Source organism: Sceloporus undulatus, chromosome 1, assembly GCF_019175285.1.
Source record: "Sceloporus undulatus isolate JIND9_A2432 ecotype Alabama chromosome 1, SceUnd_v1.1, whole genome shotgun sequence".
Lineage (NCBI taxonomy): Eukaryota > Metazoa > Chordata > Lepidosauria > Squamata > Phrynosomatidae > Sceloporus > Sceloporus undulatus.
The window spans coordinates 254,015,985-254,160,163 of NC_056522.1; the positions used below are offsets into that span (position 1 = coordinate 254,015,985).

Consider the following 144,179-nt stretch of genomic DNA (forward strand, 5'->3'; position numbering starts at 1 on the left):
GCATTCAAGTCACTTCCTAAGTCAAACCTTGTGAATGTCACATTGTTACTCTAATTGCAAGTTGCTTTTGAGAAGACCAAAATCCCAAGCAGCCAAAATCCCAGGATGGGGCAATGTGTGACCCTCCAACTCTTGAGGGCCTCCAGGTGTGTATCCTTCCCAATTGGCTCTAGTTGTGAGGGTCATGGCGACTGGACTCCAACAACTTGGGGGCCATAAGTGGCTCTCCTTAGCATGACTAAATCAGCTTGCTTCATAATTAGCATGAACTATTGAGAGGAGCCTCAGAAATCCCAGCAGACTTAATGTATGTTTATGTGGCAGCCTCACAACTGGAGACCAAGTGAAAAGAAATGGAGGAAGACCACAAAAGAGCAAATGCTGGTTTCTTGGTTTTATTTAGTAGTTCCTGCTGCCCAGAACCCCTGTTCCTGGTCCCCAGACGACAGGGGAAAGCCACTCGAGAATGGGCACAGCTCTTCCCTTTAGACCCACTGGGTTCAGTTAAAAAAAAAAAAAACTCCTCCCACTCCCCTTTTTCTGTATATATCTGCAGAGATATAAATAAAATAAATTAAACACAGGGCTAGGGAGAGCAGCAGCTCTCAATGAGGAGGGAGGGGGGAAATGGGAACTGAAAATTATTCCTCACACTTGAGCCTGGCGTCAGGTCTCACTGCAAACATCATTGCACCACAGTTCAGAAATCCACCCACCCCTCTGTGGCTCAGTCTCTAGCAAGGCAAACCCACTTGCGAGGAGAGAGAATGCTGTGAACTTATTTCAGTCTTTCAAAATATCACACTCCTGTTGAGTGATAAGAATTTCCTTGACTTCTTCCTCTTTTTCCACTTCTTTTCTCTCTGCTGCTGCTGCTGCTGCTCCTCCTCCTCCTCCTCTGTCCCCACCCCAACTCTCTATGCTGTATAAAACATTTCCTCAGTGAAGAATGAGGATATAAAGCAATTAAAAAAAATTACAGGAAATAATACCAGAGAATGGAACTGTGTGAGTCCCAGGAAATGTAGAGGGTGCTGTCTTCTCACATCCAGCCTGTCCCTAACAGGAAAGGGACAAAACATGGAATTCCACCCCCACCCCAAAGAGGTTAAAAAAATACAATGATGGCAAGGACAGTTAGGCTGAGAGGTGTGAGACCTGAGGGAGGCTAGGGGCCCTTCGCTGGCAGGCTGGGATGCTACTTCTCCGTCAGGGAGAGCTGGAGGATACGCTGCAACTCCTCATCTTCTTCTTGGCGTTGGCGCTCCCGTTCCTCCTGCTCCCTTGATGACAGCTCCATGGCCAAGCGCAGCTGCTCGTCAAAGCTAGGGTAGGGTGGAGGCAAGGCTGAAGAGTTGCCCCCGTTGTTGCTGAGAGCTGGACTGCCTTCAGAAGGAGGACCGCCACTGCCACCCCCTGTCTCTGCCGGGCCCACACCTGGCCCTGACTGAAGGAACATGCTCTCCTGGATAGCCCTGAAAGGAAAGAAGGGATGTGGGGAGGATAGAGTAAGATAGAGTAGTCACGCTCCAAGGCCCTGCTCCATCCAACCCATCCAAGCTGCCTTCAAACATTTCCTCTCACTGCCGCCACCACCCTTGTTCTTATCAAGTCTGACCACCCAGGCCCCATTTAGTCTTTCCCCATCCATTACAACAGTTCTTCACCTGCTGGCTGCTAGTGAAAATACAGAGAGTATTTGCCACCTTGAACAGCCCTGGTATGGTCTATAACAGGGGTAGGCAACCTGCGGCCCGCGGGCCGGATGCGGCCCGGCGAGGCCTTGGGACCGGCCCCAGCCCGGTCCTGCCGCCGATTGCCGCCGGGGTCTTTGGGGGGCAATTGTCTATAGAAGCCTCAGAAACATGCATTTATATTAACATTTTTTTAAAAATCAGCAAATTTTTTTCGTGTGTCCTCAATTTTTTTAAAAAAAGTGTCTTCCATTTGAAAATATTGTCCTACATTTGTCCTGGTTTATTTATATATTTAATTTTTTTTAAAAAAAAATATTTAATTATTTATTTTTTTGGCTTCGGCCCCCTAGTTGTCTGAGGGACAGCAACCCAGCCCCCGGCTCAAAAAGATTGCCTACCCCTGGTCTATAATTTCAGAATTTAAATTAGGGTCTGGTTTGTATTTGGGTTGAAGACCACCAGGAAATACAGATGGCCCTCCACATTTGTGGCTTTGACTTTTGCAGTTTTGATTAATATCTTTTCTCTAGGAATCTCTAGGTCCTCCAGCGCAACTCTGCCAGAAGTTGACTATAGAGCTGTGCTGGAGAACCTAGAAGTTCCTAGAGGAAACACTTCTCTGGGCATTTGTAGGTCCTCCAGCATGATTCTATGGTCAATCTCTTTAAAATCCAATTTAAAAAGAAAAAAGGAAAAGGAAAAAGGAAAGAAAGTACATACTGTAGAATATGAACAAGGACTAAGCATATATACTAATGTAATTCAACCATATTTCCAAATCCATTTTCTTGAAACTAACATATGTATAGCACATTTTCATGTATAACTAAAGTATGAAGATTTTTGACCATTCAACTATAGACAGTGAACGATTATCTTTCCCACCTTGGCGCATAAGCCTTTTGCAACTGTAAATGCAAACAGGATCCAGCATCATTGACCCTTAGTTCAATTTCACATTGCAGGAAACTGATTTAAAAGGACATGTGCCTCTACAAATTCCAACAATCCTTCTAATACTAAATTAATATATTGTAACACATCCAACCAAAAAAAAAAGACTAATCACTGAAGTCAGCCACTTCATATATTACAAAGAAGCATTATCTGCCTTACATTGCCAATATTTAGATAAAACAGATGTAATAGAACTGAAACATCAATTTCTGCTGGACAAAACATAATTTAAGATCTAAAGATATTTTAGATATTCAAGATAGGGCACTTTTCCACCGGTTACTTTGCACAGGGCAATCTTTTTTTCCACTCAACTCTAACTTCATTAATATAAAATTTCCAGCCAACACTCTGAGGATATGATTGTTTTCAACACAACAGCAGTGGCTGAAGCATACAGAGCTGATGGTCCAATATATAGACACCCAAAGGTGTTACAACTGCAAACACTGCCTAAGTGCACCTGTGGGTAACTGCCATATTGAAAAAGACACAAATTCTTGGTTTGGACCAGGGGTAGGCAATCTTTTTGAGCCGAGGGCCAGGTTGCTGTCCCTCAGACAACTGGGGGGCCGGAGCCAAAAAATAAATAATTAAATAATTTTTTAAAAAATTAAATATATAAATAAACCAGGACAATTGTAGGACAAAATTTTTAAATGGAAGACATTTTTTTAAAAAAATGGAGGACACGCGAAAAAATTTGCTGATTTTAAAAAAAAAACGTTAATATAAATGCATGTTTCTGAGGCTTCTATAGACAATTGCCCTCCAAAGGCCCCGGCGGCAATTGGCGGCAGGACCGGGCTGGGGCCGGTCCCAAGACCTCGCCGGGCCACATCCGGCCCGTGGGCCGCAGGTTGCCTACCCCTGGTTTGGACTAATAAACTGATCCAAAGAACAGGTTCCATAGTCAACTCATTTCTTCCATAGGTTGTCTGATAATCTTCAAATTAGAACAGCTGTGAAAGAACTAGATAAAATTCTGAAGTGGAAGATAACATGATTGAATACCAAAGGCAGGATCATCCATGCTGTAACATTTCCAGTTTCTATGTATGTCTGTGAAAACTGGACAGTGAAGAAAATTGCCAGGAAGAGAATAAATTCATTTGGAATGTTTTGCTAGAGGAGAGTTCTACAGATACCATGGATTGCCAAAAGGACCAGTAAATGGGCCCTAGAGCAAATCAAGCCTAAACTCTCCAAAGAAGCCAATAGAACTAAGCTGAAACTGTCATACTTTGGATATATCTTGAGAGATCATGATTCATAGAAAAACGAATGCTGCTTGACAAAGTAGAAGGCAGCAGGAAAGGAGGAACATGGCATTACAGGTGGATAGACATAATCAAGTTTGCAAGACCTGAACAGGGCAATTGATGACAGGGTGATTTGGAAGGTCTCTCATTCATACCAGAAGTTGAAGCTGATTTGACATCAACTAACAACAACAATCATGGCTTAGTCATTTGAGTGCTGGATTACAACTCTGGAGACCAGAGTTCGATTCCCAGCTCAGCCATGAAACCCACTGGGTGACACTTTATCACAGCATCAGAGGAAGGCAATAGTAAACTTCCTGTGAACAAGTTTGTGTAAAAAGAAAACCACATGATAGGGTCGCCATAGGGATGCCATAGTTCAGAAATGACGGGAAGGAACATAACAATAACAACAAACAACAACAAAGAGCTTAACTTACCATGACCATAAGGGACAAACTGTAATTGGCAAGAGACTGTATACAAAGCCAGTCAGGCAGCAGAGACCACAAGGGGCACCATCGTCCTCTTTCTTTACTTTAAGATCTTGTCTAGTTCTTTCATTGCTGCCCTTCACATACCTATTCTTCTTATTTCTTTACTTCCTTCTCCAGTCTGATCAATGTTTGATCCAAAGTATGAGAATTATTTTTAACTATTTAGGTTTCCTCATTGTCTAATTTGAATTTATGTAGATCCTCCATGATAATAATTTTTGATTTATTTATGTTCAGCAGCAAGCCTTCTTTGCACTTTCTTCTTTGACCTTCCTCAGTAATTGTGATATTTTACGCTAGTATGGTGTCATCTGCATATCTTGGTTGACATTCGTTCCTCCTATTTTCAGTTCTCCTTCCAAGTCTAAATCTGCTCTTCATATGATATTTTCTGTGTACAAGTTGAACAAGTAGAGTGATAATATGCAGCCTTGCCTTACCCAAACTGGGAACCATTCTATTTTTTCCATATTCTGTTCTAACAGCGGCCTCTTGTACTAAGTACAGATTTTTTCATCAGGACTATTAAATCAGGCACTCCTATGTCTTTAAGAGTGTTCCATAGCTTTTTTGATCTATGCAGTCAAAGACTTTCCTATAGTCTACAAAGCATATGTTGATTTTCTTTTGGAATTCCTTGGTGCCCTCCATTAGCCATTGTATGTTTGTTATGTGGTCCCTAGTGCATCTTTGTTTCCCACTTGCACCTCTGGGATTTCTCTCTCCATTTGAGTCTATATTGCAGAATTTTAAGCAGAATTTTGCTTCCATGGGAAATTAATGCAATGGTCCTATAGAAAGAAACTTCTGATAAACTGATTCCAAGATTGCCTGGGCTGTGTTTGCTAGTTATTTGTATGTAAAGAAATATGTCTAATGATAAGAAATGAAATCCTAAAGAAGCATATCAGCCTCTGGCTCACCATGAAACATTTCTGAAGGTTCTTCACTAACTCTTGCAAGCTTTGTCAATTTCTCCTAAATAACCTGTCTTCTGCATCAGGATGTGTGTAGTTTTATTGGAAATGTAAAGAAAGTTTAATAGGGTGTTTCACTACAGATCCGGTTGCACTTATTACAGGACAGCTACACCTCAAGCAGATTTAGAATGACTGGAGAGGCAGCTATGAATAGGGGTAGAAGTGTATCATGTGCATATATACCTGCATTTAAATGCATAGGCATGTTTCACCCACCCCACTGCTCAGAGGCTTCACTCCTAGCAAAAGGGGTGGGAATTGAAGAACTCTAGAGCATGTTTGTGCACATTAACAACAGTATAAGAAGCTGCAGCATGGTGTAGAGCCAGGGAAGTGTAGTGGCTTCAGTATTGGACTAGGACTCGGGGACCCAAGGTTTGAATCTCAGATTGGCCATGGAAACCCACTGGGTAAGTCACAATCTATTAGCCTCAAAGGAAGGCATGAATGAACAAATCTTCCCAAGAAAAATTTTAGCTTCACCTTGGGGAGTCCTTAAGTCGGGAGCAATCTGAAGGTACACAACAATAACAACGGCATGCAGCATCTAGCCAAAAGAAGAGTAAAATAGGGGCAGTGATAAATGCCAGAAGAGTATTTTTCCCTTCAGAAAAAAATCTATTTTATTATAATAAAAATGTAAATACTGACAGGTGCCAGATTCTGTCTGATCCTGGAAGCTAAGCAAGGTTCGGCCTGGTCAGTACTTGAATAGAAAACCACCAACAAATGCCAGGTGCTATAGGCTGTATTTCAGAGAAAGGAACCTTGGATAAATTATATGCTCTTATCCTCAGGGGAAGACAATGGCTAACCTCTGAAAATCTCTTGCCAAGAAAACCCCATTGTAGGGTCAGCTTAGGGTTGCCATAAGTTGAAAATGACTTGAAGGCACACAACAACAAAAACAACAAACTGGCAAAACCACTTCTGAGTATTCCTTGCCTAAGAAAACCCTATGAAATGCATGCAGTCATCATAAATCTTCCAGTGACATAACTAGAACCAGCAACACTTTCAGACTGTGAACATGCTCCTTCAGAGTCCAATCCCATAAAAAACAGGCTGCACACCACACCTTAGAGTAATGAATGATATCTTCATCTTATCTGAATGAACTAATTTGGAGCATATGCCTTTTCATCCAGCTTTCAGTCCTTTCCTCCTGTTCTCCCTGATCATCAGATTCTTTTTTGGCTGGAAGCTGCTAGGTAGCAAGAGGTGAGGAAATAAAGTGAATCCTTTTCATGTACAGACGAAAAGGCTACAAGACAAGGACATGAACCCAGGAGTTTCTTTTGTTCACTGGTTGTCACTCTCCACATTGTTCCATTTAATTCTGCCCTATTGTAAGCCTGAAGCATGTCCCTGCATGCAGGCAGCAGGGATTCAGCTTACATTGCAAGTGACCACATCACAGCCAAGGCCTGCACCACTCCCGTGTCCCTGTGAGAGCAATGTCACATATTCTTTCAAACTGTAGTAGTTTACTGATGAGTTATTACTACAGTACCAGCAAAAAGGACAACAAATCATGTGGCATCATAAAACAACACAATTTTGTCTTCTAAATTTTTCATGGGCTAGGGTTCATTTCATTAGACATATAGACTGGCTACTGAAGTTACATTTTGAGGAGAAGGCAGATCCCATAGTCCCCCAGTCAGCATTGCTAGATGGGGAATTATGGGGTTTTAGTCTATAAAGTATGTTTTTAAAATAGGTACTGTAAATATGGAGAATTTTTATCCATACATAATAATAATAAAACTTTACTTTATATCCCGCTTTTTGTTACCACAATCAAAGCGGCGTACAACCTTTAAAATACACACACACACACACACACACACACACACACACACACACCCCTCTTAAAAAAGTATTAAACAATTCTATGCATTAAAATTACAAATGATAAAATCTAAAAACAGTACGTTAAAAAAATAATGGTGGCTCAAGTCTTCACTTATATATGTCTGTGGGGGGAGCATTACATGGCCGGGTTCTATTCCGGGAAGGCCTGCTGGAAGAGATCCATCTTGACAGCTTTCTTGAAGCTCTCTAGATTGGCAACTTGACAGATCTCGTCCGGCAAGCCATTCTGCATGAAGTGAAAGTGCCTTTACCAATGCACAGATGAGGGAGAGTTTATACTGTACTTCCTTTCACATCACCTACATTTCTTTAAAGATGTGCATGCAGGCATGCTGCTTCAGAGAGGTGCCATTTTCGTTCTCATTTCAGCCCTATGAGAAGACATTATTTTTCCCCTGAGTAAAATGGGGCAAATGTTTGAAGGCATAAGCAAAGGGAATCGCTTTGGGACTGATGTTCAGCCTGAAACCCAAACCAAAATTGCTTTGGACTGTAATTATATTCCAGGCAGCAACAACAAAGTTTGCACCAAGAGTCTGGCTCGTTCTTTAACCTGCACAAATGATGCCCATTTCATTTTGCTTCTGCTGGCCACAGAGAAGGCAGAGAGCAATGCCAGGCAAGAAGGTATTGCCCCTTGCCCACCAAACATGGGATGGTTTAGCTTTCCCTGCCCTAAGAGATTTCAGCAGGTATTGTCTATATACTCCTAAGCTTAGCATTACAGCCATAACCAGAAACTTCCTGCTCAAAAGAAATGTAAGATGAGGGTTTCACTTAGCCCTAGGCTTTTTAAGTGTAAAAAAGAAACAAATGCTGCCTCTTTAAAACAATTAGAGGAAGGCTGCTTTGGATATAGAGCTAGGGAAAGCTACTATGGCAGGTTTTCTGCCCCCCACTTTCCCCAGGGCTGTGTGGACTACAAGAAATGTGGGGGGAAACATTAAAAAATCCACTTTTTCTTTTGAAGAATTTTAAAAAATGAAGTGATGTGTGAGAGGGTGCACATGCATGCAGTCTATTTTTAAAAGGTGAAATGCCATTTCAGGAGGCTTCTAGGAGAGCCAATTTCTCCCTCTGCCCCTTTGTCAGCCAGAGAAGCGTATTCCAGGAAGTCTGGTCAAGGGCTGCAAAAACCTGTGAAGGGCCTCATGTTCCCCTTAGCCCCAGCTGCACTTTGCCCACCCCTGAGTTAGACAGAGTAACAAAAAAGCAGGTGGCAGAGGGTATACATCTTCTTCCTTGCTAGAGATTTACCCCTCCGAATTATCCCTGCCTAGGTGCAGTTCCTTTTCTGGAGCTCCAAGCCTGTGATTACAAAGTTTAAAAGATCTAGAATCTTGTGGGGAAATGGGTTAAAAAGGGAGAAGACTCTACCTGCAGCATTTTCACCCCTCAAGGCACTGTCAAGAACAGATGCAGCAATTTTTTCCTTTCTCCAAATTTTGTAGGTTCTCCAGTCTGAATTCTGCCATCACCTACAACAAAATAGCTTTCCCCTCTCCCACTCCAACTTTTAAAAGGCTATTGGGGATTTGATTGTCGTATTCAGACAGTCACAGCTAAATTTCATGCCCAGCATATGAAGTCCTGTGCTTGCAAAATACGATTAGAACTAATTTATAAATCATGAATCCATATTGGAAGTAAGATGTCCCACAATGGTTGCAATGTTTAACTGATTAAGCAGTTCTAAAAGCTTTTAATCCACTTAAAAGTTGCCTCTTAAATGAATAATAGAATTTTATATGGTTTTTACAAGTGTTAATATCAGCATTTACCGTATACAAACTCCAAATAGGAAGTGCCAACTTAAACAAGGTATGCATCCCTTTCTGCTCATTAATTATGAAACTTTAAGATAACTTATTATTATTTAAGATAATGCAACATGTGTGCATTGTCTAAGAACAAAGAAATGTGCTTCTCACTCCAGAATACTGTTTTTTGCTATATGTCATTTAGCAGTCAACTAAAATTGAACAAGCAACCAAGTAAGATTTTTAAAACTGGGGTACAGCTGTGCTTCCTACCAATTTCTATATTCCCTTTGAAGAAAAAGCAACATGAAATACTTAGAAGACAACCCTGCTGATATGACATAAGCCACTGCTACGTTTACTCTCCAATAGCTGGAAAGCTTCAGTATCATGCATAATTCTTTGCTCCATCCCTTGACTTGCACAAGAAATTGTGCAAATTCTGTATGTAAATATACATTTGCCCTAATTTATGTAATTGTACACAGAAGGGGGCAACCCCTTGCCCCAAATCTGTATGTGGTCTTCAACTTTATTTTATGCAGCCCTAACCTCTCACAGCAGACTCACCTGTTCTTTCCTATCTTAGCTACTGACCAAAGAGAACAAGACAGAAACTAGCAGAGTAGCCAGATATGTGTGCAAATGGATATTGTGTGTCTCTGCAGATCTGTGTCTATGTGACTATGGGTGAGGAAGAAAGAGAGCAAGGCTGGTGATGAACTGAAGATGATCCCCTATCCAATGAATTATTTCTTCTTCTCTCTCTCTCTTGAAATTGTTAAGAAATAAAGAGAAAAAGAAGTTGATAATGCCGGGGGGGGGGGGGTGTTATGGTCCAAATGACAGCCAGCATCTCTCTCCGAGAAGTTATCTCAGAGGAGTTGAGGCTCTCCAACTGCTCTGAATATAACTGTACTGATATTGTACAGGGGGCAAAATTGAATCCACAGTATTGCCTCCTTGCTCCCAGTTAACCACTCACCGTTCCAGCTGTAATTCCTCATCATAGGACGGAGGATTGGATCCTGGTCTTGTGTTGGTTAGAGCTTCCCATATAGTGACCTGGCAGTATAACACACAAGAGTGAAAACACTAAAATGGAGAGAGGATTTGCCCTGTAGTTAAAGATAACTATTTCAGGCTTGGAAGAATGCATTGAGTAGGTCATGTTTTCTTAGCCTCAGATTCCACTGCCTCTCCCAGCACAATTGTAAAAATGAAGTTTAAAATAATTAAGGATAAGGTTAATGATCACAAAGTATATTGCTAATGACAGCCAAGCATTTTCTCCACTGAATGCCAACATCTGGGAAATGGTTTGCTAAATCACCCAATTCAATTTCACCCTGATGCCCACACAAGCTTCCTGGGACCACATGCCCTGGCAAGAAAAAGTTGTCATAAATAGACTTGGATCATCACTGCCAAAATACCTCCCCACTCACCTGGTCTGTTTCTGTACCAGCATCCAAAAGGCTTTGCTGAATGGCAAACTGGAGCAAGTCATCATCTTCATCCCTCATAGGCTCTGTGCGGCCTGCACCCAACATTGTGTAGCCCTGGGGCACCTCAAACACTGATGGATCCACCTCACAGGGGAAAGGGTACACTGAAGCCAAGAAGAAAGGCATCACAATGGTAAGCATGCCTGCCAGCAATTAAAACACACACACCCTATTGCCTCTGCAATCAAAGAACCCTTTCATCCCTGTTTCATTCTCCTCTCCATCTAAAATTTTGTTCTTGTTTACTTTCAAGTTATTTTCAACGTATGACAACCCTAAGGCAAAGCTATCAGGGGGTTTTCTTGGCATAATTTATTCATAAGAGGCTTTTTATAGCCCTCCTTCTGGGTTTAAAGAGTGTAATTTGCCCAGTGAGTTTGCATGACCAAGCAGGCATTGTCTCCTGGAGTCCTAATCCAACACTCAAACTATTATACAACACTGCCTCACCCAATCTAAAATAAACATTCTTAAAATATATTCCTAAGAGAAGAGGAATGTATTGACCATCCCCACGTATGCCTAAAATGATAGAAGATGGCAACAAACTAGAAGAGTTAATTCTTCTCAGGCTAAGCAACAGAAAGGAAGGGTCCCTGACTAAATTAGCATGATTCATTAATGTCCTGAAGCAAAACAAAACAAAAAGCATGGTGTTCAAAATCAACCAACAAATCAATCTGACATTGTTCCATGGACTCCTTGAACTCTCAGTCCAAGTGGTGAACGGGCACACAGGCATTCACAATGGGGAGACTACAACATGTCTGGACAAACTCAATCTCTGATTCCAAAGCCATCCAATACACTAGTGCTTCTTAAGCAATCTGATGTGGGGGACTGGCAATTACCACTTCCCGGTCCAGGGACTGGAACCATACTTGCACCTGTTGGATACAATGTTTCTTTCTGTCCTGGAAATTCTGCAGAGAATGATTGAAGGTGTCTCCACAGACCACCAGTTTGAGGATTACAGCTATACTGTATACCACAGGCAAGCAAAGTGTGGCTCTACATTTAGCCCCCAATACTGTTTTTGTGGCATCTGATCCACACCCAAACGCTCCATAATCACCCTTTCTCTGTAGTTTTTTTTTTTTTAATTGTGATTTGCCTCTCTTGGAAGGCTCCAGGAGCAGCACTTGGCTTTTTTAATAGGCTGAAGACCCAACCATGCTGCTTAACATAAAAATACCAATTTTTCAGAAGTGGAGTTCTAGCCACTTATGGTTTTCTTTCATGAGAGGTGCAGCTCCCTAGAGGATCCCATAGGCAGAAACTTGACTATTCCTGCCTTAAAGAGTAATACACTCCTTATGGTATAATAATGGGCCAGCACTCACTTCCTCAGAGGCATTAAATGCTACCTCAATTAGCTTGGTGTACTTGGTGGCTTTCAAGCCTCCATGGAATGGTCAGGTCAGAAAGCATTGCCTGTGTTCCAGCTAGCAAGTGGACAGGTTGCTTACCTGTAACAGTATTTCTTCGAGTGGTCATCTGCGAATACATACAAATGGGTTTCACTGTGCCTGCGCAGTGCTGCTCGGATACTTCTGGAATCACTGGGCAAAGTAGACTTTGCAACTTATGGCAACTTTTTGGCGGTAACTCCGCCCACCCTTTATAAGACCCCTGCCTTCCCGCTCTTTCTCCAGTTCCAACTTTTTCCGCTGCGTAAGCGAAGAATGAGCCAATCAAGAGCAGGACACTGAGGGGAGGATGGGTGGGATTTGTATGTATTCGCAGATGACCACTCGAACAAATACTGTTACTGGTAAACAACCTGTCCTTCTTCTTCGTGGTCTCTGCGAATCATACAAATGGGTTTAGACTGACAACCTTAGGTAAGCGGCGGAGGGAGTGTCCTGAAACCAGGTAAGGCTAAGCAAAGTGGTTTATTTTCAACAATAAATATCTGAAACCACAACTCCTGCCGGTGGGGCTTATGGTACCAGGCTGGAGGACCTCGTCTACCGGAGGAGGAAGAGGAATGAAAGGGGTACCTCGGGCGCTGAGAACCCTGGTGTTGGCCCTGTCGCTCCTGCTGGAAGGGCCTGAACTGCTGACCCTGGGGCTGCCACTGGTGCTGTCTTCTCCGGAACTGAGGAGTAGAGGAGGAGGACATACCGTGTCTCTTGGCGGCCGCCTTGAGTTTGAACTTCCTGTTGAGACGGTCGTCGGTCTCCGCATGGAACAATCCTGACTCGTCCAACGGCATGTCTTCGATGGTGGTCTTGACTCCAGGGGTCAAATCGGTTCCACGAAGCCAGGCATGGTGCCGCAGAGCCAGTGAGGCCGACATCGCCCTGCCCGCGCAGTCAGCTACATTGCGGGAAGCTGTGATGAGCCAACCCCCGATGGAGTGGGCTTCATCCCTGATTTCGACCAGCCTCCGCTGTGCTTCATCCGGGACGTCTGGGATCAGGGGTGAAATGTCCTCCATCAGAGCCTGGACATAAGCCCCCATGCAGGCGGCATAGTTGATCGCCTTTACCACCAAGGAGGATGCCGAGTAAGCCTTCTTTGCAAGGCCATCCACCTTGCGAGCCTCTCGGTCAACTGGGGAGGTGGCCTGTTTATGAGCTGCGTTCAGCTGGGCCCCTTCGACAATGGCTGAATTTTGTCTCGGGTGGGAGGAAAGCCAAGGGCAGCTTGATGGAGTGACTCTGTATAGGGTCTCGATCTTCCTCGAAGTTCCTGTTAGAGAAGTGGGGGAATCCCAGGACCTTTTAAGAATGGACTCCAAGGACGGAAGGAATGGGATGGAGGGAGGGGTCGGGACCCGACCCTGTACCCGGCGCTCGACCGGGTCTTTAGCTGCTTCCTCAGGGTACTGCAGTTCAATGTCCAGAGCCCTAGACATTTTGATAACATGTTCGCTAAATGTCCTGAGGTCATCAGTGGGAGAGGCCGGCTTGGGGTGATGCATATTCTGCGGAGAGTCGTGTAGTGACAGGTCCCCATCCGAGGGGTTGTCGGAGGAAAGGATCGTCTCCGTGTCTGACTCTAGGTCCGAGTGGCTCGGTAGGACCGCTTCCTCGACCGGAGCTCGAACCGGTACAGCCGTCCGGGCTCTAGCCTCTAAGAGTCCTGATCTCGGTTCCCCTGAGACCGACTTGGGGGCCCTGGACGATGTGGCCGTCACCGGGTGATCACAGGCCGCCTGAGAGTGACGCTTGTCCTTGAACCTCCTGAACGCCGTGTCCCTTGTGACAGCCATATAATAACGGCCCGATTCAGAGTCGTAAAAGACATCGGGGTTGTCATCCTCTTCGAGATCATCATCAGAGTGGCCTTGAAGAGGCTGGGTCGGTACCAGGGTGGCGAATGGTCCCGTCTTGGCGCTGGCCTTTGAAACGGCTCTTCAAAGGGCTGAGTGGCAAGGCCCGACAGAGTCGGGATTGATTCCGGGTCGATAACCCTAGTCTTGTCTGTCTTAGAGCTCTGTCGGCCTGGGGAACGATGGCGCTTAGAAGGCGAAGGGCGATCAGGATCCTTGGGAGCCTTGGAAGAAGAGGAGTCACCTGATGTCTTGGGTTTTTTCGCAGTCACCGGAGTCTGGTCTGTAGATTTGGAAGGGTCCGGTGTCTTCACCTTCCTCTTCGGGGCCCTCGATGTTTCCGGGGGGAAGAACGGGATTACCTCCAGCTCTGAGATGGTGGAAGAGCCCGAAGGTCTCGCCACCGCAGCTTCGTCACCTTTCTTTGGTGCGGAGTCGGCCCGCTTGGGGATGGCAGAGTCAGGGACAGCATCCTTCGACTTCGACTCCTTCTTCTTAGACGCCTTGGATGGCTTCGAGCCCGAAGCGGTCGATGGGTCCGTCTCATGCCTCGACTTCGAGGATACCGAGGAGACGACGGATGGCGCCTTGGCAGGAGTGGCGAGTGCCGAACCCTCTGTCCCCGACGGTTTGTGGGGGCGCTTTGAGGGCTTGTCGGTGGCTCTGGACCTATCTGGGTCACGGGCCACATCGTAAGATGAACCAGGCAGCAATGGGGGAGCCGAGGCTGCACTAGCCGGGCTGTCCCGAGCCTTGGAGGCCGTAGCAGGTACAGACACCGACGGGGCCGAGGACGGACGGGGGTCTTCTACACGAACCTTGCCCTGTGCGATCGCAGAGGTTAGGCGAGACTCACGGTTTTTCCTCACCTGCGATGTCATGGATCTGCAGAGGGTACAAGATTTGACGTCGTGGTCCTTTCCCAGGCACAGCAAGCACGAAGAATGCGGATCCTGAACTGGGACCTTGCCCCCGCAGACATCACACTTCTTGAACGGGGGAGACATTGCGACGCAAAGATAGCGTCCGAAGCTCGAGACGTGGTCAAAGAACCAGCAAACAAGTCCAGAGGAGTTAGAGGGAGACGAAGTCCAACAGTCCGAATAGTCAAATCGAAGGGGAGGTCAGCAAAGTCAAAAACGGTCCGAAGTCAAGTCCAGTAATTCAAGAACAAAGAGCAAGCGAAGTTCCAAGAGCACTAACACGGCGGAAAAAAGGAACTGGAGAAAGAGCGGGAAGGCAGGGGCCTTATAAAGAGTGGGCGGAGTTACCGCCAAAAAGTTGCCATAAGTTGCAAAGTCTACTTTGCCCAGTGATTCCAGAAGTGTCCGAGCAGCACTGCGCAGGCGCAGTGCAACCCATCTGTATGATTCGCAGAGACCACGAAGAAGAATTATGCTTCACATTTCTACTATGCATTAGGGTTGGTGGGGGGAGAATTTCAGATGAAAACATCATGATATCAAAAGATCCTTTGAGTCAATGCTGATCACCACTGTGAAACAATACAGCCGTTCTAAAAATATGCTGGGATCAGGAAGGTCAAACTTGGTCCTAGAAACTATCTGTAAGGCCACACAAAGATAGATTTGTCCTTTATCCATTACCTGGACTTCTTTCACTTTCGTATAATTCACTTTCCTGCCACTTCATCCCCAAACACTAAAATTTGAATTAGCTGCCCCTACACCAGAAATCTACAGCACCTCCCAAGCTCTCCCAACTGCAAAAGTTCCTTCATCTTTATATTCCCCTTTCACATCCTTCTCCTTCCCTGTGAAGCTGGTCGATGTACCAGGCACAACTCTGACAGAGGCATCCTTCTCCTACCTTTGGTGTTATTGGCTGCTTCTGCCCCAGCAATTGGCTCTTCAGACATGTTCCCTGGTATGGGGGTGGGAGTACAAATTCGCACAGAGCTCAGCGGTTCATCACAGCCACATAAGTTGCTAAAAGTGATGCGGGCATTCAATACATGGAAGAGCGGTATCTCTGTGAATAAGAGGGAAAATATAGGGAGCAGAGGGTTGAGATGGGGGAATATAAGAAACAGCAAACTTCAATTTTCAATCCCCACTGTGATTTTCCTACATGACCTGCTAAAACAGGAATAGGAAAATTGTGGCCTGCAGGTCACACACAGACTCTAGAAGCATTTAAAGCACCCTCCCAACTTTACTGCACCCTACCAAAGACTCCTGAACCCCCATCCAAAATTCTGAGCAGAAAATTTATTCCCAAGTACACACAAACACTGGACAGGTAGGTGGACAGGTAGGTGAAAATACTGGCTGATTTTCAACTGAAACCAAAACTAGAAATGACATCATATCACTTCTTGGTGATGTCCATGTGGCCCACCCAGAAGACTGTAGTGGTGAAAAATGGCCCCAGTTGCTGGCACAGTTGTCTAGTGCTGTGCTATAACACTAGAACAAGCCCTGCTGACTCAGACCAAGACCTCTGCATCCTCAGCATCCTGTTTTCAGAGTGGCCAACCAGATTCTCCTAGGAAGCCCACATGGTATGAACACAGCACCACCGTCCTCCCTCTTGTGTTCCCTAGCAACGGGTATTCAGAGGCACATCACCTCAGACTCTGGAAGTAATGTACAGCTATCATGACTAGCAGCCATCAGTCCTTTCCCCACAATAAAGGCTGACAGTCTACCCATCATCACCCCTGCCTCACTCTTGCCATTTGCCAGCCAGCATTCGTTCAGTGTATCTCCCAATTCCGCATCACCCCTGTTCCTCCCTTGGAGGTAGAGAGGAACTGCTGGACCTCTTACCCTTTCCCTCCACCACTCCCTTCTCCTTCTGTGTCATGTCTTTTTAGATTGTAAGCCCGAGGGCAGGGAATCGTCTAACTAAAAGATTGTATGTACAGCGCTGTGTAAATTTACAGCGCTTCATAAATAAAGGTTAATAATAATAATAATAATGTTCTCAGCCAGCTATGCTTTGCATTTCTCACCGATTTTGACAGGAAAGCCAGGAGGCAACTTAAGAGTGATGAAGTCACGCAACTTGGCAAAGTGGGCATTGCTGATAGCCATCAGGTCAATGATGGGAGTCACCTGCTCCACCAGGGAGAGGGGATGGTCCTCGCAGAGCCAAAGAGTTGCCTTGAACCTACAAAATAAGAAATATGTCAGTCCCTGAAAACCTATTCAGCTCCTTCCCACTAAACCTTAACATATAGAGACCAAGAGGTTGGAAAAGTTACTTCTCACTTGCCATGCCAACATATGGATTCTGTGCATTGTAGCCCAAAAGATAACATTTTCAAGCTCTGGAATGATCAGGCTTGCTGTTCACTTACATGTCTGTTTACTACCCTTTGTAAGGGTCACATGCAAACTCTTGCACCTAGGCTCCTTGTTCTGTTTCTGTCCCCTCATGTGGACTGCACTGTTCTCCCCTAAGTCCCACTCACCTCTGCACCTTGTTGGACATCTCAATAGGGCGGCCAATATTGCGGGATTCCAAGTTGAAGTTGGGGTCAAAATATTCCTCAGGAGTAATAGATGTTGGGTTGGTGGGGCTGGCTGACTGCAACACTGGAGCCTGCAAAAGTTGGATGCAAAGGTCATCTTATGTAAAGGGCTCCAGCACTCATTGTTGTATGCCTTCAAGTCACTTGCAAGTTAGGGTGACCCTAAGGCAGGATTTGTTGGGGGGGGGTTGCCTTTGTTTTCCTCTAAGGCTGAGAGATTGTGACTTCCCTAAGGTCACCCAGTAGGTTTCCATGGCTGAACAAGGATGGAAACCCTGGTCTCCAGAGTCATAGTCACAGGAATGTACAGCAGCAATTATACATACCAATATTCTGTATCCCAATCTCTCCTCCCTGATCTAATACTGTATACTGTCCTTGTTATCTTCCTCCCCTACATTCAGTCTCCATGGCTTATGTGTGTGGCCAGTTCAGCATGACTTTGCCCTCACATGGAAGTGATCTGACCTTGTCACTCACCCCATTCTGGGCAGCATGCTGCTGGGCAATTCCCAGGAAGGACTGGAACGGAGTCTTGGAACCTGGATGGTGAAGAGACAACATCCCAGAGAATAAGTGTTAGGTTGCTTTCCAAAGTAAACCTTCTTTTCACCTAACGGTGATTTATTTTTTATCTGAAACATTTGCCAGCAATAATGCAGTGGAGTTCGAAATCCCAGGATCTTTTGGTGAAAGGGGATTTTGACATCACCTCACACCAACCCCCCACTTATGAATATCCCATTACCTCTGAGGGAAAGAAAAGAATGGTGAGATGAGTGGGAAGCGTGAGTGGCTGGGTGAGATAAAGAAAGGAGATGACAAGACAAGGCTTTCCAGAGTGAAATGAGAAAAACATATTGAGGAGAAACAAGCCTGAAAGAAACAACAAATCAAACTTGAGACAAGGAATCACTCCTGGTCACTTACTAACATATCTGTGCACACATGAAAGTTATAATAATAACCTATAGCAAGAAAACACATACCAGAAATGCTCTCTTAAGGCAGAACACAAGACTCTTCTGTTCTCCACTGTTGTTAGGCCTGGCCCAACAGTGGGCATAGCATACAAGTTAGCCGAGGATTTTTTTCTTCTTTGTTATGTGAATTTTTAAAATTAATTTTAATATTAACAGTCTTAATTTTCAATCAAAGTAATATACACCCAGAAATCAGAAAGACAGAAAGAAAAAGGAAAGAAATAGAGCTCTGACACCTCCCTCATCCTATCTGTGGCGCAGTACAGACCGCTGAAAAACGGTGGCCTGTACAGATACCTCACTTGTTTGTAATCTTCTGAACTGTCAGATACCTAGCATTGTATACAAAGTAGCAAAATTTTGTTACATTGTATGTAAAATACGTCCTCTAATGAAGAGATGAAATTGAAATATTAACTGAGACCAATATTGATAGAGAACTGGAAGCTATCAGAGTCAGATGCGGACTGTGTTTTATGGCTCATGTCTTGTCCTCTGTGATTGTATTTTATGCATAACAATTGCATTTTATCCCTTTATCTCTTTTATCTCTTTTGCTATTCATAGCTGTAGTGCAATCTAAAAGTTTTTACAATTAGAGCTTAATATTGGTTTTTATGATTACTATTGTATTTGCTGGTCAATGACCGAATAAACTTTATTACATTACGGTGGCCTGCCTGTACCTGTTTTTCCTCTGGAGAGAAGCCGCAGCCACCAAACTGTGTGGCTTCCCTCAGGCAGAAAAAGAACCCGTGAAAAGCAGGTTCTTTTAAAGCTGCAAGGGCAGCATAACGAGTGCGCCACTGGCGTACTCATTATGTAAGTGCTGTGCAGCAACTTGTGGACGCTGTGTGGTGCTTACGTAACAATGGCGACGCCCCTGTGCACATTGCACCACCATTGTTATGTCACCATTATGTTTTAGGGTTAAGGACCATGCAGTTGCCGCACGGCCCCAACCCTAGAATCGGCCCTGATATGCCACTTATTGGCAGTATGTACCGGGCCTGTAATTGCTCAAAAAATCCACAAACAATTTCCAGTCTTCCAAAAAGTCTTCAATTGTCTTATCCTTTAGTAGTTAACTGAGGCGTGAGACACACCAGTCAAAAGTGGCATGCTAGTGCTGAAACTAGGGTTCCAGAGCGCGCAGAAAAGCACGCTCCAGAACCCTAGTCTGTATGGGTGGCGCCATCATGGTGGCATCCTGTCCACATGAGCGCCGCCATGACGACGATGACGCACAGCCTCTGCACATTGCTGCGCACGTCACAAGGGCGCCAATGGCGCCCTCGTGACGTACGCAACACAAAAAAAATAAAGAACCCGGAAGGACTGCAGAGGGACGCTGCACAGTTTGCCGGCTGTGGCGTCCATCCGCAGTTAAAATGGGCTACTCCAGTCTGCCGTTTCAGGGCTGTCTGTACTGCCCTTGAGTTTTTGAGGGGAGATTTTTGGGAGAAAGAACACTAGCAGTATCAAGGGTTGTTGGATGAGTCAGCTGTGTATCATAAGTTGAGTGGGTTAGGGTATGCTTTACCTTTGTTGCGTGTTTTGTCCTGGTCTGACAGGTGCTCAGTGCGAGTTTTGGTGACAAGCTCCACATTGCTGGCACTGTAAACCTGCAAGCATAAAGGCCATTGATATCACCTCATCCCACGCAATACAAGCCTCACTTTCTGGAAACAGTGCTACACCTTGACACATGGAATTCTAATACTCATGCTGGGCAATCTGGCATCAAGCGACAGAAAAGTTGTACCTTGGCTTCATAGCCACTGATAGTTTCCATTTTCTCTGAGCGCCAGCCCCAGATGCCAGACTTGTTCCTGCAGGGGGAAAAAAATCTTTTAATTTGACAATGAGGGAACAGTTTGGTTCTAGGATTCTCACCTGGGACACTCTTATGGGCTGGAGGCCACCCCAAATACCCTATTCTTCTTCAAATTTCCACCATCTAAGTAATCAGTTCCCATAACACTGTAAAGGGGGCAGCAATTTTGCAGTAGTTAATCTGAAATCCTAGTTCTGGTTAGATACAGGGGAGAAGAGATGGGATTCTCACTCTTCAGTACTGCAGAAAAGCAGCCCCTTCTACTCTATTGACACTAGGGAAACAACCAGTAGTGGTGCCAGGGACTTGCAAATCAGCTGGTGAACTGACTGAGAAGGTCATATTTGTCCCAAAGGCAAAACAAGACCAAGTCAAGCATGATTGAGATAATGGTTCAGATATATTGTAAGATGCTTTCTCTTCTTCTAGGCTAACAACATAAATTTATTCAAATATCACCTTTACTTCCTTCCCTCCTCATATTAGGAAGCAGCAAGTGGGAATCTATGGTCCAAATCTTATCCTCTGAGGGGAGAGATGTTTGGCCTCTCAAATACCAAGCAGAAGACAAAACAGGAGAGAGATGTGGCATTTATGATACAAAGGTTTCAAGCTACTTTAGGAGCTGGAACTTGTCACTACTCGTCCTCTTGCAAAAACAGTTGTTTCTTGAAGGTCCCAAAAGACTCCCCACCCACCAGCAAATTTATTTGTCTCTGCTTTGGCCCTCTAGGCCTCATCCTATTATTATGTGCTATACAAATAAAAAGAAACTCATAGGACAAGACTAAGGCGGGGTACAGACCGCCGCCGGTAGGTCCGCGGGGGAGCCGGAGCCTTCAGACGGCGCGGCTCCCGCGTGGACCGAAAAAGAAGCTCCAAAATGGAGCTTCTTTTAGAGTCGCATTTGTGACGTAGCGAGGCGCCAGGGGCGCACTTGCTACGTCATAAAGGCTGCGACACATACGGACGCTCAGCGTCCGATACGTAAAGATGGCGGCGCCCGTATGAACAGGGCTCCGCCATCTTGTACGTATTCAATACGTACTAGGGTTAGGGGGTGTGTGGAAGCACCGCCCCTTCCTAACCCTAGTACGTATTGTATAAGTACTATTTGGCGGTCTGTAACCCGCCTTTGTGCCTCATTAGTTCTTAAAGTGGCCAATCAGGCCCTAAGGAAAGCCCACATGCAGGACAGAAGGGCAATACTTTCTCCTGCTCATGTGCCCCAGCAGATGGTCTTCAAAGGCATACTACCTTGGATAACTGGAAGGAGTACTGACTTATTGCAGCTAATAGCCACTGACAGTACCAATACCAGCACATGCTCCATACATTTCCAGGACCTACCCATCCCCTTGCTAAAGCTCACCGCTCAAAGGCAATGTTCTTGGTATCCAGGTGGGTGGAGACAATGGGAGAAGTGAGCCGACTGGCCACGTGCTCCTCAGACGGCTGCATGGCAGCCAGCATCAGCTCAGGCTCGTGCAAGGCTAGTGACAGAGTCTCTGTGTACACAACCTGCTTGTCGTGATCGACCTCCATCACCACTGCATTCTCATCTGGCCAAGAGAGAAGGGAGGAAAAATGACATGGAAGGATCCAGTCAGCTTCCAAGGTGTAAGTCTCATGAACCACAAACCCCAGGCACCACACAAGGGAGATGCTTACCTTCGCCTTTAAAGATGTAGCTTCGCCGGCCCCGCTGCCAGATCATGTGCTCAAAGCCCAGTAAAGTTGTGTCCACTCGCAGGTTTTCCCCACGCTTCCACACACGGTACACATCACTTGGACATATCTTGGAGACCAGGGGCACTGAACAGGGAGAAAGTAAGCAGAGAGTTTAGGAATACTAGTCAGAATAATTTGCCACCCCACCCTCTTTCTAAGGGGCGGTTAGACACTGTTAAACATTCCCAAAGATATGCAGTGAGTTTTATGGTCACGAAAAACTCCTTCCCCACCCATCTGGAATTCTCTTGTTCTTCTGGATCAGAGAGGGGAATATGTGGTCCTCTCAGTCAGGAGTGAGTATTTGTGGCCCTCCCAATATGTCTGGATTTCAACTCTCATAGTTCTTCAGCAGTGGTTCTGCTAACTAGAACTGCTGGGGTTTATAAGCCAAAAAATGTGGATGGTCACAGTTGTCCAGCCTTGCTATATATGCTGCTAGTCACAACTCATAACAGCTATCTTTCACAAGCACTTCTTCCTTATTCCTGGAAGGTGAAATTCCAGACACCAACTTACTTACCCCAGCTAGTAAACTCCCACTTCATCTCCACATAGAAATCAGGAGCCTAGGCAGATAGAAAACCAGAGGTAAGGGGACTGATCAGCACATATGAGAGAAGTGACAAGCAAAGGCAGTCTCTGCTCTTTTTGGGGAGCATATTTTGCTATGCAGCCATACTACTATCAGTCATATTTTGCCAATCAGTTCAACGTTTGGTTAGATTTAGCTGTTGGTAGAAAACAAATACCCTAAAGGCACCACATCTTGTCTGATCTTTGAGACTTAGCAGAGTCAATCCTGGTTAGTACTTGGATGGAAGACTGCCAATGAATACCAGATACTGTTTCAGAGGAAGGAACTGGCAAAATCACCTCTGAGTACAAGTAACTATTCCTTCAAAGACATCACCCTCTCAACTTCAAATAATAATATTGAGGGGGGGGGCAACAGTCTTTGCACTGGAAAAACAAAGAAATAGTTAAACTGCAATTGTTCTGTGCCCACACTTAGCATAGAAGGAGCTCTGTGGGAGAAGAATCTAGTGGGGTGTGTGGGTTTTAATGCAAATCCAACCAGAGCTTTAGGGAAACATGAAGGAAATTCCAACACCACTGGCAATGGTGCTCTCTGTCTCACTCAACCTTCGGTAGGTTTCTGAGTAATGTCCTGAGTGGGTGTCCCTGTGATAAAATCTATTGTCACTGGAATATTGGAAAACACTCAGGGTCTGAAATCACAGTACATACTTTGCGGAGTTTGTTGAGCAATTCTGGGATGCCAGCTAGGCGCTGTGTGGCACGCTGGTAATCACGATACTGGAGTACCAGTTGCACCATCTCTGGATCCCCTGTGCTTACGGCCTCCTGCAGGACTATAAAAGGCAAGGACAGAGACACAGGTGAATGGTCAACACAGGACTTCCTGTATCCATTCCCTATCCCCGCCCGTGTCCCTGCCCAGCCTCAAAACCCAAACAAGTTTCTCTTTCATCTTGCCTGCCAGCCACTAGCAGCCAAAATAACCTGACGGTTTACCAAAAGGCACATTTCTGACTTCCAAAGGTATAATGATCATGGTAGCTCAGACTAAATGCCACCCTCTCTAGATCACTCTCATTGCTGGGAGAGAGAGAGAGAGAGAGAGAATGCCTCCACCCCACAGAAGCCTCTGGGACATACAATTGCCAATTTAAATGCTATTTTGGGGGAGGAGGTTTCCAAGTGTTTAGCAGCTGGTCACTTCCTGTTTCAAAAAAAAGTTATCTGGTTGTAAAAATACAGAGGGGAACAAAATAGTCTGCAAATAACCAATCATGACCCCACCACGGGGATGTCTGGGTGAATTAGACATTACTTTCAATGTCAGGGGAGGGGGCATGTGGGTTTTGGGGTGATGTGCATATGGCCCACCAAGGCTTAATAAGTGCAAAAATGGCTTCTGGACCTAGTGAAGTGGCCCACCCTTGTGCTAGCTGGTTCATGATTCCTGGTGGCAGCCGATCTCTGGGGACCTAAACCAGAAAGAGCAAGATAAATATCCCCAATAAAAGTGCAAGAAAGAGGGAAACACACAGAACTGCTATCCTGAAAGGAGACCAACTATTATGGTAATGGAACAACCAAGAACTAAACCTCAACTTTTACTACATCCTCCTCACAACGACAGTCTGATGTCTCAAATCCTTCATTTCTCAACAACATGGCCTTCCTGCTCAATTTCCAAAATAAACTTTTCCACCTTGCCTTCTCTCCTCACTTACTAAAGGTATAAGGAGCTGTTTTATCCTGAATAAGAACTATTCTTGAGCCCATGTCATCTGACAGGAAACTGCTTCCAAGGTCTCAAGGAATGGTCTTTGTTTCCAAGCAGTGCACCCTGATGTCCTTTGCATGGAATGTCCAGGGACTGTACAAGCAATACATGCCCTGGGCCAACAAACCTCCATACCTGTCCAACCGCTGGCATTCTCCTGGCCCACGGCAGCATTGTGTCGCAAGAGCACTCGAGCAGATTCCAAGTTCCCAAGGGACACGGCCAGCTCCAGGGGTGTTCGGCCACGTGGGTCCAACATCTCAATATCATGCTGTAAGAGAAACACTGGTTTAATGATCTTACATGGATAATCCTTGGCAGATGTAGGGATGGGACTAAAATTTGAACTAAGGTTCAACCCTGGAAACTGTACTCAGCCTTGGTGAATTGCGATATGAATGCCCTTGCAGTAATCTTGCATGTTATCTGCACTGGTCACCAGATACTTCTGCTTCTTGTTCTGCAAGGATATCAAGCTTTGCGAATAGAATTCACATATCCCTCAGGCTTATCCAACCCAAGGAAGTACAACATATCCACATTCATTGGCTAAGGAATGAGGCAGTCTCATTGCTTAATTTACTAATGTTAGTACATATCAATAGTGGGATATCCAGAATGTATTTTAAAAACTTCTACTCATGTGGGGCTTTAGCTGTCTGATGGAAGAACCTCTCCTCCATAGCCAACACTGCTTTATTTCTTAGTGATATCTGAGGTGACCATCTACATCAGTAGCTCTTGATAATGGAAATGGATGGAACAAGCACTGCCATGTGGTAAAATTTATCTGGTTTATTCTTAAATGTAGAGTGGTGCAAAATGGGATTATCCAGATGTTGCTGAACTATTATTCCCAGCTCTCCTCACCTCTGGCCAAACTGGCTAGGGTTGATGAGATCTGAAGTAGATCCAACATCACCTAGAGGGCCACATGATTCCCACCCTAATCTAAATGAAAAATATGTAAGAGAAGACAATAAACATGTTTTTGACGGGTGGAAATATAAAATAACCTAGAGGATGCCTTGCAGTGATATCACAGGTATCTTCTCTATCCTGATGGGAGTGGAATTGCTACAAAAACTGCAGCCAAGAATCATGGTTTTCAAGAAACCAGTTAGTGGTTTCACTGCTAATTACCAGCAATTTGCCAACAACGCAAGTGAATATTGGGAAGACGTTATAGGAACTGGGAGTTGTAAGGGCCATTGAGTCCTTCCACTCCAACCTGTTGCTCAATGAAGGATGTGCAATGAAAGAGGCAATTGTATCATCCCAAAGGCCAACCAGCCACCGATACTGTGGCTGTTTAAATAGTTCTTGAGACAATTTGCTTCACAGATTCTACTATTAAGAAATTTCTTCTAATGTTTAGCCAAAAATGTACTTAACTGTAATTTCCACCTATTCATTCTAGACTCACTCTCTGAAGCAACAGAGAACAAGTCTGCTGTATTCTGTATGTTGTTTTAGAGATTTTAAGATCACTATGATGTCTCCCCTTAATTATCTCTTCCAGGCTAGTATTACCAGTTCTTTCAACCTGGTTTGGGCTATGTCTGGTTGGTTCTGCCACAGTTTCAGACTCTGCCTAACCTTGCTTCCTATACCTTCCATTAGCTGAGATTATTTCTTTACGTGTCAACTAACTAGGAATAACAAGAAACACTATGATCATAGACACAGTACCAATCCCTCTATTACCAAATTAGCCATATATTTAGGACTTGGGACATGTTGGAAGCAGTTGGCCAGCTGGACCAATAGAGACAATGTGATTTGTCCAAGACTACAAACCAAGTTCAAGCAGGTGGAGAAGTTGGAGCTCCAAGCCCCAAACTGCTACCTTTGAACTTACACTCACTACTGCAACATCTGCATTACAGAAGACAAACTAATGAGGCTAAAAGAGATATGTGACTTCCCCAAGACCACAGTCTGATTCACCAGCATTTAAAAAATTATTTTTGGACTACAAATCCTAATGTCTAATGTCCAAAAAAGTAACTTTCTAAGATTTCCTGTGTACAAGGCAAAGTGTCCCAAACCCTCATAAAATCATTCTTATCTTTCTAAAATGAACCACTCTGTCCTGACCCAATATTTGCTAAAGTACCATGGCCTACCATAGTTGTTGGGATTAATAATAATAATAATAATAATAATAATAATAATTATTATTATTATTATTATTATTATTTATATACCGCTATTCCATAGATCATAGCGGTTCACAACAATAATAAAACCAGTTAAAAACAACAATGTACAACAACAATCACAGTAAAACGTAACATCAACATTTATACAAAAGGCTAAAAGGTGGAATACATCACAATTTCAGGGAAGAAGAATGACAACAAGGTTCATGGGGGGAAAGCCTGACGGAATAGATAAGTCTTCAAGTTTTTCTTGAATACATCAAGGGAACTGGACATGCGGAGCTCATTGGGGAGAGAGTTCCAGAGTTGAGGGGCTGAAACAGAATATGCCCTCCATGCAGCAGCATAACAAACATCTGGAACTGTTAGGAGATGTTTCTCTCCCCACCTAAGAGTGCGGGGCGGATTATATGGGGAGAGGCGGTCCTCCAAGTACCCTGGGCCCAAGCCATTTAGGGCTCTATAGGTAATAACCAACAGGCTCCTGTGCAGGAGATTGTTCTTAATGTCTTGCCATCCCAAGCCCACATTTTGGAAGACAAAAGGAAAACTAATTTATACTGCCTTCTAAACCAATGCTGTACATATTACTTCTTCACACAAATCATGGTGTAGTAGTTTGCGCATTGGACTGCAACTCTAGAGACCAAGGTTTGATTTCCCACTTGGCCATGAAACCCACTTGGTGACCTTGGGCAAGCCTCACTATCTCAGCCTCAGGGGAAGCAATGGCAAAACTACTCTGAACAAATCTTGCCAACAAAACCCCTTGATGCCTTAGGATAGACATAAGTTGGAAAGGACTTGAAAAAACAACAACATACAGTGGTGATGGCTATTCAGTTAGATAACTTAGAAAAAAGGATAGCTAAGCAACATACAGTGCTCAATCTCAGAGTATCAGCTGCTAGGGACAAACAACAGGAAAAAGTCATTACCTTAACACCATTCTTGTAAACTCCCAGAGGCATCAGACAGGTCAGACGCCTACTCAAATTCCTTTCCTTTCAAGAACATCTAAAAATTATATCTCCTAAAACTTCATTCCCCACACGTTCCCCAACTAATTTCCCCATTTGCCTCCTTCAGAAAAGTTCCCTATCTTCCAAGTTACCATTAGCTTTTCCCCAAGGCCTTCTTCAGTTCATGCCACTTGATCTCTCTCTCTCTCTCTTTCAGTTGCCAAGCAGACATCACCCCTCCATTTTTCTCCCACACCCAGTACCCCTCTACTCCTGCCTCCACCTCCACGTGGGAGAACAGTAGCCAGCTCCCAGTAAGGTCCCAGTTTCCACCACTGTCTCCACCACTCACCCCTCCACCACTTTCTCCTAGCACAGGAGCCTGTCCAGTACTCAGTACAAGATGTACAAGAGCCCACACAACTTACTAGTTAACAGAGAGAGATTGTGCCATGCCTTTGCATTCGGATCTTTAAAGAATATTCTGGCTACCCCCTCCCCAAATGGCACCTAGACATGCACTAAGTAAGAACCCATTGGGGTGTGTGTGTGTGTGTGTGCAGAGGATGGATGGAGAGGTAGGAAAAGGAAGGCCTCAGCAGTAAATGCATATGCTCTCAGCCAATAGCAAACGTCCTCTGAACAAATTTTGTCAAGAAAACCCCATGATGCCTTAGGATCGCTATAAGTTGGAAAGGACTTGAAAGCACACAACAAAGTGGCAAAGGATGCTATGGGTCAGTATCATAGCAGGGGCAAATGAGTGTGTGCCCATGGCATGGCCTATCCTCGGATACCCACATCTGATTTGGGCATGCTGGAGAGTGAAAGATGAAAGGAGTCTCAAAAGAGGAGGACTACTCTTTGCTTTGACATTAAATAAGGACAGGTTGCTCACCTGTAACAGTATTTCTTCGAGTGGTCATTGCGAATACATACAAATGGGTTTCACTGCGCCTGCGCAGTGCTGCTCGGAACCTACTGGAATCACTGGGCAAAGTTAACTTTGCAACATATAGAAACTTTTTGGCGGTAACTCCGCCCACCCGTTATAAGGCCCCTGCCTTCCTGCTCTTTTCCCCAGTTCCGCAATTTTTCCGCCAAGCAGGCGATGGAAGAGCCAATAAGAGCAGGACACTGAGGGGATGGACGGGTGGGATTTGTATGTATTCACAGATGACCACTCAAAGAAATACTGTTACAAGTGAGCAACCTGTCCTTCTTCTTCGTGGTCTCTGCGAATCATACAAATGGGTTTAGACTGACGAGCTTAGGTATACGGCAGAGGGAGTGTCCAGAAACCAAAGCTATGGTAAACCAAGGGTATATTTATTGTAATAATAAACACCTTGAACCATAAAAAGAGTCAGTCTTTTTGTTCATGTACAAACTCAACACAGCAATAACATTGCAAAACCTGAGAGGGGAACAAGGGGTCGTGCAAGACCAGTCCCATAGAATTTGTGCAAACCAACATTCAACAGAATGTAAACAGTAGCATTATGTACATAAACTCTGAAACACAAATCATCAGTAGTGCAATCAATGCAACCCTGAAACCAACACAGCCCTCCCGAAAGCTGCGTCTCGGATGGCTCTGGTGTCCAACCTATAATGCTTAATAAAAGTCAGAGGTTGGGACCAGACAGCAGCCTTGCAAACATCCTCTAAGGGAATCCCCGACAGGAATGCAGAGGATGTTGACATTGCCCTCATAGAATGGGACCAAACCCTGCCAGGGAGAGGTTTGCCCAACAGTTCGTAGCAGAGGTGGATGGTACCAGCCACCCATTTGGAAAACCTCTGCGCAGACACAGGCAACCCTTTCTTCGGTTCCGAGTAGCATTGGAAAAGTCTCTCAGACCGATACCCACATCTGGTTTGGGCATGCTGGAGAGTAAAAGATGAAAGGAGTCTCAAAAGAGGAGGACTACTCTTTGCTTTGACATTAAATAAATAAATAATTTCCACTGTCAAGTTGGGTGAGGAAGCATATCTTATGAGGAGAGACTTAGGGAGCATGTGTGTTTAGCCTCAAGTAGAGATGGTTAAGAGATGATATGATAGCTGTGGAATACCATCTTGAGGGGGAGAGAGGCCTTGCAATTTTTTGTATTGTTTTGCAATTTTACTGTACACCGCTATGATCATTTCGGAATAGCGGTCTATAAATAAAAATTATTATTATTATTATACTGTGTTCATTTCTGGGCACGACAATTCAAAAAGGATGTTGAGAAGCTGGAGCGGGTCCAAAGGAGAGCCACCAAATTGGTGAAGGCTCTGGAAACCATGACCTATGAGGAGAGCTGGGTATGTTTAGCCTTGAGAAGAAATGGTTAAGAGGCAATATGATAGCTGTGGAATACTGTGTTTAGTCTGGAAAAGAGAAGGTTAAGAGGTGATATGATAGCCTTGTTTAAATATTTGAAGCGATGTCATGTTGAGGATGGAACAAGCTTGTTTTCTGCCGCTCCAGAGAACAGGACCTGGAAGAATGGATGCAAGCTACAGGAAAAGAGATTCCACCGAAACATTAGAAGGAACTATGATTCTATGACAGTAAGGGCTGTTTGACAGTGGAACACTGGCGGGATACAGACCGCCCCTTTCCCCACCGGATCGGGGCCTGAGCAGCCACAACAGCAGTCCTGGAGGTCCCGATCCGCTGCTTTTCCAGGCCTCAGGGAAGTGGCAAAATGCTGCTTCCCCAACCTGGAAAGGGGTGTCCTTGGGGCTTCATGCCCCAGGACACCCCAGGGAGCTGCTGCAGGGAGAGAAAGGGGCCACTTGGCCCCTTTCCCCTGGCTTCCTTCCCACAGCCGTTTTGTGGCTGCGGGAATGAGGTGCTCCCCAGGAAGGAGCTCCATTTTGGAGCTCCTTCTGGCGCTGCGAAGAGAGTGCCCTATGTGCCCTGTAGCGGTGCAAGCATGTCACAGCCGCGCTGCGCCATTTGGATGGACGCGGCCGTCACGTAGGTGCTAGGGTTAGGGAGCGTCTGTAAAGGATGCTCCGAGGCAACCCTAGCACGTACTCGGTGCGTGCTAAAAGGCCTGTCTAGAGAGGGCCACTCTTCCTCGGAGTGTAGTGGAGTCTCCTTCTTTGGTGGTCTTTAAACAGAGGCTGGATGGTCATCTGTCACAGGGTGTGCTTTGATTGTGATTTGGGGGTCTCTTCCAACTCTCTAAGGATGACCAGCTCATCCCCTGACTCAGAGTACGCATCTCATGAGAAACAGGTGGCTTAGCTATACAAGGGCCGGTTGAGGTGGGGATGGTAAAAGAAGAAGAGGAGTCAAAGAGGTGCAGGAGGAATACTATGGAAATAACGAACAAACCATAAGGTTGTGAGTTCAATCCCAGCCAGGGGCTCTGGGTTGACTCAGCCTGGCATCCTTCTGAGGCTGCTGAAATGAGTACCCAGCTTGTTGGGGGCAATTAGCTTACAGCTGTAAACCACTTAGAGACTGTTTAGTGTGGTATGAAGTGGTATATTTATTTATTTAGAGTGTTTATAGCCTGCTCTTCAGCCAAAAAGGCTCTCATATTGCCATTGCTATGGGTGGGAGCGGGGGCAGAAGGAGGGTGCCACCCCAAAGATGGGGCCAAGAGAGGAGGCCTCCCTCTGTCAGCATGGGCCTGGGGGGGGGGGGGGCGCCTCCAGATCCGAGGCCTGGCTCTGGGAGGCCAGGCAAGGGAGGCAGTGGGGCCCCAGTGGGTCTGGGGGGGCCTCCCTGCCCTCTGGCTCACCTGTCCCTTCCGGAGCTCGCTGTCCAGCGCCTGGTGCCGGTTGTGCCAGACGAGCAGGTGGAGGGGGAAGGCGTCGGAGGCGGCGGGGGAGGCGTCGGTGCGCTCCATCCCGTCACCATGTCCTCCCGCCCGGACGGGGCCCTCCTCCTCCTGCGCCGCTGCTCAGGAAAGCCCGAGGCTCCCGTCCTGCTCGCCTCGGCGCTAGGCCTCAAGGAGGAGGAGGAGGAGGCGGCGGGCGGCGCTCCTGTCGGGAGGAAAGAGGGCGCCCACGGCCTGGAAGGGCTTCTCCCTGGGCCGGGCCAGAGCCACAGCCACAGCCGGGAAGAGGAGGAGGAGGAGGAGGAGGAGAAGGGGCGGGCCTGAGAAGAGGAGGAGGAGAGAGCCTGGATGGGCCTCCTCCTCGGCAGCACCCGGAGGGGGCCCCTGGCTGGGAGGAGGAGAAGTGGGCAGCCCTTCCCTGCCTCCGCCTCCTTCCTCCCGGACCCTGCTGGCCTTCCTTCGGAGGGAGCCTAGTCCAAAGAGGGCCGCAAAATGGAGGGCGTTCTAGGGAAAGGGAGGAGGAGGACCCATAGAAATGGCTCAGGGAAAGCTACAGAAGCCCTCTCCGCAGGAATGGCGGCCCGGGCTTCTCAGTCAGGCTCCGAATAGAGGGCTTCAAGAAAAAATGGAAGATAAGAAAAACAGGACACGACGAATGGAAGCTGAAAACACTCACAGAAATGCAAACTCATGCTTCTTACTCAGGCTCCAAATAGAGGACGTTCAAGAAAATATGGAGGACGTGATTAAATGAAAAAACACGCGTAGAAGTGTAAATTCATGCTTCTTAGGCTCAAAAATGGGAGGACATTCAAGAAAATATGGAGGACATGACACAGTAAAAGCTAAAAAGCACTCAGAAATGTCAGCCCATGCTTCTGGGTCATGCTCCAAATGGAGAACATTCAAGAAAAACAAGGCATTACCAAATAAATGCTAAAAACACTCATATAAACATAAATCCATGCTTGTTAGTCATGGTCCAGATGGAGGATATTCAAGAAAAATGCTGGCCATTACCAAATAAAAGCTAAAAACACTCAGAAATGTAAAGTCATGCCACTCAGTGAATTCCTCCTGGCCAGAAGGCTGAAGTGTGGAACATGTCCTGGAAAAGGAGGACTCCTGGTCACCCTGCCCATGGTGGGTTTCCATGCCTGAGCCAGGATTCGAACCCTTGTCTCCAGAGACTTGTCCATTGCTTGAACCATGATACCACCCTGGCTCTCACCTACTTGGGAGTAAACACTTTAGTCACTGGGACTTGCTCTAAACCTAGTGAAGGTCTGGCCAATTGCTTGTTGCTGGCGGGCCTTGTAGCCTGAGGAGACCTCAACCTCCATTGTTTTGGAAGCGAGGGAACCTCTCCCAGGTGTCCTCGCCACAAAGGAGGATGTGGCACCATAAAATGGAGGACATTCCAAAGTAAAAGCTAAAAACACTGATATAAATGTAAATTCAGGCTTCTTAGCCATGCTCCAAATGGATAACATTGTGGAATTCCTCCTGCACAGAAGGCTGAAATGTAGGATAGGAAATCCTGGGAAAGGAGAACACCTGGCCTCCAAGACATTCTTTTGGTCACTGGTCTCAAGAAGCTTTCAGCCTCAGGGAAGGGCCATGGCAAACCTCCTCTGAAGAAATCTTGCCTAGAAAACCCCATGATAGGTTCACCTTAGGGTCGCCATAAGTCCAAACAACTTTGACTCCTAGGTCAGCCATGGAAACCCAGTGGGTGACTTTGGGCAAATCATACTCTCTCAGCCTCAGGGCAAGGCAATGGCAACCCCCATTCAAAGAAACTTGCCAAGGAAATCCTGTGATAGGTTTGCCTTAGGGTCACATAAGTTGGAAATGACATGAAGGCACACAACAACCACCCAAGAAGTGGGAGCCAGGCTCCCTTCACTTTTTCTTAGGGAATTCAGGCTTGAGCCTTTATGGCTCCCTCAGAGAAAGATGGATTTTTCACTATTGCCAGGGAGGGTCCTGGTTTCTTGCTGGTGATGAATGGAAGTCTGGAGTTTTCCCTTAAGCATTGGTTTAGCCCCCAAAGTTGTTTGTCAGGGCAGGCTCAACTGGAGCATACAGATCAGTCAAGGCATGCTGCTGAGCATGTACAGAGTGCCTTCCCCTCATCCCTGCCAAGCTGTGGTCAGGGAGTGTGAGGTGCTGCCAGACTTGAGTCCAGCACCTCTCATAGCTGAAATCGCACTCTGCTCTTAAACTGTAAATATGGATCATCCCACACCTTACTCAGAGGTGTCATTTCATGTTCCTGTCTTGCAAGCCAAAATTATCTGGGACAGGGAGGCTCCTTTGATAGCTATTCAAACTTATTTAGGATGTTGCTCAAAAGGTTTTACACCCAAAGAAGTGTCAAAAGCAAGTCCCATTGACCCAGGGTGACCAGACACATCCTCCTTTTCCAGGTCATGTCCTCCATTTCAGCCTTCCGTCTAAGAGGAATTCCAAAATGCCTTCCACATAGGGCATGACTAAGAAGCATGGATTTACATTTACATGAGGAGTTTTAGCTTTTCTTTTGTAATGTCCTACATTTTGCAGTGCCTTGTCTTCCTTTGTGGTTAGAACACATCTGATCACCCTGCATTGAACTCAATGATGTCCACTTCTGAGTCGGTGGGATGCTACTTGACAATTGTTCATTTAATGGTTCCCTGCCAGCTTGTGCAGTTTTTGCTGTCAGAGGGTATTTGCTGGGAGACAGCATGGCATGGCGGGTTGAGCATTGCGACTATGACACTGGAGACTAGGGTTCAAATCTGGATTCATCCATGCAAACCCACTGGGTGACGTTGAGCAAGTCACACTCTCTCAATCTCAGAGAATAGCAATGACAAACTCCCTCTGAAGAAATATGTCAAGAAAACCCCATGATAAGTTTGCCTTAGATATGTCTTTTCTGTCTTTTCCTTAAGGTCACCGTAAGTCGGAAATGATTTGAAGGCACTCAGCACCAACAAAATCTATTTGCCAGGGCACAGTTTGGTTACAGAGGACCTGTTCCTCCATGGTCCAATCCACGCTGCAGAAACAATCCAATCTGAGACCACTTTAACTTCCCTGGCTCAGTGCTAGGGAATTCTGGGAACTGTAGTTTTGTAAGACATTGAGCTTTCTCTGTCAGAGAGTTCTGGTGTCACAATAAACCAAATTCCTACGATTCCCTAGCACTGAGCCAAGGCAATTAAAGCAGTCTAAAATTGGATTATTTCTGCAGTGTGTTTTGGAATCAGGCCTTGTTTTTCAGCCTTGGTAAGGTCTGCAGGCTTGGTTGAAGGGACAGGTGTATATCACATGGAGGTTTTTCGGGGGTTTTGCAGCTCAGTTCCAATGTGAGTGCGGGTGCAACGATGTGAATTCACATTATAATGTGAATGTGTTATCAGACACGATTCCTTTCTATGGGCACTCCTTCAGTGGGGCTTCCGCAGTGATTCCAAACTGACTCCCCATTTTGGTGAATTCGGTACAAAAGTGAATTCACAGAATTCGCATTCAAGCTGACTTCAATGTAACTCTGAATTGGTCTGGTGTGGAATGCAACTTTGCTTCCATCCCGGTACACCCCCCCTCAAACCTCCAAGGTCCTACATTTCCCATGATGCCGTGCTGCAATTTTGCCCCATTTGCTTCCTGTACTCCCCGCCCCCGCTTCCATTGCTGCCGAGGGGAAATGCGGTTTCCCCAGTGGAAGTGCTTGGGAAAGGGCAGAGAGTTACCGAGGAATGAATGTATTCATGTTTTAACGTGAACAGGAGACATGCTGGAGAGGAGGGGGCAAGCAGCTGTTTCTGATGCCGCTGGGGAAGGCTGCTTGTATGACTGGGAAAAACGGACCATACATCCCAGAGAAAGAGTGCCAGCTTGGATGCCACAGGGGATCCTATCTATCTCCTATAGAAAGTCTCCTTGTGTGACTGGAAAAAACGAACCATACATCCCAGAGAAAGAGTGCTAGTTTGGGTGCCAAAATGGACCCAATCTCCCAAAAAGGAGTTCTAGTTTGGGTGCCAAGACAGACTTTAAAGCCCATAGAACATGAAGCAGTCTTTCACGTGAGGCTAGCATTCAAATCCAAAGGATTTACTTCAAAGTAAATGTGCAGCTTCTACACTGATTATTTTGCAGTGAATAATAATAATAACAACAACAACTTAATAATAATAATAAATGGATGGGGGGGCCTGACACAGAGGATAGATGTAGATGTGGCTGAAATGGATGGTGGCTCAGACACGGAGGACCTGTTTGAATTTGGCTGCCAGGGATGGGAAAATAGAAGGGAGGAAGAAAGGTGCAACTGTCATTCATGTGAGGCTAGCATTCATGTGAAAGTGGAGCCAGGCTCCCTACTTCACCCCAGAAGTGCAAAGAGTCCCAATTCGAATCGTTGAATCCCCCATGGTATGCACCAGTGTGGTAATACAATGTGCACTCACTCGCTTTGCCTGAATCCACATCACATGACTTGCTTTGGATTTGATTCCCCCTCGATTCAGAAAGGCAACGGAAGGGCAACCAGGTGTGATAAAACATTCACGTTACGACGTGAATTCACATAGCTGAACCAGGAGTCACCCTGGATCTGAACTGCATAAACCTCAGTGTGATAAACTCCAGGGAAGTTGGCACTTCCTTAAACCTGAACAGAAGTAACCTCCTCTCATAAGGAGAGGCACCTAGTAAATAAGATTCTCCCATGATCAGGCCTTGAAAAATGCAGCACAGGAAGTGAAGAGGAGGCACTTTAGAGCGCTTTGGAGGAAATAATTCATGAAGGGAAGCCAGGCAGGCTTTGCTTCAGAACACACTGGTCAGCTCAGCAAATCTCCCAGTTGAGCAATGTGTGTTTACTTATAATGTGCCCCAATCATATGTCCCAGACTCCCAAGAATGAATCTCTGTCTTTTCCATTTTTGGCAGGGGAAGGCTCCTGTGGTTTCTAACAAGCACAAGATGGGCCAGAAATCAGCCCTGATGGTTTTTCTGTGGCAGGGCTTCCTGTAGAATGTGAAAAGCTACACATGTCACATTTCTGCCTTGGTTTGCAGTTATTAAAGATACAGCCTTATTAAGAGATAAAAAAGGAGGGGAGGAGTAGCAACCCTATTAATCTTCACAGAGACATCAAGGTCAATCCTGAAAAGCGAAACCTCCTCTTTCGGGAGTTTAGCTCTAGCTCAGCTATGGCTAGTTTGTTTTTGCCAAGTTCACTGAGACTGTTGTGTATTTCGAAAACAAATAGTCTTGTGTCATCTTCAAGACTCAGCTGATTTATGGTGGCTTAAGCTCTTATGGACTAGAGCCCACTACATCAAATACAAGAAATGTTATCCTCAGTTGACAGTTTATATATACATACATATAGTTGACGGGGAAGAGACTTGTAAACAATGGGTTCAAGGAGCTATAAAATGCAATGCCTGTGATATTTCTATGCAGATTCTAAAGGTATACAAGACAATAATGCATTTGCAACAGGACCCACTGGTAACAATGCTATTTATTTTGCTATACAGTTTACTTTTGGTAGTGTTTTTAATATGAATATTTGTCTTTCTGGTCATCTTCCAATATGATCTGCTGGCTCATTGTCTGCCACCTATTCCCTGTTTGTTTAGGACCAAAATGGGACATTTCTATGCAAAAGAAGATATCAACATATATTTGACATCAGTAATAGCAATATTCAAGTATCTATCCACCCAGATGCTGGAAAAAAGGCGTTTTAAAGGCACTTTCCAGCATAAAATAAATTAAAACAGTTCATCAAAAGATTTGGCTCCACCAGTTTGAACAAAAAGTGTTTGTGTGTGTGTATGTGTGTGCGCGCGCACGTGCATGCATGGGCTAATTTTTAAATTATATATACACACCTGTGTTAATTAGCTAGTTCTTCACTGGAATTTCTTTATTATTACTCAAGGAAAGTTTGTGCTTTACAGCTATTGAGGTAATTATCACAATTTCTACTTTTGCATTTCACTTCCTTCTGAATTTACTGTTTACATTTGTCTCACCCTCATTTATGTATGTGTATAAAATGCTGCCAACTGAAATGTCTGTGAATCTGATAAAATGCACTCTGGTCTACAAGAACTTAATCCATAATAAATTTGTTAAGCTTCCACAGAACTGTGTTATTTCTGCTGCTCTGGAACCTTTCCTTGTTTGTTTGTTTTTATGTTGTGAGTGTCCTATGAGCAGAAGAGCAGGTTATAGAGAAATAACTATACTATGCTAATTAAATGCCTGCACTGTGTGGAGCTGTGGAAAGAAATCACAATTCCAGTTAAGCATAAAGAGAATAGAACTGAATTTGCTGATAAATTTCTGTATGGCCACTTCCTGCTGGAGTTTTCATTTGAAATGTTTTTGTTGAAGTATGTTAAGCTTGAATTCTGCAGAAACCTCACTGGTTTTATAATAATGCCCTATTTGATATCAGGTTTGTGCTCATTCATTTCTACAGAAACTGTTACCTTCTTTATTCTCTGAGGATAAAAAAAAAAAGACTTTATTTTCATTTTACAGATGTTGATGCATAGAGCAAGGTGAATGAGCCCCTAACATGTCAGTTATGTTACTAGAACCTGTAATATTTTTGCTTTAATAGAAAAGGGGACAGCTGGCTTGTTTGTTTGTTGTAGGCCAAATGCTGGTCCATGAGGTGGTATGTTCATTCTGGAGAGTTGCCTTTTAAGTTAGGAGGCTGTGTGTACCTGAGGATATTGAACAAGAACTTGGTAAGTCAACATTTATGTAAGTTCCATTGATTCAGTGAGTTTGTACTCACTGGGACTAGCAATTGGTTTTAGGTCTCACTATGCATCATCTATTTTCTCTTCAGTCGAGGGCAGAATCATTAATACATCGAATTGAAAAGGAGTTGTAGCTGAGTTTATTCCATTTTTATTCTCAAACGTGTTCTGTAAAGAACTGAGGCCAACTATTTTAACATAATCTTGAAGTTCCTTTTTGGAGATCATTACTCCCAGAATCTGCCAGCCAGCATGGACACTAGTTTGTAATTTAAAAAAAAAACTTTCCCCAAAGTACCTTGCTCCAAGTCCTTTTTATGATTTGTGCCATGCACAGACTATGGGGCCTACTGTCAAGCAGCCAAAATTTTCATAAACTGTAGAAACCTTTTTACTTCAATTTTCTTTTTAATTTGGGCATTCACTTGCTCCTTGCACTGTGTACATATCCATTGCATACCAGATTGTTCTGTGTGTACGCATGGGTACATATATGTATACACACACGTACCTAGCTCCACCTTCAGTACAGAATGTCTCCTCTTCCTTTTCACATTTTAGATAGCTTTTTTGCTTTCTATTTAAAAAGACATTTTCAAATTCTTAGCTTGTTTATCCTGTAAAGTAGGGGAGCTCAAAGTCTGTTCCCCAGGCTGTTTTTGCAGTTTTTGATCCCATTAGATTATCTGCAAAGGAGTCGAACTGCACCTCCTGAAAGCCCACAGAGGAAGCAATTTACCTTTCAGGTAAGTTGGAGGCCAGGGCCTCTCCACACTGTATAATTTTTAAAAAATTATGTATTTCAAAACCAGAAGTGGACATTAAGCCATTTCTATTTTTGTATTTTTTTTCTCCCTGGAGGATTGCAGGACACATATTAGTTGTCTACTCTTTTCAGTGGGGCTTACATCTGAATAAACATATATATGATTGCAGTGTCAATGTTTCTTCAGCAAAGCATCTTAAAAGCCAATATCTAATTTAAAAATTTGCTTGAAATGATGCTTACACTTCAGTGGTTAAAGAGGTTGACAGGTAGGTAACTTTTCTTTGCGCTGCTTCAGAATACTGGGTTACAACACCTATGGGTTCACATACAGCAGTTACAGGTGAAACAATGCAGTCTCCCTTTTGAGCCATAAAATATCTGAAGATACCTGGATGCAACTCGTGGCTCATACAATGGAAATAGCAGCTGTGTGATGTCATCCTAAAACTGTGTCCTAAATCCCTAAAGAGGACTGCAGTACAATTACAAAGACACACAGAGCATCCATCATGCAATACATGTGTCCTGACATCAATGGGAATGCATATCAGCTAGTGGTACTGGCAGCTTGTATGTATAGTCAGAGGGGTGCACCCCATCTGCTGCATTCTAGTACATTTTGCAGCATTACAAATCAGATCACACATTGTTTTATTGTTTGTTGTTGCATGTGACTCAATGTTTTATTTCCAACTTTAAAGGATCTTGAGGAACTCATCTTAGACCACAAACAACAGTTGCTCAGGCATTAGTTAATACTGTAGATTGTCTGCTTCATCTTATTGTCACAGCCATTACTATAGTTTGCAAGATAATTCTCAATGAGTGACACATTTTTTCTGCTTTGCACAAGCTACTGATTTTCTGGGTTGTGTGCATGTGTATTTGTCTATCCCTGCAAATAATTGTGCATCTACTGAGTTTATGAAGTAGACAACACCATCTCTTTCCTTCCTAGCCCAATTTTTTTAGACATCATGCTGTGAACATCAAAATCATGCAGTTACATGTGTTAGCAGCAAATTTTCAGCAATAATTTCCCACATAGGACCTTTTCCAGAACCACCCTTGCTTGCTTCACTACCTCACATTTCTGTTTAAAAGGCAAGTACTGTAGGTCATTTGGTCTTTCAACACATAGCAGACCTCTTACTGTGCATGCTCTAATCCTGTGAAAAGAGAAAATGCCTATACAGTAGCTGGAATAAGTTCTGAAACTGGGCAGTAAGGGTTACCTTCTAGCAATTCCAGTTTTTCTCCTCCATGACAGTTAGGGATTCAACCACCAATGGTAGCAGTAACTCAAGAAACAAGAGAACAGCATTAAATGTTTCTAAGAACTCTTAATTTATCTTCAGGAAATCCCATTCTTACACAGGTCCTGAGTTTATTACTCTAGTCAATATTCCAATTGTTCATGTCTTATAAAAATATGTACATTATACTGTATTGCCTTTAAAAGTTTCTGTACTGTCTGTTGGGAGAAAGGCTGCCTATAGGTTTTGAGACAATGGATGATGGTGCTTTTCGCAGCAGCATGTGCTGTAAGAAGATTCATTTTGTCTGGACATACTGTCCAAGATGTGCTGCAAGACCATAAAACTGCCTGTTGCCCAATCTTCACCCAAGCTGCATGACAGTGTTGGTTTTCTACTGTAATGCAAATTCCTAACATATGTATGTATGCATACTAGCATTATCTGTCTTCTTTGAGCAAAAACCCTACATGAACTACATGTGTTTTTAGCAAGGGTCAAAATTAACACTCATAGTTCCATGGCAGAACATATCCTTTAAGGGCAATATGGTCCTAGATACATCTAAATAACAAACAAAACCTAGGTTGAGAAAGGCACTGTTGCTAACAGTCTGACTCAATATGAGGCAACTTCATACATAATATTAAATTGACACCAGTGACATGTTTTATGCATGCTGTTAGTGAAAGGTCTATATCTTAGTGAAAAGTCTATATATTCCAGTTGTGGGTTTTGGATTTTTTTATTATAAAAAACAGTCTTTATCCCACTCATTAAAATCACATTCAAAAATCGGCAAAAAATCCATAATAATAACCCAGAGAGACAAACCAGAGATCAATATTTACAAACACTGCAAGGAAAGGGGCTTCATTCCACCTCTCCCCTTCCAGGGCACATCACCATGGAAGGAATGGAGGAGTCAGGTGGCTGAGCAGGCAAAACTCATCACATGGGGGGAGGCATGCAGCAGAGGCAATCGCATGCGCTTGGGGCATGAGACCATGGGGACGAGACCAGATCCCCAACCGAAAGCCATCCACCCCAACCCCTGCAAATGGAGGGAGGAGGGGGGGCACTGGATTAATTCAACCTGAGATTTCTCGCCATCCTGTGGGAGAAATCATAACACTGCTGGGGAGGTGGTGGGGTGGTGCTGTTCATACAAGGCATATTGGAAGGGAGGAGACGAGTGGGACCAGTTTTTCAAACCCAGCCTGGCCCCTTGGCACAGAGATATTTACAGAATCCTTCAGATACTTGGGAGTTGGCACAAGGCCCCATCCAGGCTGAATTTTCAGCTTCTGCATCCCCCACTCCAGCCCCAACCCAAAGAGGCCCAGAACAGAGGACTCGGGCAACTCAGAATCTCTTTTGGCATGGTCCATCCCTCCCAATTTCCACAGAAACGCATGATGGGCTTTGGCAGTAGGGGCAGCAGAGCAGAGGCAGTTCTCATCCTACCCCCCCCCCCCCCCCCCAGAGAAGAGTAAGAGGCAACAATACAAACTGGGCAAGTCAAATGCAGGAAACTTGTCCAGGTCTGGCCTGGGATCTCAGGGAGGACTGCTTTACACATACTCTACTGAGCCAACTGGGAGGGACATTGACATTGTCTTCAAATTTGGCACAGTAGACACAATGCCTATTCAGGCGTTGGGTACTAGGACAGCATAGGCAAGTAACTGCAATTCCTAAGGCAGCTGCACAAGCAGCCACCACCCTAGGTCAGAAATGTCAGAACTGTGACAGCAGCTAGCAGGACAAAAAAAGGTTGTCATAAGTAAGGGTTAAGGTCCTGGATTTAGGAACAGAAAAGGAAAGGGAATGGGAGTAAGCCTTCACTTACATTATAAATTTTTGTTAGAGCATAACAGTATCAAGGCAATTCCTTATCATGCAACCCCAGTGGAAAAACTCAAGCCAGTCTTGAAAGACATGCTTACGGCACAGTGGCTGCGTCACCAATGCTCACTGAGGGTGCTGGCAGGGAAAGAACACTCCGGAGTTCTCCCTGCCAGAACCAAAGCACACTTCCTTCAGGATCTACTGTGGAATTGCTATCAGAGCGAGTGCTGGATTGTATAGGGGTTGTAATTCAGATTGTCATACAGATTTGTCTTCATCCCCACTAGTGTTAAGGGACTTACCACAGAAGACATGCTTTCTCACATACCACAAAGGGAGCAAGGAATAAGCAATCATGCTCTGTGATAACCCTCTTATGTGCACTAGCACATGTTTGGCACTACCAGGAGGAAGCAGGAAGTGCTCAAGATGCATGACACACCTCAGAACATCTCCTTGCATTGGTCCTATTTCAAGGCAGGGTTCTAAAATCAAAGCCTTGCTCAGTGGGGAAAAGGTTGACTCATACCCACCTTACCAACCAGGCTTCTTCCCCTTAAATGGGCATCAATTCCCATGCACTAGGAGGAGGGGGGAAACCTGTCCCACACCTTCTGGATGCCCCACCCCCCTCACTATACCCCAGGGGGCTGGGGTGGACGTCACAACAATCAGCAAAAAGAGACAGGAGAAGAGGGTGGGCATGGTGGACAAATCCAGCCAAATAAATTAAGGATGGGAGAGGAAGGCGAGGAGGGTCAGAGGCCATTAGTGCTGCTGCTGCTGCGTTGGATCAGTGGAACCTTGCTTAGCTCCACCACTGGAGAGCGTGGCTTGTGTTTCATTTTGGGCACCCTCTGCAGCAGCTGCTGAGCTTCCTGGTAGGCATCCCGTAGTTCCTTCCTCCACTGCACCAGCTCAGGATCACTCTGTATGGAAAAAAGGAGGAATAGGATGGACCCAGCAGACAAAGAGAAGATAAAACGAACTGTGGGTTATTTTCTATGTTTTTGGCTTACATGTCTCCTGTTCCTTTTGTCAAGCTCTCATTCAATAGGTAAACAAGCCAGAGACAAGCCTTGGTTGTAGGTTTAGATGTCACAACAAATCCTGGCTTAAAGCAAGCCAAAATTCATATACCTACAACAAAACATGAGCTCAGATTGTGGTTTGGGCTATTTAACAAACCTCGACTTGTTAATGGAGGCAAGCCTGCACACTGCAACAAGGTAGGTTTCAACAAACCACACCATAGCTTGTAATGATATGTGAATATGGGCAATAATTGAAGGCCCATTCCTCCTTAATAGAAAAAAATATTATTCCTGTTAAAACTGAATTACCACCTCAGACCATAGAGCTTTTAAACTTCAATGTTCTTATCTCCTCTATATCTTTCTTAACTAAATTTGACAAGAGAGTTCCTTCTTCAATTAACATGGCTCACTACTTCAGTTAACAAGGCTGATTTACATTTTAGTGAATTATGAGGACAGTGAGATCTGCCTGCATCTATGTGTCACAAATTCCAACCATTCTGTCTATTGCCATGGACTGGAAAGCAAATAAATATTCCTACTAACTGCCCAGTCATGCCAACCTTTTCATGCTTTTACCTGCAGTCTCTCTACCAAAAAAAATAAATAAAAATAAATAATAAATAAAAAAGTTGAACACAAGTGTGTATTCTATGGAACCCTAGAAACCTCTTCTATTTTATTTTTAAACCTCTGGAGCATTAGTTAGCAATATAAAAACTCCTACTGGAATAACTGGAATTCAACAATGTGTTTACAATACCCACTGAAGTTAATGGTATGCAAAGAAGTGGCTAATTTTGACCATACCGTTCCCTTGCTTTGTGTAGACCCTGAACAGGTGTAGCAAGGGCCTACTAAAAGCTCACAAGACAAGAGAGCATTCCAGTGGTTTTGGGGGTGGGAGATGCTTCCACCCACACAAATCTGTAGTCTCTCAATATGGTTAATGCAAGCAGCCCTAAGGGTGGGCAAAGTGCAGCCTTCTAGATTTTTCAGTATAATTCCCATAAGCACTAACCAACATAACCAATGTGAGGAATGATGGACATTACATTTCTGCAATATCTGGAAGGTTGCAATTTGCCCACTTCTGCTCTACACTTACAACCTATAAGAGAATTAGGCAAATGTAGCTAAATTCAACATAGCTGGTTAATATGCAGACTGTTCAGTCTATTGTGGCACAGCATATACAACGACCAAATGTGAACTGGCCTTGAAAACAGAACATGTTACTTCCTCCCTCCCCTCCCCACCACCACATCCCTAAAATGGACTGCAGGCCATTTTAGAATTGTGATTGGGGAGCAGGAAACACAAGTGTTTGGAACTTCCTTTTTCTACTCCTCTGAATCTTGTATAAAATTAAACGTTACATCTTCCCCCCTTGGCTTCCCAAAGCTGTCCCTATGTCAGAAGTTTGTGTCTGTCTTTTTGTGCATATAAGACATTTCAAACTGCAAGGACCATTTACTCTTCCCTTTGAGCGCATGTGACCTCACCACTGAATCAAGTCTACTGTACTAGAAAGTCGTCTACTGAGTTGGTACAATGTTGTGTTGTAAACAAACTATAAGCTACAGAAATAAAGAAAAGATAACCCCCCTGCAGTATGACTAGGATAGGATTCTTCTTGAATCCAGAGCTAGCACTGAGATTCAGGACTCCAGGTGTAGCATTAGCACAATGACTAACAGAATGAGTTGCACTATCAGGAAACCTCTGGGCCCTAATCTTGCTTCTTCTATGAACTCATTAGAATAGCTTTTTATAAGCCAACTTCTTTCTTACTCCACCCCTCTGGCATAAAGAGGATAATAACAGTGATTTACTTCATATAATTTTTATAAGAGTGACTGATAACCCATGTGAATCACTTTGAACAATCAAGAAGTATTACAGCAATGCTAAATGCAGCCCTCCCATTAGGTGACCCCATGCTACTCAGAACACAGCTAGATGGGTCAAAATAGATTCCCTCCAGCTCCAGACACAAAGACTGGCTATTTAAATGTCTATGGGCCCAAACAGACAGGCCAAAATAAAGCTGCTTCGGATCACTTTGGAAGTATGCTGTTTAAATGACACACTAATCTTAAGAGGCCAGAAGCTGCACCAAAGCCTGCTCCAGTCCTTAGGACTGGAGCGTGGCTTTGGCATGGCTTCTTTCATCATTTAAATAGCATACCTCCAAAGTGACCCGAAGCAGCTTTATTTTGGACTGTCTGTTTGGGCCCTATATGCTCTTCAAACTCTCTTCTAAGTGACACAACATGGAGCAAGGAGTGGAGAAGGAGTTACTCACATCACACTGCAGGACAAACTGCTTGCCTCCTCGAATCTTAAGCAGGATACACTTTCGGTCCTTTATCTGCGTCTCCTCTACTGACTGGATCTCTTCCATGGTGAGTAGGGATTGCTGTTGTGGGATCCAAAAAAATTTTGTTCTGAGAAAGAAGCAATCCTAAACCCCATCTTAAACAAATGTTCTGTATCCCTTACTCATATTCAGATAAGCCCTCCTCTTCCCAGGACTGCAATCCACTTCCACTACCATTAACATGTTCATAAGACAGCACCAAATTCTTGTGCACAAATATAACTAGTCCTCAGCTCATCCAAAACCTGACATTTCCCTTTCCCAGCTTGCTGGAGCAGAGCTCCTCCCTTACCGGAGATTCTCCCTCTCCACGCCACTCCAACCGATTCGGGAAGAGGTAGAAATATCGCCTCTGCCACTGAGTAAGGAAGGGATTCCCCAGCTTTGACATGTAGCCGTGCATAATGCAGTCCTTGCCCAGAGCATAATCTGTTTAGGAAAAGCAAAGAAAAGAGAGTTAAGGATAACAACAAAAATGTGAGAGCTATTTCAGAGCAGAGGGCAAGGATTAGCCATATTCAGTTTGTGATGTTCTCCCCAGAATGAATGAGGGGAAAGATTGCTATAGATCTGTAGGCATTCTGGATTTGTACAGGTGGAGCTAGTTGATTGTACTCCCAGCACTGAGCAGAGTTGCCCTGGATAAGGGAGCCAGTTAGAACCTCTTGCCCCAGCAGTATAGCTCACCTTCCTCATGGCCCAGCTGCTTGTTCTTGGCTCTTTTGCGGGCCTCCAGCTTGTCAGTCTCAGCATTGACTGTGTCAAATACAGTCTCTGTCACCTCCTGCTGCCAGCGCTCTGAGATGGTGAGTGGAAAGTTGCGATAGAGCTCCTGGTCACTGTCCAGTAACTGGGATGAGAATCAAGTTATGTCATTGAGTTTTCAAAATCAGAAGCACTGTCCTTCTGAACCTCAGCTGCAACAGTAGCAGAAGGGTGCTATTGCCCCCTCATGCCTCACACAGGCACCTGATTGACATCTGTGGGAAACAGGAAGCTGAACTAGACTTCAGTTTGATTCACTAGGCTTTGGGCACATTCTACCACATTCTCTCTCACTTCTACTTCTTCCTTTCCATTTCCATCATAATAAAGTAACTGTTACATTTATTTTCCTCAACTTTTCTACTTCTACCTTCCACATTGCTCTCCCTTCTCAGTCTCTTTTAGACATATAAGGAAGTATACTTCACTCTACAAAAGCTCATATTACCAGCTTCTTTCTTTCAGTTAGTCTCAAAGATGTACAAGATCCCTTTGCATACTGATTCTCAAGACTGGCATTACTATGTCTTCGAATTCTACCACAATAAGGAACTTTTTGTCTACGCCTGAACATCCCTGTTCAAAATATGTTCAATCTGTTCAATACATATTCAACTTGTGAAAATCATTGTAAAGAATGAGATGCTATCCGTGGGTTTAGATAGTCCTAAAAAGAGTAAACAAATTAATAGACTATTAGTTGTGATAAATGGAACCTTCATGTTCAGAAGCAGTGTAGCTGTGACTGTTTCAGACAAACAAGGAGGTATGGATATCTCTAATATGTTATCCTTTTTCTGGCTCCTGGTGGTCTCTGACTGTTGCCAGTGTTGGAGGCGGGATGACACTGTACATGGACTTTGGCTGATTCAACTAATGAGATCTGAAGCTGAAGCGTTATTCCCAGGGAGAAAACAAAGTACTGTTGCCTTCATTGTTCACATTACTGCCTATCTACCTGAGCCTCCACCATGTGTTTTACAATTCACTCTGTTTTTGAGTTTCTATTTTGGAAGGAACATGGGATAATTTTTTTTAAAGTAGTGGCATCTTCATAGTAGTGATCAGAGGAGAAAGCTGAAGGTGCTGAGTTACAGAGTGTTCTATAACTCTGGGAGTTAAATTTGGGGCTCCTTCAGCAAAGGTACCTTGATTCCTTTGGTGTCCTCTTCATCAAAAGAACCAATGTCAAAAGCATCTGCTGCATTCACCTCTCCACGTGGTGGAATCAAGGGTGGTGGATACTAAGAAGACACAATAGGGGAAAGTTAGCAAAGGATCTAAAGAGGACCCCCTTCCTTTTCCTGTGTGGAATCTTTATTCCATCACCACTGGGATTTCACTGCCTTGTTTACCTTCTGGAGGAAAACCATTTGCCAGTCCAGACCCTGGAAGAAGGAACTCTCTTTTACCTCAAGTGCCCTGTAGAAAACATGGAACAAGTAATATTGACCCCTACTCTGAGTACACAATGGTTGGGTGACAGAGACAGGAAACTTGGGGAACAATAACTTTACTATCAGCACCCAATGAGTATACTGCCTTTGTGTCTCTTGAATAACTAGGCAATTTTTTTGAAAACAACAACAACAACTCTCATTTAGTTCAAAAGGTATCAGAATTCAGCCTGATATAACCACATTTCCACCTGTTGGCTACCCGCCCCTGCCTTGATGTGGTATAACTGGTTTGCTTCATAGATGTAACCCTTACATTTTGTTGCAGCAAACAGATTGTGATTCTGCAGATGTCCAGATAAAAATATGTAGCATTGGATATATGTATTAGAAACATATATAATTTGCTCCTCTGCCCCCAGATCCCCCAAAAATGATGCCTAAAATATATTTAAAAAATTTTAAAAACAGATTTAAAACAATTTAACAGAATGTTCATCACTCTTTCCAGATTTTGTCTTAGTGAAAGGTAGAGATGCAGTGTTCTCAGGTAAGGTAAATACCAAAAGATGTTCAGTTCTCTGTAAGACAGTAAGTAACTTAAAAAACCCAGCCTACTTGGACAGCCTCCACTGCCCTTTCATGTCCTGCAGGAGACTCACCCACGGCCCATGCAACCCAGGCGACGGTTGACATCTCTCTGTAGCAGCCCCTCTAGTAGAGAGCGTAGCTCAGGTGAGAAGGAATCCGGCAGCTCCACAGCCTATGAGAAAGAAGAGGGTGTGCTTAAATAATGGGGATTGGATGGGCTGGGGGAGGCACTGAGACATACGAAAAAAGAGGCATTGCATGGGTTGTACACGAAGAAGTCATTAGACATCATTCCAATTGTTGTACCTCATGGCTAATGGCTGTGTAGAATGACTGGACAATTTACTCATTCAGGATGCCCGATGGGACAAGACCTCTTCTTCCAGAATCCCAAGGAAATTCTTCAAAAAAGGGTGCAAGATACTTGCATTCAACAGCAATATGGTCACCATTCCAATAGGACCAGTAGAAGAGAGGCAATGGGCTAAAGATGGGTGGAAAACCCATGGCCCAAGAGCGACACACAACCCTCAGCATCAACCAGATGTTTGATTGCTGCAGGATGTCCTTTGCTTTCAGGAGTGCCCTTTTGGGAAACAGAAGCACTATTCTGTTTCACGTATGGGAGGGAAGGAAGACAAATGAAGGAACAGGAAAGAGGGAAAGTTGTGGAATCCAACAGACTCCAAACACTTTTGGCTCTGAGTACCATTAGGTAGTGCCTGTCCATGAACTAAAGGAGTCTTCAGTCAAAAGGAAGAGGAGGTATTTTTAGATGAGCCAAAAAAAAAGCATGTATGTGCACGCAGATCACCCCTAAAATTCAGCAGATAGTGATTTTACTATCCACAAGTCCAGTTAACCCCCCACACACACACACGCACACACCATGATTCATCTCATATGATGGAACCACTACTGTGGTTCATGGCAAATACCCAGAAGTTTCTCCTATATGCCTTGCCCCATACCCATCCTTCCTTCCCTCCCCAGTTTATCATGATGCCTCTAAAAGCCTATCAAACAGGCAGCTGATGCATCACAATCACAGTGGATCATGATGATCTGCATTATCTCACCCTTTTTACTTTTCCCCTTGCTGTCAGCATCGTTGTGTGTCAAAGGATTAATTAATCTAGTGAAAAACATGAGCTCTAATGATCAACCCGGAAGGAGAATGAATTTGTTATTTTCTAGAAGCAGGAGCAGCAACTGCTACTGCCAACACCCTTAAAACCACCCAAAAAGCATACAATCGACATATTCTCCTCATCTTGTATAAATCAGACTGTGAATTAAGCTTAATAACAAATAGCTTCAGTCATAGCATCTAGGGACAACCACACCCTGGGTTTCTCAATGGTGGAAAATTCAAATGTCATTTGTTTTTGACACTATATTAACATGGTGGGCACAATTTACTGGGAAGCTTTCCTGCAGAAGACCCTCTGGAAATGGATGGATACTATTACAGGGCTATGATTACACAGCCAGGATGGTATAGTCGTTTGAGTGTTGGACTAGGATTCCAGGAGAACAGGATCCTCAGCCATGGACACCCACTGTGTGCTAGGGCCACCTTAAGCTGCCATAAGTTGGAAACTTCCTAAAGGCACCCAACTCAGTTGCCTGGGCCATTTTCATATTTATTTTATTTTCTAATTCATTTTTTTTATTTCATTTTATTTCATGGCAGAACCCACTTTAAGGTCACATAACAATAACTCACTTCTCCTATGGGTTCACCAAAAAAGCCAAACCTGTATATTTTCAAGAGTCAATTTAATTTTTTTTCAGTATAGGATCATATTTGATTTGGAATTAACTTGGCACTGAAAAAATAGACAGAAATAAGTCTCTCCTTCCCCCACTACTCTACTTCATCTCTACTACCACAATATCAAATCACTCAATTAAATTAATGGACAAAAGGAAGTATGATTTCACCAGGTTAACTCAGGGAATTCACTGTCTCAAGACAAGGTAATGGCTACTGCTTTTGTGTTAAAAATACATTGGGGAATGGGGTAGTTAGATCTAGTTAATTTTTGCATGTTTTTGTATTAATTTTTACTATTTTAACTATATTATATTAATTGTTTTAAAAAATTTTAATTGTTTCTGACTTATGGTGACTCTAAGGCAACTATCACATTTCTCTTGGCAGAATTTGTTCAAAGGAGATTTGCCCTTGCTTTCCTCTGAGGCTGAGACAGTGTGACTTGCCCAGGATCACCAGTGGATATCCACGACTGAATGCGGATTCAAACCTCCGTTTCCAGAGTTGTAGTTCCACACTCAACCTGCTACACTATGCTGTGTGTGTGGATGTGTGTGTGCATGCATGTGCTCCCTCAAGTTGCCTGTTGATATAAGGTGACCCCAGGAATTTCATAGGATCTTTTTAGGCAATGAAGGAATACTCAGAGCTGATTTTGCTAGTTCCTTCCTCTGAAATATAGCCTGTGGCACCTGGTATTTACACCACACTGGTTCTCTATAACTGATCCATACTACTGGATATAAGCTCCAGAGTGAAGGGGCAACAAAAAGAAAGCATGTACAGTGCGCCCGCGTTATACGCGGGCATGCTTTACGCAGTCTTGAGCGTACGTGTTCAAGCCACAGGGAGCATGCGGGGCAGCACATCCCATTCAAATGAATGGGGTGTGCGCACCCATGGCGCCCCGCATGCTCCCATGCCACACCGCTGCGCACAGGCCCCATTCAAATGAATGGGACTTGAACACAGGCAGAATTCGCCTTACACGGGGGCGGGGGGGAGGTCCAGAACGGATCTCCTGTGTAAGGCAAGGGCCCACTGTATTCCCTGTATATGGGCTTCACATAAATTCTGATTGGCCACTCTTGGAAAGAGAATGCTGGACTAGACAAGTCTTTGGTGTTGTCCAGAAAGACATGCCTTAGATTCTGCTGGTCCTTTTATAATAGTAGCTTTTAACCTTCTGACAATCAAGATATCAGTGTCATAAAGAGAAAGTACTATTCCATCATTACTAGCTGCCTTGAATCTCATCTTGGGAGAAAGGTGGGATATAAATTCAATAAACAAATAAAGTATCATTTCCTCTGTTTTCACTTTTCAGGTATGTCACTGCTTATGTAGACAAAATGGCATCACCCTTGCACAAGATGGAGTCATCGGTAGGTTTGCCAGGATCTCAAAATTTACAGAAATAGCAAACAAACAAAAATAGAAAAGGAAAAGGAAAGGAAAAGTGGAAAAACTGATTTGGGTAGGAGAAAGTGAAGGGAACCTAAATATTTTATTGGGAAATGAATTTGAATTTTCTTTGTAGACACAGAATACTGTCTGACCAGCAAGGGGGGAAGGCAGGGCAGACTCCAAAAAGCCAAGTGGACAGGAATGGAATGGAACATGAAGGAGGACAATATGGCTGGTTGGCTGGAAGAATGAACAGGCAGACTTTGCACTACATGCTCTTTGTTTATTCATATAAACTATTGTAAACACTTGAAATGTGTGAAGTGATACACCGTCCATACCTCACCACAGTTCTTTGCTGTGGGAGTTTCTCATTTTCATTTTACAGACTAGAAGAGGTGGATGCCTTATGGCAACTAAGTGGGCAAAGTCCACAGTCAAGCTAGAATTTGAACCTGGGTTTCTTAAATGACTCTCTGCCCCTTAAGCCCTTTAATTGTTTAAATTCACATGCCAAAGAGTTTCACATCTAGCAGGGATGTAGCCAAGGGAGGGGGGTTCTTGGGGTCCGGACCCCCCTTCCATTAGAAAAATGAATGGTGCGTGCTGCTGCGCCACTGCGCCCAAGCCTCATTATAATGGTGGCACTTAGTCTGGACCCCCTCCCCCCTTCCTAAAATCCTGGCTATGTCCCTGCATCTAGTTTTCATTTCAAATCCAGGTACCACTGCTGAGGCCCAGGCCAAGGAGCCTGGGTGCATCTGTTTCCCACTGCAACAATGGGCAGGGGGAGGCAAAGGCTGTGGTTGTTGTTATGTACCTTCAAGTTGTTTCTGACTTATGGCAAGTCTAAGGTGAACCTATCGTGGTGTTTTCTTGGCTAGATTTGTTCAGAAAGGGTTTGCCTTTGCCTTCCTCTGAGGCTGAGAGGGTGTGACTTGTCTTTCCATGGATGAGTGGGTTGAACCCTGGTCTCCAGAGTCCTAGACTAACACCGAAAGCATTATGCCATGATGGCTTTCAAGGCAAACATGGGGGAAAGAAACTCTTCACACACCCAGAAAGGGTTTGGCCATAGTAACAACAGAGCTTGGGAAAGGATTTTTGTTTTGTTTCCCCTCTCAGAACTCTAGAAACAGCACAGTGCTGTAAGAAGGGAAATGTCTATCAATCTCCAAGAAATCTGCTAGCAGAAGAAAAGCACCTCTTACTAACTACGCAGCTGTGTCTCCTTCAGCTCTGCCACAGGCAGAAACTACTCCCTAACTTAGAGCAGGAACAATATATACAAGAGAATAAAATGGCATCAGTAAATAAGCTTCTCTGTCATAGTCCTTCTTTGGAATCAGAGCTTGGGAGTTTTTTGTGGCTTTTTCGGGCTATGTGGCCATGTTCTAGAAGAGTTTCTTCTCCCCTATGGGGAGAAACTGTTCCAAGACACCCGGAGACTGGAAAAACAAGAAACTCTTCTAGAACATGGCCACATAGCCTGAAAAACCCACAAAAAACTATGGATGCCGGCCATGAAAGCCTTCGACTTTGCAGAGCATGGGAGGGTTTTTTTTTACTACAGTTCCCTTAATCCCAACCAACTGGTTGGGAGATTCCTAGAGTTGTAGTCCAAGGAAGTAACTTTCCCAAGATTTGTTTGGAACCTTGAAAATTGATCTCCTTTTAACAGTAATTTAGGCCCAGCCAGAGCACCTAACTTGAACACAACATGAGAGCATTTGCATTCTGAAAATCTGCAGTCAATACATACTTCCAAGTGCAGGAACAGACACCATACTATAAGATGCCAGAAAAGAGCTTTATACAGTATTTCCTTCTCTGTGGAGCACCTTTATCCTGAAAAGCTTAATGGCTGGCCAGCCTGTCTTGCCAAACAATTATCACTAAGTTCAACTGAACAGCATCTGTTCACTGTCTCTACAAGTTCTCCAGGAAAGGGAAATTCTTTTTTTATACTGTTTCTATTAGTTATGTTTAGTATGCTATTAAAAATAGAAAGTACCCAAACTATTGAAATTCCTAAGGAAATAGTATAGCATTAAAGCTATCAGGCCAATCATGGGAAATGTCACCTCCATATCCCCTCCTCCATCTCTTTCAGATCTATGATTTGATCCAAACTTCTGGGATATTTGATTTGGAAGGTAAATTTTGTGGGTGCAGCATGAGAATATTTGGCAAAAGGTTTAATTTAGCAAAATTCCAAATACACTTGTCCCTTCATATTCACTAGGGTTAGGGGTACAAGACCCCCATGAATATGGAAAAACCACAAATAACAAAAACACCATGTTTTGACCTGAGAGGACATCTCTCTAGGAATCTAGGTCCTCTAGTGCAACTCTGTGATCAACGTCAGACAGACAGTGACCACAGAACTGCACTGGAGGAGTTACAAATGCCTAGTAGAGTATTCTGTCTAGGAATCCCTAGGTCCTTCAGTGCAACTTTTAGTTAAAGTTGACCATAGAGTTGAACTGGAAGACCTAGATATTCCTAGAAAGGACATATTAATCAAATCTGTGAATAATCAAATCCGCAAATATCAAAGCTGCAAATATGGAGGGATGAATGTAGTGATGGAGGTAGGTGCCAAAACAATTAATCAGAAAGATGTTCCAAGCCCACAGAAAGCTGTCAAAAACAGGTATTTGGTATACTAGTAGGCCAACTCAGTTCTGATCTATGAAGCCATGGTTCTGTCTTTCTAAGTGATGACTGCTAATTGTGAGGAAGAGATGAAGCTTATTTATTTATTTTATTATATTATATTAATTTGTATCCAGTTTTTCTCCTAAAATTGGTACCCAAAATGGTTTACTTTGGAGACCCAAATTAATAAGAAGTACAGTGGTACCTCGGGATACGAAATACCCAGGTTACGAATTTTTCGGGATACGAAAAAATCCCATAGGGAATTATTGTTTCAGGTTACGAAAGTTTTTTCGGGTTACGAAAAAACTCCGGCGCTATTTTAAATGGAGCCGCGGCTTTTTCCCCATTAGCGCCTATGGCATTTCGGCTTACGAAGGCTTTTCGGGTTACGAAAGCGGCCGCGGAACGAATTATTTTCGTAACCCGAGGCACCACTGTACACAGTTCAATGCTGGAGATATTTCAGATTAAGACTGATCCCTGACTGAGCTTGAAAGATAAAAGTAGCTTACCATAGTGAGTGTCATACGGTCAATCTCATGTTTGTCCTTAGTCTTGTGTTGCCGAAAGGGGCTATGCCTGATATAAGAGAAAGGGAAGTGTCAAAGATGCCCATCTCATATGCACCCTCTCAAAAGTTCTCTTTCAGTTGCTATTCTCTTGCCTCCTTGAAGTGGCAACTCCTCAAAGCCAGTATCCTCTTAATCCCCTTCAACCACAGGCTTCGCTGCTAGCCGTTATCTCTACAACCCTCCCTCCCAGGAGCACTTCTCCACTTTAGACTTTCTCCCATGTTACCTACTTACCCCCTCAGTAGTTTGAACAGCATGCAGCCAAGAGAGAACCAGTCGGCACTGCTATCATAAGCCACGCCCTTCTGAAGCACCTCTGGTGCCATGTACCCATGTGTGCCCCTGCAGAGAATGGAATAAAGTAAGGGTTAGGGAGAAAACAGCACGAGGGTTGGTGGCTTCCAACACAATAAAAAACAGGTCTTAACCCATTCATGTGGCAGAAATTTTCAAACTGAAATTTCTGCAATTGAGGACACATGTAGCTTGCAAGCAGAGATGGGTACTAATTCTTTTTGCACTGTACCTTGTAACTCTAATTACAAACAGCACAACTTTTCACCCATGAAACCCTAAATGGAAGCTGCCTCAACATCCATTTAAGGGGCACACATCCCTTGAAATACCATTAGTTCTCAACAGGGCCCCCTGAACAAAACAGATGGTTACTCTATCTTGGGAATAAATATATTTATCAAAGATAGAGGAATAGAATCACCTTGCCTTATCCAACCCAACATCCCAAACAGGGCCCTTTGCACAGAGATCTACACATGGAAAAGCCACAGGATGAAGCATATCCTATCTTTGTAGGGTATATATTATGTTTCTGGACCTCTAGGCATGGAGACCATGGAACAGACGTTAAATTCCAGCACATGAATTCCAGGCCTGAAGCAAGTGTGATAGAGCAATATCTGTCTCCAGCACATATTGGAACAAAAACCTAATTACTCTAGGAAAACTGATGATTCCGGAGAAGTGGGGGAAAAAGAAAAAATGTTCATGTACTATCTGTCCCAATACTCCTGGCAGGGGATTAGTCATGGGAAGGAAAAAGCACAGGTAGTGGTTGAGGGACCAGTTCTTTTCCAAATAGGAGACAATTAGAGCTCTAAAATCTGGAGAGGGCTTTCTCTCGACCCCAGGTTCATTTGGTGGGAACAAGGGAGAGGGTCTTCTCTGTGTTGTTGTTGTTGCATACCTTCAAGTTGTTTCCAACTTATGGCAATCCTAAGGTGGATATATAAGGTATCGTGGGGTTTCCTTGGCAAATTTCTTCAAGAGTGGGTTTGCCATTGCCATCCTCTGAGGCTGAGAGTGGGTTTCGTGGCTCAGTAGATTTGAACCCTGGTCTCCAGAATCATATTCCAACACTCAAACTACTACAGCATGCTGGCTCTCCATCTCAATGGCTGTTACTAAGCTTTAGAATCCCCTTAATAAGAAGGCCAGATGGTCCCATTCTTGCTCTCCTGTTAGCAAGGTAACACAATTTTATGCCATCAGGCTTTTAAAAATTGTCTGGAACAAGCTTTCAATGCTGTGTGGTGATGTTTTAAAGGTTTTTACATAGCTTTTTAATAAATTTTAATATTTTAATGTTTATGTTTTAACTTTATAAATGGCTTAACTGTTTTAATAACTTTATATATTTAATTTTATTAAAGCTTTTATATAGTTTTTAATCTGTATTGTTTTTAAATATGTTATTAGCCACCTGGAGACCCATTATTTGGAGGAAGGCATTATAAATGAATAAAATAACAACAGCAACAATAATACTCACACACTGGCATGGGGTTTCTTCTTGGAGAAGTCACAGGCAAGACCCAGATCTGAGATGCGGACATGGCCAAATTCATCCAGCAAAATATTAGCAGGCTGCAGGGACAAGAGAGGCAAGAAACAAAAATTATAGTGAAAGTGGTACTGGGATTGGGAGGAGAACATGTAAGCACTGCCTACTCAACCCTTCCTCCATTAAATTGTTTCTTGGGCCTTTGCAACCTGGGGCAATCAAACAAGGAAAATCTGAAGAATTCAGCTCATGCTTTAAAACATGCTTTTGAGATTGTGATACAGCCCCCATTCAGGTGTTGTCTTTTTTCACATTGGCAGAATCAAGTAAAGAACTATGCCAGAGGGATTATCACTGGCACTTCATTTTGCTGTCATTATTAGGACTCCAAAAGTTGAATGGCAAATGTCTAAAGCAGGGAGCCTCTATCTCTGAGCAGCTCCTGAAGTAATTTAAAACTGTGAGTAGTCTCCCTAAGTAGAGGAGGCTCCACACCTCAGAGTTCGGTTCTCACAGTGAAAGACTGAGAAAGAGGGAGGGCCTGACATGCTGGTAGGGGCATGGCTTACTAGCATCCCTTCTCAACTTGCACACAATTTTACTCAAGTCAGGGACATAGCCAGGATTTTAGGAAGGGGGGGTCCAGACAAAGTGCCACCATTATAATGGGGCTTGAGTGCGGCGGTGCAGCAGCACGCACCATTCATTTTTCTAACGGAAGGGGGGTCCGGACCCCAAGACCCCCCCCCTTGGCTACGTCCCTGCTCAAGTGAAGAAAGAGAACACCTGAATAGGGTTATACAAATCAAGCAAAACAGCCTGATTCCATTCCACTTTATAACAAGCGACAACTATGATTCAAAGAGTGGGTGTCAAACAGCTTAATAAGCCACAGTAACATTTTGTGTAATAGTGCACTTCATTGGGGAATATGAGGAAAATGTTCTGCAACCCGTGGCAAAACCATATGCACCTGTAGCTTCAAGCCTCCATTTTCTGAAGAAGCAGATGATAGAACTTTGATTCTTATATCCTTCAAAGGATAATACTGCCACCCAAACAAGTCATGGCATGCCTCATAATATAGGCTTCTAAAGAGAAGGGAGACGGCACGGCTCTGTATAAGACACTCTCACCATGATGTTTGAATTAACTGTAAAACTATCTTTTCTCTGTGGGTGGGGTGTGATGTTGAAGGCTCCCTATGCTGAAACACTAGGAGACTTCCTTTCCAGGAAAAGATTACAGTGACAGCGTGGGGTTGGCTGCAGTGAGCCTGGGTTAGGTCTGGTTAGGCTGGAGGAGATGCCCATGCTCACCTTGAGGTCACGATACACCACAAAGCGGTTGTGCATGTGCTCCAGCCCCAGGATGATTTCTGCTGCGTAGAAACGCATTTCAGTCTCAGAGAAAACCCCATGCTGAGAGAGGTGATAATGCAGGTCACCTCCTGAAAGAAGCAGAAAAGAGACCATGTGATGCAAACAACTTGGGCATAATCAGAGGTAAAGAGTAGAGAGACGACAATGGAAGCTAGGATATTGCTAGAGAAGGACATGAAGGAGGAAGAGGAGGAAGAACAGGAGGAGGAGGAGGAGAAGGGAGCACCTACAGGTAGGGTTCTGGCTCTCACCATTCATAAGGTCCAGGATGAAGCTGAGCTTGTCAGGTGTTTGGAAGGCATAGGACATGCACACGATGAAGGGGCAATCCTGGTAGAGACATGAGGAACAATGTCACAACAGAAAAAAAGGGGGGAATGAATCACAAAGTAGGCATGTGCAAACATGTGAATGCTTTTCCTGTTACATGTTATGTGCCATCTCTGCTCACACCCATATCCCACTTTGCCTACTGCCTATTCTACACTGCCTATTCATATCCTTGCTGCTTATCCTAGACTTCCCTTCTTCAGTCTCCAATACACCCTAGCACATACTGGCTATGTACCACATTCTCCTACACACACACATTTGGCAAGCATGAGAGATAGGGTTGTGCAACATCACTCAGCCTCTTGCCTCACACATGAATGCTGCCTCTTTCACTTGCTGTCTCGTCCCATAACCCCTCACTCCCATTCTGTCATTTCTGCAGCCTGCTTTGCACCAACTCCTACACAACCATCACACAATCTTCCTGCTTCTCTCTCTCCCTCTCTGTAAGACAGACAGACACACACACACGTCATGAACACCCACAGTGGGTTTCCACCTCCCTTTGTGCAGATTACACATCAAGCCACCTTCCTGCTCTCCCCTCCTCTGTGTACTTCATGTACTTCTGATGCCCTGCTCCTGCCTTCACTCTCACTGTACTGCCTCTCCCCCCTTTCTTGCGCATAATATTCACTGTGCTGCCTACACACATCCCAGCCCTGCTGCTAGTTTACTGCAGGCATCACACACCCAGCCACATGCTCTGTGCCACCTCTTCCTTCTCAGTGCACACACTGTCCTCTCTCTGAATGGGTTGACATATTCCCCAAAACACCTTCCGTGTCTCTACTGGCATTAGTCAAAGTTTGGCTGCCAGTAAAATGCATCTGTATTGCTTGTGTATTTTGCTACCTTTCTGGTTTTTTTTATTTTCTCCAACTCCAGCTTCTTAGGACAGCCAAACTCACCCCAGTGCTGACAAGCGATAGCATGATGCGCTCATTTAGAGCCAGTGTCTCCCCCTGCTTCATTTTAATTCGCTTCTTATCCAGACACTTCATGGCATACCTGTTGAGAAAAAGAAGAGTCAACAGCCTGCTGTTATATTCCTCCTATGTCTCACTAGTGATGTCACTATGTTAGAAATCATCTTTGCTGGCACCACTTCACACAGAAGTTGAATATCCAGTTCATCTATTTCCACTGTGCAGCTTCAGAATAACACAGCACACCTCTATCTGCCTGAACAGAATCTTGAACCCCCTGCTATGACCACAGCAGATTTCTCCAAACCCTTACATTTTTCAAGTTAAAAATCTCTATGGTGGCTTCTGTGGTTTTCTGAGCTCCTCATTTACCTCCCTAGCATCTGTAAACTGTCTGTCCTGCTAATGACTGGATTAAATCAGATTTATCCTTACTGGTAAATTTTCCTGCCAGCTAGTTATCAGGATGTGAAAGGTCAGAGTTTCACTCTTCATTGTATTTGTCTTAGCAGAACAGCAGCTTGGATGAATTAATTTGGAGAAGGTCTGGACCACATTATTAACCCACCCCATAGCAGAGGAACTGCAGGGTAAAGTCAAGTCCATGGCTGACATGCCATGATATAACCATTGTGTAGATTAGTCAAGATATCACCGAGGTGCAATTACGCTTCTCCACATACAAGTATTCTCTTTTCCTACAGCACTCTCTTCGCTGTTTCCAGCCCTTTTTAGTTTGTGGTGACTGGACAAGAATTATGTGGTTACTGAAAAGAAAATGAAATCCTGGGCCCACAGTGGGTGAAGGATTGCCTTTTTCCACACATATCTGCCTGAAAATTAAGATCTTTGAGGGAGGGCTTTCTGGTGATTACTTGAGAGAGTGCCTCTTTGGTGGCGACATCCTAATTATGTAATACAGCAATAGCAAGTACATTTCTATACTGTTTATCAATGAACTAGCACCCCCTAAGTGGTTTACAACGTGTAAGCCAATTGCCCCCAACAAGCTGGGAAGTCATTTTACCGACCTAGAAAAGGATAGAAGGCTGAGTGGACCTTGGAACCCTCCCCTAACATCAAACATACAATGTTATGGCAGCAGTATAGACATTTAAGCACTGTGCCACTGGGGCTCCTTTTAAATGTGTTTAACTGGTTAATTTCATTTTAGGTACCAGGTGACATTTGTCCTGTCCTCTCAAGATTTTAATGGCATTTGAACTGCTTTTTAAAGTACATCTGTTTCATTTTGGCTCTTGTTTAAAGAGCTCCAGCTTCATTTTATAGACTGCTGCCTGTTACTATTTGTATTTTCTTGTTTTACTATGCTTGATTGTCTGTTGTTTCACTTAGCTCCCAGCTGCCTTTAAATTTTAGTGAATGAATATACTGAGACAATACCACTACACAGGCAGTCATTGTTTTCCCCAACACTTCATACACTTCTTGGAGGACTCTGCACTAGCACTGCCTGCACATTCCCAGAAAACAGTCAAACTGTTAAAATGACTCTGAGAAGCATGCTTGCAGCTGGGTTCAGAGTGATGACAGTGAGGGAGGGGGTGTTTGGTTGCACTGGTTTTCAGGACCAATTGACTGAGAGTTGAACTATTTAGATATAGCCAATCTTCTCTACTTTCAAGAGCCAGTGTGATGTAGTAATCTGAGTGTTGGACTAGGATTCTGAAGACTAGAGTTCAAATCCCTGCTTGGTCACTGAAACCCAGTGGATGGCCTTGGGCATGTTGCACACTCTCAGGCTCAGAGGAAGGCAAAGGCAAAATCCCACTGAACAAATCTTGCCATGAAAACCCCATGATCGGTTTGACTCAGGGTTGCCATAAGTAGGAAATGACTTGTAGGCACACCACCACTTCTACTTTCACTGCAGCTAGGCAGAAAAATGTCTATATAGAGTTATACAGTGGACCCCTTTTATACGCTGGGGTTTGGTTGCAAGATCTCCTGTGGATAACAACATTCATGGATGCTCAAGTCCCATTAAATATAATGACATAGCAAAATGGTGTCCCTTATAAAAAATGGAAAATCAAGGTTTGATATTTGAAATTTATCCTTTTTTTGAATATTTTCAAACCGTGGATGCTTGAATCCGTATATAAAAAATCTGTGTATAAGAAGGGCCGACTGTACGTTGCATAAGAGTATACAGAGTATATTATAATCGGGTCTAAATACAAACAGCCACTACTAGCAAAGGAGAAATAACTACATGTACAGAGATGTCACCCCCCTATTGGAAAATGCTGGCTAATGTGCCATGAGGAAAAGATTTCAGGTACTGAACGTGCTTCCCTGCTGAGCCTCTTCCCGCAGGATTCTCACACAATTTGATCAAGCAATCTTGAACTTTACATTTTGCCCGTGTCTGCTTTCCGGCAGCCGTAGACCTCGCCAAAGCCTCCACGTCCAATGATTCGGTGGACGCTGAAGTCATTCATGGTCAGCTGGGTTCCACAGGTCAGGGCAATTTTTAGAAAACGGGGGGGGGGGGGAGAAAGAGAAAAACAAAAACGTTAACATGCTGTGGGCACTATTTTGTCCTCTAACATAGTAGTAGGAACACAGAGGACAGTTGATGATCTCAAGCTTGCAGGAAGCAGGGCCTAGTATTCCTAGATCTGAATAGACTTTTGGTTGTACGTTCTTCACCTCAAATCACAGTTGTTTGGACCTCCTCTCACACCCTGCTTTTAAATCATAACTCAGGAGTATCTTGCACTGTGTGAAGGCAAAATAGATTTGTCTTAGGACAAGGGTTGTGAAGCTGTGGTCCTCTAGATGTTGTTAGATATCAGTCAGCATGGTCAGTGGGAGTTGTAGTCTGAGAAAATCTGGAAGGCCGCATATTGCCCACTAGGATATTGGATGCTTGGCTGGCTTCACTGTTCAAGCTCTCCTCACTGAAATTCTCAAGCTCACTTATCAAATGATGACCACAGCTAAAACTGTCAGAGCTTTCTGAGGTTGGGGTTAATTTTCTCTCTACCAATGCTCTGCAAACCCTGCACTCTCTGCATGATGAAGCAGACACAGGCAGGTTTATGCTTAGTATCTCTGACAGCTCTTTCCTTATCACCACAAGCCTCAAGAATGCCCTCCCAACCTGAGGCACTCACATGGATATTCAGCTCCACATTCTTCCACTGGCAGAAGCGTGTGAATTTGTCACTAAAACAGAACAGAGTGAGGAAGAATGAGAAAGAACACAGATGTACCCTCTGTCATACATGTGTGTGCAGGTACACACCACACCCCCACCTTCAATCTCCAATGAGTATAGCACTCTTCTCAAAAGCAACTTCATCATACCATTCTGTTAAGCCTTCTCAAGTCTGAAAGTTCCCATTTACAGAGACTCTTTCATCCCAGTATTCTAGATGTGGGCATGGAAGAAATATAATGTAGTGGGTATAGGTGAAGTAAAATGTATTTTTTTAAAAAATGCCACTTGTATATCCCCTTTCCTCCAGTGATTTCAAGGAGGCATATATGCCTCTTCATTAAAAACAGTCCTGTGAGGTTGGTATTTATTTATGGAAGTTTACACAGAAGCCAGTCCCATTATGTTTCACATCACTTATTTCTACACAGGTGTATACAGCATTGCTGCCTTACAGGTAGACCCAAAGGACAGTCACTCAGAAAAAGGAGAGGGAGTCTGTGGGGCACTGTATTCAGTGGGCCTTACTCTCAAGTAAATCTGTAAATTTTAAAACAGTGCTATCTTACTTTATCACCTTCAAAAAAATGTGCCCTTCCCCACAACAAACAGGGAGATGATGTTTGCTTGCCTCTCCGTATGGTTCCTTATACCATTCCCCAGAAATAACTCACTAGTGTTATCTAGACATTTCTATCCCATCATATCAGATATCTCAGCCATGTATTCTGCAAGAAAGCAAGTCACCAACCCATACACGACACTCTCTAAGCTGATAATAAATTCACTTTGCCAAGGATCAGTAGGAATTGAGTAACTCTGAAAATTCATCAAAGTACAAAAAAAAAAGGAAGGGGGGAATGAAACCTGCTGTGTGTGTTGAGGAGAGAGGAACAAACAGTGAAGAAGGGATTAAAGGGGGAAATGAAATGATGTATTTTAAAAAGAGGCATAGCTAAGCTTGCTGGAATCCTGAACCCAACACATTTTGCTTCAAGTCACATTTACAAATAAGGCCACACTTCTCAGCACTCACCTTTCAATGAACTTCTGGAAGACAGTCCCATTCAGACACTGGCAGATCTCTTCAATGTATGGCTGGTGAAAGAGTAGGTGGACAATGATAACATTAACCTGCCCACTCACCTGCCCTGTTTCTCATCAACATGGCTCCATGTCAAAATCCTTTGCCATGCAGATGCATGAGAACATCAACAGCAAGTGCTGTAGCAAACACACACTTGACTGGGGTCCAGTTTCTCTAGTTCTGGTAGTGTGAAAAATGAGGTTTTTCAACTATATTGTAGGTCACTCTTACACACTGGTAAGTATTACCTGTAGTGGCCACAGTTCATGTCCTCATAGATTTCTGCTTTATACCTAGAAGCTAGTTGTAAAAATGCTGGTGATCCCAATCATGGGGCAAACGAGATCTAGACTGGATGAGACCACTCTAGTCTGCGGAGAAGGACTTACCTGGAACAAATCAGGTGGCACTTGCTTTTTACTGAGGCGGCTCTGCACATACTCCGTGGCTGTTTTGGAGAAGGGCTGTGAGATGACATAGAAAAAGAGATGAACCTGGATGTACACCAACTGTCCAACTTTTCCATCCTATTTAAGATATAGCTTCGGGCAGCGAGCAAACATGTCAACAAGGAGGAGAAGAGGAAAAGAGAATTGGACTTCTGGTTGCTCTGCATCTCTTAAAGCAAGTTGTTCTGATACAGAAGTGTGGGTGCACAACCTATGTGACCATGCAGTTGTTTTTGAACTGCACCACCCACTAGCCCTAGCCAGCATGGCAATGGAGTGGTGATGAGAGATGCAGTGTAAGACCTGGAGGTCTACAAGCTACCCCATTTAATAATAATAATAATAATAATAGTAATAATAATAATAATAAATGATAAAATATTTATTTGTATCTCGCCTCTCCCTTTTGAGGATCGAGGCGGGTAACAGCAAGAATTAAATTTATTCTAAAGAAATGGGGAACAACAGTCAATCTACTGTTGCCACTACAGCAAAGCCAGTACACTTCATGATTTGCTATCCTAGGTGGCTGCCTATGACCAGAGCTTGGGGACATTATCTTTTTGGGCTACAATTCCAAAAATCCACTCAGCCAGTATAGCCATTGATTGTACAGGAGGAGACTGTGGAAGTTTTAGACTAAAAAGTAAGCTCTGCCTAACACTTCACCAAGAGTAAGGCCAGCCCTAAACACAAGAAAGAGACACTATCTTCAATGGTAGATGAAAAATAGGGAAAGAGAGCCTGGGATGGGCTGTTCTCAGGGAGTCCTGTGTGCATTTCAGTGGGTACTCACTCAAAAGTATTTATTTATTTATTTAGGTATTTATACCCCGCCCTTCAGCCCTAATGCCTCTCAGAGCGGCTTACAATTATTATTTTTAATCAGACAGTTCCCTGCCCTCAGGCTTACAATCTAAAAGACACAAAACAAAAGGAGAAGGGAATGGTGGAGGGAAAGGGTATGAGGTCCAGTGGTTCTTCCCTCCCTCTGAGATCTGTACCAAGGCAGATGGATTGGAGGGAGGGCTCTTCCTTCTTCCAGGCTAGCCCTGATGGAGCTGGACCTGCCTGGTGAACTCCCTCTCAGGCCGGCGGATGGCAGTTATGGAGGGCAAAGTCTCTTCTTCCAGGCTAGCCCTGATGGAGCTGGACATGCCTGGTGAATTCCCTCTCAGGCCTGTGGTGGTACTTCATGCTGGTGGCCAAAAAAGCCAATGCAGATCTAAGTTGTATCAACAGGAATATAGGCCTGTTACAGACTGCCAAAATAAAGCTGCTTCGGGTCTCTTTGGAGATATGCTATTTAAATGATGCATGGGTCCTAAGAATCCGGAAGCTGCACCAAAGCTGCACTCCAGTGCTTAGGAATGGAGTGTGGCTTTGGTGCGACCTCCGGACTCTTAGGACCCAAGCATCATTTAAATAGCATACCTCCAAAGAGACCCGAAGCAGCTTTATTTTGGCAGTCTGTAACAGGCCATAGTATCCAAATTTAGAGCTAATCTACACCTAAGTGTGTTATGCAAACTGCTGGAGATTTTCGCACATTCACATCGATGATTGTCTTCACTTTCCTGTGCAAATTTTCAGATATTTGCAGCTATTCAACCCCCCCCCACTTCTGAATCCATTTGAACAGACAGGCAGCCATATGTGCAATAATAGACATTTCTGCAGATTGCCACGGATCATCTGATAAAAACTGCTAAGACTTTTTCTGCAGAGTTTAAGAGTCCTCCCCTCCGGCAAAAAGCCCGAACTCCTGCAAATCATCTCATTCTATTTGTCTGGGATTAGGAGTATTTTAATCATGTAGACTAGCCCTGAGAGAAGTTAGAGTACAACTAAATTATGTTTTGGTTAGACCTCAGCTGGAATACTGTGTCAACTCCTGGGCACCACAATTTGAGAAAAGCAGGAAATATGTCCAGAGGAGGGCAACCAAGATGGTAACAGGTTTGGAAACCAAGCTCTATAAGGAATAGCTAATGGAGTCAGGTTTAACTTGAAGGGATGACTAAAACAACCTGAAGGGATACCATGCAGAAGCTTGCCCTCTAGTGCTCCAGAGAGCAGGACACAGAATAAGGAATTTAAACTGCAAGAAAGGGGATTTCATATAAACATTAAGAAGAACTTACTACAAATAAGATCTGCTGAACAATGACTGTCTTGGAGGGCGGTATATTCTCCTTCATTGGAGGTCTTTAAACAGAGATTGTATGACCCTCCTTCAGCAGGAGGGTGGATTAGATGGCCTTTGGGTTCACATCCAACTCTATGATTCTATGGCTAGCTCCTCCCAATCAGTCTGTGTAGAATTATGTTTTCAACAATCCCATTCAAGGTGCTTAAAACATGGTTTTTACATCAGTTGCCAAGAGACTTGTCAGACTCTCCTACATGACAGATAGCATGCAGAACACTCACGTGAGAGCAGGACAACAGCTCCTTCATGATATATGTGTCAAAGATTTGGCGACTCTTAATAGCTCGGTCCTCATCGGAATCCAGCTTCTCATACTTTTTAATCTGGAGAGAATGGACAAAGTCACTTCAAAGGCAAAAGGCAACAGAGTTCTAGTAATGTGATCCTTCCCACAACAGACTCCCTATAGACAAAAGATGTAGCACTGATGTCTTCAGCATCCAAAGAACCTGAAACGTGCGCTTGCAGAAAAGGTTTCAAAATATATTTTCTTAGCATACAGTATTTCCCCCTATAGTTAGAAAGGTACAGATACAGGTAGTGGCGTCAACAAAAATGGCACAGAAGTAATGTGACAGGAACTTGATTTAGACAGTGAGTGAAGGAATTTGATAGCACAATGACAGTTCACAGTAAACCAATTCACTTCTTCTCTTCCTTGATTGTTTTACATCTATTTTTAATTTCTTTTTAAAAATTAAAACAGATGAAGCCCTATATACGTAACACTTTATATTATAAATATATATAAATATATAACACAGGACTCTTGTCTGGCTTTTGGCCCTATAAATCACATATATGAACTTTATAGTCCTCCAGATATCTTCTACCAGCCCCGGCCAGCATCTCCAGGGGTGGCGAGGAATTCTGGGAGCTACAGTTCAACAACTGAAGGAGCACAAAATTCCTATCCCTGAAATAAATTAAATATTTTGGTCATTTTGGGAGATTTTGACAAACCTACTATCTAGGTCACAAATCAGAGATTCTTCACGTACCTCTACTTTCTCAGCTAAACATAAGAAATTGTCTCTCACTTATTTCCCCTTGGGCTTTTCATTCAGCTTCACTGCAGTGAACAAGACTCCACTTATGCAGTCAAACGGACAGATGATGGGTGTGAGAAACCACTGTTGCTTCACACCTCAGAATATGCTAGATATTTAAAAGGTTCACTGAGAACATATAGGTTGGGATCTAACCAATTAAATCTTCTAAGCAACATTCTGCACTGTGCAGAAGATTTAAAACCGTAGGCTCCATCCCCTGTCATGTGAAAGCAACAGGATTTCCTTTCTTCTCTCTACACTTCCAACCTGCTGGAGGAGACCTGAGGAGTTGAAGGTGATGAAAGTGGAGCAGGAGGATCCATTCCATTAACATATGCTCCACTTACCAATGGACAGCACTGGATGCACCACATGTCCATTCCCCATCTCCCTCCTTCTGGAATAGACATGTTTCACTTCTGAAAAGGACTTCTTATCATCTTGAAACTAGTTTGGGTGAAGGGTCTCTCCCCATCCCAAAGGAGGTAACTGAACCCTTTGTGTGCCAGGCCCAAGAAAGAAATCCTGGTTTAAATACACTGGAGGAATAAGAATATACTTGTCTGACAATCAGAGCCTCACCTCTTCATAGAATTCCACCAGTGGTTTGGCTTCTTCCACCTGATTCAAGCAGAAGTCTCGGAACAGCAGGAACCCTAGGAAATACACAACAGTTTTCAACAGCTGGAGACAGACGTTCCTCTACTTCCTTCCTCAAAGTTAGTTAGTTGCTCCAGTCTCTAGATGTGGGGTAGGCAACTTGTCCTGGTTTCACAATCAAACAAAAATAAAACTGGATATTATTTTCTTTCCAATTTCTTTTTTACCCAGCTTTTAGTCTTTCAGAAGTTGGGAATGGGAGAAGTAAAACTGCCATATTTGGGTTCATTTTAAGGTAAAAAGAATAACTTTTTTAAAATGGGAGGGGCTTCTGGGAGCTCAGGAAATGTCCTGGATTGATTCAGGGGTGGCATGTGGAGCTGCACTTTTCCTAACTTTGTTCTAAAACATGGGTAGGGACTTCTTTCAGCCCAAGGGCAACTCTTGGAAAGTGTCAGAGGACCAAACCCCAATCTTGTAGTGGTTTGAGCACTGGAATAGGACTCAGGAAACCAAGGTTTAAATCCTCGCTTGGCAGTGTAAGCCCATTAGATGACCCTGGGCAAGTCAGACTCTCATAGCTTCAGAGAAAGGCAAAGGCAAACTTTCTCTGAACATATCCTGTCTAGATAGGGTTGTCCAGTGATAGGATCACCTTAGGGCCACCATATTTATCATATCTTTTTCTCCTCAACATTTTGTTTATGTTTGCAAAACGCAAAAAGACAGAAGTGCAAGGAAAAAACTGGAGGATTAGAAATGGAAGATCACATCCTCTCAATCCCTTGTAAAATTGTGTGAAAGAGGAAAGGCAACTGCCCAATAAAAGCCTCATCTGGAAGCACTCCAAGTCAAAACCTGGATGTTCCGTGTGTATAAATGTATGTGTGTGTGTTTGTGTGTGTGTGCGCACGCACGCGCGTGCGCGCACACACACACACACTAAGGAAACAGGACACAATGCTGCTGACATGGCAAAGCCACTTTTTTTTCATCTGCAGGTAAACAGACCATAGGAGACAAAAGGCAGAAGCTACAGTCGCTCATTTCCACAACACTTTTTAAAAAGATATATGCAACATTTCAGAGTTGTAACCTGGCAACCCCATAATACAGGATTGTGGCGATGCCCGGCCACATGTGTTTGTCTATGCAGGATCTGGTATTCAAAGACACACTGCCTCCAAATATGGAGGTTTCAGCTTACAGCTGGTGATGGATGTCTCTTCCAACAAACTGTCTTATCTTTTTTTAAAAAAAGCTATCTGAGCTGGTGGCCATTATTACATTTTTAATGGGTAAAGACACTGTGCCTTTAGCAGCAATGTAAGAGGGAAAAATCAATTTATTGGAAGAGATTTTTTTAACCATAACAGATCACCACACTGAAGAAAGTTTCATCTCTTAACTTTTGCCTGTTAAACCACCAATATGGATAATGAGCCTTCATGCAAAACTAGCAACTGCAGACACCTAATTTATTTTTAGAGTCATAAATACACATTTTAATATTCTTCTTGTTTTTCTCAGAATGTACAATAACTTTATAGGCTAATTTAGAAAAACCTAGGATTTCTTATATGCCCACTAAACTTTAAAAACAGGAGAGACTTTTCCTCACCATTTGCTCTTGTCAAGAAAGGCTTCATGTGCTTAATTTTACAAAGCTGAATTAAATGCACAGGAGCAAAGCCAGTAGTAGATTGCTTGGGTTTGCTGTTCCCTCTGTCAAAGCTTGTCTTCACAACTCACACATGCTAGAAAGTTACTGTAACCTAAGCATATTCATGTACAATAAGTGACAGAAGCCTACTTGTTAGTCTTAACAAGTGACTGACCATACCTTCACAGTCTGTCTATATGTACATCTCCTTAAAAAATTATAATGAATGAAGTAGCCTGTCCGTAATCTTAAAACATAGACAATACAGACATTCAAACTACCAACAGCAAGTTATTAAATGAAAAGGGACAGTTGAAGAAAAGTGAACCCCACATTTGGGGGAACAGCTGCTAACTTCTCAGTCATACATAGATGAACTTCCACCTCTCCTCCCTCCCAGGCTGAGGGATGTGGTCCTCAGCATCCACCTCTGTTTGTGGCTAAACGGTTCTTGCTTCGAAACCCTTCCCCCATGTTATGCATGCCCCATGCCCAGGTGAGAGGGGAGAGAAGCAAAGCCAAAGGACAGTTGGGAAAACAGCGGGGAATAAGGAGCATGCTTGGGCTGGGGGTTTAAAAACGGGCCATGTCATGCAGAAACCACAAGTGGGTGTGGGAGGAAGCAAGAGTGTTTCCTGTTGGGGCGGGGAGTAGCAACGGAAAAGGGAAACAGTCTTGCAAGCAGACGCCTGGCACAGTATGGACAACAGACCAGTGTCGCCCAACAAGTCCTTTGCCAGTTTGCCACTCAAGCCTCGCTAACCTGTATTTTCCTCAACTTTTATCTAGCTAGTTCTGTTTGCCACAACCTCCTTTCAGCTATTCCTAACCAGGGCTTCTTGATGATTCTGTTTTCTGATAAAGACAAAGTGGCAGGATGTGGGTGGCTTTTAACCCTTCTTTCCACACAGGTCTTTAACAAACTAACAAACAGAAATTGAGCAGGTGAAGTTTTCTCCATCCTTCAATTTACTAATTTACTGGGGAGTAAAAGCTCCTTCAGTAGCTAAATTATATAGGGCTGAGATTTTTTTTTAAAACTTTTTTTCAATATTGTAGCTGTTTTAAATGTAATACTGGGTGCTGGATTTGAAAACACAATAAAAAATGTCATACCACATACAGTTCTTTCACAAATTTTATATTTTTATCAATTCAGTTGTTATTCAGCTTTGATTAAGTGTGAATATGGATGTTCAAGTTCAATTTCTTTTAGTGCTTTTGAACTTATTTTTGTGTTTCATATCAGAGAACTGAAGTGTTTTGCAAATCTATCAGAAGACTTTAATCCCTTTCTTACTCTTTGCAGGATAATACTTTGCAGGATCATTTCATTCAGTCACATATAACACCACAGAGACATTAAAGTAAGTTATGTGAAAACTGTACATGACAGAGCAAATTTGAGGTCATTTTTGGATTTAGAATGCCAAATTCTTATAAAGCCATCATACATTTAAAAAAAGTTTTTATGACTCTTAACTTTTCACGCTGGTGTTACTTCCGCCCTGTGCATCTGTTAACAGCACAAGAGCCCTACCCTGCCATTCCTACTTCTTAATGAGCTAATGTATTATTAAGAACTGCCCAGAAAGGGAATTTCACCAAATGCAGAATCTCTGCTGCTTACTCTGATGAGAAAAGATACAGATGATGATACAAGAGCCCATGGGAGGGAGGGGATTTATGGTTAAAAAAAAAGTCCCTAAAGCAGGGATGGGGAACGTAGACCCTCCAGATGGTATTAAACTTATTTGCCATAGTCAGCCTGGCTAAAGGTGGGATAGGATGCAAGTAATACTGCATCAACATCTGGAAGGGCCAAAGATGCACCCGTTGCCCCAGAAGGAAAACACCCTCAGGCCTTAATCCAGGGTTGGGGAATGTATGGCTCTCCAAATGCTGCTGGGTCCCACCATCCCTTGCCAATAAATGTGCTGGCTGTGAATGGATCTGAATGGTATTACAGTCAATAACATTTGGGGAACCACATATGCATAGCCACGCCTTAGCCTACTCAGGTGCTTTAAACTATTTTCGTTTCCAATATCCCTTAAGAAAAGAAAATGGTCCCCAGATTACCAATAAAAACAGAACAGGCACTCCCACAGGCTACACAAGAGGAAGCAGAATTTTTTTGCTTACGTTGGCAAATCCTTCCCCAATCCCCCATTTGTCTAGCTCTCACTTCATCTCTTCTAAGGATTTTATGGTTTTACAAAATGTGTTTCGTAAATAAGGTTAACCATACCCAAAGGAGGACAGGTTTCTACAGCTTATTTCAGGCAAGAAAATTCTGATGTTGCACAATGTTTATTACCTTTGCAGAATAATGCCATCAAGGCCAAGGCCACACTGCAGAAAAACTTGGCTTATTGTCGGGGCTTCTAGATCCACAGGGAGGATGAGCTGTCAGCACAACCAGCAGCAGTGTCCATACACTTCTTTGGGTAAGCAGCTTGCATGGCTCAAGATGCTTCCTCTTGTCCTCTTTTACCCATCCACTGACCCCGCCCCCCAAGCCCACACTGGCACGCAGTCCACACACGCAGGGATTTCTCTGGAGTTTCCAGTCTGATTTGGAGCAAATTGGGACTCTATTTACTCCACAGACTTGCCTTGAAGCATGGATTGGACCTGTGTTCTGCCCATCTGGGCCCTGTAAATTGGCTAAACAGGTCAGTATTGGAACAGGGTGGGAACATTTCTTTTCCTCCTTGCGGACACAACCTAAGAGGCCTTGTCTTCCAAAATTCCTTCTTACATACAACTATTAAAGGTACAGAATTACTGCCCCACTCTGCATCTACCAACATAACCAGAAGAGAAAATACCTAACATGTTTCAGAAAATGCTGTGATTCCTTTATCAGGGACAGGCTGCTATTGAGTTTGTGCACTCTGCCAGTGTTTGAGGACTTCTCAAAGGTGGACTGGGTGCACAAACTTATCAGCCTGTCCTTCATTAAAGAATCAGAGTATTTTCTGAAATGCACTGGGCATTTTCAGGTAAGTACAGTTGGCCTTTCTAATACACTGATTTTTTATACACAGATTTAAGCATACACGGTTTGAAAATGTTAAAAAAAAGTATAAATTTCAAATATCAAACGTTGATTTTCCATTTTTTATAAGGGACATCATTTTGCTATGTCATTATATTTAATGGGACTTGAGCATACACGGATTTTGTTATACACGGGGGATCTTGGAACCAAACCCCAGCGTATAACATGGATTTACTGTACAGATATACTGGGGAATGTATTTCTCTCCTGGATTTGTTTGCTTTAAGTACCTATCTTATTTCCCTAACCATTCTTCTTCTTCTTCTTCTTCTTCCTAACCTGGAGGGTCCCTACATCCTTTGAGGAACTGTGTGTAAACCAGTGATCCACAACACAAAGATCTTGTATCTAAAATATGACTTAAAACAACACTCCAATCCCAGTGGGAGAAATGAATAGAATCTTACCTTAAAAAACAAAAGTTTATCGAAAATGTGATAGTTTGCTAAAGTAACCACTTTGCAAGTGGTTGCTTTAGCAATCTATTGATTTTTCGATCAAGTTTATTTTAACAACAACAACAACAACAACAACAACAACAAAACGGAAACAAGCAGCACTGGGGGTGTCTCTGGGGAGGGATGGTACACACCCCTCTGCCATTTGTCCCTCCCTCAGAAAAAGAATCGATTATGATCTGGCGTTCCCACTTATTGGGCATGCTTCAGAATTGATTTTTCTCAACAAAAACCCCCACTTTTAAACTAGTGTCAGGAAACCTCAGGTTATTTGTGTTTGCCGCTTCTTTCCTCCTGGAATCGATCCAATAAGAATCGGAAGCAGTTTCAAATGAGAATGAGGGTCATTTGCCCCGAATCCCGCTTCAGAGGAAACTGCAGTGGGAATGACCACCCCCCCCCCCAGAAATCTTTTTCAGATCAGAAACTGGAATCCAAACAGGAGGTCAAAATCATACATTGAGTAAGTCACCTCCACAACAGATCTGCAGACACTCAGTCCTAAAAGTTTCACAGATACAGTATTTTCTCTCTCTGCTAGGCCCACCAGACCTCAGAAAAGTGTGTCTGTTTGAAGTCATGACCAAGGCAAAGTTCATTTCATACTCACCAATCTTCTGACAAAATATCTTTTCAAAGGTCACTTCACCCCGGTCCTCCAGGTATTTCTGCATAACACTGCGGATACTGTCAGGAGAGAAAGCACAGAATGGAAGTGAGCTTGGGAAGCCCCTTTTTATCTTGACATGTTCATCTCTAGACACATTTTGCTTAAAGACAAGGTAAGGTGGAGCCTAGCCAATTTAGTCTTGTAGATACCACATCAGACTTTGTTATTTTTGCTGCAACACACAGAAAGTGTTGCTCCTCCAAAGGTTGTTCCTTCAAAAGCAGCTTTCTTTAATCTTGTGCCCACTAGGCACTGGGCAACACTAAGATATCATCCACTGATCAGAATGCCTAATGGTTCTGCTGGAGGACAAAAGGAATGAGCCCAACACCTCTAGAAGAAAGCTGCTTTAAAGAATCATTCTCAACTACATCATCAGCAAAAAGCTTGCAGAGGGATTCTAAGAAATACAATTAAAAAAATAACTTCCCCAGAGTCTGGGATATAGCCACTACTGGATATTCTAGACTTCACTCCTCTGGTTTTATAAAGGGTGTTGTTCTTCCCTGAAACTAATTAGAAGCAGAACCAAAAAGATTAAAAGGGCAATCTCTCATCCAAACAGGTAAGAAAAGGGATGTTTGTTTTCAAAAAAGATGCAGCCCAGACATACGATTCTCAGGTCAATAGCTCTTTCTCAAACCTGTGGATGGTGGTACATGATGACTGTTCTTAGTTGGCAGAGCAATTTGTTTGGTTTTTAAAAAGATCTGGCTCTTCTAGATTGACACAAACATCTAGATGATTTGGAACAGAAACCAATTGAAAAAGCTTCAGACCAAAAAAAAAGCAATTAAAAAATTGACCTGAGTAAAAGGAAATGGGAAAACTCCTCACTAGAGTATCAGACAATCCAGTATAGAGGCTAGGGGAGCATATATTGAATCCACTCAGTTTCACTGAAGGTCATGTTTGTTTGCCCCTTCCACTTAGTTTTTGTTTCTAACAGGGCTGGGGAGTAGGAGTAAGGAGTAAAAGGATTTTACGGGAGTAGGATATATTTGTTACTTCTTATTCCTGTTATTATATTGTACATGCAGACAACATTTTTATTTTTATTTTTTATTGAGGAGTATAATAGGAGTAACATTAAGAAACAATATCTTACTCTGGAGTAGGACAAGGAGTAACCCCCAAATCACCACTACTCCCCAATCCTGGTTCCTATCTAATGATCAAGAAAGCAATACATACATACACATATAAAACGCCAAGCAAGAAATATCCTTGGATAGAGAATGAACCTGCAATTTCAAGGTCCAAAAGTACACTGACTAATTTCAAAGATGAGTTGGCAAGACTTCTATCTGGCAGCAGAGAAAACACTATAGACTGTCTGGCTGCAAGATAGAATGCCATGCTGGGTTAATATATGACAAAGAACTGGAACTCAGTTTTGTAGCAGTTTGCTGTGGATTTTTTTCCTGAGATGGGCTATGACCTGATTTCTCTTTTAGATATTAACTGCCTGAACAGCACATATAGCACCCCTGTGGTGAAATTTTCATTCCTCTCCCCCCCTTTGCCCCCATGGCAGATAACATCTTCAAGCGTAAGCACTTGTATCTTAATCATAAGCATAGCAGAAAAGTAGCCTTAGCATATTCTTCATTCAATTCTAATTGCGTTTATTTGAAAATTCCATGGAATTATTTTCAGCTATTTGCTTCTAACACTGTTTACTTATAAGGAAGGTCTACAGACATAAGGAGGATTTGCTCACAATGACGTATGCTTACATTTACAATGCTAGTCCACTTCTAGAGGGAAGCTTTTGTGAAAAGGTCTTGTCAGTTTTTAGAAACTAGCTTATTGGATCACTTGACAAGTGTTGCAAAGTCAACGTTTCTGGCACCTACAAGCCCCCCCCATACACATGCATTGATTGTACAGATCTTTAAATTCACTGAAACAAACATGGAGGGGCAGATGCAGGAAGCACAGTTACTGTGGTACAAATAGTAGTTGTGGTGCTAATCTCCTATGCTTACTGGAATGTCCTGCCTGAGATACTCTGCTACTCTAAGTGGGAGGAACATCATTTTGATGTAATTAGAATCCATTGGTAAAGCTTCCCCTGGGCCATTCAAGCTGCAGGTGTCTTCCTGGGTAAGGGGAGGAGGGATGCACGGTAGTTACATTCTGAATGCTTTCCCATGGGAAATCTCTCCTTAGAAAAAGAGCACAAGATGGCAGCTCTCCCCTCTGACACGCATTCTTCCTTTCTAGTTTTACATACTGGAGAACATTCAAAGGTACAGATCCCTCATATGAAGTAGTATAGTCTGGAATTGGGAGAATACATTATTTGCTTCTGCAGAATGTATAACCAGTTTACCTCACATTCTAGGGATCTTTAAAAAAAAAACAACCCAACAACTTCACATCATCAATTGGGAAACAGAGAGAACAGAAGTTTTGGTCTGGAGACTGTTGCGTCATCTTTAGATTGATGACAGAAAGCTGTTCTTTATTTACTTCTCTGTCCAAAGAGATTTACTGAACAGTAAATATAATATTTTCTGTCTGAGCCTGATTCTGGCTTCTACAGAAGGATATTAAAGATCCTATGCGAGTTTAAGGGTGGGCATACACCACAAGGGGTAAAGCTTTGCCTGACTCAGTGAGACACTTTGCTTCTGTCCACAAAGGGAGGGAAGCCAAAATGAATGGTTTCTTGGATTTTGTCCAGTAGTAAATAACAGGAATCTTTTAGGCCTCAGTAACCCCCTTCTAGGGACTTATGAAACAGAAGGCATTTCTTTAGTACAAAGGAAAAGTGATTTTTAGGGGCTCTGGATCCTCATGCCAATGACCCAGAAGGAAAAGAAGAGTAGGGGGCAGGTGGAGGATGGTTGTATTTCTGGTGTCTGGTGCTGCTATGGGACTGGGATAACGCGTCTCAACTATCTCCATGACAACTCTCTCCAAGGGGCAGGACCAGTTGAATGGTACTATTAATATTATTACATAAAGTGCCTTGTGTAGAAAAAAGACTTAACACTCATTATCTGGCTATTCTTGCAGTGTTCTGGTAAGGTAAGAAAACAGGATCACTATTCCCTTTCTGTGCTGAGCAGGCAGTTGAATTTGCGTCCCCAAGCTTCAAGACAGCTGCTCTGCACCAAAAAAACACAGCTTTATTTAAACTAGGTTTGCAATAAATGTTAAGGAGCCTGTTCACCTCTGATGAATAAGAATACGAATAAGGCAAGCAAGAAAAGAAAGCTTTACAAAATTTAAGCCACAGATTACTAACATATGCTTCTGTGGCTGCCGTCTAGAAAACACACTGTTGTTGGGCTTGTAAATTTTGTGTTAATTACAGGACTGATTTTTGGTCCTTCCAAGGACACTCACTGAAGTTGAAAGGGCAAGCACTGTTTGATAAGGGGCTGATACCCAAGGCTTTAGAGAACTGGTCTTGATGTTCTGATTCCTGTCTCAGTTTCTACTTTAGAAGATAGGATACAAGATTAAGGCAGAAGAGGCCTATGGAGAAAGTCAGCTCCCTTGAGTTCCTCTTACACAGATTCTTAATGAGAGGCAGTTACTACTAAAAATAATCAGCCAGCTGTTGACAATGCTCTTATTCGCTTAAAGGCCATTGGGGAGGAAGTGGGAAGTTGCTTGCAAGTATCCCTGGGCATCTGAGCTGGTTTATTATTTTTTTCATCTTTAGGCTCTTGTGGATTGGAAGACAAGAGAGCCTGACTACAGTACTTCAGGGAACACTAGCTGGCTTCATACCCAATCACAAGGAAAGGAAATGAATGCACAGAAAATATTTTGGTTCCCTTGACAGGAAAAACAACACAGCGTACTGCAGCAAGGCGGAGAGCAAAGACTTCCCTTACCCTTTTTAAAATATCTTCTCCCTCACCCTCTGATGACCCCTCTGCATCTGGATTCTGTCCTCTCATCAATGCCATAACCACACTGGCTGTGATACAATTCCAGCCCCTAAGCAGAACCTACAAGAAAAGGCAAAGCTGTGGAAGATGCAAAAGCCTCAAGATATAGGTTGCTAGAACTCTCATTCTCTGTGACAGCTGCTTATACTGCAGCAGATCCAACAAGTCTACACCCACAGGTGACACCCTTTCCTGGCAGCAGAAAGCCATTTCTTCTTCTGACACTAGCCTGTGACTTTGGAAGGAGAGATTTGAGACACTGCATCACACAAAGGGTCAACCACCAAGATGCTGCAGGAGGAAATGCAGTTTGTCAGAGCTTATGAAAGGAGGCTGATGGGAGGGACTTAGAAGGTGTTCCATAGTGGGAGACAAGGAGGCCTTCCCTTCTTTGACCCCTGATTCTCCTCCACACGAAAGTCAACAACATACCAGACTAAGCTCAAGAAAGATGGACTCAATTCTATCTTAAGCCATGAAACCCACTGAATGATCACTGCTAGTCACAAAGCTTGGCTTAACATAACTCCAGGATTGTTACTATGAAGATAACAAGGGGAGCTAAGTAGGTGGATCTTACATCATTGGAAGAAGTGGGATATTATGCAACAAATAAACAAAGCACTAAGACCACCTCTCAGTTTCACTCATTCCCTTTGTAACAACTATTAGACAGAGCCCTCCAATCCTAATCTTTCATAATAGAGGAAAGGGCAATTGGATGGTTGGAAATCTAGATTCAAATCCTCATTTAGCTACAAATCCCAGTAAGCAATTGTGGCTCAGTTGCTGTGTCTTGATCTAATCTAGTGGTTCTCCACATTTGATTTTCCTAATGTTTTGGACTTCTGTCCCCCAAATCCCTGAACACTAGCTATACTACTTGGTTTTGGCAAGGAAATGAAGTCTAAAGTAGCTGTAGATTCCAAGTCTGAATACTGCTGGTGTAATCTACCTGTAAAAGTGGCTGTGAAGATAAAATGCTACCTTTGAATTACTCAGAGCAGGGTTTGGAAACATATGAACCTCCTGATGTTGTTGGGCTGCAGTTGTACCATCCCTCACTACTGGCTATGCTAGCCAGAGCTGATGGGAGTGCAATCCAACAGCATCTGGACCTTCAATTTCTCTCACCATTTCCTTGGAAGAGAAGTAGGATAAAAATTACACACACACACACACACACAAACACAAATATTACTGCTATTACAGTAATGAACACAGATCTGCTCAGGTTTCTTCTGCAGAAACTCTGTCCTTCTTCTATCATTTCTATTCTAACCAGCTTGAGGATGTCCCTCTATTTCTACTTCAGGTTGGAAAATAACCTTTGGAGAATGGAAGCCTCACTCTAAGCTCCAGTGGTGTGTTCTACACTGAATTCCCTCTACAATATATATATAGGGAAGCCCTTGGATCAACTGCCCACAAATAAAAGGAGAGACTGCTGGGACCATAGTGCTTGTGGCTTCTATACATCATGCCAACCTATGTAATGATGCACTGTGAGTGCTCTGTCTCTGCAAAATACAGCACAGTAATATGTGAATACAGCTGCCTCTGCTGTGCCAAGAGCACAACTTTTATAAGGTGAGCAGAGAAATTAGTACTAAGCAAAACTAAAAAACCAAAATCATCTTCCGAATCTCGCCTTTTAAAAAAAAATTAAAAGGAAATCCCTAGTCCTTCTGATATACAAGAATAAGGTTAAGTGTGGAGCTCTGATCAAACATGACAATGTGGGGTGGAACAAAAGAAGCAAACTGAATATCCAGTGGACTGGGTGGGGGAATTGAATTTCCAGTGATCAAGATGTGGGCTTTAGTACCCTATGGTGTTTTTTACGTCTCCCTATGACTACCCAAAACAGAACAAATTGTGTAAGAAATAAAGTGCATAATTTCTACATTGTACTACAGAACTGGTAATCTTGCCCTATTTCTCATCCAAATCCAGTTTCTTCCATTTTATGACTTCATCTGGGCTGTGCTGGAGGCCTATGCATCTGATTTGTTCAGATGAGGGGAATTAAGTATTCCTTCTACCTCCACTTTATTGTGCTCTCTTCAAGCCCAGTCAATTCAGGCATTTCCTCTGTTTTTATCCTCAATACCTTCCACAATGGAGAGCATTTGGGGAAGGGGCTGTCACACTTTAAAATCCTGCACCAAGATGGGATGAAACAGACTGTATGAATTTCCCCTCACCTACCCCTAAAGGAACTCATTTCCAATTTCATTTTCTAGCTGCTATCTTAAACCTACACTAGCACAGCTCTGTTTTTTATCTTTGACAACCCAATATTATACTCATTAGTCCAGCTGGGAATATTTCAGAATCTCAGTAAACTCTCTGCTGTGACTATGACAAGATCTCCCTGTCGGCTTTTAAATCCCTAGTCTTCTTCCACAGGGCACATCCTTGCTTCCACATTGGCAATCCATTCCTTTGAGTATTTTAAGGTTGTTGTCATTTTTTCCTGATAGGCAAATCTCAAAATTGTCTCCTTCTGAAATGTGATCTACAGGCAAAATTATATCTTATTTCCCCTCCCATGAAACAAAAGTGGCTACTGATTTAGGATAATATAGAAGAGGGCCATCAAAACGTGATAATGGCTGAAGCAATGCTTTGTGAGGAATGGCTGAGGCTCTCTAACTTGGAGGGGGGAATTGATGACAAGATAATGGTGCATAACATTATGCACAGGGAAGAAAGAGAAAGTCAGCAGGGTGCAGTTTTTCTCATCTACTCATGCTAGAAGACAAGGTGAAGTTAAATAGTGGGAAATTTAGCACAAAGAAAAGGCGGCATTTCTTCACAGTGCATAATCAACCTATAGAATTTGCTTCTTCAGCATATACTATAGTAAGGTCTACCAAAGTACAGCTTTAAAAGAGACCAGCCAAATTAATGGAGGATACAACCATCAATGGCTTATAGTCATGACAGCTATATTCTGCCAAGGTAGCATGCCTCTGAATGACTATTGTGGGGATGTTGTGCTGGGCTCCATAAGGTTTGGGTCAGATCCAATACAGCTCTTCTTATATTCTTGCTGGTGTTCATAGGAGAGGAGCAAGCAAGAAAACCTACCAGTAACCCTGTCAAGAAACACTATGTGTGCTTTTGGCACAGAAGCAGCTGAGTGAGAGGTGACACAAACCTGAATGAGGCAGGACAAATAAGATTTAACTCTGCAGCTCCAAGATAGTACTCCTAAGATGCCCTCAAGGCTGCATGACTCAGGCTAGGGATGGCTGCTAGGAGGAAGCTACTGAGATGGGGAGCAACAGAAAAAGACTCAGCTTTTTTGGTTTCCCCTACCTTAAAATAATTTCCTCCTTAGGTTACACAATGTCACCCAAGAAGTTCCCACGTGGGCACTTCAATACTGAAAAGCAGCAGCCATGTGAAGAGCACAAAGACTGCTGGGACTGCCATGGCAACACGTTTGCTTTATCCTCTGAAAGAGAAGCTGCCATTTCTTGCTTCAAGAGTTCCTTTTGGTCCTCCTCAGAGACCATCTCTCTATCCCTATTTCCTTCAATGGAAGAGGACCAGCGGAAGCTCTGTCTCCACAGACTTCCCATCATCAGCTGAGAGAACCCAAGGCGACAGGCTGGCCTGGTGAAGGGTGGTGCAACCAGGTGTCAAATGAAGGTGGAAGGGTGGGGGAAGATAGAGGAGGCCTGTCCTTTGGGCCCAAGTGTTGAGGGTGCAGGATGCCTCTCGGGCCCAGCCTTGCTGCCCTTGGTAGCTGCTGCTGGGAAGCAGAGCTATAGGTTGGTCAAACTGAACTGTGGTCCTCTAACCCACAAGGATGACCAGGCAGAATTTTTTGTGTCAACGCTTTACAGCCACTCTCGCCCTTATGTGTCACTTGTGAAGGAGACTCTTAATACGCATTAGAGAGCTTGCCAAAATCTATTTCCCCTTATCTGTCTTGAGAAAAAGCTGCACGTCCGTGACCTTGCAGTGCATTTGCACAGGCGTGTGACGTTTGCTAGCTGAATCCAGAGCCGCCACAAGGGTGGTCCAAGAAGGCCTGGCGCTACGGATGATCGTGCCACCCATCCACGGTGCTGGAGGAATATACTGCTAGGTGCCCTCTCTGCTCTTGTGCAGAAGCATTGCGAGGAATTCTTTTGCACAAGCAACAAAGGGCCCACTGCCTGCACAACGAATAGCAAAAAAAGGAGAAGAGAAGACAGTGGTTAGGGTATCACGAGAACGACCCCGGGGCAACGCCAGAGCCACGCTGCATCCTCTTCAGAACCAGAACATTCAGCAACACAGGCACAGGGTGAAAAACACTACAAATACATATGCAGCCTGGCTTATTAGCCCTTTCCCTCTCTGCACTGGGGGGGGGGGTTGCATGTTGCACATTATTGCACTGTTTGCATGTCACACACACACACACACACACACAATAACCATGGAATTACTCATACGGTTTGAGGATTCAGTTTACAGACTGCATGTTACACATACACACACACACCTGCATGTTAGACACACAAACCAAGGAAAGGCAGGCAGTGTGTGTTTGTGTGTGGGGGGGTGTATGATATTTCATTATGACAGGGGGATTTTAAATCTTTGTGCTGGTGGGAAGGGTAATGGGTTTTATTTTGTACTGTTGTGTTTGTATTCTGCCGCAAGCTGCCTCCATCCTGACGGAGAGTGGGATAAAAAATAAAAGTGTGTTATTGTTATTATATGGGGGGGGGGGGCTAAGATTGTGACACGAAGGTGGAAGCAACTGGGTGGAGGGGGTTTGTTTCCTTGATAACATGGGGCTCAAGGGCTGCTGCTCAGGGGTGAAGGAGGGCACGAAGTCAGGGCTGGATGAGGAATGAGGAAACAGAAGCAGCCCTGACAACCCTTACGATGAGGCATTGGGATTGACAGCAAACAGGGAGAGCTGTTCTCCATCTTACACAGCCTGGCTCCCAAGGAAGGAAGCCCAGAGAGTCAGGGCTGCTAACCAGGCTCCCCTGGATGCCTGCAGCCCAGACACGCTTCCCTCCCCGAGCACGCATCCAGACGTGTGCAGCAGCAGCAGACCCGTGTCTGTGTCCTCCTTCCCCCCAGCCCCGGCTCACCTGGGCTCAGGCAGCACGATCTTCTTGCTGGCCCGGGCTGCGGGAGTGGACTTGCTCTTCTCCATGGCCATCAAGTAGCTCACGTCGGCCAGCACTGCCTCCAGGTCCGCCATCTTGCCAGCAGGAAATGTAGCCTCCTCTCCTCCTTCTGCTTTCCTTCGCGGCGGCGGCTCTCCTTCTCCCGCTCCCTCTCCCTCTCCTCTCCTCCGCCTGGCGCGCCTCGGTTGCTCTGGCGGTTGCTCCCCCTCTCTCCCCCCTCCTCCTCCTCTTCCTTCACGGGTTGGCGTTGCTCGTGTGAAAGAAGGGGGGCTCCCAGACGCGTGTTTGGGGAAGGAAAGGGGGGTTATTTGGGGCTGGGGGGCTCCTGCAGCCCCTCTTACCAAGAGACCCACATGATGGCGGTGGCTCCTGTGTTTGTAGCGGAGCCTTGCCCTTGCTTCGCCGCCTTGTGGGCCCCTTGGCTTCTCCTCCAGGGCGGGCTTCTCCTCCTCCTCCTCGTCGTCGTCGTCGGTCGTGTGGAAGCAAGGAGGGGCTCCTGTCAACCAGGGTCTCCTTGGAGGAGGCCTGCTTCGCTTCCCCCTTCAGGGCTGCGGCTGGGAAAGAGCCAGCAGGCGGCCACAATAAGGGCTGCTACAAAAGGGGCCCAGACAGTTGGAGCCCAGGCTGCCCCCTCCTCCTCTCACTCTGGATGGTTGGGTTGAGCACATACATAAGTCTGTGCTCATGCATAGACATAGATGTGTGTGTACACTACATTGCGTGTGTGTGAAGCGAGTAGAAATCAAATTAAAGAGTTTAGGCTTCAGACAGGCCCATAATAGATTAAAGACATATACCTCACATGTGTGGTGTCCCTCTTTTTGTGTGTGTGTCCCTTGTGTTGTTGTGCTGCAAAGGGTGGGTGAGGAACTGAGGCCCCAAAACTACCACCCTCAGCTTCTCCTCTGTTTACACACACACACACCTTCTTCTTCCCCCCCTACAATAGTTGAAGCCTACATGCTCCCTCCTATTGTGGACGTTTTTGTTTGTGTGTGTGTGTCTCTTGTGTTGTTTTGCTGCAAAGGGTGGGTGAAGAACTAAGGCCCAAGACCCAGCACCCTCGATTTCTTCTCCCTTTTCTCTCTCAGACACACAAATCTTCTTCATCTTGTTGTTCTTCTCTCATCCCCCCCCCTTACAATAGTTGAACCCTACAATGCTTCCTCCTGTGGATGTTTCTTTTTGTGTGTGTGTGTGGTGTCCCTCTTTTTGGTGTATTGTTTTGCTGCAAAGGGTGGGTGAGGATGAGGAACTAAGGCCCCAAAACTACCACCCTCAGTTTCTTCTCCCTTTCCACACAAACACACACCTTCTTCTTCTTTTTGCCCCCTCCCTCTGCTTCATGGAACCTGGACAAGAAGAAGAGGCGGGGAAGGGAAGGCTGCTTGCTTTGTACACACACACACAAATATATATATATATATATATATATGGGGGAAGTTTGTTGCTCCAGGCCGCCCTCTCCAGACTGCGGGAGGGTTTTGCAAAAGGGCTCCCTCTCAGTGGTTTTTCTCAGGCCTAGGGAGTAAGGAGTAGAAGAGTGAAGAGGGTTTTACAGGAGTAGGATTCCTGTTGTTATAATTGTACATGCAAACACCGTTGTTGTTGTTTTTAATTGAGCAGAATGTATTGGAAGGAAAGCACGCTTGGACACGGAAAGAGGGAGGAACAAAAATAGGAGGAAGGAATATCAACAATCTGAGATATATGCAGATGACACCATACTACTAGCAGAGGACCTCAAAGACCTGGAACAACTACTACTAAAGAAAAATCAAAGAAGAAAGTACAAAAGGAGGTTTACTGTTGAACATAAAGAAAACAAACATAATGGCCCACGAAGGACCTTCACAAATTCAACCTATACAATGAAGAAACAGAAATAGTAAAAGAGTTCTCATACCTGGGATCAAACATTGATAGAAATGGGGGCTGCAGCCAGGAAATCAGAAGAAGGGTAAGAATGGGGAGGGTGGCTATGAAAGAACTAGAAAAGATGAGGGCTTTCATGGCCAGCATCCATAATTTTTTGTGGGTTTTTTGGGCTATGTGGCCATGTTCTAGCAGAGTTTCTTCCTGACGTTTCGCCAGCATCTGTGGCTGGCATCGTCAGAGAATGTTTGTCTGGATGCAAGAGATGGACAGTTAAGAAAGAAGATAGGAGGAAAATCCATTCATTGGAGATGTGGATGTGCTGGAGAAGAGTGCTGAGTATCCCATAGACAGCCAAGAAGTCAAACAAATGGGTCCTGGAGCAGATCAAACCAGAAATCTCTCTGGAAGCCAAGATTACTAGACTGAGGCTGTCGTATTTTGCCACATCACGAGGAGGCATGAATCACTTGGAAAAAACAATAATGCTAGGAAAGGTGGAACAGAAAGAGAGAAAGGCCACATGCTAAATGGATGGACTATTAAGGTGGTCATGGGTATGAATTTGCAGGACTTGAGCAGAGCAATGGAGCATAGGGAGTCTTGGAGATTTCTTATCTACACTGTTGGCATGGGTCGAGATCAACTCAAGGGTGGAGAACAACAATAACAACATATAATAGGACGCTGACTCTGTTGATTGCAAGATCAGCAAGTTGGCAGTCCGAGGCCCGGGTGCCACTTGATGGGGTGAGCACCCATCACTAGTCCCAGCTTCTGCCAATCTAGCAGTTCGAAAGCATGCAAATGCAAGTAGATAAATAGGTATCACTCCGGTGGGAAGGTAAACAGCATTCTGTGCAATCATGCAATCAGGCCACAAGATCACAGAGTAATGGAGATGAGCACCACCCCCTATGGCCAGACACAACTTGACAGCCTTGGCCTGGTACATACCTGCGGGAAAGGCTGGACTGGATGTGGCCTGTTTTCCCACGTAGGGACACTGCAGCACGTCCCTCTGCCCCAAACCCGGGTTCTTTTTGGGTCGCCGCGTGCACATCTATACGCTGCGTGTCACTTACGTCAAGATGGCAGCCCCCGTGTGGATGGGAGGCCACCATTAGGCCGCCGCCCGCATGTCCTAGGATTCCGGAGTGTGCGGAGCACGGTGCTTTTGGCCCGTCTATCTCAGGCCTACGTCAAAGAGGAATACCTTTACCTTTATAATAGGAGTAGGAGTAACATTAAGAAAAAAATCTTACTCTGGAGTAACCCCAAAATCACCACTATTCTCCAGCCCTGGTTTCTGTAATGGTCCCAAACACACACTGTAGAAACAATCCACTTTGAGACCATTTTGGCTGCCCTGGCTCAATAATGCTAGGGAATTCTGGAAATTGTAGTTTTGTGGTAGAATTCAAAGATATAGCCGTGTTAGTCTGTAGAATCAATATGTAGAGAGATAATAATAATAATAATAATAATAATAATAATTTTTATTTCTACCCCACCTTTCCACAAAAAATGATCAAGGCGGCTTACAAAAGTTAAAAACATACAATGCTGAATAAAACAAGACAATAAGGAGTTAAAAACATAGTTACAAGAGATAAGAACAGGAATCGATAAATTACATGTATCAAGGGCAAAAAAAGGGGGAAATCAATTTACAATAGTCCAGAGTCAAAAAGGAAGGGTACAGGGGCAGAAGAAACAATTAAACTAAGGTGGGAAGGCCAACCGAAATAGATGGGTTTTTAGATTTTTCTTAAAAGAAACCAATGAAGCGGCAGAGCGGAGCTCTACAGGGAGCTTATTCCAAAGGGAAGGGGCAGCGATGGCAAAAGCCCTCTGTGAGGTCCTCACAAAATGTGACCTAGGGACCTCCAACAGGTTTGTTCCAGATGTACGAAGATCATGTAGCACCTTTTGAGACTCACTAAAAGAAAGAAGTTGTCAGCATAAGAGCTTTCCTAGACTTAAGTCTACTATATGTACTCATGTATAAGTCTAGAAATGTAGGTCAAAAAATTGACCCAAAAAACCTGAGTCAACTTATCCATGTTATGTACTGTATTTTAACTCTTTTTTTTTTAAACTATCCTCTGATGAAAGGCAAGAGGGTAATATGTCGTGGCAGCACTGACCCTCCTGTATTCTCTCATCCATCTAGCATTTAGTATGAGTACAAACAGTTATGCTTTCTGCTGGAATTTTGTAATTGTTTTCCTTTGCTTTGTTCTCTACATCCTTCATTACATGCCCCAAACTTTTACCCTGGACTTATCCACGGGTCATATCAAAGTCCCTAATTCTTGACCCCAACTTATACATGAGGTGGACTTATAGTCAAGTATATATGCTACTTCCTCAGATGCATTTGGAGGAAATAGACTTTAGTCTAGGAAATCTCGTGCTATCAACTTCTTTCTTTCAGTGAGTCTCAAAGGTGCTTCAAGATCTCTCTTTATACTGTAGTTTTGTGAGAGATTCAGCCTTCTCTGTCAGAGAGCTCCTGTGCCACAATAAACTGCAATTCCCAGGATTACCTGGCACTGAGCCAGGGCAGTTAAGGTGGTCTCAAAGTGGGTTATTGCTACAGTGTGTTTTGGACCTAATGTTGGCTTTGAAAAACTGCTTCCATTTGAGTTCCAGCACCACCAGAGGCGAGGCACTGTCGGCTGAGTTCAGCTCGAGAAATTCTCCAGGGCCTAAAGGGTTCTCCTTCCCTCCCTTGCTGCCCAGCAGTGTCCCCTCACGCTCTCCCCAGCAAAACCTGAGTGAGGTGGTGTGAAAGGCAGGGAAGGGCTTGTTGCTGTTGTTGTTGTGTGCCTTCAAGTCGTTTCCGACTTATGGAGACCCTAAGGCGAACCTGTCATAGGGTTTTCTTGACAAGATTGGTTCAGAGGGGGTTTGCCATTGCCACAACCCCTGAGGCTGACACTTGCTTCAGTTTTTGTTGTTGTTGTTGTTAATTGCCTGTGATGTCCTGCCAGGACTGATTGAATTTCCCCCTGCATTTTCTTTTGTGTTGGTTCAGGTCATAGATTATTTTAGTGTAGAAAAGTTCTTTGTACACTGCTCCCTCGGGTTACGAAATTAATTCGTTCCGCGGCCGCTTTCGTAACCCGAAAAGCCTTCGTAAGCCGAATTGCCATAGGCGCTAATGGGGAAAAGCTGCGTTTCGTGCGAAAAAGCGCTGAAAAGCACCAAAAAAATTTTTCGTAACCCGAAAAAACATTCGTAACCCGGAACAATGATTTCCAATGGGATTTTTTCGTATCCCGGAAATTTCGTAACCTGGGTATTTCGTATCCCGAGGCACCACTGTATTAGTTTGTGGGAGGAGCTGTAGGTTTCCCCTGCATTATTTCCAGGTTTGGTTTGCCCTTTCCCAGTATGCTCTGCTGTAGCTGGAAGCTTTTAGTTGGGAGCAGTCTTTGCTGTGAGCAGGCAAAGAGCTGTCTTTTGGTGGCAAACAGGCCCAGACAGCCGGAAAGGGCATTTCTTACACTTTAGCCATTTTAGTTACCAAGTTAGCCAATTTAGTTACCAAGTACTTTAGCCAATTTAGTTACCAATTTAGCCAAATTAGTTACCATCAGCAAGTGAGTAAAGGAATTGAGGATCTGAAAGACCCTGCATCAGCTCCATTGAGTGAGGAGAGCAAACCAACATCAGACCCAGAAAGATGACATCTGGAAGATTGCTGAAACTGTAAAGTATCTTTTGTTTAGAGCTGGGGAGGAGAAAACTCTTTATTTTTGTCCTTTAAATTAAATTTCCCCCCTTTTGAACTTTACATTCAGCTTCAGAGCCTTTTTTGGGTAAAGAGTTTGATCTCACCAGGGTACCGGCGTTGCACACCCAAACCTGCCACCACCTTTAGTTGGGTGTGTCTTCACATTGCCCTTGAGTCAATCTCGACCCATAGCGACCCTGTGGATGGGACACCTTCAAGCCCTCTTGACCTCTATTTTTCTGCTTAGTTCCTGCAAAGTCATATTCTTGATCTCTTTAATAGTGTCCATCCATCTGGCATGTGGCCTTCCTCTCTTTCTACTCCCCTGACCTTTCCCAGAATTATTGTTTTTCTAATGAGTCCTCCCTTCTCATGATATGTCCAAAATTCAAGAGCCTAGATTTTGTCATTTTGGCTTCTAGGGATATTTCTGGCTTGATCTGCTCTAGGACCAATTTGTTTGTCCTTTTGGCTGTTCATGGGATCCTCAGCACTCTTCTTCAGCACCACATCTCAAATGAATAGATTTTCTTCCTATCATTTGTCTTAACTGTCCAGCTCTCACATCCATACAAGGTAATAGGGAATAAAATGGCTTGTTTGATTTTAACTTTTGTGCTCAGTTGTATATCTTTTAGTTTTAGGATCTTTTCTCTTACTTTCATAGCTACCCTCCACGTTCTTAATCTTCTTCTGATTTCTTTAAATTACTACATTTTAAATATATTCATCAAGTGGGTGAAGAAAAAAAAAGAGGTCATAATGAATGAGTCAGTTCCTTTGGAGCTGAGTGGTAGAAACGGGAGGAGAACCTGCTAATGAGTATTACGGAAACCCACTGGAAGCAAGTCACACTCTCTAAGACTCTGAAGAAGCTTGTCAAGAAAACTCCATGATAGGTTGCCATAAGGTCACCTTGAAGGCACACAACAACAGCAAAGCAGCATGTTGTGTGTGTTGTTGCCTTCAAGTCATTTCAGACTTATGGTGATCCCAAGGTGAACCTATCACAGTTTTTTGGGGCACTGGGGGTTTGCCATTGCCATTGCCATTCTCTGAGGCTGAAAGAGTGTGACTTGCCCAAGGTCACCCAGTAGGTTTACATGTTTCATCAGGGCTTTAAACCCTGGTCTCCCATTGTCTACTCCAAACATTCAAACCACTGCACCACACTGTGCGTGGGACCTGACCTGTTAGACTCCAGATACTGACTTATGAAAGTTCAACATTCCACAATGAGCCTGTTCTCAAGGCAGAACAATATTTTCTGCCTTTTTGGACATGTGATTTGGAAGATCTGCTCTGTGAAATCTGGTAAAAATTCAGTCCACATATGCAGGTTCTTGTGTTCATATACACACATGGGTGTGTGAACAGACATGCAGCCAACAATAAGTAGGTGTAGAAAGCATACCTGTTTAAGATATGATGTGTAGTCAGGCCCAGCAAGAGAACTGAAAAAATGATCAGAGAACTTCCTTCTCTTATTTAAAATGTTTACCTATGGACAGGTTCGATTGTTTTAGGGAAATGGTATATAGCATTTGTTGTAGAGACTACACAGAACCAGGCATAGGCAAAGTGAGGCAATGGCTTCAGTGGCAGATGCTGAAAACAACAGTACTGTAGTTATCTTTTAGCTGTTCCTTCTCAAATGTTTGGCCTGTGAGATGGGACAGAACTGTGTGTGCCACACAACATATCCTGCCCTCTAAAAGTGGTCTTCTGTTGTAAGACAGGGTAGACAAAATTATTCCATTGCCAGTACACAGCTTTGGTATGTGAAATGTCCTTCATCTTGGATAAATGTCTTGGATCATGTTGTATGAGGGGCACAATGATTCAGCTTTCAAGCATGAGAACAAATATGAGAGCAAGTGCCAGATTCTATATCCATGAGGGATCCTGCTCTGCCTTGTGGCAAGGATACCTTCTTATGTGAAGTATCCCCAAGCGACTATTACAGTGGACCCTTGGTATCCACTGCGGCTTGGTTCTAGGATCCTCCAAGGATACCAAAATCTGTGGATGTTCAAGTCTCATTAAATACAATGGAAGTATAACTGTGTCTCTTATGTAAAATGGTAAAATCAAGGTTTGCATATATATATATAAATATTTTCAAACTGTGGATGATCGAATGTGTGGACAAAAAATTCGTGGATAAGGATATCTGACTGTACTTGAACACTTCCAAATAAATTTCTTTAGCTCCTTTCAAGTGCTTAGTTCAACATAGTTATCTTGAAATTGTTCTTAATTGTTAGCCAAGGTTAGCTAATCTTGGACTAGGCTTTGTGCTCAGACTTTGACAGCTTGTTCTGTTTCAAAAATATATACAGCAAATTATGACATCCCATATTTCTCTTTCAAATTATTATTTAAAAGCATCCAGAGTCGGGGTGGGGGTGGGGGTGGGAGTCATGCTATTCTAATTCTATCTGTTATTTTCTTCTTGGTTAACATACAGGCTAGGAGTGTATGTTGACTTTAATGAAAGGTTAAGCCTTCAGCTTGCCAGACCTGATTGTGTTAATCATACAAGCAATCACCATGAATGCAAAGGCAAGTGATGACTTCCATACCCACCAGCATTTCATGGATGAAAACAGGGACATGTGGGAAAGTAACATCAGAGCATAGCCAAGCTGGCAAAAGTTACTAAGAACAGACAAGACAGAAGAAACTGCAGCAGTTTGCTTTTCCCCCTGAGCCTACTAGGAAGGTCAGGAAAGATTCTGCTCCCTCCTTTCCTCTCCCCCTTCTGAGTTAATTGAGTTTGAACTACTTTTGCGCTTTAAATTCAAATTTGCAGCAACTGAAATCATTTGAGGACAAAGAGGGAAGTAGGAGGAGGAAAGAGAAACTGGGACATTTTAAAAGTGGAATGACAGGAGCATTAAATGGGACTATCCTTGCCAAATCAGAACAGCTGAAAGTTATTGACTTCCTTGTGAAAGTGGACTGCCATAGACAGAGCACTGCCATGATGAGAGAGGGTACTTTCATACCTCCTCCCATCAGCTCATATGCAATTATTTTCAGTGCAGTAAATTCATATAAGCAGGCCATTATCAAGCAAAAGCAAAATCTGATATGCAGGTGAACCAGGGTAGCTTTGTTTTCCCTTCTCCCATATTATATGGGTCCATTAAATCTGACTATTAAATACTCTTTTCAGAAAGTGGTTAATCCAGTTCTCTTATATGAACTGCTTTCCTCATTATGACTAATACCATGTCTAAACTGATGTTCTTTTCATTAGTTCAAGTCACATGGGTTGCAGAATTATGTCCTTAAACAAGCATGCCTCTCTAACTACCTTTTTGTTTTCAGCTTTGCACACCTGAGTGATTATGATTATAGTCAAAGGCACACATTTATATTTTCCTGACATGTGCCCTGTACAAATATCTCGATTTAAATGTGCATAAATAATAATTAGCAATAATTTCTTAATTTTACATTGCCCTTTCTCTTTAGCCTTCTTGTATTTAGGCTGTGACAATTATTTGAGAATATGCAATTACTGTTTCATTGTCTTTAATTTGAAAAATGTAGTACTGTACCAATTTTTTTTAATCAACATTTTCCTAGTTAATACTATCTAACATTTTGTCTTGGAGATGTCAAAGTGCAGCTAAGACCCATATACAGTATCTTCCAAAATGTTTAGTTCCACAATGTCTGGGTAATATTTATTAGGAAAGTAAACATACAGATTGGAAAGGCCCTGCATTGAATCCAAGTAATGGAGAATAGATCAGTTTCACTTTCTGTTCACACACTAAACTAAAAATACATGGTTAGAAGTTACCCATTTGCATATAGGCCTTTGTGGTGATGTATTTGTATAATATTTTCAGATGCAAGTCTGGTTGATTAATGTGAAAATAGGATGTTGAAACAGGAAACTTTTTTGGCTTGATACAACTACACTCTTTTTCTTTGCATACATAATGTCACTTTATGTACCTGAATAAAAAGCCCTGGAAAATATAGGAAGCCCTATGTAAGATAGCTGTGTCATCAGTTTACTTTTTTTGTATGATATATTACCACAGGATTGGAGCGGAATGCTAGCTCACTAAAAGCAGTTTTTCTCTTGGGAAGTACTGTCTGGTAACACTTGCAGAAAACAACTCAGAAGTTAGCAGTTATTGAGGATTGTCGTGAACAAGAAACTTGCTCTTGGACATAATGTCCAGATATAAATAGAAGTAAAATATCAGTGCCTACATAGTATCTCAGGTTTGACCTCTCATTTTCTTTCACTGGAGAGCATTACTATTAGCTGGTAGGAATGAAAAGAAAGAAAGAAAGGAAAAAAACATGTTATAGATCTAAGAAAAAAACAGTACCCATAATTGATTGATTATATGATTATAATAAGGAAACCAGAAGAAGGCTAGGACTTAGAAGGGCACTTATAGAGGAACTACGCAAGACCCTGAAACGTAAAGATATAAAATTGAATTCTAAAATTATGATTCTCCATGCCATCCTATTTCTGATTTCTATGAATGGTTGTGAAAAAATGGACCGTGAAGAAAGCTGATGGGAAGAAAATAAACTTATTTGAAAAATTGTTGCTAGAGAAGGGTTCTATGGATACCATGGACTACTAAAAAGACCAATAAAAGGGCCCTAGATCAAATCAAGTCTGAACTCTCCCTAGAAGCCAAGACTAAACTGTCATACTTTGGCCATACCATGAGAAGAGATGGCTCACTAGAAAAGACAATAACACTTGATAAGATAGAAGGCAGTAGAAAAAGTGGAAGACCTCATTCCAGATGGATAGACTCAGTCAAGGAAGTCACAGCCCTGAGTCTTCAAGATCTAAGCAGGGCTGTTGATGATGGGGTGACTTGAAAGTCTCTCATTCATAGGGTTGCCCTAAGTTGAAGTCGACTTGATAGCTGTTAACAGCAAAGACATTTCCACATTAGTGTTCCAAGTATTTTTATCCAGTATGCTCTTCTATACAGGAATGCATCTTTGACAGTATATTAAAAGCTCTGTCTCAGAACAGGGCTAGGAAACACAAGCAAATTCTGATGTTGAACTCCAAATCTAATCAAATCCTAACCAGGCTGGACACTGAAGCACAATGCAAACAATAGTTTAACAATATTTGGAATGCCCTTCCCTAAAACATAATGGATTGAATCCAGACCGAATCATACTTACAATAAACCTATTGAAACCAATGGTATTTTACTGAATTTGATTTCAGTGGATCTACTGTATATATATAACTTATGATTCTGGATGCAACCCAGTAGATGCCCTTTATTACAGAATTCTATACATCTAAGAAGCAGTTATGGTGTATGGCTATTTCCATTTAATTTCAAGAAACAGGATGAGATTCACTCTTCCATGACTCTACATGTGGACACCATAAACTTCAAGCATGAAGTTCATGTCAGCTAGCTTAGGAGTCACCAGAGGGATGTGACTCAATTGCACCTGTCAAGAAAGGTAAAGAAAAGCCTATCAAGAAACAATACACCATACCAGGACAATATTTGTTCTTGTCTAGTAGGTCCTACGGGCTATCCAAAACAGGAATCTGCCTATTTGCATCCTAGTTCTCACCTCAGAAGTCCCCACCCCTAAGGGTTACTTCATACAATTCAGACTATTGGTCATGGGACACCTGGACCTTGCTCCAAGCTGAAATTCCCCTATAAAATCCCCCAAATTCTATTCTTCAGTGGACTAGTTGGATTGGAGGCAGCTACTATGTCAGTCATGCCTCCACTAGACCTCTCATTACCAGCCTCTCCATGTGGCCCTGGAGTGACTGAGTTCCACTATCCATCCAGGAAGCCACATCTACAGGAGCAACATCGCTACAGGTAATGTATAAGCCTCTAAATCTATTTCTACACTAACCCCTTTGATTCTCAGTTTCTTGTATGCTTGTGTGCATGTGTTTGTGTTTCGTGTGTGTGGTATATCTCTTAATAAAAGTATAATTCTTGATGAGTTTGCCTCTGCAGTTCTGTGCCTCCTACCTCCGTAAACATAGAGACAAGGTCTCAAGGCTGATGTAGTCCAGCCATCATAGAGCTATTTAAAATTTCCCTTAGAGTTCTTGGCTACAAAGTCACCATCACAGTTCTCTTCATATGCTTTTGAAGCTTTGAGCTGGCATCATTTGATTAGGTGAAAATACCTCTTAACTTTAGAAACCACAATAGTCCAGTTAACACTCTCTGTCTGCTGTATGGTTCTGGCATGTCTACATATTCACACATGATCATGTGTGCGCTCCTTTTGGGAATGAATTATTTTGCACAAAGTTGATTTTTAATAAAAGACAAGATTCTGCTTCTTGTTCAAATAACCTCACAGGGCAATGATGCAGGAAGTAATGACTGAGGACAATTTTCCTTTTGCACATACATCCAGTGCAGTCTTTTATTCTTAGTCATACTCCTTACTCTGAATAGGGGGTCTACTAGCAAGGCTTTCCTGTCATCATGGTCTGTAAATATGTCCCTTCCCCAATGTTTTTCACTCAAGCCTAAAGGACACCTTTCACATGTTTAACATGCCAGTCTTTTCACTTCTTTATAGACCTGAGTATTGCTGGAGTCTATTTTGGCTGATCTTGTATTCCTTCCATTACTCTCTCTGATTCATTCTTCAATGATAATCCTCCACCTTTGATGCCACTGACTGATCTGGGTCTCGATGGTGTTTACCACACTGAGCTTTTTGGAGCTTTTTGCAGCTCAGATCCGGGGTGACTGCGGGTCCAACGATGCGGATTCACGTTATAACGTGAATGTTTTATCGATGAGATTCCTTTCTATGGGTGCTCCTTCCGTGGGGCTTCTGCGGTGATTCTAAAGTGACCCCTCATTTTGTTGAAATTGGAAAAAAGTGAATTCATTTGCTTTCAAGCTCACTTTGATTTCACTTCGAATTGGTCTGGTATGGAAGATCACTCCGATGTCATCCCCCTTGGCCCCCTGTGTCCTGCTCTTTCATCCTCCCCCACCACTTTCATGCCATCTCATCCTCTCTGCCACCCTGTGACCTATCCCATCATCCCCTGCCTGCTCCTTCAGCTTGATCCTGGCTCCAGTGACCCCCTGTGACCTATCTCATCATCCCCTGACTGCTCTTTCAGCCTGATGAAGGATGACAGCTAAGGAGGGGCAGGGAAGGAGGACAGTGTCCAGAGCTCCATTGAGCATGCACAAGGGTCACAATTCGAATAGTTGAATCCGAATGGTATGCACCGGTGTGGTAATACAATTTGCAATCACTCTGCTTTGCGTGAATCCACATCACGTGACTTGCCTTGGATTCGACTCGGAAGGGCAACCAGGTGTGATAAAACATTCACGTTACAACGTGAATTCACATAGCTGAACAAGGAGTCACCCCGGAACTGAGCTGCAAAAAGCCCCGTGTGATAAATCTCAATGTAAAATAGCTCTGTGTTAATAGGAGTCACAGCTTCTTCAGATGCTATCAACTTAGTTTATATGAAGTTACAGAAAAGCTGGCTAGCATTTGATGATGAAAATTAATACCACTTCTAAGACAACCTTCCAGCAGTTCAGGCAGGATGACAGTTGGGCAACAGGATGGATGCCACACCAGCAAAAACCCCATCCTCCTATCTTGTTGCCCTGTTGCCAGGTGTATACACTCAAATCCTAGAGATTGTTGGACAGGGTTCTGGCCCATCAATAGTATCCTTTCTGACATAGGAAAGTCAGATTGATCTGCAAAATTTCAAACACATCCACAGTATAGGTTTGTATAAGGGGATTAAAACTGAGTTTTCTTCTTTCCTTTCCTTATAGTCCCTCATATGGAATGCATGGAATTCATAGCTTCAACACACTTATGTGTAGTTTTCATAAAAATAGCCACCATGACCCAGTCTCTTCCCGTATTCATCTCAGATAACAGACATGTAGATGTGATCAGATAGTTTTTGGATCCAATATGCAATGAATTTAATTCATTGAAATTTACATTGAATTTAATTTGCCATTTTGTTGCCCTCTCGTACTTTCTGCAGAGGCCATTCTAGAGGTTTGTGCACTTAGCTGCAGAATTTTCTGCAATTTTGGCTAGCCTACTGCTCATTCCTAATGCCAGATCACATCTGAACATGTAAAATAGCACAAATGTGGACCATTAGAGGTCCTTATTTTCTCTCATTATGAGACCAGCCCATTTCCCCCCAACTCCTTCATGTACTTTAACCACTTAAATGTAAATGTAACCACTTAAATGTACATGTAAAGGTAGTCCCCTGACATCAATCTCTAGTTGTAATGGACTATAGGGGGCAGTGCTCATCTCTGTTACTAAGCCAGTGGTCATGTGGCCAGCATGACTGCACTGAACACTGGTACCTTTCCCTCAAAGTGGTACCTATCTATCTACTTGCATTTCCATGCTTTTGAACTGCTAGGTTGGCAGAAGCTGGGACTAGTGACAGGAGCTTACCCCATCATCTGGCACTTGGGCCTCGAACTGCCAACCTTCTGATTTTCCGATCATCAAAATGGGCATCTTAACCACTAAGCCACCGAATCCCACCAATCCCTTAAAAAAGTAATCATCTCATCCCTTGAGATTCCACCTCAACATTAGGAGGAACTTCCTGACAGTATGAATTGGATGGCCATCTGTCAGGGATGCTTTGATTGTGAGTTCTTGCATGGCAGGGGGTTGGACTGGATGGTCCTTGTCATCTCTTCCAACTCTATAATTCTATGACTAATAAGTTTACTAAGAAGACTTTGGTGAAGAACTTCAGAATATTTGAGGAAACCAAAGTGTACAAGATTTGTTTATTCATTATTATCATCAGCCTTTTTTTTTAATTAAATCTTTATTTGATTTTCTTAAATTAAATACAATAAAAAAAGAAAAGAGGAAAAAAAAGAGAAAAGAAAAAATAAAGAAAAGAACAGTCATGTTTTAACCAAAATAACTCACTTCTTTTGTCTTTTCTGATGTGAAGATACAGAGGTATTATTCATGTTTTCCCATAATAATCTGTCTACAATGTTTTCTATGCTTAAAAAAATAAAAAATAAAAATTAAATTCTAATACCACTTGTCCTTTTCCTCATTCTACCATAACTGGGTAGGGGTTTCTGTCACGGTATTTCCATTTAGTTCCTGTTTGTTTCTCTTATTCTTATCACCATTTCTTTATCAACTTCCCCCATTTTTTTTCAAAATCTTGCTTTGTTTTCCCCACAATATACATGGACAATTTGTCCATTTCTTTTAACTCCAAAACTTTTAATTTCCACTCTATTAAGTCTGGGATTATTTTTTGTTTCCAGTGTCTTGCGAAGATCATGTGTGCAGCTGTTATTAAGTATAATAATATACTTATCTGTATTTTATCTAGTTTTTTCTGTGGAATTTCTATCATATTAAGTAGAAATATTTCTGGGGATAGTGGTACTGTATTTTTATTTCCATTATTTCTTGTATCTCTTTATGTATTTGTTTCCAAAATTTTTGAATCTCCTCACACTGCCACCATACATGATACATAGTTCCCAGCTTCGTTTTACACTTCCAACAATTCCCGTCTACGTTCTTTTTCATTTTTGAGAGTCTGGAAGGGGTCAGATACCATCTGTGCATAATTTTAAAATAGTTTTCTTTCAAGGTGTTTCCTTTTGTAAATTTTTGTGTATCCCTCCATGATTTCTCCCATGTTTCTAGAGGTATTGTTTTCCCTATGTTCCTCATCCAGCTTATCATTGAAGCCTTAATTGTTTCTTCTTCCTGGTCCAATTCTAGTAGCATTTTGTAAATTTTTCTGATTGTTCCTTTTTCTTTTCCCATTATGATTTTGTCAAATTCTGTTTTCTCTATTTCTATACCTTTGTCTTTTATATCTTTCTTTATTTCTTTTTTCAGTTGTTCATATTGCAGCCAATTGATTTTTTTCCCTTCTTGTTCTAGATCATCCTTACTTTTAATTACTATCCTTCCTTTTATGTTTGTCACACAGTCTTCATACTTTAACCATTTGTGGTTCCCAGGATATTCTCTTTTATGGAAAGCCTCCTGCGGTGATAGCCATTTTGGAAATTTGGTGTAGAATACTTTTTTCCAGATTTTAAATACTGCCTTCCTAATAATGTGTGTGTTAAATTTTTTATCTCTATGTTCATACATTAGGAAAGCATGCCAGCCTGCATTCATGTCCACTGCTTCTAGTTCTAGTTGTTTCTTATTTTCTAACAATATCCAATCTTTAACCCATATGAGTGCACATGCATTATGATATAATTCGAGATTGGGTAGGCCTAAACCGCCCTTTTCCTTTCTACCTTGCAATACCTTTAATTTCATTCTCGGTTTCTTCCCTCTCCATATAAACTTTGTTATTTCTTTGTTCCATTGTATGAAGGGAGATTTGTTGTCTAATATTGGAAGTGTTTGAAACAGAAATAACATTTTGGGTAGGACCTGCATTTGTATTATCGCTATCCTTCCCATGAGTGACAAGTACTTATTAGACCAGTTTCCTAAATCTTCTTTAATTTTTTTCCATGCCTCTTCATAGTTGTTTTTATACAGATCTTTGTTGTTATTAGTTATTTTTATTCCCAGGTATTTAGATTGATTAATTAGTTTAAATTCGGTTGCCTTTTATAGCTTTTCTAACTCTTTTGGGCTTAGGTTTTTAGTTATTATTCCACTTTTGCCTTTATTTATTTTGACTCCTGCTATATTGCCAAATTCTTCCAGTATTTCTTCTGTTCTTTTTATGCCCCTTATCGGATCTTCAATAAATATTACTATATCATCTGCATACGCTCGCAGGTGATATTGATGGTTCTCTGTCTTTGGAGCCTTAATCTTTTTTTCCATTTTTAACTTTCGACATAGAATTTCCATTATCATAAGAAATAACAGTGGTGAGAGTGGACATCCCTGTCGGGTGCCTTTAAATATTTTACACTTGCTTGTCTTCTCCCCATTGACAATTATTTGAGTTTCTTGATTTGCGTAAATTTTTTGTATCCCTTGTAGAAATTTACCTTGGATTCCACTTTCCTCCATTAATATCATTAGAAATTCCCAGTTTACGTTATCAAAGGCCTTTTCTAAGTCCAGAAAAAGCAGTCCTAATTTTAAATGCTTGTGATTATTATAATGTTCGATTATATTCAAGACCGTACGTATATTGTTTCTTAAATATCTCCCGGGGAGAAAGCCTGCTTGTTCTTCCGAGATCCATTCTCCTAGAAATCTTTTTATTCTTTCTGCTAATATCGAGGCATAGATCTTGTAATCATTGTTCAAGAGTGTAATTGGGCGGTAATTTGCTATATTTTCGGGATCTTTGCCTTCTTTGGGAATCAATACTGTTAATGACTGTTTCCATGTTTCGGGTATGTTCCCTGTGTCAATTTGTTGAATAGTTTTATGAAGCCATGGAGATATTTCTGATTTAAATGTTTTATAATATCTTGTGGTGAACCCATCTGGTCCTGGCGCTTTATCTATTTTTAATCTTTCAATTGCTGTGTCAACCTCCGATAGGGATATGGGTGCGTTTAAGTTTTCCAATTGTTGTTTAGTTATTTTTGGGAGGTGGCATTCTTTAATATATTCCCTTTTTTCCTCTCTACTTTTATCCCCCTTTGTTTCATTAAACAGATTTTTATAATATTGTTCTGTAATCCTAATTAATTCTTTTTGCTGTGTATACACTCTACTATTTTCTGTTAATTTCAGTATTGTTCTCCCCGCCTTGTCTTTTCTCAATTTATTAGCCAACCATTTTCCCACCTTGTTTGCATTTTCAAAATGGTAATGTTTGCAGTCTTTTATGTTTTTCAAGACCTCTTTTGTTATTTTCTGCTCTATCTGCACTCTGAGTAGTTGTTCTTCCTCTCTTAGTTTGTTGTTACTTGGGTACATTATATGTTCTCTTTCTTTGTGCTTTAATTTTTCTGTTAGTTCTTTTTCTTCCTTGTTTTTAATCTTTCTTTGTCTTATCTCTTGTTGGATTAAATGCCCTCTGATTACTGCCTTTGATGCATCCCATATGATATCTATTGGAGTTTCTTGATTAACATTTTGTTTGAAATATTCACTGATTTCGTGTTTAATTTTTCCTATTATTCCTTCATCCATTAATAAATAATCCTGGAGTCTCCAGGAGAATTCTTTTTTCCCTTCCTTCAACTGCAATAAGATTGGGTTGTGATCAGATATGATCCTAGGCATGATCTCTGTTTTTGTTACCTGCTTACTTAATGATCTGGATATTGCCGAAAAATCAATTCTAGACCAGGAATTAAATCGTCCAGAATAGAATGTAAAATCTTTGAGTTTAGGATTACTTTCTCTCCATAAGTCTACCAAATAATTTTCTCTTATTAAATTGAGTGCTGCTTTTGGAAGTGTTCCCTGTGTGTTTTCTCTTTTAACCTGGGTTAGTCTATCTATCTTAGGGTCTAATACACCATTCCAGTCTCCTGTAATTATTATTTTATCATAGTCTAGTTCTTTTATCTTTTGTCTTAATTCATTGTAAAATTTCGCTTTTTTTTCTTGGGGGGTATAAATGTTGACTATCAATATTTTGCCGGATTGTAGCTCAACCTCTGTTGCTACATATAATCCATTATTGGTATCTTTAAAGATTTCTTTAGATTTAATATTGTTTTTTATATAAGTTGCCACTCCTTTCTTTTTCGATTGAATACTAGAAGCTGAATATAAAATACCTAGGCTTTTGTTTTGTATCAGTCTTATGTCTTTCTGTCTTAAATGCGTTTCTTGTAAACAAATTATAGTCGCCTTTTGCTTCTTCAGAAAATGGAATACTTTATTTCTTTTCTCTTTAAAATTTAAGCCATTAACGTTCCATGACACTACCTTGAGAGCCATTATAAATATTGCTATTCCTTACTGTGCCCTTCCCCTATCTCTTATTTTTCCTCCTACTTTTTTTCCTTCTGCCTGTCTCTGAGTATAGGTAACTTTCCTCCTATTCCTTCTCTTGGTCTGAGTGGGATTTGTTTTCTACCAATTTTTTTAATCCTTTAGCTGTGCCCCCCGCTCTTGTGTTATATTTTCTCTTCCCTTTTTCTTTCCTGTTAACCTGTTCTTCTTCTCCTAGTATTTCTCCTTCTTCTAATTCCTGCGACAGACTTTGCTGTTTGGTTTCTTGCTCGAGACTTTCCTCTTTTTTTTCAAAGTTTGTCCTAAATTCTGTTTCTGGTTTCTTTCTCTGTTGTTTTGCTTTTCTATTCTTCTGTTGGTTGGCTCTTTGGGCAGTGCTTTGTTCTGAATTGGTATTATCCTCTTCCGAGGATGTACTCCCTATTGACTCATATCCTTCAAACTTTTTAAGGAAGGCTCTTGCTTTTTCTATGGTGTCTATTTGGTATTTCTTGTTGTCTATAGAGAAATTTACACCTTCAAACTTCCCCCATCGAAATTTAATATCGTTTTCTTTAAGAAATTCCGTTAGTCTTACATAATCCTTCCTTTTTTTTGAATTTGAGGAGGTAGATCTTTAAATATTTTAATTTCCTGAGGATGGTTTTCTATAAAGAATTTTTTTCTGGTAGTTAACTTCCAAGATTAGATCCCGCACTCTAGTTCTTACGAATTGTATTATAATGTCTCTGGGGAGTTTTTTGTTGGTCGCAATCCACGAGCAAGAAACCAAACAGCAAAGTCTGTCGCAGGGGGGATTTTCCAGGGGCCAGCAGAGCCCCAAAGTCTGTATAATTTATCTACTTCTAAATCTAGTTGTTCTGGCATCCAGCCTACATAATATGCTAGTGCAGGGATCAACCGAGTATTTAGATTTTCATTATATTGTTCCGGGAGTCCCCGAATTTTCAAAGTTTTTTCTTTGTTTCTTAACTCTGTTAGGATTTTAAATTTTTCCTCTATCATTTGTGTCTCTTCTATTTGTTGTATCTTTTCTTCTATTCTAGATGTTTTCCCTTCTGTTTCTAAAATCCTTTTATGATTTTCTTTTATCTCCTGTGTCATGTCTGTTAATGTCTCTTTTAACTCCCTTATTTCTTTTTGTATTTCTGTTTTTATCTCCTCTTTCCATTCTTTAATTTCTTGTCGGATTTCTGCCCTAATTTCAGATCTAATGTCTGTCCTTAGTTTTTTTATTTCTTCCAGGATTATACTATTGGAGTTGTTAATGTTCGGGGGTTCTGTCCCCCCATTCTTTTCCCCTGTTGTGTTACCTTCTGTTTCTTGGGGTAGGTTTTGTTGTTGCTCTTCCATGATCTTATTTTTCCCTATCCACCTTTTGTTTTTGTTTTTTAATTAAATTTTTAGTTTCAGGTGGAGAACCAAAATTTCACTCGAGTACCCAGGGTAAATTAATTATTGGTATTTACAAATTCCCTAGCATTTTCAATTTGTTACTGTTTCCCCAAAAATTGTCTTTCCCTCTGTTCTTCACTTTTCCTTTGTCTGAAGTAATACTTAAAAAGGTGGGCGTCACTTTTGCCCTTAGGCCTTAATAATGTAAGGATTGCCCCCTTATATTGTACTTTTACCAATGTAACTTATTTCTGATTTTCAGGAGATTTTCAAGGTTAATTTTACTAGTATAAATTTACTTACTAGTTTCCTCTTACTTAAAAATTTTCTGTTCAGTATAATATCCTTTTCAATTCTGCGATTATTCCAAGATACAAAAAAGTAAACTTATATAATTTCCCTGATGGGTTTCAAACCTTGTTCATCCTTACTTTGACTGAATTGGAAAAAATATTCCCAGTTCAGTTTCGTTTCGCCATTCACCTGTGGCGGTTAGACATTCAGAGCCTGCTTATTCCCTCCCCTCCTTAATGTTCTCTTACACTCCCCTACTTTGCCTATACTATTTGTAATTGTTTTTTAGTAAAATAAATATAATTCCACAGTCTTTGTCTTCTAAGCATACACTTGCGTAGTGGGATGTCCCCAGGGGGAAGTTGCCTCTCTCCTGCGCTGCTGCCGCGCCGCCGCGCCAAGGCTGCTGTTCCTGGGCCTGTTTTAAAGGGCCCTGGGCAGTGCCCTTGCCTCCGTCGCTGCTGCTGGGCTGCCAGGTGGGAGGGGGGATTTTCCGGGGGCCAGCAGAGCCCCAAAGACGCTGCCTCTCTCCCGCACTGCTGCCGCGCCGCCGCCATCATCAGCCCTTATTGTGGTTAACAAATTATAATGCTAAACCAAAAACATTAATTACATTATAAAATACATTATACAGTATTAAAACAAAATTATTGTAGTGATTATTTATTTATTTATTTATTTATTGGATTTGTATCCCTCTCCCAAAATGGGATTCAAAGCAGCTACAGGATTCAAGGCGGCTGATTCCTATCCATGTGTTTGCTGACATTCTCAAAGGATCCTAAAGATTACTGAGTAGGATTTCCCTTGAATAAACTATGCTGATTAATCCTTAGGAAGCTTTGTTTGCCTTTATGCTGAATAGTTAAACGTGACAATACTTTCTCCTAATTTATTTTAACATTGTTAGCTGTCTTCCAATTTCCTGGGTCTCCTTTTTCAGATCAGTGGAATATTTCTGCTCTTTAGGTAGGGATATTCATTTTAGGGACAAGCTGTCTATTTTTGCTCAACAATCATCAATTTCACATTTGATTTCTAATAGAATTCTTAGAGGAATACCATCTGGATGCAGTGACTCATTTTTTAAGTTTGTCATGAAGCCCTAGGACTTCATCACTTGCCAGTATTAAATTCAAGATGATCAAATGCCCTTCTTGGAAAATAAATTCAGACATGGAAGCTTGTCCTGCATTTTTGACAGTAAAGACCAATGCAAACAATTCCTTAAGTTTCTCTATAATCTATTTTTTTAATTGCATTTTCTTCTGGCTAGCAATCTTGTCCCTCTCTGATGAGTTTTCTGTTTCTACCACGTTAAAATTTCAATGCTATAGCAACATTTTAGGCTCAAACAGCACAGCAATAGTAGCTGTTGTTATTATTAATATTAGCCTTATTAACTAACATTTGATTTGCCAAAGTATGTGCTATTATTTGTTCTTCCCAAAGAAAACTTCCTTATACGATGCTTATATTGTCAACTGGAAAGAAGCATTCAGTTCAAATATGGTATGCGTGTGTACTGAGTCTTTCCTTGCATAGTGGCAAATACTTAACAGAGCAAAGACAGATGGTTCATTGTTTGTGATTAAAGGGAGAATGGGGATCTGTGCTTAAAGAAAGAATAAGGCTTTTTCAAATTTGAAGCGCAGGAATGAAACACTTCTGAATATAATCTCGTGTCGTTTTGGTTTTATCTCATGCTGCCCATCTGCTAGCAGACTGTGAAATGAGCTCCTCCTCCCTTTACAGCCCCTTCCCTCCTCCAATTTTCTCCAGAGGTCTGGGGGACATTCTAGAATCATAATCCTAGAATTCTAAAATGGGAAGAGACCACAAGGGCCATCCTTGACAGCCCTTACTGTCAGGAACTTCCTTCTAATGTTTCTGTGGAATCTCTTTTCCTGGAGCTTGCATCCATTGTTCCGGATCCTATTCCTTGAAGCAGCAGAAAACAAGCTTGTTCCCTCCTCAATATGACACCCCTTCAAATATTTAAACAGGACTATCATATCACCTCTTAACTGTCTCTTCTCCAGGTTAAACATATCCATTACCCAAAGTCTCTCCTCATAAGGCATGGTTTCCAGGCCCCTGACCATTTTGGTCACCCTTCTCTGGACACGATGCAGCTTCTCAGCATCCTTTTCTAGAGTAGATGTAGGGACATAGGGGGATGCAATGAATAAGAGAGGAGGTTCTGTTGTCCCAGCAGAAGCCTATTCACATGTCATAGGATGTAGCCCAGTAATGGAGCAGGAGAGATTAAGTGTATGTTCAGGAAAGAGGATGCAAAGCTAATTGTTTGTTCTCTTAGAAGTCATGCAAACATTTTAGAAAGTTGATATTTGGGAACTAAGACATTAGATCCTACTGAAGATGTCTGATCTTTCCCCCTAAAGACAGAAAAGAGAAATAAATCAAACTCACCTCAAGAGGATTGCACTTGACAATGCTTTAACTGTGAAAACAAAGAGAAGCTTAAGACACTTTAAAGAGTAAGACTGCAACCCCCCAACACAGATAGGAGTCAATTCCAATGAAAGAAAGTGAATCTTCTTTCTAAATAAAAACATACACATAGGTTTGAGCAGGCTGGTGTCGATTGGAGGAGGAGTTCTAGTAAACTAGAGCATACTCTCAGCAAGTTCTGTTTGCTGGCTAATAAAATCTTCTGCAATAATAGATCAGTTTCAAAGGTGCCATCACATCAGACTCTGCTGTGTGATGAAAACAACAGGAGCGGAAGCAAGAGCAGCAAGAGCAACAAGAGTGCAGGAAGCACTGTTTTGAAACCGCTGTCTTTTTGATCAAAGGAGCATGGAAACATCATCATCTCCCACTGGGAAGAATGACTATCTTTTGGAAGTGCATCCATGTTCTGTACTGAAATGTGTCAATGTGGGCAGTAGTAATAGGGTTAGCTATCTGAGTGACTTGCAGTGAGCTCCCTCTCTGTCTACCTATCCTGACTCCTTCTGGGATGCAAACTGATAGGGATGTTTCCACTTCTTCTCTTTCCAGGTTTTCCAGGGAGGATTCTGTAAGGAATCTATAATCCAGTCCTTGGAATTATTTCATCTGTCCCTGCCTCTCACATCATTCCTTGCAGCTCTGCTTCTCATCAGCAGTCTACACAATATAGTAAATGACTGTCGCAGCATCACTGAAACCTAAAAATAACCTTGCTCACTGTTTCAGTGAACATGGACATCATTTTATCTGAATGCGAGAGGACACACTTGTGTGTTTCAAGCTCTGACCTTATAGCAATTTATGCAAGTACCAAATCCCTTTAAGAGACCAGAAAATGATCAGAATCTAATCCTCCCCCTCCTCTTTTCAAGACAGGTGTGTGTGCACATGCCTTCAAACTGTCTCTGTTGATTTATGGCAACTCCATGAATTTCATGGGTGTTTCATCGATAAAAAAAAAATCAGAAGTGGTTTGCTATTGTTTTCCTCTGAAATATAGCCTACAGCAGCTGGTATTCCTTGGTGGTCCTCCAGATACTAACCAGGCCTAAACCTGGTTAGCTTCCAAGATCTGATGAAATCTAGCCCCCATTCGGTGTATTTAGGCAATATCTGCCTATAAATTGAAAGTAGTTTGTTCCTCTAGTCAAGATCATGGCAAACTCCAGGAAAAGAAGGAGTAACAATTGCCACGTTCACTCAAAGTAAGGCTAGCAGTAATTATCTTAGAGCATATTCAAGGATAACTGTGTTAGTCATGTCTCTATGTAGCCTGAATCCCAAGAGAAGTTACTTTACTACTGCTCATGCAGTTTAAATTTACTATCCTTTGTCTCATTCCTCACATGGCCAAGAAGGGGCATGGCCTTTGCCTGCATTGAGATCCCTCCAAATCAACTGAACTACAGTCATCCCTCCATATTTGCGGCTTTGATTATTCACGGATTTCATTAATATGTTCTCTCTAGGACTGTCTAGGTCCTCCAGTGCAACTCTGTGGTCAAATTTAACTAAAAGTTGCACTGAAAGACCATTTGTAGCTACTCCAGTGCCATTCTATGGTCAGTGTATGTTGGACATTGACCACAGAGTTGCACTGAAGGACCTAGAGATTCCTAGAGAGGTGTCCTCTCAGGTAAAAACAGTGTTTTTGTTATTTGCGGTTTTTCCATAATCATGGGGGTCTTGTTCCCCTAACCCTAGTGAATATGGAGGGACAACTGTACAACAGAAACAACATATGAAGCAAAGTGTAGGTCTGTGTCTTTAACATCATCATTTTATTTCTCCTGTATGATTTCTCATGTCTGATGAAGGAGCCAGCAGTGCTTCAAAAACTTGCATAATGAATTTCATACATTTTGATTAGGTAATAAATGCATCACTCTTTCATGGATTTTGGATTTTTTTTTGTCTTTGTTACCCAAAATGCCAGGGGCTAGATCTTGGGGTAACATCTTAGAGTAGATATTTCTCTTCATGTCAGTAGACCCGTTTCAGGGGAGGAAAGTAAGAGACTGGAAGGCATGTCCATTTTTGGCTAGGCAATAATAGATTTAAACAGTGGTATAGAAAAACAATAAGTTAACAATAAGTTAACTGAAAAACATTAATTTTCAAACTGTCTCAACATTGTGTGTCAGATTGTCTGCAGAGTAATGTTTGCCTTCCAGCCTGTCATGGGAAACTGTGTGTGTGTTGTAAAGGATTGCGTAGCATATTTTAGGACACAGGCCATTTGGCTTGGCTCTTGCCTTGCAAGAGCTCAAGAGAGCATCCTAAAACCCACACAGCACCTAAACTGAGCACTGTAGTTGAAAGGGAAAATCCAGAGCATTGCACAAATTGTATTTCAGGTGCCTAAGAAAAATGCTTTGTACAGGCCAGACCATGCAGTCATCTGATTCCAACCTTTGGTCCCCAAATCCCTATCTATTGATCATGCTGTAGTAGGCTTCTGGGAGTTATAATTTCATATCTGGGACCCAGGATTAGGAAACCCATCCAGCATCTTCACGTCTGAGTTCTGAGTTCATGCATAGAATAAGCAGTTTATAGATAATAAGGAAATGCTAAAAAGAGAGAGCAGTCGGATATACTTCTCTTAACCCGTTCTGTAGGACTGTGAATGTGCACAAGCTGTTTATGGATTGTAATTTTAGCCACTGAAATGGGTGTGATAGTGCCCCTAAAGAATGACTTTGTTTTTTCACTATTTTAATTGCATTTACTTTTTCATTATCAATGCTACTAATTTTTTTCAAACAAATCCTTGCAATTAATTTCATTTTGGCTTGTGGGCAAAATTGCTTTTATGATATAATTTATTCATTATATTTGGCAAATTGGGCAGAGAGACAAGATGCTATTTTTCATATGTGGCAGGAGAATTGGCATCATCATGACTAAGCAACTAAAGGTTTATTATGGTTAATAATAATTTTATATATATTTATCCAAGAATCATTATGAAACTTTATATTTTTAAATTTAGTAGTTATAAAACAGCTCAGTTATAGAACAATTAATTTTCCTATGGAAACAAATTCATGCTCAAAATTCTACAGCTAAGACTCCTACCATATGTGGAATGTGGAATCCCAGAAGTGCAAACTGGATTTAAGAAAGGAGGAGGCACTAGGGATCATATTGCAAACATACTTTGGATAATGGAGTGCAACAGGGAATTTCAGAAGAAAATCTGCATGTATTTTATTGACAGCAGAAAAGTCTTTGACTGCATAGGCCATGGAAAGCTTTGGAATGTGCTTAAAGAAACAGGAATGCCACAACATCTGATTGTCTTGATGCATAATCCGCACTCAGGAGAGGATGTAGCCGGAACACATTATGAAGAAACAGAATGGTTCCCAGTGGCCAAAGAGGTCAGGCAAGGCTGCATACTATCACCCTATTTATGCAAACTGTATGTAGAAAATATCATAAGCAGAGCAGGCTTATATGATGTGCCTGCGCCATAGGCGGGCACACAATATGCGGCTTCCAATCTATGCGGAAGTCATGCTGCAACTGAATGAATGGCACATGTGCCCCTCGCTGCCGTGAGCACAAGCCCCATTCTACTGAATGGAGCTTGAGCTTACGTGGAATTTACCTTACGCGGTGTGTGTGTGTGTGTGTCCCAGAATGGATTCCCCACATAAGGAAAGGCTCCACTGTACTCAGAGGCAAGAGGAGTAAAGATAAGAGGAAGGAACATTAACAACCTAAGACATGCAGATTACAAAATACTACTGGAACAATTACTGAAGAAGATCAAGGAGGAAAGTGCTAAGATTGGATTAATGCTGAACTTATTTTAAAAACTAAAAATAATGACCGTGGAAGATCTACAAGAATTCACCCTAACTGAAATAGTTAAAGAGTTCCCATATCTTGGTTCAAATTTTGATCAGAATGGAGACTGCAGTCATGAAAACTAGGACTTGGAAGGGCAGTTATGAAAGATATATATGGACAGGATCCTAAAGTGCCAAGACATAACTCTGAACACTAAAGTGAGGATAGTCCAAGCCATTGTATTCCCCATTAGAATGTATGGATGTGAGAGCTGGTCAGTGAAAAAAACTTATAGAAAATCAACTCTTTTGAGATGTAGTGCTGGTGCGCCAGGATACTGTAGATGGTCAAGAAGACAAGCAAATATGGTGCTAGATCAAGGCTGAAATAACCCTGGAAGCTAAAATGACTAAATTGAGGCTGCTGTACTTTGGCCACATCATCAGGAAAAATGAATCATTAGAAAAGGCAATGATGGTAGGAAAGATGGAGGGCAGTAGAAAGAGAAGAAGACCACATGCCAGATGGCTAGACTCAATCAGGGAAGACTCATGCCTGGGCTTGCAGTAACTGAATAGAAAGGCTGAGAACAGGGGGTCTTGGAGATGTCTCATTCACAGGGTCACCATGAGTCATGCTCAACTCAAGGGCAGTTAACAATAAAAGCAACTCATGAGAATATCTCTTGCTAATTTGTAAAGTGGTATTTAAAAAACAACAACAACTAATAACCTTTTTGACATTGCACACAGCACTGATATATAGTTGATTCTGTATACAGTACATACAAAAGATTTGCTCTGCCAATGAGCTATGATGCAGCATTTCCCAGCCACATGTATTGAACTAAATCCTCACCATTTCCAGTTCAATGAGTAATGGTCAAGGGATGAATTGTAGTCCAACACATTTGGTAGCCACTAGGTTTCGGGGAACTGGGCAGTCTCCTCTTTTCAGAGAACTTTGCAGCATAGAATAGAATATTTATTTATATCCTACCTCTGCCATTTTGGGTATCGAGGCAGGTAACAGCATGATTTATGCAATACACAGTAATAAAAACAAGAACCTACAAAACCCCAACCCTCACTCTCCCGCCCAGCTATAAAGTTTTAAAATAATAAGACATAATTAAAATACATAACAATATATCAAAAATTATTACACAAGAACGAATGAGGAGGAGACATGGTGAGGTGGAAGAATTTGGTTGGATCTGGACATAATTAATCAGGAAAGGCCTGCTGGAAGAGGATCGTTTTAATCATTTGTTTGTTTGCTTGTTTGTTTGCTCTGAGGAAATTTAGTAATCTGAACAGAAATGAAAAAAAAGACATGTTTCATTTACACAATGTGACTGGAAACTGGATCATCTACCAAGGCAACCACAGTCTCAATTCCATATCCCTACCTGAAGCCAGTTTGAAATGGATCAAGATATCCAGATTCTGACCATGTCCTCAGGATTGCTTTGATAAGCTTCAGAAGATTCACGCTTAAAAAGAAAAAAACATTGAGCCTGTTGAAATGAGTTAACCAAGTGACAGTGGATGGCAACGAGGGACAGGCATCTATGGCTTGACTGATTCATTCCCCTTGCATTCCTCTCAAATGGGTTAGATCCAGACCTAGTTATACTTCAAAAATGAAGTCCCACTGAAATAAATACAACTTTAGTAATGTCTTTCTTAAATCTTGAGAGCTAGTGTGATGTAGTGATTTAAGTGTTGGACTAGGATTCTGGAAGATCAGGGTTTGAATCCCTGCTTGGCCATGGAAACCCACTGAATGATCTTGGACAAATCACACTCTCTCAGCTTCAGAGGAAGGCAATGGAAAAACCCCTCTGAACAAATCATGCCAAGAAATCCCTTTGATAAGTTGGAAATGGCTTGAAGCCATGCAACAACATTTTAAGTCTCATTGGTCTTACTCCATGGCACCTGGACCTAATCCAACATTTTTTGCTAATATTTTAAAAATTACTTAGTTGGGATCCAACTCATTCTCTCTAAGTTATCATGAACTGAAAAAGAATTCTACTCATTAGGCAGAAGAGGATAGGCTCTGGTTACAGAAGAGTCCCAGTAGCGTCATGGGGTAATGCAAAATAACAGCTTCTTCCCAGCAACTCTCAGTTCCATTGTAGATTATAAAGTAATTACCATTTTGTGAAGTGCAACATCCACAAGGGTTTAAAACTGTAAATACAAAATTAATTATTAGAGCAACAGACAAGCTCTTTAAATGTGTGAAACATTTTGCAAACAAATGGCACAAGATGCCACAAGTAAGGCAAAGTAAGATGAACACATCTTACTTTTGTGCTTTTCTGCTGTTGCTCGGATTAAACGTTTTAGATACAAAGGTAGTCCCCTGACATCAAACAGATAGCACAATTGTGGAAGCTGCAAACTCTCTTGGGTTTAGTTCTAACTCTTGAGACAAATGATATGCTGTTAATTGAATTCAGCATGGCAGAACAGAATAGGCTGAGATCTGTGGATGGAAGGAGATTGGGTTGTTGGGTTGTCACTGAAATTTGTCCTGCTTCAGTAAAGGTCTAGAATCTAGAGATGTTCTCTTGCCCAATACTACTCCTTAGTTTATGAGGACTGGGGTCCCACAGGGCTGTGTCCTGGGCCCAGTGCTATTCAACATCTTTATCAATGACTTGGAGGACAAAATTGAGAGTATACTTATCAAATTTGCAGATGACACCAAATTAGGAGGAACAGCTAATACCCCAGAGGACAGGATCAAAATTCAAGATGACCTGAATTGACTAGAAAGCTGGGCCAAAGTAACAAATTGAAATTCAACACGGAGAAATGTAAGGTACTGCACTTAGGGCAGAAAAATGAAATGCACAGATATAGGATGGGTGACACCTGGCTGAATGAAACTACATGTGAAAGGGATCTGGGAGTCCAAGTAGACCACAAGTTGAACATGAGTCAACAGTGTGATGCGACAGCTAAAAAGGCCAATGCAATTTTAGGCTGCATCAATAAAAGTATAGTGTCTAGATCAAGGGAAGTAATAGTGCCACTCTATTCTGCTCTGGTCAGGCCCGGCCTGGAATATTGTGTCCAGTTCTGGTCACCACAATTTAAAAAGGATGTGGAGAAACTGGAGCATATCCAAAGGAGAGCGACTAAAATGGTGAAGGGTCTGGAAGGGAGCTGGGGATGTTTAGCCTGGAGAAGAGAAGATTAAGAGGTGATATGATAGCCCTGTTTAAATATTTGAAGGGATGTCATATTGAGGAGGGAGCAAGCTTGTTTTCTGCTGCTCCAGAGACTAGGACCTGGAACAATGGATGCAAGCTCCAAGAAAAGAGATTCCACCTCAACATTAGGAGGAACTTCCTGACAGTAAGGGCTGTTTGACAGTGGAACACACTCCCTCTGAGTGTAGTGGAGTCTCCTTCCCTGGAGGTCTTTAAATAGAGGCTTGATGGTCATCTGTGAGGATGCTTTGATTGAGATTTCCTGCATGGCAGGGGGTTGGACTGGATGGCCCTTGCGGTCTCTTCTAACTCTATTATTCTATGATTCTATGATTCTAAGTATTTTATGGGAGCATGAAGAACCACTTTGTGAGAAAGTAGTTTAAAGCTTTCTGCCCCCACCCCTTGTGCATACACAAAGATATCTCCATTTTCAATTTGTCACATCCTGCTCATCTTTTGTTAAGGGGATCACTATGACCCTCCTTGGCAGGGATACATCTGATGGGCATAATTTACACATATGAATACAACCCTTTGGATGAAAAAGTCACCACTTGGAAAGTCTGTCCACTCAACATCATTTAATGAAGTTTAGGCAGCCTAATAATACATTTTAATCCAATACTTATACTCAGAATGTCTAGAACTGGAGAAAGTCTGGGATAATAATAAACTAAAATAGATAATAAAAATTAGACCCAAGTTAATTTACAGATTTCAAGCTTAGTCCCAGGATGAAAAACCAGGTTCAGGATTGTGCTTGGATTTAGTTTAATTTGTGTGTAATTTACCTAGTACACATGTTCAGTGAAGGTTTCTGGACATTTCTTTGGGTTACATCAGAGGCCAATACCAAAGCTAATTCCGTCCCATCTTTAAAACTCATGTGCAAGACTTTTGCTGCGTATGGAAATAATAAAAAAAAAAAATGGATTTACCAGCCAAATCCCATAATTATTCATGAGCAGAATTGTGCCATATAGAACAAAACTATTAGATGAACCCATAATAAACTCATATGTGACCTCTGAAGCCCCAAACAGAGTTCAGCATCAGAAGCAGTGGTGTTGAATCACATAATTTATATTAGTCGAACCAGCTTTCTCTATGCAGCCATCCAAATGTATTTGAATACAACTCCTACCATTCTCATCCAGCATGGTGGGATCAGTAGTCCAATACATATGAAAGATGCCAGGTTGCAGAAGGCTACTCCATTGGAAAAGGAAATGGAGAAGAGACACACACACATATATTTTTTATTACCATTCCTGTTCAGAAATTTGTAAACAAGTCCCTTAAGGTGAACTAACATGGATTTGTTCAAAGGCCAATGGCATACTACCAGATTAATTCAACTAGCAATAGTACTTTGGAACTTCAGGTAAAGGTTCAGAAATCTCTAATTACCACACTTGAGACAGAACAGCATCTAAAGAAGATGCAAGAAGCCTCTTCAGCAAACCCCTAACAGACTAGTAGGATTGCCATGGCCAGCAGAGGTCAAGAAAAAAAGTTGTAACTAGTTATGGGATGAGGAAAGGAGAAACAAAAGGAGCCAAAAGATCTCTAAGAACAGTTTTTGTGCCATACCCTATGCTGGGTTCAGAACAGAAATAACTTGGGACAGTGGGAGTGCCACTCTCTTGGTCAGCCTTCCCACACCTTGTTCCTTCTAAATGAAGATTCAGGCAAGCCTTGAAAACCTCCCTCCAACACTTCTTTTGGCTGATACAGTACTATAGTCCAGAGGTGGGCAAAGTGCAGCCTGTGAGGCACATGCAGACCTTATCATTATTTTTGTAACCTCCATTTTTCAAAAAAGCATATTTTTGCCCCCAAATGCCTCTCAAGAATCCAGGTGGAATTTTCAACAATTTTTTGAGGGAGGAGAGAAGAGTCCATTTTAGGAGAGGCCTTTTGAAAAAAAAAAAAAAAACAGGTTGTGACAGGGTTGCCAGAGTGAAAACTGGAGACAGCGCTTGCTTCCACAATGGTTGTGTAGAAGGGGGAGTATCAGCAGATGTTACCTGGTTGTGTGAAAAGCAAAACCTACTGAAAATTCCTCTTCTAGACAATCATTAAGGATACAGGCAGTGGTGTACTGGGCATGTTTTACACCCAGTACATTCCATCCCAAATTATCACACTGTCCAAGTTGGATTTTTGATAGATCTTGGCATAATATGTACTTTTAGGACATGTAGTTTCATATCCTCCAATGTTTCACAGATGAAACTTGGGACATATATGGCCGAGTGACATCAGCGTGTAATCAAGATGGTAAAAGTTACAAAGCTAAGCTAAGAAAGGCTGCAGCACTTTGTGTTTGATTGAGTCTACAGGGAAGGACAAGAGTCTGTCCCTCTCCTCTCATCTTGCTTTACTGAATTAAGTGAGTACAAACTACATTTGCACTTTGAAATCGTTTTGCTGCAACTGAGGTAAACTGAGGAAAAAGGGGGCTAAGTGGGAGGATGAGAGGGAAATTGGGACATTTTAAAAGGAGCTGAAAAGATAGGATAATAGAGAATTATTCTGAGTATCCCTGCTAAATCAGGAGGTTAAAAGGTAAGCTGTTGATGGGTATGCAGTCCTAAAATTTACATAACAGTCCTTAATATGTCTGCTCAGAAATAAACTCCACTAAAATCCCAAAGAGAAGTGGATAGGGGCTTGCAGCCTCATTCTTTCCACCAAGAATGGGCCAAATGTGGTCCTCCAGATGTTGCTTGCTTGCAACTTCCATAATTCCCCACCATTGGCTATGCTGGCTGGGACTGCTGGGGGCTGAGGTTCAAGAACATTTGGAGGGATACACTTTGAATACCCCGTTTTTCTACCCACTTGTTTATGGTTTTACCATCTTATAAACCATTGGTAGGAGAACAAGGCCAGAAAATGGCCAACCATCCTCCCCTCCACAGCTATTCAGATGATTTAAGCATTCTTATTGAAAAGCACCACCTCACACTTTTATTTTAACCATCACTTTTTCTGGAGTGTCTATCAAAATACAAATAGCATTTAGATGGCAAAACTATCATAACGCTGTAAGTGAAGCTGGAAGACAGAGCCAGGGCAAAACATGGCACAGTATGGAAGGAAAGAGCCCCTACTCCATTTGAGATCATACCAAGATGGTGGCAGAATATGTGTGTGTACTGTTGAAAGCCAAGACAGGATGGAAACTGGTAAGAGTTTCATGGGCACAGCCTATAGTTTTTGAGTTCTCAATAGTGGACAGAACATTATTTTATGAACTGGAGTAGCAAAACATTAGCCAACAAGTAACCCTATGTGCATATGGTGAACTCTGTATATGAACTGATGGGTAGATGTCCCTCTGCAAACAAAAGGAACACTTGTAAAAAATATGTGGTTGGATAGACACCCACTGTGCATGCCTAAATAGCAATTCAAACCCCCTTCCAATGTATTGACATTAATTGTGAGTCATAGAAGATCTAACTTACTATATCCATGGTGGAGTGGGAAACAGGCTTCGCTGCTCAAGAATGCAACTGCTACCAAATTCACTCTTAGGTGGTGGACGTGGTATGTCTTCAAGTCATGTCAGATCACACAGAGACAAATTGGAGACAAATTGGTTAAATCTCATGCAGAAATGGGATTTTAAAATCCACTTTTGCGGCTTGCTTTTCAGATGTCTTGGCATCAGTGAGAAATAACGTGACATTAATCCAAATGCAAAGTCAACAAAACCCATTCCTTTTTACTTTTGGGAACTTTTTACTTTCGTAGTTCCTGAAAGTTAAAAGGAAAGGGTTTTGTTGATTTTGCATTCGGATTAATGTTATGTTATTTCTCATTGACGTAAACGTCATCTGAAAAACTACCTGCTTTTGCGGGTTATTTCTAAATTATGTTCAGGTTATCCCCGAATGTCATGTGAAAAACAAACCACTTTGCGGGTTTCTTTCACTTTAATTCAAGTTTCTCCATGGGATCCGTCCCGTGTGATAAACTCCATAAGGAGACCCTAAGATGAACCTATCACTGAGTTTTCTTGGTAAAATTTGTTCAGTCAGGTCTTCCTGTTGTCTTCCCCTGAGGCTGCAAGCGTGCAACTTGCCCAAGATCATGCAGTGAGTGTCAGTGGCTGATCAGGGATCTGAATCCTGGTCTTTCATAGTCCTAGTCCAATGCTCAAACCATTACACTATACTGGCTCTATTTTAGTTTAAATGTAATTTAGGATTTGCTCTTTCTGAGAAATGTTCTCTGTTGTTTGTTGCTGTGCACCTTGAAGGCAACCCTATTGCTCGGTTTTCTTGTCAAGTTTCTTCAGAGGGTGTAGGCCACTGACATTCTCTGAAGCTGAGAGAGTGTGACTTGCCCAAGGTCACCCAGTGGGTTAACATGGCCAAGCTGGAATTCAAACCCTGGTCTCCAGAGTCCTAGTCCAACAGTCAAACCATTATACCACATAATTCCCCCCCCCTCACATACACACACACCAATTTCTTTCAGACTAAACATGCAGGATCAAATATAGAATAATACAGATTAAAGTCCTTAATTTTTCAGTATGATGTTGGGTCTAGTAGGGTCCTCTTTAGGAATTATTTTGTTCAGCTCATGGTTTACATATGCACGTGCATACCTCACACCTAGTGTTAAGAATCCAAAAGCTTACACTTGGTAGGCATAGCATGAAGGTTTCAATTTAGCAAATTTAGTTTAGTGGAGATGTTTAAAGGCCATCACATATGGAGATTATCAGTACAATTCAGCAGATGGCACTCTGCCCCATCAGGGAGGAGATAATTTTTAACCCTGATTATTGTCTGGATTTAAGGCTTTATAGTCAGAGAGCAGCAACATACAGGAGTGCTTTAAGGAGACAAGTAAAGATAGAGCAATAGGAATAAAGCCCTACATGGCTTAGGTCAAGACTGTCTGAAAGACTCTGGGGCTGTACATACAGGTGGCTCAACATTGCCTCTTTGTGCCCTGGATGGAGGCTGTGGCAACCACACACCGTGGCCTCTGGAGAAAGCAAAAATAAGCCCCCAAAAGGGGGTTGTTTTTGCATCCCAGAAGGGGCATCATAAGTGCTGTGCCACAGCCATAATGCCCCTTCCACACAGAACTGTTTGGGTGCTGTGCCTAGTATGCGTCATCATGGTGTGCGCCATGTGGATGAGTGCACGCCATAATGGCAGCCGGGCATGTGGATGCTCAGCCTTCACTGCATGTACAGGCTGGCACAAAATGCCGGTCTATACATTCCCTCTCTCTCACCATATGGACCTGTTAGGGTCCCAGGATCATCTGGGGAAGGCTTTCTCTTGGTCCCATTACCAGTACAGGCTTGCTTGATGAGCACATCAAAAGAAGGAATTCTTGGTAGCTGCTTCCACCCTCTGAAATGCCCTTCCACAAAAGGCTAGGCTGGCCCCCTCTCTGCTTTCATTTCGCTGGCAGACAAAGACATTTTTATTCAAGTAGGCTTTTAATAATACAGTGGTCCTTTCCCTTACATGGGGGATCCTTCTGGACATCTCCTCCCCGCATAAGTGTAAAAGCACGTATGCTTGCACCCCATTGAAACTAATGGGGTGTATGCATGCGGTGCAATGCGGCCTGTGCACCACGGGTGCATGCGCCACTCATTAAATTCTACTGCAGCTTCAGAGTATACTGAAAGCCATGGAAGTGAAGCCCGCGCATGGTGCGGGCTAACTGTGTAATTGTGTCAGGGAGGCTTTTGTATGAGGAGTGTGCTTTAGTTATGCAGTCTGCCCTCAGTATCTACAGGGGATTCATTCTGGACACCCCCACAGAAACCAAAATCTGTGGATGCTCAAGTCCCCTTGTCCTTAATGGCACCATGGCCAAGTGGCAGTACCACCATTAGGGACAACTGCACTGAAGTCCTGCCTCACCCACCCACCCTTCCTTCCTTCCTTCCTTCCTTCCTTCCTTCCTTCCTTCCTTCCTTCCTTCCTTCCTTCCTTGGCTTCGGGGGTGGTTCAGAGGCAGAGGCTGGAACCCTGTTGGCCAGAGGGAGCTGGAGCTGGTGCCAGGGCCGGGTCTTGGGTCTTGAAGCTCTTAGAGCTCTCTCCAGCCGATGGTGCTCCAGCCTCCACCCACCTCTGAACCACCCCCAAAGCCAAGCCCAGGGCAGAAGCCTTGGAGGGGGTGGGAGGGGGAGAGGATGGAAGGAAAGGAAGGAAGGAAGGAAGGAAGGAAGGGGAGAGAGAGAGAGAGAGAGAGAGAGAGAGAGAGAATGGAAGGGATGGAGGAAAAACTTCAGTGCAGTTGTCCCCAATGGTGAGGATAATGTGGGCTTGCCATATGTGGATGCTCAAATCTGTGGATGGCAAGACTGCAGATACTGAGGGCCGACTGTGTTTTTAACTTTCGTATGCTTATGTCATTTTATACTGTTTTTAGCTAGTGGTTTTGTCTTTTGGTTTTCTATTATAAACTTTTAAAATGGTTTTATTTGCGAACCGTCTTGGGTCCCTCTCTAGGAGAAAGGCAGCATAGAAATGAAATGAATTAAATGAATATGTTCAACATAATTACTCTTTTTAAAAAGGAACTAAGGCTTAGCTGTATGAAGATGAAGTGACACCAAGATTTTAAAGAGAGAAATGCAAAAACTACTCAAGTAGCGATTCACCTGGAAAATATATACAGTGTGATAGACAGTTGTGTAACCATTGAGCAGCAGTGCTTTTAGCTGTAATGATGCTGGAGGATATGAGAGACTGCCTTATATGGAGTCAGGCCCTTAGTCTGTCTACCCCAGAGCCGGTTGTTGGCTCTCCTAGACCACAGGCAGAGTTCTTTGCCAATCCTGCTTGCAGAGATGCTTTTAACTGAGAGGCTAGGGATTAAAGCTGGGATCTCTCAAGACTGAACTGTCATCTCATGACAGTTGTATGCAGTCTCTGATGTTCACACCAGCCTCTGTAATCTTAAATCTCCTTTTGGCTGCAAGTAGGGGCTGCTAAAGGAATGTACTACCAGCAGCATTAGCTTTCAGTGTAACTCCTCACCAAGTATACCTCTATTTCATAAGAGAGTTTTGCCTACTGATTAACAGAAGATGTTTACATGTATTTTATTTTATTTTTTATGCAGTATCAAGAGTTGGCTTTGATGTTCAGACATTAAGAAAAAAAGTTAACTGGTAGAGATGTGAAGGCATGAGCTCACATGATGCTTGTGTTTCATCTATTTCATGCTGCATTTCCTGAATTCATCCCAAAGGTCTTGTGTGTGCTCTTTCATATAAGAATCAAATTAATGCCCCATAGGGTATTTTGGGAAGAAGGCAGTGGCCAAACTACCTCTCTTTGCCTGAAAACCCTATGAATTTCATAAAGTTGCCATAAATCAACAAGTGACTGGAAGGAACATACATGCACACACACCACTGTGTACCCCCACAGGACATTTGTACAGAATTGGTATTGGCACAGCCTTTATCCCAAGGTCACCTAGTGGGTTTGCATGGGCACAGTGGTGTCTCCATTCCTGGTGTCACCTGATGTGGAGGCAGGGCTTCCTGGAGTGGAACTTCTTGAGGTGGTGCACTCGCCCTCATAAGGAGAACGAGGCAGCGGCATCAAGGTAGGGAAGCAACTGGGTGTCACTCCTGTTCTGGGGTGTCACCTGGTGCAGTCTGCACCCCCTGCACCTCCCTATTGACACCACTGCACAGACACATACAGCATTAGAAATATTTCTCTTCATAACCTGAATTAAATTAGTGTTTGATCTCTGTGTAAGAATTCTTCTCAACATACACACACACACACACACACACACGTAGTGTTGTTGTTAACTGCCTTTGAGTCTACTTTAGGTCATGGCAACCCCATAAATGAGACATCTCCAAGCTCCCTGTCCACAAACGCTGTGCTGAGGTTCTGCAAGCTCAGGGTCCTGGCCTCCTTGATGAGTATGAGAGAGAGAGAGAGACAGACAGACAGACAGACAGAATTATTATTTTTTCCTCATTAAGAGTTATTGCATTTATATCCTGCACCTTCAGAACTAGTGTGTTCCCAGAGCAGCCTTCATTTAGGCTGAGTTTTAACAAATGTATGCTTAGATATGGAATTATCTTTGCTTACCAGAGCCCTTTGTTTTTTCAGCATCTTTTAAACCTTGGTCCAACAGTTAGTTTTGGTGATTCTAACCTCAAAGGTTGCCTTTCTGTGAGCAGGCTGCACCATGTGAATCACTGGGTAACATTTCAGATATGAACACCAAGTGTGAATAGGAATACATTAGCATGAATAGTCACAATGGGTAAAGCCAGATACAGAAGCCACATTCTGTTAAGAAGATATCTCTGGACCAGTGTCATTATCGGTGTGTGTGTGTGTGTGTGTGTGTGTGTGTGTGTGTGTGTGTGTGCAGGGGGTGCGGACTGCACCAGGTGACACTCCAGAGGAGGGTGGTGTCACCCAGGTGGGCCTTCCCCCTTTGGTGCAGGAGAGGCGAACATGCACCTTTCCTCGCTGCACTGTTGTGGGTGTTACTCCCTGAGGAGGAAGCTCTGAAACAGAGCAACAAGAGAAGTGAGCAAACACCCTTCATGGCTGCTCCATCTTGAGGCTTTCTCCCTGAGGAGGAAGCCCTGTAACAGAGGAGAGGATGGGCAGATGTGCACCCTTCCTGGCTGCTTTGTCATGGGGTTTTCTACATTGGGAGAAAGCCCCGCTACAGAGCACCAAGAGGGGTGAGCAAGCAACCTTCCAGGCTGCTCCATCACAGGGTTTTCTCCCTGGGAAGGAAGCCCTGTGTTAAGAGAATACAACACTGCATTCTGTGAACGTTCTGGGAACCTGATGGGAACGGAACGCATTTAAGTATTCCGCACATATGTGTTCCCATCAGGTTCCCAGAACGTTCCCAATGTGTTCCACGTGTATTCCATGGAGGGGATGGATTAGATGTGTTCCCAGCGAGCTGTAACGTTCTCAGAATGTACCACAAGAGGTCTGTGCAGTATTCTTCCGTTCTCAAATCCATTCTCTCATTCCTCCGTCTCCTGATTGTCTGAAAGAATGACAGGCAAGGAGGCAGGCAGGCGAGCGACTGCAGTGAGGGAAAGTGTGTGTGTGTTTGTGTGAGGGGGGAAAGAAGGAGGGAAGGAAGGAAGGAAAAAGGGAGGGAAGGTGGGAGAAGGGAGAGAAGAGGAAAGGAGGGAAAGAGAGAGAAAGAGAGAGGGAAGGAGAAAATGGAAAGAGGGAGAGGGAGGGAGGGAAGGAAGGAAGGAAGGAAGGAAGGAAGGAAGGAAGGAAGGAAGGAAGGAAGGAAGGATAAGCAGCGAGAAAGAGAGTGAAGGAGGAGGGCAAAACAGAGGGAAAAGAGAGAAGGAAGGGAAGGAGGGGACCAGGGCAGAGAGCAAGAGGGAGAGGGTCTGGCTGCTTCTGTGGGGGGCCTCTGGTGTCGTGTCCAGCAGGGCTCCTGTGCTGTCAGCCTGCAGGAGGCAGGGATGCCAGGGATGCCCAGGACCCTCTCCTCCTTCCCTCCAGGAGGGAACCCACAAAAGCTCCTCTGTTTGGAGCACCACACGAAAGCAAGCAAACAACTCCCAGAATTCCATAGCAAAGAGCGAGACAAGAGTTAAAGCGGGGAAGGAAGCTCACAATCTGAAGGCACACAATACATGCACACACACAGGAGGCAAAGGGTGACAAGCTGCAAAAAAGGGGAACTGGAGTGACAGCAGAGGACTCTTCCTTTCAAACCGGTTTAACGAACTGCAATGGCTGTCGGGGCTAAATACCCAGATTGAGGTATTTGTATTGGGCGCTTGCTTCCAGAGGCATTCGGAGGGGCAGAAACTGAATCTTCCCAGTTCCTTACAGTCCTCCAAACGAAATACGCATGCACTACAGCAAAACGTTCTGGGAACGTTCTCAAGAAAAAGGGATGCGCTGTGTGGTAAAATGCGTTCTCATCACGTTCCCATCACATTCCACTTTTCTCAATGCAGTCATATCCGTTTCCAGGACGTTCCATCTCAGAACGTTCTGAGAATGATATGCGATAATCTTCTTAGAGTAGCAGGCCTGGCTGCCCTGGCTGGGCAGCCAGGCTAAGGGGCAACACCGAAGCTGTGGAGGGAAGGCCAGGCGAGGGGAGCAACTGGGGAAGGGGGAGAAGGCAGCTGGGACAGGAGTGCAGGTGAGCAGGTTAATAGGGTGGTTGTGGAACAGCCCTCTGCACCACTACCCCAACTGGCAGCCCTCCGCACCGGGTGTTGTCAAAGCTAGTGATAACACTGCTCTTGACTAGAAGAACCAATCATTTGGGAGCTCTTCACAAGCAAACCTTCACAAGCCCTTGTTTCCCTTGATACCTATAAATTGAAGCTTGGACAACTGTCAGGGCTTAAAGGCTACACTGGTTCCCCAGGGACCATCTGTTGAAAAAAGGGCTCTGATGGGCCTAAGGTGAGCCCAGGCTTTCCTCAAGTTGTGGCAAAATTGCCCCCATATGCCCTAGGGGGATATTGGAGACAAGTTTCATTACAAAAAATCCTTTGTGGTATATAAATACAGTAGTGAGTTTCTTTTATCCATAAACAATTCCAAGGGCCAGAGAGGGACCAAAGGTAGAAATGGAAATGAACACCAATCAGGCAATAGAGGGAAATTTACAAACTGGAAAAATGACAAGGTACAGAATGATGAGGATGGATATCAGTATTTCAGATATGGTAATTCCCTACACTGTTAAGGCCTTTGACTATGGCCCCATTCTCACTAGCCCATTTGCTCTGTATAGAACTGGGCACATCTGGTTGCCCCCATACTGAATCTGTCCGGGTAGAAGTTCTGACAACCCTTTGCCATGATTGATGCAATTTGCCCCTCTTAAGTTCACATTTGCAGTTCCGCTTTAAAATTGAGCCTCCTTTGTTGTCAATCAAATTCACTTCTGCTTTCGTTAAAGGTAACATATCTTACAACTATTGGCCAACTGAATGGGTGCTTTCCCCACTCCTTTTAAAAACAAAAACTGGCAGCAGTGTGCACATATTCTGTCAACTTGTCAAATTTAAAAACCTCCAGGTGTGTGCATGTGTTGTGTGTATTTGGGTCATCACAGATTAAGGCAACCGTAAAATGACCCCATCGTGGAGTTTTCTTGGGAAGATTGGTCATGAGTTTCCACAGCCTTCCCTCTGAATGCCAGCCTCTAGCTTCCCCTTCGCTTCCAGCCCAGCATTTCCTCCTCTTTGGAACCTCTTCCCTTCCCTTCAAGCCCAATGCCACCTCTGAAGCCCTTGCCTCACCCCCCCATGCCATCCTCTTCCCTTCCCTGCTAGCCCAAAGCATGCACATAATCTGTCACAATAATTATAATTATAATTCCTCACCTCAGAATACCATCTGACTGAGGGAGTTGACCAGGCAGTCCCAGCTCCATCCTGGTTAGCCTGGAAGAAGAGACTCCTCCCTTCATAACTGCCATCCTCCGGCCTATGAGGGAGTTGACCAGGCAGGCCCAGCTCCATCAGGGCTAGCCTGAAAGAAGAGACTCCTCTCTCCATAACTGTCACCCTCCGGCCTGTGAGGGAGTTGACCAGGCAGGCCCAGTGCCACCAGGGCTAGCCTGGAAGAAGACTGCCATCCTCCAGCCTATGAGGGAGTTGACCAGGCAGGCCCAGCTCCACCAGGGCTAGCCTGGAAGAAGAGACTCCTCCCCCCATAACTGTCATCCTCAGGCCTGCGAGGGAGTTGACCAGGCAGGCCCAACTCCACCAGGGCTAGCCTGAAGAAGAAGAGCCCTCCCTCCAGTCCATCTGCCTTGGTCCAGGCCTCAGAGGGAGAGAAGAATGCTGGACCTGATCCCCTCCCCTCCCCCCCACCATTCCCTTCTCTTTTTGTGTCATGTCTTTTTAGATTGTAAGCCTGAGGGCTGGGAACAGTCTGTTATTCCCCTCTGTTCTAAGCCACCTGGATTCCCAGTGATTGAGTGGCATATAAATAAATGCTATTATTATTATTATCATCATCATCATCATCATCATCATCATCTCTGCATCCTCTTTCTTTGCTTTCCCTCCAATTGTCACCCCAGAATGCCTTACATACACATATATACATATGTAGCAAAACATTCACACATTGTATCAATTTGCCAAATTTAAAAGGAAACACAAGCATTTGCATATTCTGTCACACACACACACACAAAATAATTTTTTAAAAATGCCACTTGCAAAGTGATGTGCCGTGCCGGCAGCAAGCAAACGAAAGAGAAATGTAGCATAAGCAGACACCTTCTATCAATATGTATCAATCTGTAGAACAAGCATTCACATAATCTGTCAAAAATAAAATTACAAAAAAAGGAGAGAGAGAGAGAGAGAGAGAAAGCTGCCTGCGAGAGGGGAAGCATGTTCTGCCCACTGCCCACCCTCTGACATAAGTCCTTCCCCTGAACGTGACCCAATCATGACCGGGGCCAAGTTCACATTTGCCGGCAGCAGGGAAGAAATGGGTTTTCCAAAAAGATACAGGAAATAATCCACTCACCGCTCTAAGGGGGATTTGCCCTGGATCAGGTGTGAAAGACCCTAATTCTGATGTGTTTAAATCTGTGCCACTGGGTTTTAATCCAGGTTGCAATTCGGTACAAAAGGTAGTCTGAATGGCCTCTATATAAGCAGCGAATTAGAGAATGCAATGGAAACTAACAAAAGATCACTTCAGCATCTCTATCCCATTGAGAAGGCTAAACAGTGAGAAGGGTTTGGGTTTTACTTTAAAGGTTTTATTACAGTTTTATATTCCCTGTTTTTGTAATAGTGCTTTAGCAGGAAGTAAACTTGTTTAATGCCCGTTTCAATAAAAGCATATGACATGTAGGTGTATAAATATAGACTCCTGAAGGGAGGCTGGGTGACTGCTCTGTTTCTCCTGCTCTTAGAAGAGCAGTAACTGTGGTTCTCTAAGTGCTCATCTGTGAACTTACCTATCTGGGCTTGTTCTACAGCTGTGCATAGCCAGTCAGAAACATCTAGAGAAAGACAAGCAGAAGCCCTTTCTACTCCCGACAGGTACATGCCTGGAGCAATCTCCCTTCTCCCACAATTCCAGTACACTGCCATGCAGAAAAATTAAGGATAGGTATGGAGAAAAAATATCCAGAGGAGAGGATGGGTTGTGTGCGTTCAAAGATAACCACTGAAAGAACCAATTACATATAATCAACCTGCTCTTCTTCATGGTCTCTGTGGATGTACATATGGATGTTTAGCAAGCTAACTTAGAGGTCATTCCCACTATGAAAAAAATGAATTGCTGATCAAATTATATGACCCTCGTTCCCATTTGAAATCAGTTCTGCTCCTGTTGTGATCAACTGCAATCACAATGAAGAGTGGCAAATGAAAAAAAAAAAAAAACCCCATTTTTTCTTAAAAAAAAAAAAAAAGAAGCGATTCCGATTCCAAAGAGTGTTCAGCAAGTGGGAACCACAGATCGGAATCGCATCATTCTGGAGGGGAGGGACGAATGGCAGAGGGGTGGGAGATGTCTGCCTTTTTGCTTTTTTAAAAAAATAAAAAATAATCAATAAATTGATTGATTGATTTTGCAAGTAATTGCTGAACCATTCTATTGATTTTATTAAAAAAAATAAAAGTCACACCATTTGCCTTGCCTTCATTTCATCTTCCTCCTCCTCCTTCTCTTTTTGCTCAGAACCCTCACAGTTCCTTGCCTTCCTCTACTCCTCCTCCTCTTTTTCTTCCTCACTGCCCCCCCCCCCCCGGCCCTGGCCTACCTCTCCTCCTGGTCCTCCTCGTGCAGCCCCGGTGTCTCCATGGATGAGTAGCCCAGAATTGGGCCGGGGAGCTCTGCTTGTTCTTTGAGGCTCACTGCACCTTGGCTGGAGGCATTGGGAGCCGCCAGGGGCCAGAGAAGGCCATGAAGAATGGCTGCCGGCCCCACAAAAGGGAGCACCAGCCAGTCAGCTGACCGTCACCCCTGAGGAGGAGGAAGGAGAGGAGGGAGAGGCGCAGAGGTGCTTGGCCGGCTTGCTTGAAGGCGGCAGAGGTGGCGGGGAGGAAACCCACCAGTACCCCATGGAGGAAGGGAGGCAGGGATGACAAGGGAAACCCATAGGATCATAGAATCATAGAGTTGGAAGAGACCACAGGGGCCATCCAGTCCAACCCCCTGCCATGCAGGAAATCCAAATCCATCTCTGCTCATGGTCTTCCTTCTCCAGGACATGCCCTCCACCCCCCCACCCCCCGGCACAGGCTTTTAAGTCCAAGTTGCTGCTTAAGTCACTAATGATTGACATGTATTTTGAAGCGGGGCAACTAGTGGGAATGACAACTGTGCCACAATAAGAAGTGATTTCACTGAGGAAGAAAAAACTCCACTTTCATAGTGGGAACAAGGGACCTTTTGGAATCGAATTCCAAAATGCAGGGAAAGCAAATTAGGATTTGAATTAAACTGCAAGTGTGAATGACCCCTTGGTGTGAGGGGGCAGATATCACTTACACACAGTGGAAAGTACAGCTCCACAGAAGAGGCACGTTGTCTTGCTCTAATGTCCACATTATAGAGCTTGACAAATGTTAATGGCTATGCATATGAATTCTCTATAAGGGTACACCATTGAGCTGTGGATGTTGAAAGTGTCCTGGTGGAATGATTCTACTAGGGAAGGAATTGTCAGTTAGCCCATTAAACAGTTACACACCACTCTCAGCTTCAGAAAATCTTGTGATAGGGTTACCTTAGAGTCACCATAAATAATGACTGAATGGCACACAACAATGACTTGTGTATGTGTATCTTTCTTCAAGTCACTTGTTGACTTATGGCAACCTCATAGGTCTCAGAGGGTCTTGCCAGTTGGCCAATAAAGGAGTCACAGATCACTCTCAGCCTCAGAAAATCCTGTGATTGGGTCACTTTAGAGTAACCATAAATCAAGAAACAGCTGGATGGCACACAACAATATATATCTTCCTTCAAGTCACTTGTTGACCTATGACAATCTCATGGCTCTGGAAGGGCCTTCTCAGTTAGCCAATAAAGCAGGCCAATGGATACAGCCACCAAGTTAAGCAGTTCAGGTGAAACGGGTGTCTCTACAATACAAAAACACAGTGAAAAGGCTGTATCTTTTTTACATATACAAATCCAGGCCTCTTGTTAGGTTGAGTGTGTGCCTTGTATAGAAAGAATACTGGTTGTACAATGTGTTGTGATTTGTGAAACAATAACATAATGTTTGGCAACAAAATGAAATCAGGATGCAGAGTAATCTCTTTATGGAACTGGAGAAAAGGTTGGTCTGAACAGAGAGCCACTAGCTCACTCTCCTGTTTCATGGATATGGCCATGACAAATGTTGTTTGCTATGTGAAAAAACAACAACAAATGTTGTTTTCTATGTGAAAAAAAAACAAAGGTCCTGTGTTGTGAAGTGTCCAAAGGTTTCCCAGTGAACCTGAAGAGGACTAGTTGCAGGTTCCATGAAGGAACTATTAGTTTTAAGTAAGAAGTCTTCAAATGGTTTGAGAAAACCTTAACCTCCGAGTATATGAACCAGGAAATACCTGTAAGGGGTGGAGAATGTGCTGCAATTCCCACCAGATACATCTTCATAAAAGAAATACAACTTATTTTTAACCAGGTGGGCTAGGAACTAAAGTCCACCCACATAGGTGAGACTGTGTGATCTCTTAATCCTATGAAAATATGGGCATGGTACAGACTGCCCCAAAAGGGTGGCTTGCTGGTGCCTGTTTTTCCGCTGGAGGGAAGCCTCTGCCACCAAACCGTGAGGCTTCCTTCCGGTGGAAAAAGAACCCACAAAAGCAGGTTCTTTTGAAGCTGTGGCAGCGGCAGTGTAACTAGTGCGCCACTGGCGCACTTGTTACATAAGTGCTGCCTGGCGCCATGCAGATGCCACACAGTATTTACACAACAATGGCAGCACCATGTATGCAGGGCACTGCCATTGTTATGCCGTCACGTGCGAGGTTTTGGGGCGTATCACGTGACAAGGGTGCCTAAAAGGCCCTTATGTACCAGGCCATGGAAAGATTTAGGTAAGATTTTTATGCCAATGGATTCCTTGGTGTGGGAAGAGTATTTTTCACATGTGACAAGTATGACATATGATAAGTGCTGTCTGGTGCAAGATATAAAGTCCTGGATATAGGACAGATCTTCCCTGTTGGGATATTTTGACTGCAGTGAGAGCTTCTAGTAGTGACCATGTGTTTACTCAGTGGTTCCCAAACTTCAATCCTCCAGATGTTTTGGACTACAGCCCCCACAGTTCCTTATTGTTGGCCAAGATGGCTGGGGTTTCTGAGAACTCCAAAATATCTGGAGGACCAAAGTATGAGAGCCAGTTAACTGAACAAGGGTAAAGCAAGGTTGCTGTGGCCACCACCATCATTAAAATATGGTGGGCTGGAGTCTCCAAATTTTGATGATAGTCATTGCTGGGGGCAGGGAGAGGTAAATTGTATAGTTTTAGCTGTTAAGCAAATTATCTTCCAGATAGTGAAGCCAATTCCCCTGGAACAAAATTATTTATAATGGGCATTCTCTTGTGTACCAAATGCTTATTGTGGAAGCGCCCCATCTTGTAAGTAGTTTCACCACTACATGAGGTGCCATTCCTGCAATACTGCTGTTTTGTAGCTCAGAAAAATCTGGTAAATTACTGCTCAATCTTGTTGTATAGTAGTATGGAAGTGTCCTTGCTAATGCACCAGTCCCAGAAGCACAGAAATTCAAAAAGGAATGACTCTCATGCCTCCTTGGTTGTTTATGTAGTGTATCATGCTGGTATTGTCCATCCCAAATAGGCACGTGACCTTGTAGAGTCCTCAAATACAAAAATAACTTCATTACTGAGATCTTTAAGAAAACAAATATGGAGAGATCTCTCCTGACATCACCATGTCTGCTCATAATTAGATGGTCAAAATGATCTCCCCATTCTACTTTGGATGCAGCCATAGTGACCTCTACTGTTGGGTGAGGTGTACAAAATGGGTCCCCAGTAAGCTGGACTGGTATATCCACCATGCTTTATGATGGGTGGTAGTATTGCCCATCTGTTCTTTGTATCAGTTCAATGAACACATTTGTGAGTGAACTTATACTGTTACCCTACAGAGCCACGCTAAATCACTGCTGTAGTTGGAAGCCATGGGATCTGTACTAAGCACATCTCTACTCTTGGTACGTTCATAAAACAACACACGGTATCCCTTATTCTGTATTCTCTTTCAAGAAGCAACAGGCTTTTCCCCACTGGGATCTAACAATGCTCTGATGAACTATTTTTTTTTCTTGAGTTGGGAATAAGATCAATTTTTTATTATGACTCCTACTTGGGACAGTAAGAATTTGATATAGGTCTGCATACTACTGAGTCTTTAATAATTTAACTACTATCTAGTCAACTACATCTGGGAAAATACATATCCTAAATATTCTTAGATAAGCAGGAACCACCATCATGTAACTCAAACACCCTGGGGCAGTGGACAGGACAAATTTCAGAAGCCAGAGGGATGGCTAAATAACAGAATTATTTCCTTAGAGGTCTTTAAACAGGCTGGATGGCCATCTGTCGGGGATGCCTTGATTTAGATTTCTTGCATGGCAGGGGGTTGGACTGGATGGCCCTTGCGGTCTCTTCCATCTCTATGAGAATGACTGAGGACATGGCTTCAAGTGCTGTTTAACTAATTGTTCATATTCCATGATAAGCCCATTCTCACAAAGCTAATATAGTATAGTGCTTATTAAGTGCTTTACTGGAATTTGGAAGATCCAGGTTCTAGCCTACAGTGTCATTACATTCACTAGGTGGCTCTGCGTCGGTCACTCTCACAATGACTGACCCCACATGGCTGTAAGGATAAAATGGGGAAGAGAGCCAGAAGATCATTAGACAAAAAGCTAGGATGTAATCTATAAATTTTATTAACAAATATATATGTATTTTAAAACATCCTCCTCCCCAAAAAACGGATATGGTTTGCAGAATGGGAATTGCTTCAAATTTAATGTTTTTTTTTAATACAGAAGGCCCTGGGACACTGGGTAGGTAAAGGTGTGGTAGGCTAATGATCAAATTCTCATCTAAGCTGGGATTCCCCTGGATCTGAGCTCACATCATAATCAATATGCAGACCCACACATTTTTTCTTGAAATTTTTATTCCAAAATCCACCCCATGAAACAAAGTCTCCCTTCAGAGGCTGGTATATTTTCTTTCCCCATTCACTTGTCTCTCATTCCTGTGGTAATATACTTGAGGAAAGATTCTCTAAAACCGTTATTGTCAAATGATTAGAAAATGAAAAATCCCAACTAGCTTCCCTCCCTTTAGCCCCAAATATTCCCCAACCCTAAACATGTCAACCGAGAGAGCGCAAGACTTGGTTTCTTTTACCCTTAATGCTTACATTTAATTTTAAAGCACAACATTGGAGATTGACTCTAAGTTAGCAACAAAAAATATATATTTACAATTTCTTCAAAAAACACAAAAGAACAACCAAACCCTTTTAGACAATAGTGACTTTCTTTAAGGAGTTTTTATTTAGGGAGCATGTTTTCTTTTTTAATCACTAAGTGATTTTATATATAATTTCTCTTTCCTTTATGTCACCATTTACCGTCTGGGGTGGTGGCCCGTTTAGGCAATGAAGTTTCACAATTTGTTTTTAGTCACTTAAGCCACAGTCACTGGAGGGCTACATTTGAGAAGGCTGCAGGACAGCAAAGCCTAGGCCCACAACAATACCCTCCCCAATCAGTCTGATGCTTGCTTCATCCCTCTTGCCGCAAGACGAGATTCCTCCCAGACTCTAATGCTCCTGACATGCCAACTTTCTGCAGTTCAGCACCTCTCAGGCTGAACAAAGCATATGGAGAGTGGTGAAGGTGCTCCCAACTTTTGAGAAAAGAGAGAGAGGAAAAAAACAAACACAAAATACCTAGAGCCTAGAACTCTCCAAGCTGGGAGTTACCTGGGCAGATGCACTTGAACCTCCTATATGGCTATTCTCAACTTCCTCTTGAAAGAAAAAAGCAAAACAAAACAGAAGATTGATTCTACAATATTTTCCCCATGGGAGTCAACACAAGGCAGAACGTATCCACTTCTAGAAGATCAGCGGGTGTTTTTGCAGGGGAAAAAAATCAATATGCAGCAAAGCTCCTGTGTACTGAGGCACTCTGGAACTCATCACACTAGCATTGTCCTCTTGGCAAAGAAGCCTGCTCCTCCTATGAAGTGACAGGGAACCTCTGGATCCCAGCACACTTAAACATATATAGATATGCCCCACCCCATTCCCAACTGTGCAGGCGAAGCTGCTCTTCCCCAAGGCGCAGATGCCCCAGCATTTAACGCAACTGGGCTGGGCAATGTGGGGAGCTATGGGTGTATTCCTCCTCCTCCCTTATTGCTTCAGAAGCAGCGAGGGTGCATTGGGCTTTCCTCCAAATTGTCACCTCTTTTCCCCTGCTGCACAGACACTGGAGAGCTCTTTTCTTTTTTGCCATGCGAGGCTCAGAAGGGGAGGCAGGGGTGAAGGGCAGTCTAATTTGTGCTATCACTATGGGGAAGAGAGCAGAGTGCAAAGTGTGCATTCAAACCCTGACAAGCTCAGACAGCTGGAAGGAGTGTCCAGTCACCCAGGTAGAGGGAAAAATAAAATAGGGATCCAAAATATTACCTTTCTTTCTAAAGTGCAAAAAGCTCTCTGCTGCCCAAGAGAGAAGTTCTTTGGACCGGCCATTCATTGCAAAAGAAGAGAGGCAGCTAATTGGGCATTCACCCATCTCCCAGTTCAAGAGCCAATAGCTACGCCCCCCTCCAATGTGTAGGCATTTTTCTCAAACCAGCATGATAGAGAGCATTTCTGCTGGTGTTAGGATATCTCACCAGATGCCTCTCAAGCTTTCAAGCTTGACTGCAGCTTTCCCCCTACATATGATGCCATCTTTCTGAACATGGCTCCCTGTATGTGAAAGCTTCACCATCCCCACACTAGCTTCAAAATGGAAAATACCTGCAGGCTAACCACAGGGCACACGGAGTAGTACTCACCTCAGAAGGGGTACCACTATTGTGGACAATGCAGCTTTGAGTAATCAGCATAAAGTGGTAGCTGCCCATTGCAGCTGCTGATGGGTGAGAAAAGGAAGCTTAGCACAGTGCCTTGGGCACAAGAAGTTACTCCCAGGCCCGGTATTTAGTAACAAATCACACACCAAGACAGCAGAGAAACAGAAGTGACCCTGTTTAACACTATTCTGGTCTGATTCCCCCACAATCTGATGGGGCAGTGTGATCTGTTTTTGTAGGACTTATGGGAAAGAGCAGAGACTGAAAGGAGAGAAAGGGACACATTCCTCCTGAAAATGCTGCTACAAAACATCACGTTAGGGCATGTAGCTGATGAGCAAGTATCCCACAAAAACAGCCGTCCTACAATCCCTTCTGGTTCCACTTCCTCAAATATCTGTGGGATTTCCTGGTCTACAGAAGTCCCAAGGAGAGGAGGGACATCATAGTCACAATCAGGCTGCTATTTTCTCTTCCTGTTGATGTTGAGGAAAATGGGGGAGGGTCTGCTCTCCAAGAGGGGTTGTCTGGGATCTTTCCTTCTCTTCAGTCTATCTGTGGCAAATTTCTAGCTGATTTTCTGGATCAGCTTTTCATCTGACAGGCAGTAAAGGCTGTTGATTGATAGATCTGAGATGAAGTGCTCACAGGCCTTACGGGTGATCTGCTTGCAGCCACGAAGGTCTATCAGAGTGACATTAGAAATGCGCCGTAGGTAAAGCAGGGACTGGTCTGTGAGCTTATTGCAGCCTGTGGAGAGGAAGACAGTGTTATGGTCTACACAGTCCTCATGCCCATTTTCACAAACTGTGCAATGCTACACAGGAATAATTGAAGTGATATGAAGACTCAGTAAAGGTCACACACAAGCATAAAAGGCATATGCACTGTTTGACTTTTTGGTCACCTAAGAGTGTGACTACAAATAGGCTGCACCTCGTGCATATATGGCTTTGACCAGATGATATGGAACAAGACAGACTTTATGCCTCGATTAATGAGGAATAAAGAAAAAGCCATTCTTTGCATCAAGATGCAGGGGAAAAAAAAAGTTTTTTAGGGTTTTTTTTTTTGGCAAGGGCTGTTTACACCAGTGTAATATATCCAGTGTAATATATATTTAAATGTTAGCATTGCCTCAAATATTTATTTTGCTATATCCATATTAAAAAGGGTCAGAGAAAAAGGCCCTCTTGTACAATATGATATAGTACCCCAAATACACTTATCTCTCCACATTCGCTGAGTTTAGGGGCACAGGACCCCAGTGAATGTGAAAAAACTACAAATAACAAAAACACTGTTTTTACCTGAGAACATCTCTCTAGGTCCTCCATTGCAACTCTGTGGCCAACATCTGCCAGACTCTGACCGCAGAACTGTGCTGCAGGAGCTACAAATGCCTAGTGGAGTGCTCTCTCTAGGAATCTCTAGGTCCTTCAGTGCAACGTTTGGTTAAAGTTGAGTACAGTGTTGCATTGGAGGATCTAGATATTCCTAGAGAGAACATATAATCAAATTCGCAAAAGTCAAAGCCGCAAATATGGAGGGACAAGTGTAGTGATATAACTACTAGCCTTAAATCTTCACTTAAATCTGTGGCCCTGTGTGAAAACACGCCACATCAATTTACATGCAAATAACTTCTTTTTCCAGTAACAAAGAAATCTCAGTCTAGCAATGCTTTGCCATAGTAGTCCCTACATGTCAGAAGGGATGGATACACTTAAGAAAATGTCCAAAGACACACACCTGCCATATTGATTTCAGTGAGTGAGTTTCGTGTGGAAGATCCCACAGCTGTTAACAGGTTGGTTGACTGGTCTGTAAGGTGATTGCAGTGACTAAGATCTAGTCTTGAGAGCAGAGGCATGTGGCGGATGATGAGTCGGAGTGTGGCATCTGTGATGTCCAGCCCAGCCAACCGGAAGTCTATCATGTTACGGAGTTTGCTGCGATTGTCTTGGCCTGTTTGAAGATATGTAAAGATGTTCGAAAGGAATACAGATTCTTGCCTCTCTAGAGCAGACATCATAAACCACATTCTTAGAAATGCATCAAACTCTTTTTTCTCATCATTTTGTCCCTCCCACAAACTATCTCACCAGCAAGAACAAGTATAGTGTAAAGGCAAAACAAACAAACAAACCAAAAACATACTGGGTTTATCTGATGGAGGTGTGAGCAAGTCCCGAATCTGAGGATCCTTGATTCCTACTGCCCACCGAAGATCGAGAGTCCTGAGAAGGGGGCAAGTGGAGGTACCGAGAGCAGAAACTGCAGACCAGGAGCAGCCTGCTAAGATGAGGTCTTTGAGGCCTGTGAGACAGCAACCGAAACAAATAAACAAAAAACAGTGGAAATGTTCATTTCAGAACAGTTCCTTTTCTGTATTCTCATTTACAATAGTAGAACAGCAGCCCCCCCCCCCCCCGAAAAAATAAAACTCCCAATGTGAACAACAAAATCAAAGTTATATTTTGATTAGGCTATAAATAATGGGAAGCAATAGACCTCCTGGGCTGGGTTATAATGGCAGATGCCCCATGAACAACAACATGCTACTCAGAGCAACTTGCCAGAGTTACAGCTAAAGAACAATGAAGTGAAGAGGAAGGCAATCTTATGGTATTCAGAATCCAAGTGCGTATTCACAAACCAGCTTCAGGGATAGATGAAATATAGGAAATTACTTTGTTCAATGCAAAGCACCCAAACTAATGCCAAGTGTTAAGATAAGCTGATCCACCAAGATGCATACCTGGTAGTCTGTTTATGAGCCAAGTGAGCTGTTTTCTGGAAATATTGGTCCAGCTGAGGTCAAGGCTAACTGGCTGCCTCCTGATTATACCACCAAGGGCCAGGGGTGTGATGGACTTGTACCTGCTTAAATCAATCTTTGTCCACAATCTTCTATCACCACACCTAAAGGAAAACACATGGAGTTAGAGAAGTGCTTTCCGCCTTCACCATATCTATATACTTATTGGTTCTTGATAAAGATTTTGTGGCAAGATCCCCTTTACAGATAAGCATATTTGCAGGGCAGTAGTGGATGCCCATAAATAAAACCAATCTAGAATGAGAGGAAACCCATATTCAATCTTGATTTCAGTCAACTTCCCAATTCCTGCAACAATTTGTGCATTTCATGGATGAAATGTAATTTGGTTTTGCCTGCAGGGATGACCTAATAACCACAATCCTTGCAAGGAACTGAAGGACAGGTGAAAGAATAGACTGAGTCACTACTACGGCCATTTGCAAGACTGTCTTTTGGGTTCATCAAGTTTTGTGATCTGTATACCTCCTTCTAATCACCCATTAAATCTATTTCCACAGAAAAGAGTAAGGGAAAAGTATCTCTCCTGGGCAACCTGATATATACTTCCTCCTTTAGTATCCCAGATGCTCTCAAAGAAACACCTAATTCAAGGTTCGGTGATAGTAACTCTCTATGGAAAGACTGAGATTTTATGTGGGGAATGCAAAAGCTCATAAATTTCTTACAACTATTTCAGCATTTGCTGTCCTAAACTAAAACTAGGGGTGAAAAAATAGATTTTCTTTATATTATTCATGTCTCCAACCCAGGGCACAATCTCCAATAGGGAATCTCAGAAAGGATGGTTCACATTTTTCTAACTTTCATCCTCTGATTACAGCCTAAACATGAGCCAGTTACCAGATGAAGGGGAGCTAAGGTTTTCTATGATGGAAAGACTCTCCAAGAGGCACAAAGATTTGGTCAAGATGTTAAATAGTATCCAAGGCATTTCTGGAACTATGGGTCCAAATCCAGTCTTTCAGTAGCACAGGAACTAATAGTATTCATATGACTATTCCCAGCCATTTTTTTCCTTTGCCTTAAAGAGTTATAAGCTTGAGAACTCAACCTTAGCCCATCTATTGAATGAGAATGGATACTGGCTAGACTGAACCTGAAGCAAAACTCAGGGCTTTAAAGATATCCTGCTAAAAAGTAGAAAACATCTGAATTCTTATATAGAAAGGCCAAAGAATCCAAGAAGTCCGACAAGAGCCAGGTCACTATTTTTATTTGCCAACATGTACTTGCTGAACTTGGATTATGCCACGCAAGAGGCTTCTTTAGCCTTTCAGGGTGACCAAGAGCCCTAGTACCGTGAAACGCAATATTTAAAGCTGCTATTCAGACTTTATATCTGAAGACACAGAAATGTTGGCAATAACAATTTAAATTTTAGGCTTAAACTAGGAATCTTTTTTCGCTCATTCTTGTATGCGTGTTTGGGGAATCATTCAACACAGTAAGGAGTGAAATAGCCCACAAGAATAGACGGCGTTGAAAAATGCATGTAATCATTTCTAAAGAGCCTCATAAAACACATTAAAATTATCGTATTTACTCAACTATAAGTCGACTTCATGTATAAATCGAGGGCAGGTTTTGGGGCCAAAATTAAGGATTTTGACATGACCCATGGATAAGTTGACGGCAAAACTTAGGGGCATGTAACAAAGGATGAATCAAAGCAAAGCAATGCCAAAAATATTATAAAATTCAATCAGACATGTTTGTGCTCACAGTAAAGGCTGGGTGGATGAGAGAATAGAGTGGGGTCAGTGATTCCAGGAGATTATGCTTTTGCCTTTCTCCAGGTGATGCTTCCTTTTTAAAATAAGAGTTAAAGTACAGTACCTACACTGACCCATGGATAAGTCGACTCAGTTTTTTTGGGTCAATTTTTTGACCAAAATTTCTAGACTTATATATGAGTATATACAGTATTTTAAAACAACCAAAAACTTAAAAAATAAAATATCCCCAATAAAAAGCCCCTTTCCTTATACATTAAAAGCCCGCTTAAACAGAAAAGTCTTTGCCTGCCAACAGAAGGAAATCAATGAGGGGTCAGTCTCAACTCTTGTGGAAGGGAATTCCAGAGGGTGGTAGCAGCCATGGAAAAGACTGTCTCTTGTGTCCTCACCAAGCAAGCTTGTGATTTTGGTGGGACTGACAGAAAGCCTTATCTTTAAGATCTTAGGGCTCTGGCATTTTTCTATCAGGAGATATAGTCTTTTAGATTTACTTTATTTATGATTTCATAATTGGCAATTATTTATTAATAAAATCAATACTACAAACATTTCTTTCTATTGACCAAATCCAATTTGTTTTCTCAAAAATATTTCCATGCCCTCCAAACACCTGAGTATTTTACATCCATTCCAACCAAACTGATGTGGTTGTATGGGTGAGCCCAGGCCCTCTGTTGTTTGTGCTGCACAAGTCAATCTTGGGAATTTAAGAGACCAAGTTGTCGTCGTCGTCATCATCATCGTCATCTTGATGGTTTTGACCTTTTTTGTTTTAGAAAATACCATACATGGCTCAGTCAGACCATGACAGGAAAAATTAACAGGATATTTTGTAGGAACTGCTACACTGTATCAAGATAAATGTATCCCACATTTCTGTTTTCAACAGTGAAACATAAAAGCAAATTTTTTATTGTTGTTGTTGTGCAACTTCAATGGTGACCCTACCATGGGGTTTTCGTGGCAAGATTTCTTCAGCAGGGGATTACCATTGCCTTCTTTTGAGGCTCTCTGATAAGGTCATCCAGTGAGTTTCCCAGATGGACAACAGATTTGAATCTTACCACTACACTAGATCAATATTTTGATTACTCTCCTTTCCCCCAACTTTTATTTAGTACCCATATATAGCCAGCATGGTATAGTGCAGTGATGGCGAACCTCTCAGGGGTTGAGTGCCCAAAAGGTCTTTCAGCACCGGGTGTTAACTGGTGCCAGGGGCGGGGGCTTCCGCCCTCCAGGGGTGTGACTTCCAAAGTGGAACTTCTTCTCCTGACCTCCCAGGCCTTCAGCTGCCTCTCCAGAGACAGCTGAAGGCTCAGGAGGGCGAGGGGGGAAGAAGAGGAACAGGTGTAGTGCAGTGATGGCGAACCTCTCATGGCCAAGTACCCATACTAAAAGGTCTTTCAGCACAGAGTGTTACCTGTTGTCAGGGGTGGGGGCTTCAGCCCGCCTGGGGTGTGACTCCCAAAGTGGGACTTCTTCTCCTGCCCTCCTGGGCCTTCAGCTGCCTTTCCAGAGACAGCTGAAGGCCCAGGAGGGCGAAGGGAGGAAGAAGAGGAACAGGTGCATGCCTCTTTCTCCTCCTCCCCACGCACTGTTCCCAGCCTTCAGCTGCCTCTGGAGAGGCACCTGGAGGACAGGGAGGGTTGGAAGGGAGGAAGAGGCGTGTGTGCTTCTTCCTCCTCCTCTCCACGCAGCATTCCCGGCCTTCAACTGCCTCCAGAGAGGCAGCTGAAGGCCTAGGACAACCGGAAAGGAGAAACAGGTGCATACCTCTTCCTCCTCCCCGCCCTCTGTGTGCCAGGGAAATGGGTTCCATAAGGTGCCATAGATTCGCCATAATGGGTGTAGTGATTTGAGCATTGGACTACGACTCTGATTCTCCACTAGGTGAGTCACATTCTCTCAGCCTCAGGAGATGACAATGGCAAACTCCCTCTGAAGTAACTTGTCAAGAAATCCCTGTAACAGGTTCACTTTAGGGCTGCCATAGATCAAAAATGACTTGGCGGCATATGACAACAACAACAACAACACACACACACACACACACACAGAGCTCCTGAAGATGAGGGTTTAAACTTTTATCTAGATGTTACTGACAACCTAGCCATGGATTTGTCAAAGTTTTATACAACAGTCATCTGGGTTTTTGCCATCACTATAGCCTACTGTATAGCAGGGATTCTGAGAGTTAATTATGAATTGCATAAATACATTTTTTTTCCTCCTCTGCCCACTTATCTTCCCTTATGTCTACTTATACACAAGTCTGTAAGATCCAGATAGAATTGAGTCTGAGAGGGATATGGGTTTAGTAAAGCATTCTGAAAGATAGAAACAACAGATAAATGAGTAGAAAGTGCAATTTGGGTAACAAGTTCTTTCCACTTACCATTTGTACCAGGTTTTGCATACACGCATACATTCACAAAGTTCCTTGCGAGTGAGATAGCGGAAGACAGACATCCACACTTCCTTCTGCATCAAGATCTCCTCCCCATCTGGTGCCCTGCCACCCTGACCATTCAATCTAGCTGCCCCACTCTCCTCAGCACTCTCCTCTTCCTCATCTGCAGTTTCCTCTTCTTCCTCCTCCTCAGCAGCCTCATCATCTCCTCCCCGCTGGGGTGTCTTAGCCGAACTTTGGCGCATGACCACACGGGGAGAGTGTCGCAGATTAGTGGAGGCCGTTATTGCCTGCAGCTTGGGCACAATGGAAGTGCCATGCATGTCTTTGGTAGGTCTTTGCAATGTGACTGTAAGGTAAGAACCATGGAGCTTCGCTTTCTCTACCTCTGAAAGCTCTTTCTTGCCACTAGGGTTGTTCTCTTTTTCCCGCACTACTGTGCGCTCTGCACCCTGCAGCCGAAGTAGCTGGCGCCGCTTAAAGCGTTCATCCCGACTTGCACCATGATGGTCACTAGGACCTGCTCCTGGAGAGGATCGTGTTACTATGCTTCGTGGTGACACAGGGTCATGGATCAACTGCAGCATTGGGGTAGGTGAATGTGGTGGGGGAGTCAGAGGTTCCTCACAGCTTCTCAAAGGTCGCAGGACTTTGGCTTGGACTGCATCATCATCACCATCATCCATCTTCCGCTTCTGCAATGTGAGCAGCACCAGATTAACATTTGAAGGCTAAACATCAGGCTTAAAGACTGAACAAGAATTTTAGTCTTGGAGCTGGTATGACAGAGCAGATTAAGTTAAAAGTAAAATGCATGAGGGAGGGATCTCGATGTCTGATTAAGGCTAACTCAATATCTCTCAGTAAAAAGATGTCTTTTCCACTCCCACTGGCATCAACTAAAAGCTGTTCACCATTACTAGTAAAAATTGGGAATAACAGAAATTGCACTGACTTACTATAAAAGCAAAGGAGGCTTAATACAGAACCAAGGTATTTATCATAAAAGTCACTAATGCAGTCGTCATGTGTTAATATACTGTAGGTCCTAGTAGAAACCTCCCTGAAACAGAGTTATTGAGAAACTGAGACTTATTGCTCCCTTGTTGATTCTTTTTATTTTAAATGGTCCCTAACTAGTTGTATCATTATTACAAAGAAGTAGAAGAAGAGAAGAGACAGGTTGCATCAACTCTTTGCTTCTACTTCCTGTGTGGGACAGAGAGGAAGTGGAGAAAAGCAGAAGCTGAATTGCTTTGAGTATATTAAGGCCCTGGCTGGGACAGTGGAGGGGCAGAGACCACAAAGGACAGGAGTTATGCCAAGGCCTTAAGGAGTTGCTGCCTAGGCTTTGTACAGGACTCAGATCTTTCCTCAGCAGCCAGAGCCTGGGCAAATCTTGTATGGCTGTTCATGGCAACTGCTGTACAGAGCCTTAAATGCCTGTTTTAAAGAAGTTCTCTCTCACTGCATGTCATCTATTTCTAGCGGAGACAATTAAACCCCTATGTATGAAAGTGTAATCTTTCTCCTATTGACCACTGTGTGAATCAAGACTGTGTGTGTATGTTGTGTGCCTTCAATTTGTTTTCAACTCATGGGCGGGTTACAGACGGGCAGGGGAGGACGTCTTGGAGGTGTATTTAGCTGAATGCGGAGCCTCCAGACGGCCCGCCCCGGGGACGTGCTTCAGGTGTTGGAGCTTCCACACGGGGGGCAGTGAAGACGCCTCACCTGGGTCCGTTTCGGACCCGGAGCTTCCATACCGCCGCCTCAGAGGACGCTGCAAAAAGAGAAGCAGCTTCCGCACGGGCGGCCCAAACCGCGGCTTTTTTTCTCTTTTGCCGCATGAGAGGTGCGCAGCTGCATCGCTAAGCAGCGGCGGCAGAAAGCCTGTCTGCGCATTTAAAGCACCCAAGCCCCTTTAAACTTTTTCCCTGTGCACTCTAAAGCTAGGCAGGAGTGGTGTGAGGTAGCAATGTCCAAACTGTGTCCTCCCAGGCGTTTGGACTTCATGTCCCAGAATCCCAGACCACAGGGCAAGGTGGCTGGGGATTCTGGGAGATGAAGTCCAAACGCCTGGGAGGACAGAGTTTGGAGATTGCTGGTTTGGGGACCAGTGAGCCAGGCATGGTGGGAGGAGAGAACAGGAAGGGTAGAATAGAGTAGATAGGGCTGGGAGGGAACACATGCCCTGGGAGGCGAAATGATGTCTTTAAGGGACATCATGGGACCTAGTGCCTTGTCAGTGCTCCCTGCCCCTTGATCCCAGGCCCCCTCTAGTTGCCCTTTGCCTTTGGGGGCAAGTTTAGAGGGCATCAAAAGGTCTTGGGCACATTCAAGCTCCGGGGTCTCCTCCTCCTCCTCCACCAGCACAGGCTCTGCTCTGGCTGGTTGGCCCACCGGGACCCTGACACGCTCCCCACTGGTGGCTAGTCTGTTGGGCCTGATGCTTCCATCACTTTTAATGAAAGCATACAGCTCCTTGTAAAAGGGCGGGGGGGGGGGCGCCCTTCGTAGTACTTTCTTTTTTTCCTTTGCCGGCTGGCGGATGCGCAGCTGCGCAGCGCTAAAGCAGCGGCGGCAGAAAGCCTATGTGCGCATTTAAAGTGCCCAAGCCCCTTTAAACTTTCCCCCCCGCTCTGCCCAAAAACAATGGTGGTCTCCTGCCAGCTGGTGATCAGCTGGTGTTGGCATCCTTGTCCGCTGCACTTTGCCAGTGTCACCAGCATCATGGATGCCTCCTCTCCTTTGGTCCCCGCGCTCCTGCTGAATCTGCAATGCGCAGCCACAGCTGTCTCCGCTGCCACCGCTGTCCCCCTGCCATCTCCCCTCACCTCCTTTGTACATATGTCAATATTTACAGTTTTAGCGTTTTTTATTGTTAGGTGAAAATGGCAGAGGAATGTGTGTAGGGGTGCACTTTAAAGTCCAAACTTTCCAAGCAGCGCATGCGTACATGTTGCTCTAGGGTTAGGGTTAGGGTTACGAGGCTTAAAATGCGCCGCAGCTGTGCCTCAGCTTCCACAGCTGCATGGCAGCGGACGTTGCAATTAAAGCCTGACTGCAAACTGCGCATGTTCCAAGACCCCAACTCACTATGCGACGGAGCTTTTAAATGGGCAACTTAAAGTAGCGGCGTAGCAATTCTGGTGTACCGGTGCAGCAGCTCTCATGGCTTCTTCCCCTTCTCGATATGTGTCAGCATTCAGGTAGGACTGCTCCAGTTTCTGCAGTTACTCCAGTTTCTGGGACCATATAGCTATAATGTCTGCCGTCTCAGTATGAGACCAAGACGTCCCCCTGCCTTTTTTCGGGGTGCTGGTGGATGGCTGAGCCATCCTGCCTGGTGGCAAAGGGGAGCCGCCACACAGCTGTGCCAGGAGCAGCCAAACTGTGCCCGTTCCCAGGTGAGAATGGCGCAGGAATGTGTGTAGGGGGTCACTTTAAATCCCAAACTTTCCCTTTTCACTTTCTACAACCAAAACATCCGCCGGCAAAAGTTACAACTTCCCGCGGTTCTAGCAACGCATGCGCACAAGTGACTCTAGGGTTAGGGTTACGAGGCTTAAAATGCGCTGCAGCTGTGCCTCAGCTTCCACAGCTCCATGGCAGCGGACGTTGCAATTAAAGCTTGACTGCAAACCACGCATGTCCCGGGACCCCGACCCATTATGGGATGCAGCTGACACGGAGCTTTTAAACCGGCAACTTATATTTGCGGCGTAGCAATTCTGACGTATCGGTGCAGGGGCTTACAGACGGAGCTGCGCAGGTACGCATCAAACAGAAAAGAAGCGGAAAAAAGCAGCACCTTTTTAATGCCGCTTCTTCCCGCTTGGGGCGTGTGGGGGGCGTGTTCATGGCGGCATTCAGGTAAAGCCCGTCTGAAGGCTCTACCTTCATGACGTCATGAGTACATCCCTTTTTGCCCGTCTGTAACCCGCCATGGAGACCCTAATGCAACCCTTTCTTGGCAAGATTTGTTCAAAGGATGATATTCAGGTGGAAAATCTTAGACAACCTCTACATTAGTTCTTGGCTAAACAGAGTCTGACAGAGTTTGCTCTAAACAAAAAGGCAACCTACAAGTTAGAGGTCATTAAGGGCTTTGAAAAAAGTGGCAAAGAATATAATACATTGAATATAATACTTTGAATCCAACAAAAAGTTCTTACGTTGCAGAATAAAACCTGAGTGCACCAGAGGCACATATGCATCCACTATGAAGTAAAGTAGCAAATATGGTAAGCTAGTCAACTATTACACCCAACTCAAGCTACACACGGTTTAGAGCAACTCTTAGTGTGCAGAATAGACAATGTGCAACTTTTCTGACAGATTAATTTGCGAGCAGCTGTTGATGCTGAAACCAGCCAGCATCTTTGCTCTGCAGAACTGTGTTTCATTTAAAAGTGGTGATTCCCAGAAAAGTAAAATGTGTCAGAAGGAACAAAATGAGTGTTACTTAAACTGAGGAGAGATCCAGAACCCACCTTAGTAAGAAACCTGAAAGTAGCTTACACAAGTGTTTATCATACAAGGACTGCTGAGAAGAATGATGAGACTGATTGCTATGACTCAAGTTATCCAAAACTGAATAACGTGCTGCAGGGTATACTGGTCATCCAAAGGACAGAACTATAATAGTATCTGGAAATAATGTCTATGTGATGCCACCCATCCACTTCTACCCATTTCTTTTGCTTGCCTTCAGTGGGATGCTCTTTGATGGGACAGCTGGCATAACTCCATGTAGGATCTTGTAACCATGTTTCTGCTGGGGCCACTGATAATATATTTGCTGTTTGGCAGATGAAAGGTGATATTGCTACCTTCTCAGGATCTGTTTTTTCCTCAGGTTGCAAGAGTTTTCTCACTGATGCCCGTAGATGTTATGAAGGTGGCACTGGCAAAGCTAAGTATCTCCATTGTATACTACCAGCATATAGTGTCATCACTG

General features: G+C 43.2%; 3 protein-coding genes across 3 annotated transcripts in view; all 3 read right to left on the reverse strand.

Annotated features, from left to right (window-relative positions):
- Positions 1 to 379: 379 nt before the first annotated feature.
- On the reverse strand, positions 380 to 31,400 carry ANKRD13D (ankyrin repeat domain 13D). The gene is made up of 15 exons (XM_042470317.1): positions 31,066 to 31,400; positions 24,325 to 24,460; positions 23,124 to 23,248; positions 22,396 to 22,441; positions 21,813 to 21,956; positions 21,514 to 21,703; positions 20,070 to 20,136; positions 19,848 to 19,929; positions 17,802 to 17,863; positions 17,262 to 17,392; positions 16,800 to 16,957; positions 15,653 to 15,814; positions 10,483 to 10,646; positions 10,020 to 10,099; positions 380 to 1,475 (listed from the first exon to the last, which is right to left on the reverse strand). Exons 1-15 carry the CDS (start codon positions 31,171 to 31,173, stop codon positions 1,199 to 1,201), a joined length of 1,932 nt encoding a protein of 643 aa, XP_042326251.1. The 5' UTR covers positions 31,174 to 31,400; the 3' UTR covers positions 380 to 1,198.
- Positions 31,401 to 40,646: 9,246 nt separating this feature from the next.
- GRK2 (G protein-coupled receptor kinase 2) lies at positions 40,647 to 83,162 on the reverse strand. The gene is made up of 21 exons (XM_042454082.1): positions 82,283 to 83,162; positions 73,198 to 73,274; positions 67,382 to 67,455; positions 65,969 to 66,070; positions 63,476 to 63,550; positions 63,036 to 63,097; positions 61,956 to 62,007; positions 61,192 to 61,283; positions 58,795 to 58,894; positions 57,802 to 57,880; positions 57,488 to 57,618; positions 56,157 to 56,251; positions 54,602 to 54,709; positions 54,308 to 54,374; positions 48,013 to 48,113; positions 47,309 to 47,375; positions 47,102 to 47,197; positions 45,876 to 46,038; positions 45,481 to 45,617; positions 45,114 to 45,227; positions 40,647 to 42,697 (listed from the first exon to the last, which is right to left on the reverse strand). Exons 1-21 carry the CDS (start codon positions 82,393 to 82,395, stop codon positions 42,527 to 42,529), a joined length of 2,076 nt encoding a protein of 691 aa, XP_042310016.1. The 5' UTR covers positions 82,396 to 83,162; the 3' UTR covers positions 40,647 to 42,526.
- A 46,882-nt stretch (positions 83,163 to 130,044) lies between these two features.
- The window catches only part of KDM2A (lysine demethylase 2A), a 93,860-nt gene continuing 79,725 nt past the window's right edge, over positions 130,045 to 144,179 (reverse strand). The window contains exons 19-23 of the mRNA XM_042458845.1: positions 139,202 to 139,911; positions 134,984 to 135,147; positions 134,383 to 134,541; positions 133,975 to 134,190; positions 130,045 to 132,972 (exon numbers count right to left, since the gene is read on the reverse strand). Coding sequence (XP_042314779.1) covers positions 132,791 to 132,972; positions 133,975 to 134,190; positions 134,383 to 134,541; positions 134,984 to 135,147; positions 139,202 to 139,911 — 1,431 coding nt within the window. The 3' untranslated portion in view covers positions 130,045 to 132,790. The remainder of the gene's footprint in view (positions 132,973 to 133,974; positions 134,191 to 134,382; positions 134,542 to 134,983; positions 135,148 to 139,201; positions 139,912 to 144,179) is intronic.

Coding starts and splice junctions, on each gene's coding strand:
- ANKRD13D (XM_042470317.1), bottom strand. CDS start 31,173: ATGGAGCGCACCGACGCCTCCCCCGCCGCCTCCGACGCCTTCCCCCTC. Junction 21,704..21,812: donor CTACATCTTTAAAGGCGAAG/GTAAGCATCTCC, acceptor TCTCTTGGCCAG/ATGAGAATGCAGTGGTGATG. Junction 17,393..17,801: donor AGCATGCTGCCCAGAATGGG/GTGAGTGACAAG, acceptor CAACTTTTGCAG/GCTCCAGTGTTGCAGTCAGC.
- GRK2 (XM_042454082.1), bottom strand. CDS start 82,395: ATGGCGGACCTGGAGGCAGTGCTGGCCGACGTGAGCTACTTGATGGCC. Junction 73,275..82,282: donor ATCGTGCTGCCTGAGCCCAG/GTGAGCCGGGGC, acceptor CTCTCCTGACAG/TATCCGCAGTGTTATGCAGA. Junction 63,551..65,968: donor AGCTGTTGTCCTGCTCTCAC/GTGAGTGTTCTG, acceptor GTCATCTCACAG/CCCTTCTCCAAAACAGCCAC.